This window comes from Gymnoscopelus braueri, assembly GCF_963280865.1.
Source record: "Gymnoscopelus braueri genome assembly, chromosome: 12".
Classification (NCBI taxonomy): domain Eukaryota; kingdom Metazoa; phylum Chordata; class Actinopteri; order Myctophiformes; family Myctophidae; genus Gymnoscopelus; species Gymnoscopelus braueri.
This window is the reverse complement of record NC_137614.1, coordinates 37,765,255-37,909,433: the sequence shown is the minus strand read 5'-3', so window position 1 is coordinate 37,909,433 and position 144,179 is coordinate 37,765,255. Positions and strand designations below refer to the sequence as shown.

Below are 144,179 nucleotides of genomic sequence, written 5' to 3'. Positions count from 1 at the left end.
TAACGATCATTTATAAGCTTACATTTTACAGTGGTCCAATTCCAATTAAGTCTGCTTTTATTATTATTATTACTATCATTTTTGTCACTTCCAATTTCACTTCTTTAGGCAAGTGATATGCTATGCTCCCCCCAGCACCCCCTCACCTGGATGAAGTTGTGTTAACCCCCCCATATACACACACACACACACACACACACACACACACACACACACACACACACACACACACACACACTCATGCGCGTGTGTGTGGCGCACGTGCATGCTCATGCACACAGCCACACACACGTGCACATTGTCAGAGTGTGTAGAAGACATTGCTTTCCTTCTAAAAACCTTTAAGAATTTCAAACATTTAGAATTATAGTTACCACCAGTTTTTATTGTCTTTTAATGTGGTGTCTTTTACTGTTGTGTATTTGTTTTATCTTCTTGTTTATACTGACATTTACAAAATGATTTTCCCTTGTGGGTAATGACGGACATCTAATCTAATCCTATAGGTTCTCTCTCCTGCTAACATCAAATCGATATCCCAGCCTGAAAATTCATTTTCTGTTTACTAAAGAGCTGGAGAGACGGGGAGACCTCTGTTATTGAACAAACACTCTATGGCAATGATTATTATCGGCATACAGAGCTATTGTAACAATTATTTTAACAAAGCAATATCATACCACCTTTAAGCAAAGTCTTGGGGTAAACTTATATTCACTTCAGGACGTATCAGTGTACCACTAAGTAAGTTGGTCGTACCTACTTACTACCACTACATTCTGTTAAAAAACAACAACAATAATGAGCACTACTGTCTTGTCCATACGCATGTGAAATTCACTTTTTTCCCCAAATAAAAGTACTTGGCTGACATGTACAGTTTTTAAACCCTTTTGACAGCTACATAAAACAAAAATGTAGTTAATTCTGGTGTGCAAGGCAACATCTAGGGATGCCGCAAGATAACATTAATGTTGGATATACAGATGGCTGAGGGCACGCTTTGCTTTCATCTGCTGTTCCTAAAACCATTTTTGGCTGACGCTGTAACTCTGCACCACCGTTATTGCAACAATATGATACAGAATACAAATCGTAATCCCAAGGGCTTCTCGCAGCAACCACATTGTGACATTGTGCCTTGTGATGAATCCATGCAGTCAGCATTCAGCAGAGGTTAGTTTCACAGACAAACACTAGCTGGCGCTCATGTGTCAGTGGTCTCTGTGGTGACTCATTTGTATGGGGTAATCTAATCTTGATGTTCCATTGATACAAGTAGGCCCTTCAAAGAACCTTCTTCAAGGACTGGTAAAAAAAGAAGACATTTGATATAGAATCCATGAGTCAATACCAGAGGTGGATAGAAACGAGTTACTCTGTTACATTTACATTAACTGTAAAGTAGTGCTATTGCGACCTTATTTGACCTAGATTACCTCATTTTTAAGGGGTAATCTAATCTTGATGCTACATTGATTATTGCGACATCATTTTAACTTTTACTCGTAAGAAAAGAAATGGGAGTTTTACTCCATTACATTTGGCTACATTCTGCTATTGGATGACTACTTTCTTCACTTCTACTTGAGTCAGTATTTATTTTTAAAGTACTTTTACTTCAGTACAGTTTTTGTCTACTCTACCCACCTCTGCACTGAAGCTCGTACTTTGTCGTATGAAAAGTAACATGCCGATCTACAAGCTCACAACGCGGCATGACATTATAATTTAAGCATAACTCAGTGATTACACAATATTGATAAAATAACTCCACATTTACAGCCAACGGATACCTTGCCCTTTCCACTAAACGAGAAAACAATCCTATACAAAATGAACCAATAAGTTAGACATCTCGGAGGTACAATATCAAAGAGTAGTAGCGCACATCCAGCCTCTTGAAGGCAGGTGCTGGCCCCAAAGTGAACTGAGATCAATCTGAGTTACACTCTGTAACTGCAAGATTCTTACACCTTGGGAGATACAGTTAGCTGCAAGTTTTCTTTTTTTCTTCTTACCTTTGTATTGATAGAGCGTGCTGCTGACTCCAGCCAGCAGGGACAGCGTAATGAGGTCACCAAGGCTGGCAGCGATGGGCGTGGCAACGTTGTCAGGGTTTATCCCCACCTTCCTGGAACCAATGATCACACCGATCATCACCAGACCTAGATAGACAGACATATAGACAGATATATAGACAGACAGACAGACAGACAGATAGAAAGACAGATATATAGACAGATATATGGGCATATACAATACAGACAGACAGACAGACAGACAGACAGACAGACAGACAGACAGACAGACAGACAGACAGACAGACAGACAGGCAGACAGACAGACAGACAGACAGACAGACAGGCAGACAGACAGACAGACAGACAGACAGACAGACAGGCAGACAGGCAGACAGACAGACAGACAGACAGACAGACAGGCAGACAGGCAGACAGGCAGACAGACAGACAGACAGACAGACAGACAGACAGACAGGCAGACAGACAGGCAGACAGACAGACAGACAGACAGACAGACAGACAGACAGACAGACAGGCAGACAGACAGACAGACAGACAGACAGACAGACAGACAGACAGACAGACAGGCAGACAGACAGACAGACAGACAGACAGACAGACAGACAGACAGACAGACAGACAGACAGACAAATACTGTAGATAGATATACTGTAAAGTATAGCACTTTACCATGGATTGTATTCCTAAGGCTAAAGGTCATTACACACCGGCGATTATGCGAATATACGCAAAATTCGGACTCGTTCCGAATAATTAAAAGACGATTTTTCGCTTCGCTTTTTCGCTTTTTCGCTCCATGGAAGCTTGCATTGACTTTATAAGATTTTTAAAAAAAATACGTATTATTCGCATGAAAAAATCACCCCCGGTGTGTAAGGAGCTATAAGAAGAAATTTCTCAAACTGTACTCATGCTGACATTCTGCACGGTCAGTGTTGACGTCAGCCCACTTTCATTTCTTCAGCCACTGAGGCCTCGTGAAATGTGTGGGATTATTTAGCAATTATGCATGAGGAAGAGAAATGTGGGACAGCATGTCTGAGTAGGTCAGTGTGCTAAAGTTGGTCTTTTGCAGAAACACGTTCATTGTAGATTTAGGTGAACAGAGTCAATGTAGGACATGAGATTACGTGACAGAGGCACGTTGGTTGCATTCATGTCGACATGAACATTTACAAAGTGGTAGTTATGAAATCATGCAATACAAATCCCCTGACTTCAGCAGAGCCCCAGACACAGTACCATAAAGTCACCTTTTTTTGTTTCACTCAGTTTTATAGATTCTGTGCAGTATGTGGTCGTTTTATGACAAAACTTCTGGCTCCAACATAGTCAGACATTCAGTGTTATTCAGCAGGAGCTATGCAATAGAGCACTGGTTCTCAAACGTGGTGTCCGTGGACCCCCAGAAGTCCTTGAGTGTGTTCCAAGGGGCATTTAGGAACCAAATGGACCCTTAACCCATTAAGACCTGAAGCCGATTCTACAAATGTCTTCTAAATCCCAACAGTATTCTGAAAAACATATGTTTCTAGATCAGTGGTGCTAAAACTTTTTCATGTCAAGGACCCCCAAAATTATTGTATTTGGCCGCGGACCCCCATCTCAAAATATTTTGTTCCAGGGACCCCCAGAAGCAAAGATTTGAGTTAAAAGTGCTTTTTTTAAAAATCCAAAAATAGCAGATCTACAAGCTCGTAGCGCGGCACTCGGTGCCGCGCTATGAGCTTGTATATCTGCTATTTTTGAATAGCCAAAGTGTAAAATAATGCGTTTTAGCTCAAATAAAAAAATTCAGACGTTCCAGGTCTTAAGGGTCTGTAAGTCAGAGCGCTCATAACACAACGCTGGGGGTCCCCTGGACCCCCACTTTGAGAACCACTGCGGTAGAGAGACTTGCCTAGGGAGAGAGCAGCGACGAAGGCGGTGATGATGCTGCTGGCACACAGGACGGCTGCCTGGTCTAGCTCCACCCCTCCCCTGGACACCGCCCCCAGACACACCGCCGCTACCGCCGCCAGGAAGCCCACCACGGTGGCCTGGACCTGGATGGAGAGACACAGGCTGGGGGTTCACATCCATGTACTTTATTTACAGCAGGGGTCTTCAATGTTTTTTCAGGCCAAGGAGCCCCTAGCCGAGAGACGAAGCAGGGACCCCCCTCTATATTGGATAAAATTGTGTTGCAGATTTGTGTTGAGATAAAAAAAATTACTTGGTCTGCTCTTTCCAAAAATAGCCGATCTGCAAGCTCACAACGCCTCGCAGTGCGAGGCGTTGTGAGCTTGTAGATCGGCTATTTTTGGCTGAAGTTCTCCTCGGAAAAGGGATGCTAGGGTTCAAGTGGTTAATGTAAAAAGAATAACATATCACACAAAGATTTGGCGCTAGGGGTCTTGGACCTCCTGTTGAAGACCCCTGCTTTACAGTATATCTCTGCTGTCCGGCAGGAACCAGCTCAAAAATGTAAAATTTTCAGGAAATGAAAAGAACAAAACAAAACAAAAATGGAGTTAGGAGGTTTTGTTCATCATTGATAAGAACAGCTGAATGGACCTCCAAGCTCACAATGAGGTTGGAGGTCAAAAGGGGGTGGAGCCTGGAGTCAGCAAAATCAGCTAACTCCACCCCCCTTTGCTGGAGTTAGCTGGTTTAGCAGAACGTTTGAAGATCCAATGGAGTTAGCTGCTTTTGTCAAAAGCACTTTTTAATACTTTTCATTGGTTCAATATTTTTTTTACCAACACACAGACGTAAAGAGTGTTCAATAGCACTGATTTATGGGGGAAAAAATGCAAAAGCGGAAAAATTGAGTTAGCTAGTTCCTGCCGGACAGCAACGATATGCAAAGTATTATGTTCCACAAATTAATGTTCACCTAATATGAAGCTAAACAGAAATTTAGACAGTCTTAGAAGTTGGGGGGGGGGGGTTGTACTCATTTTCAGAGCTTCCAAAGTACAGACTATTGGACGGAAACGTTTGTGGAATTGTGGAAGCCAACAAGTATGCCTTGAGAGACTACTAAAAAAGAAGGAAACAAAATACTTCTGTTCCCTTCTGTTCCCATGCCACGTCATGACCATTAAAAAAATATGCTATTGCAAAGTAGCAATTTGTAGCGCCTTTCATTACATTCTGTATTACAAATGTGAATGATGTTTTGATGTACAGTATTACCTGTATTAGAGCCAGGTTACTCCACACCATGGTCCACTGCTGACCAGGGTCATCCATCTGACCCGTATTAGCCTATAAACACACACATACACTTTCAGTAAAACTGACACCCAAATCCACAGTATCCAGCAGAACAATTCATACATGCTGACTGCATGTGTACAAATGTGAAGATGCTTGGTTCTAACTTCTAAGTTGTAGTAAAACACACAAGTAACACATCACATGTTATAAGCATAATACAGTAGTTATAAGGATATACCGGTAGGTAACCACTTTAACCCTGGAGGCCAAATTTGGGGCATTTATAGGAGAAAATAAAGAAAAAACGCAGCACAGCACATTGTGAGCTTGTAGATCAGCTATTTTTTTTAATAATTTAGACATTGTTTGTGGTCAAGTGTTTGAACCACATAGGAAGCATATAGGACCACAACGGAGTCCCCAGGACCTTTTTGTGTCATCCTTTTAGCCTAAATGTCAGACTGTACATCGAGCTGTTTACATTTCTGACTAATAAAGTATTCAATCAATCAATCAATCAAAAAGCTTACAGCAGTGGACAGGCGAGCCGCCAGGGTCATCTCCAGGTTACCCTTCAGTCCCACCAGAGCAGGAACCATGATGAAGATCTCTGTTATCACCTTGAACACCTCCCAGTGCTGGAACACACACATGTACGCACACAGACACACACAGGAAATGACATCAGAATCTCACACAGAGAGACACACAGAAGAACGCTCACACACAAATAAATTACATTAGAAAAATAGACTCACACAGAGGGACATATGGGAGAACTCTTTAACACACACACACACACACACACGCACACGCGCACACACACACACGCGCGTGGCCGCGCATGTAAGTGTGCACGAATGCATGCACAGGTGCACACACACACGCGTTCTATTGACCATCATTAATCATCATCAATACCACATATTGCGATGACGCTCCTCCACAATATATGACCATATCTGTCTTTTTCCGCTTCCTGTCCCAAAGATTTCAGAGCCCTGACAACTGAAATGATAGTTGCTTTGCGTGTAGAGTTAATTTAGACAAACACAATTCACAATATAAAATAAAATGTCACTACATGAATACAATAACAGACAAAACAATTATAATATTGATATACGGCCCAGTTCTAGCAGCACTAAGGCTGCACAATTAATCACAGAAATATCAACAATGAAATGCTGACTAATGCAATTCCTAAAACAAAAAAACTTGGCTGGATTTATTTATTTATATTCTTCTAGCCATTACAGAATCCCAGGGCTAAAATGAAGTCAACTTGTAGTGTTAGTAGCTAGGGTATCTAATATTGGTGCATATGGGACGACCACAGCCATGTCACTCTGACACAGACATAACCATTAACAAACCCAATATACCCATATATAGGCATGTCACTATGACTCAGACATAACCATAAACAAACCCGATAAACCCATATATAGGCATGTCACTATGACTCAGACATAACCATAAACAAACCTGATATGCCCATATACGTATAGGCATATATGGAGATCCGGTTGTCTTGAGCCACAGATCCAACCGCTATGCCCATATATGGTCACATGCATACAGTATATGGAACCGACGGACGTTTCCGTCCAATAGTCTGTACTTTGGAAGCTCTGAAAATGTGTAGAATTTTCATTTCCCACCATTAGATCTAACCAGAGCCTTGTATTAGAGAGTTGCGTCACCTCAGGGGCAGAAAACAGCGCCGGTCACGTGGTTCATGTAAACTCAAAATAGTGACAAACGCTCATAGACTCCAGTGCATTCCGTAAACTTCCAGGTTCAGGGCTTTGTCACTATTCTACCAACAGAAGGCTCTGTAGAAGACTGGCCCGATGAAGTGAGCGGAGGTGACGCAACTCTCCTTATATGGCTCTGGATCTAACGTTATCTTCTGATCAGAACAAGAACATGCCTGCTATTGTCTCAACTGTCTGATTTATTTATACTATGTCATGCGACAGTGTCACACGGATAATCTACACGCTCACAATACCGTGACTCATTGTGAGTTTGTAGATTTATTTATTTTCTCACAAGTTAAGCCTGACCCAATAGCCTACTTTCCACATCTCCACAATTACGGGCATTGCCCGTGGACACGGATGCATGCTATACATGCTACAGTAGGTTCACAGAGTTTATCGTCTGACAAGTTCAGCCGGTCTGCGCGGGAAAAGCCTGAGGGTTCACTTTCACACTCTCGAGTAAAATGAACACTTAGGATTTTGCTGTGTGCAGTGGTGAGAAAAAGTACTCAAAGAAGTCAAAGTAAAAGTACCAATACTGCAATATAGAAATACTCTGTTACAAGTAAAAGTCCAGAATTCAAAATTGACTTGAGTAAAAGTACAAAAGTATTGGCATCAAAATGTACTTAAAGTATACCAAAAGTATAATATAATAATGTATATCGGCAAAAAAACTAAAGTTTTCAAATAATTGTACTGGAGTAAAAGTACAATATTTGCCTCTGAGATGTAGTGGAGTAGAAGTAAAAGTATAGACAATTGGAAATACTCAAGTAAACCTTTATAACTGGGGTTGAACCAGTGGTGGATTCTGGGAGGGGGGAGTTTATTTTTACACACACGGTTCTCGGGTTCTGGAATGACGGGGATCCGGCTGACAAGTGTCACACTTGCAAGGCTGTCGTCTTGGGATGTGGCCCAGATCTACTCGCTGCTGTTGTTCCCTATAGTTGGGCTGCTCTCGCGCCCTCTCCATCTCTGTCTGCATGCATCTCACCATTACACAGTATAGGCCACGGCCATGAATAATCCACGGTTATGCATTGTTTTATCCAGTGCACGTTGAGTATATGTTTAAGTCTCAGATACCATACGGAAATAGTTGGGCCACAGAAAGATAGTCCAAGGAGTTTTTTACGCCGTGGTTCTGAAAGAGGCTAGCCATCGATATGGTCTGTCTGTGTGCGCATGTCTGCGTGTCCATTTGTCTGGAGCCAATCTCACAAACTGTCCATCAGCTCCATATGTGCACACTGCCAGTGTTTTCTTTTTTTTATACATTACTATTATAACTTCATAATCAAAGTCAAAGGGGCTTGGATCGGACTGAAACCATGCCCAAATTTGGAGATGACTGATGTCACCATTGTGACAATGATGTCATCATCAATATGATGTCCAATATCTACTGCTAATGCTCCTCTTCAGACTCCCTCCCTTACTTTAAGGGAGCTGCAGTGTGTGGTGGACCTGCTTGCTTATCTTTGATCTCGGTTCGTTTTAGGGCCAGCACCTGCCTTCCTTTGATCTTGACGTATCAGTGACGTCATATCTCCAAGTTTGGCCACGGTTTCATCCGAGCCCCATTATCTCTCTATCTACAATTAGAATTTAATTAAAGAAAACATAGCTACTTCTATGGCATTGTGCAGCATGCACAAGACATTTGGCGCTGATCGGTGTGTGTGTGTGTGTGTGTGTGTGTGTGTGTGTGTGTGTGTGTGTGCGTGTGTGTGTGCGTGTGTGCATGTGCATGTGCATGTGCGTGTGCGTGTGCATGTGCGTGTGCATGTGCGTGTGCGTGTGCGTGTGCGTGTGCGTGTGCATGTGCATGTGCATGTGCATGTGCATGTGCATGTGCATGTGCATGTGCATGTGCATGTGCATGTGCATGTGCATGTGCATGTGTGTGTCTGTGTTTCCGTGGCTAATCTCACAAACCATTTGACCGATGCCAAATGTATTGTGCATCCTTCCTGTAGGCCAAAAAAGTAACTCTCCGAATACGTTGTGAAATCATAATCTCAGATCCACCGTCCCTCGTTATTTGAGCCAAGACTGACATCATCTAAATGATGTCATCAACATGACATCGGAGATCCACAGGGGAGCCACACCATTATGAGTCTTGGTTATTATCCTGATATACAAACAAGGCACAAAAGAAACTGTTTCCTAAGAAAAAGTACAAAAATTAAAATAACCTTCTGCTTAATCTCATCCAAACAGAGTAAGCATATAAGCACTGTAGGCGCTGTTATCTGCACTAGCCCATTCAATCCGGGGACACATCTCTGTCATTTTAGATTAAAAAATAGCAGATCTACAAGCTCATAGCGCGACACCGAGTGCAGCGCTATGAGCTCGTAGATCTGCTATTTTTGAAAAATCATGAAAATGTGTGCAAATCTTTGAATAAATATATTTTTAAAGCGAACATTTGTAACTCAGATCTTTGCTTCTGGGGGGTCCCTGGAACAAAATATTTGACAAATGCTTGCTTTAAAAATATATACTTAAAGATTTGCACAAGATTTAAAAAAAGATACAAGCTCATAGCGCAGCACTCAGTGCCGCGCAATGAGCTTGTATATCTGCTATTTCTGAATAGCCAAATAAATCTAAAATGACAGATGCGTTCCTGGGTGGAATGGGCTAGAAGCCAAACATAGACTATGTAGACCATCACTTATGCGTGAAATGATTCATTGAATAATCAATTAGTTAAGTGACAGACAATGAATCATGACACACTTTTGTAAATGACTCATCGGTTAAGTAATGTATTATAAACATGGTGTATAAACATGGCCAATATTACATTGGTTATTTACAACTTCACCAAAATGTGAATGCTTGTCTTTATTGTATATTATTATGTTATGTTTGGTAAGTTGTGATGACCATTAACCATCATTTTGACCAGTTACCTTATTTTACTCACATTTTATGGTCTAATTAATCACATAATTAACTGAATATGAGAGAAAATAAATGACAGATTAATCACTTATGAAATAAATATTGTTGTCTATACTTGGTACTGAGAATAAGAAAGTTTTCTCTACTACTGTGCCTACTGTGTCCTTTCTCTCTCTGCAGTGGTGGAAGAAGTACTCACATTTTTTACTCAAGTAAAAGTATTAATACCACTATGTAACACTTAAGTAAAAGTCCAGTATAAAAAAATTACTTGAGTAAAAGTACAAAAGTACAAAAGTATTGGCATCAAAATATACTTAAAGTACCAAAAGTAAAAGTACTCATTATGCAGAATGTCCCATTTAAAAAGTTCAATTAGTATAAAAATTGCAGATCGGCTATTTTCAAATAGCCAAAGTATAGTATATACAGGCCTGAAGTGGTTAATGTATGATTTGCAATAATAATCTAAATCTGCAAAGTAACTAGTAACTAAAGTTTTCAAATAATTGTAGTGGAGTAAAAGTACAATATTTGCTTCTGATATGTAGTGGAGTAGAAGTAAAAGTATTGAAAATTGCAAATAATCCAGTAAAGTAAAAAAATATACCTCAAAATCGTAGTTAAGTAGAGTACTTGAGTCATTCTCTCCCCCCCATCAACATCCCAACCTTGATTCAATCAACAGTTCAATTTCATCTTGAGGCTGCCCTCCCCCCTCCCTCCCCCCTTCTAAATGTGATTTGGAGTGACCTGGAAGAGGCCTGTGCTCTGAACACAAACAGATACAATCCTGACACTAAGTATTACGTATCTCTCTGTGTGTCTGTGTTCCATCTACTCAGCCGACAGCCGTCCACTACCTCCTCCCCTCCACTTATCCACCAATGCAACCTTGCCATCCATCTAGACACGTTCATCTATCTGCAATATAGGCATCCAGTGTGCCATTCTGCCATTGGTTATCCATGTTTATATGCAGGATGGACAGGACAGGATAGGATAGGATAGGATAGGATAGGATAGGATAGGATAGGATAGGATAGGATAGGATAGGATAGGATAACCAGTGGTGGAAAAAGTACTCAAATGTTTTACTTAAGAAAAAAGTATCAATATAAATACTCAGTAAAAGTCCGGAATTCAAAATGTACCTGAGTAAAAGTGCAAAAGCATTGGCATCAAAATGTACTTAAAGTACCAAAAGTAAAAGTACTCATTATGCAGAAAGTCCCATTTCAAGTTTTCAAATGTATAAACATCTTTTGAAAATAGCAGATCTACAAGCTCACAATGCGTCACATCGCGACGCATTGTGAGCTTGTAGATCGGCCGTAATGTATATTTTGTAATAATAATCAAAATCTACAAAGTAACTAACTAAAGTTTTCAAATAAATGTAGAGGAGTAAAAGTACAATATTTGGATCCGAGACGTAGTGGAGTAAAAGTAAAAGTATTGGAAATTGGAAATACAAATACCTCAAAATTGTACTTAAGTACAGTACTTAAGTAAATGTACTTAGTTACTTTCCACCACTGAGGATAACACTTTAATAAATTGCTTGGGGAGCAATTTTCATATCAAAGTAAAGTTTTCTTTACTTTGATATTAAATGATATTAGGCCTATATTATATTATATTATGCTATATCTTTCGCTGCATGCCATCCTTTGAAACATCAACGGTTTCCCTCAGCTGTTCGTACTTGTATAAGATCCATGACGATGCCGGCGGACACCATTCCGAGTCCCGCCACCAGGTACGGTATGATGACCTGGGAAGCGATCCGGCACGAGCTCTCCGGCAGGAAGCCGTGCTCCGAGCGCGTCAGCTTCCAGGTCACGCCGCGGAGCTTGCTGCCGTGGTAGCAGAGCTCCACTTCCAGACGAGTCACCACCATGTTGAGTGAGTGAAGTAGCGATGGAGTTCAACCAGTTTGTTAGCCCATGGCGGTCCGAGTGCAAAAGCGGTGTGTTCGGTTAAAAGCAAATATTGTTGCTGTCTCTCTCTCTGCTAGCCTCAAATCAAATCAGCTTGACTGGCTTCCTTTGACCTAAAAAAGTGAGGGAGTGAGAAGTGGATGGTCAAATTAGTGATTTTATAGATGCACCGATGCATAGATATTAGCTTTAAAAAGCAGTATCGGTCCGATATTATTTATAATTATTTTTTTGACAGATTGTGGAATCTTTCTTTTCTGTCACATTAGACCCGGAATAAAAATGGTCCTTTTGAATGAAACACTTAATTAATCTAAGATATGCATGTCTGAATAGCTTAACCTGTTTTGCACCAGCATTTGATCTATGGAGAAATAGTGGATATCAGCATCCGCCTCAAAAAAGAAAAAAATCACATTGGTGCATTACTAAATGCTTTAGGCATCCATTTAAAAACAACAGCAAATGATCCAGTAATTACTTCTTCCTTCCTCTGGTTGAAGGTCTCTGGTTAATTCAATACATGTTTTAATTAAAGGTCTTAAAAACATATATATGTGCACTTATCTTACCCCGTTGATGTCAGAGGAAACTTTAATCAAGTAATTAAAAATAAATTAATTCTAAGCTGTTATCCAATGCTGTGGTACTAGAAGTAAATTAAGTCAGAGACTGTCTCCAGGACTCAGATTTTCTTTGCATCCACTGAAAGTTGGAACAAATTCCCTGCAGAGAGCACTGAAACATGACATGTTCAGCCCTGTGGTGAGTGAGTCAGTGGGGCTGAGGTGTCCATTCGTCAGCAGTAAGCCGGGCACAAAATCATTAAACGTCTCTCCCTTATTCACAGGTCACGATGTTCCCGGCAGGTCTGATGCGCTGCCTGACTAAATGACGCCGTCAGACAAGCAGCTCTCCACGCACGTTGCTTTTTTCTCTCAGGCAAAAGGGAGCAAGAAAAACTGACGCAGATAATGCATTTTTCATATCATCATCATCGTCGTATTGAATTATGTCCTGTTTTCATTAAGTCCAGAGATGGGCCAGCTTATTTTGGAGCTCAATCGTCATTAGCATATAAATGATGTTCTTAAATGACCTGTCTCTTTAATTAAGATCGTGAGAGCCTTGGGGGGGCTTCTGGCTGCTTTACGGACAAGAGAAGAGTTCAAGTTTGTTGAGTTCGATATCCAATTAACGTAGTCCAGACTACATTCGTTTTAAGCCTCAACTCCACTTGCCCCAGTCCTGTGAAGTCGGTCTATTTCGATGTCCACTTGCTGTACAGGTCCACTGGCGTCCAACAGGCCCCGAATGTCCGTGTCTCTCTGCCCTGAGAGCGCAGACGCGAAGACACTCAAAACGTCCACGGTGTCCTGTGAGTTGAGCCGATGATGTCTGCAGCCCGTCTCGGTCACACTACTCTGCGTTGGCTGGGTGACAGACAGTCTGACGAGGAGGAGGAAGGTAAGAACGTTGTGACCCTGCGACGGCCGTAAGGGAGATCTGCTGGCAGAGTGCAGCAGCCGGCGTCCAGGAGTGGGTTTGTGTCTGCTGCTCGTGTAAGCAGCACCGGGGAGTCCTGCTCCGCTGTGACGTAGCATAAAAACAGGGAGGGCTATCCGCTACGCACCATATGCAAACTCACTGAGGAAGACCAATCTCTCTCTCCCTCTCCTTCTCCCTCTCTCTCCTTCCTCCCTCTCTCTGTCTCTCTCTCTCTTCTTCTTCTTCTGCTTCCTCTCCCTCTCTCTGTCTCTCTCTCTCTCTCGCTCTCTCTCTCTCTATCAGCTGTGTGGCAACCTCTCACTCTCCTGTTCCATGTTATCGACCCTTTTATCTTCTTTCACTCTCTCTCCATCTTGTCTTTCTCCTGCGGTCTCTTTGCTGTGTCCTGCTCTCTGCTCTCCCCCCCGCCCACAATGTTTCTCTCTCCACTCCCTCTGCTCTCTTCTCCTTTCTGTTCTGTCCATCTCTCTTCTCTCACTTCCTTCCACACACTTCCTCTCCATCTATCCCTATATTTTCTGTTCTCTCCTCTCGCTCTCTCGCTCTCTCTCTCTCTCTGTTTTCTCCCTTTCTTTCCCACTTCACCTCTCTTCCTCCCTAGCTCTCTCTCTCTCTCTCTCTCTCTCTCTCTCTCTCTCTCTCTCTCTCTCTCTCTCTCTCTCTCTCTCTCTCTCTCTCTCTCTCTCTCTCTCTCTCTCTCTCTCTCTCTCCCCATCTTTGCTCTCTCCTACCTGCTATGTTTACACTCTGGCAGGGGTGGAAAGTACCCAAGTACATGTATTCAAGTACTGTACCTTTCTCAGCCGAGCAACGAGGGCATCTATCCCCTTTACAAGACACTAAAACCTTGGGAGATGGATTGCTGGGGTGGAGCTCGGAATCAAACCCGAGAACCGTGGCGATTCTAAGGACTGAGCAGCCCAGGCACATTGTATAACAAAACTGAACAGAATGATGCTCACTGTATTATAAATAAACTATCACACTTTTCCTCACTGAGTTGAAAGAGCTGCAAAAGAATGTGCACTCTCGGCTATAATCAGAGCCATCCCTGGATATTTAAATGGAAATGTTGCATACTTTTTATCGAACAGCTGCCATTGGTCTGTTTTTAAAAAAAGGACATGACAACAAAACAAGGAATGGGCTCACTTATAGAAAGTAATTCCTGTGCGACTTGAAAGTCGTGTCATTGAAACTCCTGGAGACATACCTGGTAAATAATAACATCAGTTAAATGTTTCCCTAAGTAATTGGCAATGGGTATGAGCCAAGAGTTTGACATTGCTGTATTACCACCTTCTCTCTGTGTCCTTGTCTGTCCCCTGTGACTGGACACATGATTCCCCCTCTCCGCCGAGACATAGCTCAAATAGATAGAGTTTAAGAGAGGATGGATGAAATACTGATGAGCTGCAGATGAAAAGAGGCTGTCAGCTGTCCTTCTATAGGCATACATTGCAACGATCACTTGATACTGTGGGGTGTGTGCACTATACATCATCCGGAGGATCAGACCCTCGTCACAATGGAGTCTGCCCAGCTCCTTATCTGAGCCATCAAAGTCATCTCCAGGCTTGACTATCAACAACCTTGGTCGTCTGCCTGCATGCTCACTCACTCAAACCCTTGCCACTAATCCAGAATGTTGCAGCACGCCTGGTCTTCAACCTCCCTAAAATTTCACATCCCCCCCCCTTCTGCGTTCCCTCACTAGCTTCTGGTTACTGCCAGCACCCAGTACAAAATACCGGTGATGACCTACAAGGCAATCAAGGGCATCACCCCCTTACTGGTAAACCTGTACATTTGTTGTTACAGATATAACCGACCAATACTAGACATGCTATGGGTGTTCACTTTACTCTGCCTTTAACAATAACTAATGAACCTAAGAGAACAGTGATCTATAGAGCAGTAACACATTGGAATGGGCTCCCGCCACATACAGTATAATAAGGATAGGCATTAAATCAAGCTTCAAAAGGAAATTAAAGGAATACACTTTTCTTTTTTTTGTACATGAGGACTAATGGGGATCCGTACTAAACAATAAACAAACAATAAACACAGGACGTCAACTCACCTCTTGAGACTATCCCCTAGCACTAGCTCCTCATTCCTTATATCGCTTATTGCTGCCTATTTGTTTGATAGGTGCTAGTTATACTATGCATCAATGTGTGTTGGCTAGTTGTTCACAAGCTATGCATGTTATTTAGATATATGACTTACAGTTTTTCACAATTTTTAACACACAAAAAGCGAAAATTCTGCACAATTTGCACACCCTTCACTTCATGTACTAATCGCTCGACCCAATTTGGCACTACTTCACACTGCCTTATCTGCAATAGACTCTGACTTTCCTTCTTTACACTCTGATGTCAATTACATTATCACCTTGTGGTCCAAACACTACACACAATGTTCAGTTGTTGCACACACTTCTCACGTAAAATCTCAAAGCATCAACCTACAACACACAAATATTAAAATCTCTAAACATTCAGGTCTGGTGAGCAATTTGCACCACCGGGGCTGCTCCAGTGCCTGAGTGGTTCCAGGACCAGTACCTTCCACCTTATTCTCCTTTCCTGAATCCCGTTGAGGAGTTCTTTTCAGCTTGGAGGTGGAAGGTATATGAACGGAACCCACAGAGCCGGGTCCCACTGCTCCAGGCCATGGAGGAGGCTTGTGGCTACGTCACTGTTAGGGCTATGAATCTTCTGCTATCTCACAATTCCATTCCATTCCGATTCTTGGGGTCAAGATTCCGATTTTTTCAAAACAAACAATTCTCGATTCAAAAACTATTTTTTTCTATTCAAAAAGATTCTCGATTACAGTAAAAAAAACAATTCAGCCCATAACTTGCCACTTCTTAAAAATGTCATTATACAAAAATCTTTTTTTTTTTTAAATACATTTTTTGAAAATGAGAATTGATTCTGAATCGTCCAACATGAGAATCGCGAATCGTATTCGAATCGTTTTTTTTCAACGCTGCTTGGACAGGGAGAACATTGCCTGTGATGTGGATGAGGCCCTCTTACATGAACCGGAGGCAGAAAATATGGCCGTGTGTACCAAATGAAAACACGAGTTCCATTTTGTGAACAGTTAAGAGATTTGATGGCAAAGAGTCATCTTGCGAATGAGTGTAGGGTTTAGAATTTTGTGCGTGAGGTTTTCAGTTTTGTGTGTGCAGTTTTGAGAAAGCCGTTATTGTTTTGAGAAACGTGTGTTAACAATCGTGAAAAACTGTAAGACTTATATTTAGATAGCATGTCGTTTAGACATGGTGTCCTGGTTACTCTGTAGCACCAAATTGTTTTCTTTGCACTCTACTTATATGTGACCATTTACCCTGTCGTTAATTGACGAGGGTTCATGCCCTCTACTCTGACCTTCCACTTTGTAAATCACTCTGGATTAGGGATGGGACGATATGCCACTTTTGTTAACCACTTGAACCCCCAGCATCCCTATTCTGGGGGGAACGTTCACCAAATATAGCCGTTCTACAAGACAAAATATAGCAGATCTAGAAATGTAGAGTGAAATAAGAGCGTACCGTTTTATCAAGTATAGAGGGTTTAAAGGTTTCATGACGTTCAGTTTTACCACACATTAACACATTGACCGCCAGAGGTTAATCTCATAATGTACTCACCAGTGCCAACGTTTTATTGTTGTTTTTTGTTTTTTTCACGTCGCCACAGATCTTGTTAAAATCCTTAAGATTGAGCTGTGCACTGTTTGTAAACATCGCGGAGATCTCACTGCTTCTACCAGTGAAGACCACGTGTCAAACGGAGCCGCCATGTTTGAGTTCTGACCGTTTAAGTTAACATGGGAAATGCGAGGATGAAAAACTACATGTTTACAGGGGCTTTTACAGGGGTTATTGTGTACGACTTAGAATGGAGGCAGACGGGAAACAAAAAACGTGATCGCACTTCCGGTCGAGATCGGGTGGTGTTACACTGAAAATGGTCCCCCTAGAAAATTAAAAAAAAAGGAAAAAGCACCACAGCCCGTAGGCTACGGGATTGGCGCTTAACCGTTGGATTTAACGGCCCGTAGAACTACGGGCCCGGCGGTAAATGTGTTAAAAGTCTTTGTCATGGTCCTTCAAACGTGTATAGAAAGTTTTCACAAAAAAATCCACTCCATTGATCCATGGCAGGTGTTTTTCTCTCACATTTCTAAAGCCTTTTCAACTGCAATGATAAAAAAAATCTTTGCCTGCGGGTGTCGCTGGTGAGGGATTTTGCCTGTCAATCATCGCCTCTGCTCCGCCCCCCCGAAGGAAAGGATAGGGGAGGGGAGGGGCGAGGAGGAGAGTGGGCGGGATTAATCGGCTGTGACCTCACTGCCGAAGGGCCAAGCTCAGATTACTTTTCAGCCTAATTATTCAGAAAACCCCAGACCACAGAAAATCCACTGAATGTTCAAAGTTCCGATTTTTGGGGTGTAATTGAGGTCATAAAACCCCCCAAAAAACATAAAAAATAAAAAAAGTGAAAATGAATGTCATAGAACCTTTAAGTGGTACTGAATTTGCAGCTTATCCTAGTGTATGACAGAGGACAATTTTGCAGTAAATTAAAATCTCTGCGATAGGATTATTGAGAGCAGATTTTTATCACGATAAACAATAATAACGATTATCGTCCGATCCCTACTCTGGATAAGAGTGTCTGATAATGCCTAATAAACTGTTGTATTGCGGGTCACAGGATGATAGGCGCATGTTAAGAGAGAGAGAGAGAGAGGGAGAGAGAGAGAGAGGGGGAGAGAGAGGGGGAGAGAGAGAGAGAGAGAGAGAGAGAGAGAGAGAGAGAGAGAGAGAGAGAGAGGAAGAGAGAGAGATATGGGAGATGTCATAAAACAGACATCATTGTGTCTAATTGGATAGGGGCCCACTGTGCAAATGAAATGCTAATGGATAATTGCTAAATGCTAATGGATAATGTTATACGGCAAAGTATAAATGATTAGGCTTGAGACACCTGAGGGCAGAGGACAAAAGTACAACCAGGCCAACAAGCTGTGAACACATACAGTGTGCGTGCGCGCGCACACACACACACACACACACACACACACACACACACACACACACACACACACACACACACACACACACACGCGCACACTTACCTGCACGGAGTCTAGCACCATGCCCGCCATCACCATGCCCATCCCTGCCAGCAGGTAGGGTAACACCACCTGTAGACAGATGGCGACGGACGACTCCTCCTCCACCGTGGCGACCGACACCTTAGGCCTCTTGTCCTCAGCCGGCTTCTTGGGGGCCGGCTGGAGAACCGGGGACAAGACGGGCTCATCCTGCCCGTCTAAAGCGTCTGCCAGGCGGGCATCGGGGCTGCCGCCACCCCCCTGGCCTTTGCCCTTCCCCTTGGGGCGAGATTTCTTGGGCTTCTTCCTTTGACGGGCTTGTGGGTCGTCACCTGGCATGGTGCTGGTGCTGGTGGAGCTGGTGGTGCTGGTGCTGGTGGTGGTAGGGGTAGGGCCGGTGGTGGCTGTGGTTCAGTCTGGCAGAAAGACACAAAGATGGCGACGCAGTAAGTGAAAGGACTGAGGGGAATACATCCAATTCTCCAATATGGAAGATATCTTACAAACGATATGAAAAAAAATCAACGTAAGATATAGATGGTTCTTGTTTTCTATGTAACTTTCATAAATGTAGAGGGAAGAAAATGGAATCATGTTCTTGGGACCCACATGGGAACAGTGTGGCTGGAGGTGTTTTGTCGTCTTGTGTCATTGAGACATTTAAGAGAAAAGTGACAGTATCCAATCCGATGTAGGCTTACATTGATCAATTCTGTAAGATTGGCGACACAGTTTTAGGTTTTATATTGTATTAATTTACCACTCCAGTATTTATATTTGAGTCTCGGAGACGAAAATCTTAAATTGCAAGTTTGATATAGGAACCAAATGAACCATACATGTCTGTAACTCGGAAAGTGTACAAATATTTGTACATTTGTAGAAACATTTATGTGCATGTTTGTAGCTACATGTACTTGCATGTTTTTTACAATTGTATGAACAAATTGAAATGGAACATATTTACACGTTCCATTTGTACACAGTGTCCCGGATAAACATTTGAAACATTTGTTCTTGAGAATCAGTGGTCTACAACGTTAATGCATGCCGTTAAAACTGCAATCCCCTTATCTCTTACTGTACACATAACGTTTTGTTGCTACTAGTGTTGAAGATGTCTTGTATATTACTGTATGTCTTTAAATGTCTCGATGAATTGAATACGCAAGACCACAATGGATATAGGCTAAGGGTTTTTTGTGTTATCCTTTTACTGTAGCATTATTGTAATCTTCACTGTACTAGGCCTATTTGCAAACTGTTAATAAAGTATTCAATCAATCAATCAAAGGAGATATTGGCCATAATGATAATGAGCTTCTGGCAGTACTATTGTCAACCAGCAGGTGTCCTACCCGACACACCAAATGTCTCAATGGAAGAGTAAGCGGACCACCTCCAACCACTGCAGATGTACTACTTTACTCTAGATGGGTTACATAACATTAACTTACATTACGTTTAATAATGTATAAGTTCCTGGTTGTATCTTTAGCAACGTGGCGTGGGCTGAAAACGTAAGACTGCAGCCAGGTCTCCGTTTCTGCACAGATGGTATTCACTGAACGCAAGCAATGCAGTCCATGGTTCTCAAAGGGGGTCCACACAGCCAGGGGTCCTTGAGGAACGGGTTCAGTTTACCACGTCAACCCTTTTATACTTTGGCTGTTCGAAAATAGACAGTCCAGCAGCTGGACTCCAGCTCACAAACGCGTCGCGATGAGACGTATTGTGAGCTTGTAGGCTACATGTCTTTTTGTGGAAATGATTGAATACGTTTTTTAAAGACTATAAACACAAATCGTCTCCTGGAACAACACGTTTTCAAATGGGATTCCGCAGCCAAATACCGGTTACCACCAGTATCATCAGCGGTCCAATTGACACGTTGTTACAATGTTACAATGTTGCATGATGTCGTTGACGTCGTTCAAAACAGGATGACAGCACCAACAGTACACATACTACAGACATATTACATTACATACATAGCCTACATACAATGCTGTTGTTGACAATCTGCTGATGCCCGGTCAGTAAACACATGGTCATTCACAACAATAATAATATGATCCAACATCTCGACTCGGAGATCTTCTACATGTCAGACAGTGCTACAGGAGGCTGCCATGGACAGACCAGAATAGTGGCGCTAGCCTACTGGCACTGTGATTGGTTTGAAACCAACAGGAGGAGGGGTGTAATAGGCAGCTCCGCCCTCTGAGGAAAGTGATTTTTTTTTAGGTATCTTTGATGTCATATCTGATAGATATGCTGACATGAGATTATGTTAAGGCAACTCCGCACCAAACAGACTCGTCCAGACTATTGCAGACTACTCCAGACTGCAACAGACTGGTATTCGGTTGGCAAAAGTTACCATTTAAGTCTGTCAGCCGACTGGCCATTCATGTGCTAATTTGACTTTTAGCGTGCCAGCGTTGCCAGGTCTGCTTATTATAAGCGACTTTGGGCTTGTTTCCCTGCAAAGCCACTTAGGGATGTTCCCAGCGTTTTTTCTTCACTGACGTGCAGTGGTGTAAAGTAACTAGTACATTTACTCAAGTACTGTACTTAAGTATAATTTTGAGGTACTTTTACTTTACTGGAGTATTTCCAATTGTCTATACTTGTACTCCACAACAATTATTTGAAATGTTTAGTTACTAGTTACTTTGCAGATATAAATCATTATGAAACATACATTAACCTCTTTTGCCCTATTTTATACCTATAAGCTATTTGAAAATAGCAGATCTACAAGCTCACAACGTGTTGCGATGCACGCGTTCTGAGCTTGTAGATCTGCTATTTTCAAACATTTTTGCACTTTTACTTTTGGTACTTTAAGTACATTTTTATACCAATACTTTAGTACTTTTACTCAAGTAAATGTTGAATTCTGGACTTTTACTTGTAACAGACTCAGAGTACATCTATTGCATTCAAGCCTGGAATTTCGTCATTTTAGGGGCAAGGCCACTTGGCCTTTGGTGTTGTAATTTTTTGGAAAGGCCCTGCCCGGTCTTCCTGCCAGGGCAGGAAGGCCATCCAAAAAAATAATAATGATTTTTAAGTCCAAAAATGATTTTTAAGTCCACGGAAATAATGCATTTAACTTGAAGGTTAAGGATCATTGTATTTTAATATATTATAAGAATAGTATAACTATCTGTGAAATATAACCCGTTTATTTCACAAAATAATGTGTTGGCAAATGACCAATATTTAGTTATATAGGTCTCAATATGTCACATTCAGCCCTGGACTTCACTGACTGAAGTAGGGGTCACATTAATCACATTAGATTCACATAATGTATTTTACCCACAATTAATTTTCATTCAAATGAAATGTTAATGAACTTGCACTAATAATGACTTTAGTTGATTTTTCACTCTTTAAAATATAGTATTTCTTAATTATTAATAATTACAGCTTCTTTTTTTTCACGATTTTTTATTGTTTTTAAATAATAATAAAAAAGGAACATACAAGATTTCCACCCGACAGCCATAATATATAGCCAATATATGGTTCTGTATCAGTATATGAGTCCGTTTTTGCAGATTTCATTCTAATTGGCTACTATGCCTGCATATGAATTTCATGAGCCTGGGTAGGTCACCCTGGCTTGGCGGAGATATGCCCTGTAGCGCACACTCCGCCAGTGATGTAAAGTAACTAAGTACATTTACTCAAGTACTGTACTTAAGTACACTTTTGAGGATTTTTTACTTTACTGGAGTATTTCTAATTTTCAGTACTTTTACTTCTACTCCATACATCTCTGAGGAAAATATTCTACTTTTACACCACTACAATTATTTGAAAACTTTAGTTATTAGTTACTTTGCAGATATAAATTATTACATTATAAAACATACAGTAACCACTTTAGCTCTATTTTATACCTAGGCTATTTGAAAATAGCCGATCTACAAGCTCACAACACGTCGCGAAGCGACGCGTTGTGAGCTTGTAGATCTGCTATTTTCAAACATTTGAGTACTTTTACTTTTGGTACTTTAAGTACATTTTGATACCAATACTTTTGTACTTTTACTCAAGTACTTCTACATTGCAGTATTGATACTTTTACTTAAGTAAAACATTTGAGTACTTTTTCCACCACTGCGCTCCACACAGCAGCAGCAGGTGAAAGCAATTCACTTAAACGAGGGTTGTGTTGCACACCAAAACTGCGCGAAAGTAGGTCAAATCAATCAATCTCTCTCTCTCTCTCTCTGGGAGCAACAACGAGAAACAGTGAATGTAGGTTTTCATAGACATGGTCGCTTGTTTCTCTCACATAATCTGGCAACACCGACAGCCCTTTGTTGTCACTGCCACTGCTCTGCCAGTCGGCTAAAAAGCTGAACATGTTCGGTCGGCTCTGGGTCGGCCGAAAAGGTCCCGACGGACCCCCCGACGGACCCCTAACCGACTGGCCGACGCTTCCCGAAGCCAAATCGGCCCAAAGTCGGGCCGATTTGGATTGGTCTGGAGCCAGCTTTATACATCATTCAAAAATGATTCACAATAAAATAAACCGAGGGAGTCTGACATGACAAAGAGTAGGAGTAGAAACTGCAGCTTACATGCTCAATATTATTAACATCAGTGTGTGTGTGTGTGTGTGTGTGTGTGTGTGTGTGTGTGTGTGTGTGTGTGTGTGTGTGTGTGTGTGTGTGTGTGTGTGCGTGCGTGTAAGCTAAAAGATGGGTTTAGACACATGTATGCTCTCATTCTACAAGGTACAGTAAATCAAAACAAAAAACTATTCCCCATGGGGATCAATAAAGGTTTATCTTTTGAATAAATCACTTGTCAATTGTATTGACAAGCACAAGACATGATACAATGCAATTACAATAGCAATAGATGGTAAAATCCCCCGTGTTTATCTATTAAGTGTTTACAATTCAATTCAGAGAGATACAGAGATATAGAGCAAGAGATAGAGATACAGAGATATAGAGCAAGAGCAAGAGATACAGAAAAACAGAGAGAGAGAGAGAGAGAGAGAGAGAGAGAGAGAGAGAGAGAGAGAGAAGGCCTACTGTACAGAGCAAGTGATACAGAACGATATAGAGAGATATACAGAGAGGGGGGGGCACAACAACGGACAACAGCAACAATAATAAAATCAACGACTAAAATGACAACGATAATAGAAGCAGCTATAAGTGTCCGCAGTCATATTCCATGGAAACTCTCAACCCACAGCCAGGGCTCAGCAGTCACAAATATGTTACAAATATAGCCTAACCAAATGAACCCCTTTGTACACTGTAAGAGTTACACGTACTGTGTGTGTGTGTGTGTGTGTGTGTGTGTGTGTGTGTGTGTGTGTGTGTGTGTGTGTGTGTGTGTGTGTGTGTGTGTGTGTGTGTGTGTGTGTGTGTGTGTGTGTGTGAGTGACATTGCTCTTCACCAAAGGTTAGTCAAAGTCCTTACCTTTCCTATCAAGAGATCGTAAAGCAGATCCACTGAGGTGAACACCAGTCACCAAGTAATGTATAACTGACAAACATGTGCGAGCACCCCACACGTGCACGTGCATGCGTGCGTGCGTGTGTGTGCGTGTGTGTGTGTGTGTGTGTGTGTGTGTGTGTGTGTGTGTGTGTGTGTGTAGGGTGCTTCTGTCAATGTACATTCATAAGCTATGTGTGTATGTTCCACGTGTGCCCATGCCGTGCTCACTGAGCTATGGTGTGAATCTTTGTACTGTGTGTGTGTGTGTGTGTGTGTGTGTGTGTGTGTGTGTGTGTGTGTGTGTGTGTGTGTGTGTGTGTGTGTGTGTGTGTGTGCGAGCGTGTGTGTGAGTGGGGTCTTAAATTTCATGCCATTGGCAGATAAGGATATCCCTCCGTCTGTCTGACCTCATCTCACTCTGTCAGTTGCAGCTCGTTCACTTTACCAGTCCTGCACTTTAAAATAGGGCTTATTCTTAACCTACGGGTCCATTTGGTTACATTTGTACACTCTCAAGAGTTCCATTAACATTTACTTAACAGTCACGATTTTACTGTACACTTTCAACGTGGAATATACAGATAAGATAGCGTTCTCAAACCTTTGATGACTGTCATCAAATCAGACAATAATCATTCACGCTGCTATCCTACTGTAGCCTATGTCATCCAGTGCTGAATTTGACATTGGGGGATCACCATTAGTACAGTCGGCACATTTTACATGTCACATAATATGTGTTTCTTCTCTCCATTTTTCCCATTTTCTCCCAATTGAGTTGTTATGCCAATTCTCAGTTTATCCCCTTACTTACTCACGTAAGTCATTGCTGAGACCTACAGTTGGTCATGTGGGAGGGTGTAGACGAGCACGTGTCTCCTCCGATACACATGAAGCCACTAGCTGTTTCTTTTCACCTGAGAGTGAGGAGTTTCACCAGGAGGACGTAACAACGGTGCGGAGGAACACGTTATTCCTCCCAGTGCCACTCCCTGCCGAACAACTGGAGATCACCCCCCCCGCCCGGCTTTCCACCCACGAAAACAGCAAAAGTTTGTTCCAGCACCCAGCCAAGCCGGATGCGCCGTGGAGGATTCAAACCTCTCCTCCCCACGGTGGCGGGCAGGAACTTTACCCCTTTTGTATATTGTATTGTTTAAGCAACCACGAGGTCGGATCTTCATTCAAGGGTGTGTATTGTAATTGAGATGAATCTTATAAAGCTTCAAGAGAAGCTTTATAAGAGCAACAACGTTTCGGTCGTGTAGACCTTCCTCAGGTTTGATTCAAACAGGCTGACAACATCACTAAATATGTTACAGACAGGTACAGACAACCATTCAGAACCAATGTGTGATCATCAAAACAGGAAACAGCTTGTGCTGACAATGGTCACATGACCTTAAAGGTACAGAACACAAGCGCCGCATCATTAGCAGTACAAAATTACAATAATGCAGGGGGAAAAAGTCAACAATAAAAATACATTTGTTAAGAGACAAGTGACAACGTCACTATGTCCTACTCCCAACGTATGTCAGAGTGGAAAATAAAGCCCTTTTAGGTAAAGGGTTTGTAAATGTATGGATTCAGTAAGCTTCCCGTTGTTTAAGTAGACGGTCATGATTACCGGCTCTTCAAGTTGTTTAAGGTCATTAAAGTGAATAGCAACAGGATAGTCACAGTCATTTCTACGAATAGAGCTCTTATGTTCACTCATTCTCTGTCCAGAGGTTTTGCCAATGTATGCCAAACCACATGGACATCGAATCATATACACGATGTGGGTGGAAACACGTGATTATACTGTTAATCTTGAACTTCTTGCCTGTATGAGGATGATTAAAACATGGTCTTGTACGTGTTACTACACTGGGCGCAATTGCCACAAGGATAATAGCCTTGTGGTAGGGGACTCAAAAGGGTCCGTCTAAGTGTGACCTTGGGAGAATGGAGGTCAGAGTGCACTATAGATGGTTTCTCAAATTCTTTCCCCGATTGAAGGAAAATAGAGGTGGGTATTTTAGCAATGAAGTCAATTCAGGGTCAGAGGTTAAAATATGTGTTTTTAAAAAAGCTTGTAGATCAATGTGTGTCACGATGCAAAGCGCTGTGAGCTTGTAGATCAGCTACGGTATTTCCAAATAGTTGTTGTATATTCGATTAAAGTTGTTAAACTGGTTTTGATGCTATATTAACTAATTTGACTGAGGTGACCGACTGATTGATTGAAAAGTTTATTAACAGTTTGCAAAAAGTACAGAGGTACAGTTATACAATAGCTAACGCTAAAAGGATTACACAAAAAGCCCTGAGGGCTCGTTTCCATTGTGGTCCTAAACCCCCTGAAGGACCCCTGGGGGTCCCCAGACCCCACTTTATGAGAACCACTGGTGTAGGATATTTAGTGAGTGACTATGTGACTGAGATGTTGTTACTAGAAGTCTGACATGCTGCCAAGAGCTGGCTACAGACTTGTCACAGGAGGGTATTACTGTACACACTATGCTAAACTTAGATCATTGGAGCCATGCTGTGGGGGTCCAGCAAGGTGTGGTTTCACACAATATCATGTGGTACTACCCTTTGATTAATACTCACTCCTTACCAGCGGGGGAAAGTAGCCAAGCCATTTACTCAAGTAGCCTACTGTACTTTTTTCAATGCTTATTTAAATGTCACTACATCTCAGAGGCAAAATATTGCACTGCAGTTATTTGACAGCTTTAGTTGCTGGTTAGTGATACTTTGCAGATTTAATACAAAACACACATTAAGTGATGAATGATCATGTATTATGATGTATTATTATTATTACTATTATTATTATTATTATTATAGGTTAAGCTACCCAGCAGCACATGAAGTAATCAGCCCACCTTTGCTAGTTGCAACATTAAAGTGAGGAAAACATTAATGCGTTACTAATTGCAATCCAATAACATGAACGTGAAATGGACCATTCTGCAACGCTTTTACATTTGGTACTGTATGTATACATGTACAGTATTTTGATGTTAATACTTTCGTACTTTTACTCAATTAAAATATTGATTACCTGACTTTTACTTTTACTTGTACTTCCACCACTGCTTTTACTCAAAACCAGTAACACTCAATGCTTTTCAGGTTGTGTTTACAACTTTCCTGGTCAAAATAATGATGTTGGTGAGAGGAGGGTTTGTGGTTTAGGCCCGACCTCCAGTTGCCAACACACCACCATTTGTTCACCGGACAATAAACAGTGTATGAAGTGTATTCAAGTGGTAGATGATGGCGGTAAACAAAACAATAACTCTGGACCCCCCGCTGATGTATCATTTCCTTTGCATTATTGTTTACATACAAACGTGAAACTAATATGACCTGTAATTCTGAGAGTTACAGATGGATACATTTACACTGAAGTGACTTTGTGGTTCACTGGTTTTATTGGATGCTGTTCAGGTGATGTGATGTCTATTGAACTGGTTTGGTCACAAGGTGCTGCCACAGCCAGGCCTGCAGCAAACTGCTGAATGCAAAGTTGCTGCCAATGACCATGAGATTAATATTCATGAAAGCAACAGAGCAGGGAGACTAAAATCTAAAATCCCATCAGGCTTGACCTGCTGTTTTAAAAGCTGCAACAAACATTCATTCTCATGTGCAGTAATTTATATAATATGCCGGATTATATACTATTGTCCTGTAGGTGAAAAGAATCGAACATTTGTACTGAGTTGTAAACACATTAATATCAAACAAATATAAGTCCAATATGTTTATGATGATACTTATTTCCTCCCAAGTTTCAACAGAAGGCTTTGTTCAAAGGCTCCTTTAAGTTGTTATCTCTTAAGTTTAGTAGACTGTGATGTAACATCATGTTAGACTTTTTTTTTTTTTTTAATATGTGTGTGTGTGTATATATATATATATATATCTTAAAAACAAACACCAACACTGTACATTTCTGCATTTCTCCTACTTACATGGTCCAACACCCGGATGTAGCTCATATATCCAGAAGTCATAGAACTCCATTGTTGTTCAACAAGCTGTTAAAAATAAGTCAGAGCTATACTGTTCCTTGCAGGATTCTTTGTGATGAACACGGGCATCATACTTCTGGAATACCATAACTTAATTTAGTGACACAGGGAGTAGAGTAAAGTATGCGAGTGGAGAGGAGAGGAGAGGAGAGGAGAGGAGAGGAGAGGAGAGGAGAGGAGAGGAGACACACATTTTCTTGATGGTTTACTGGGTTGTTCTATCCCATAATGCATCTATGAGTTCTGGGGGGCACTATACAAATACAATTATTTAAGTGATTGAAAACCCTTTGGCCACAATGAGATGAAAACCAGCACAACACTTAAGGGAAGACCATTCATTTTCAACATTGAACTATGTCATTAATACAACTTAAAGCTGGTGTGTGGAAATAAGAAAAAAGTCCCCCCCCCCTCTATGTTGCCTAGAACTGGAAAATTGATTGTTGAGGTCATATCAGTGACATACTGTATGTAAGGTGTACTTTTGGCTCCGCCCTCTAGGCTGCTGCATTCACTAGAATGGGGAATCTTACTTCCAGCTGAAACAGTGCGACTTGTAGTAGTTTATAATGGCATAAAGGTTATATATCACATTTCACAGTACTTGTAGATAATCGAGATCAATTGGCTGAAAATGCTCTAATAAGTCTTAACTTTATATTCAAGTCGCACAGAGGACGCTGCAGACTCTGGAGACGGGACCTTAGAGTCTAAGGTCCCGTCTCCAGAGTCTGCAGCGTCCTCTGTGCGACTTGAATAGGCCCTACTGGTGTGTCTAAGGCTTAGACGACGCTGCAGACTCTGGAGGTGCCGCCACAGGGGATGCTGCAGATGTTGGAGGGCCATCATCCGACGCTCGTGTCAGCTGAAGGAAGCAGCTGAGCAGAAAGCCAAGGACCAGGGCTTCCATGACCTTGGGCAGACACAGGTCACCAGTGGAAATGACTGACAAGGGCTCTGGCAGGTCATCGGCTGATACAGGCGCGCGGGAAGTCCTTAATACCTAGGGGGGCTGTGCATCCTCGCGATGCACAGCTTTTGGGGGGTTTTCTGTGTTTTTCCCCACACAAAAAGGCAGAAAGACAGTGCAAACACCAGGTTGAAGTTCATCCATGACCGTAACAGACCGCTATGATCCATGGCTGGCGTTTGTTTTCATTCTTATGAGACCAGAGACCGCATGGCTCATTTGCATATCCTCGTGAATATATTACGCGTACGCAAATTAGCCATGTGGTCTTCCCAAAATATATATAAATTATATAAAAAAAAATAAAAAAAAAATCTCATCACCAGGGGGGCTGCAGCCCCCATAGCCCCCCTTCCCGCGCCACTGGGACTGTTGAGGATGCAGAGGGCGCAGGCAGGCCATCTAGGGAGATGGCTGGCAAGGACTCTGGCAGGTCAGCAGCAGATACAGCCGGTGAGGGTGCAGAGGGCGCAGGCAGGTCACCAATGGACACAGCTGGCCAGGGCTCGTGGATGCTGGGCAACATGGGCTCTGAGACACTAGGCAGCATGGGCTGTGGCTCCAGGACGCTGGGCAGCATGGGCTCTGGCTCCGGGACGCTGGGCAGCACAGGCTCCTGCTGGCGTAGGGGGCCATGGCAACCACGCCTTCTCCTGGCAGGCCCACGGTTCCCAACACAAAGGGACAAGCGAGACCCTTCATATGGGTCCTGGACTGAGCTTAACTGTTGCCCAGGCTTGGGTCTAGGGCTGGCTCATTGTAGACAGGGATTTGGACCCTGCTACTGAGATAAGCCAGCAGGCTCATAGGCCGGTCAGAACAGGCTCATGTAACACAGGCACAGAATGGGTTATTAACGGCCTACAGAACTCAGGACTGGCAGGTTTAACAGCCACAAACTCAAGTCTTAATGACTGAGGAGGTGACTTGGAAACAACAGGAACAGAACTGCTATGTAAAAAGTCATTGAGCCCTTCACGGACAATGTCAAGGTGAGGGACAAAATGACTCACCCATGGCCTCTCGTTGAACCACTGTTGCGGAGTGGAAATCTCTTCTTGGAGTTTGACATGCTGGTTAGGGGGAAAGGCCATGAGGCGTGCCACCACATGGTCGAAATTGGCTACCTTCCTCTGGAATGGTTTTCGCTCTGCTGGGTTCATTTTGGCCAGATCATTCTGTCACGGTACCGGGAAACTGGTGAACCCAAATGCAGAGACTAAACACAGAGTCAGATTAAAAGGGTCGGGGTAGGGGTTGGTAGCGGAAGCGGAGTGGAAGTGAGCAGGCAGGCAGGGCAGAGGCCTGGCAGTAGGCAGGCAGGCAGGCAGGCAGTGGAACAGGTGAGCTAGGTTCTGAAGCAGATGAGAAGAGTTTGAGTTGCAGGTAACACAACACTAGGAATACTAGGTAACACAACTTGAAATACAGTAACTTCACTAGCAAATACAACTGGCAAGAGTCATGCTACTACCACGGGAGGTTGTGCAATGATCTGGCGATGAGTGGAGTGAAGACCGTCACCAATGGTGAGGGTTGGTGAGTTGGTGAGTCAGCTGTGAGTTGATGAGTTGATGGCCGGCAGGGAGTCAACTGCGGGAGACGAGGTGACTATAGGCAGGTGTGCCAAAGCTGTAAGCTGGGAGGCAAGCCTACGCCCAATCAGAGCTACAGTAAGTAAGTAAGTAAATGTTATTTATATAGCACCTCTCACAGAGAGAAACTCACAAAGTGCTTTACATACAGAAAATAAAAACAACAACAAACAAAGGTAATTAAAAGCTGTACAATGTGTCTCTTAACAATAACAATAATAGACAAAGAGAAAACAAGATCATACAACATCAATAAACACCTGCTCAAATAAAAGCGTTTTTAAGTTGTTTTTAAAAATGTCAACAGATGCAGCATCTCTCAGGGCTTGTGGGAGACCATTCCAAAGATTTGGGGCAACCGTTTGGAAGGCCCTGTCACCTTTGGTCTTTAAAAATGTTCTGGTAACCTTTAAGAGACCCTTATGACCTTAGGGCTCTTTGCGGCTCATGGCGTGGGACCAGGTCGATAAGATATTGTGGAGCTTGACCATGTAGTGCTCTGTAGGTAATGACCAAAATCTTGAACTGGACCCTGAAATTGACAGGGAGCCAGTGTAAGGAGGCTAGGACGGGAGTGATACAGTATGCCCAGTCGCCCACACAGAGCCAAGTCTGGCTTGGCTCTGTGACACTGCTAGTACTGTGACACTGCTAGTATTGTATTATGTTATTAATCTCATTCACTTGGTGAATGATTATTATACAATATACACCACTGGAAAACTACTCTGAGCAGATTAGACATGACGATTTATAGGAAAGAGAAACTACAGAAGTTACTATGATTCATGATTTATATATAAAACCCACAGACAGACTTAACAAAGATCAACCTGAGGTTCATATTTTGGGCATGTCATTATAGGCAAAACAATTAGTGAAAATAGCAGATCTACAAGCTCACAACGCATTGTGGCGCAACGTGCAACGATGTGCTTATAGTTCTGTCCCATATGACGAAGTGTAAAATAGGATGGGGGATTCGTGGGGGGAAAAAGTATTAAAAAACTACAAGGTGTCTGCCTGACAGTGAAGATATGTACTTCCTCTCTTTGATGTGGGAGGGTAGGTGACGAGCCCAGGGCTGCAGAGGATATGAATCATCTGCAGGTGCAGTTAAGTTTCATTTCTTGACTCAAAGTTTCATTTCTTGACGTTGCATTTTGCACTGATGAAACGATAATGAGATGGCATTGAGGCTGCCCATAAAAAAAAAATTAGATAACAGATTACATCATTGTCCTTGACAGAGAGAGCGATCTGACTGAAAATAAACTGTTCTCCTACGGCTACCATAGTTATTTTATTATGATCTGTGTCATCAAGTTTAATGTAAAAACAGTTGGGCAGGTAATTATTTTATATAGAATAACAGGCCTATACAAAACTGACCTACAGTACCATACAACACTGGTTCTCAATGTGGGGTTCGTATACCACTGGACCCTTATGGGTCTGTAAGTCTGAGAGTGTAACATTTGGAACCAAATGGACCCTTAATTATGAGTCCATTTGGTTTTATTTGTACACTTTTTTGGGGGTCCCAGAGAAGAAAAGGCTATCAAATGGGGTCCGTCTTTGAAATTCAAAAGGTTTAAAATCACTGCCCTACAAAAACATTAACTTTCACCGCATGCTCGATAGAGCACTCTAGTAGGGTAGAGCACTCTAGAAGAGGGTCTTGGCTGTAGGTAAAACCAGGCATGAGTTACAGTATGCCCATTTCAAAGTTGGTGTTTTTAATTGATTCTTATAGCACCCCTCCTTAGGCCAGTCAAAGATTCATTTCTTGCTGAAAATCATTCTGGAAAGTTTTGTAAAAGGCGACTGGGCGGTTATGCTTGTAAATAGATGGGTGCACTCACTGAAACACAGATCTCCGCCAAGGGTGGGTGAAATACTGCATATGGGCAAGTAGCAAGTATACGGCAATAGTCTATGCACCCAACAGTCATAATGCACTGAATTTTTATTTATAAATGTTTTCTTACATTTTTATCCCACGATTTTGTAACCCATTTTTTTCACCCAGTGCCAATTGCCTAAGCTGTAATCCTGGGTGCAACTCTCCCTCTGCCAGCGTGGGAGAGCCCCGAACTGAGCTCATGCTCCCTTCAATGCATGAGTGTGCAGGCCGCTACTTATCACCTTTTTGTAACAAAAAAAAAAAAGCATGGGTTTCCGAGGCTACTTATCACCTGACAGGGGGGAGTTTCCCCGGTATGACGTAGCGTGTGGAAGGAACACGTTATTCCAACTAGTTCCAGTTCCCCTCCATCAGGCGCCCCGGCTGACCAGGGGGACGCAGTATAGACCAGGATTAATGCATGTTTTTAATGAGGATACCTACCCTAGGGGACACGGGGAGAACATGCACACTCCACACAGAAAGGCCCTTTCGCCATCGCCAACCTCACCTAGGGTATTGGCACTGATGACGCCGAGGAGAGAACATGCCCCCAGCGCCCACAGCGGGAATCAAACCCAGGTCCTTCTTGCTGTGAGGCGACAGCACTACCGACTGCGACACCGTGCCCCCTATAATGCTCCAATTTTAGAACAAATATCAAAATACAGACAAATTTTTTTGAGATTTTTATGCCTTTATTTAGAGAGGGATAGGGAAAGTAGGCTGACAGGAAATGGGGAGAGATGCCGGTCGCCGGGAATGGGAGTCGAACCGTGAGACGCTGTCAGGCTGGCATTGCAGCCTAGGGTGCCTGGACCGTCACGCTACGGCCCAGGCCACAGACATCATTTCAGATCTTCTATGATGTCAGGCCAAGCAGGAAGCCTCCTATGAACGCACTGGTGACTGTTGCGTTTTCCTTCACAAACAAAATGGACTTGTCAGCAAATGAGTTTAGCTCAGGGTATGCATTATTGACATCCTTCTCTATTTTCTTTGTGTTTATTTGGATATAACCACTATTGTTGGCTATGTGTAACAGCAGAATGCCTCCTCCCACAGCTGAAGCCACAACTCTGCCAACCTTCCGAAAAAGATATCCTGCACACCATCCACTGCTTACTCCAACAGCTATCTGTTTTGCCACATTGTATTTCTTCGCCATGGGTCCAGGGTTACTCTCAAAGTTGAACCATTGCTGTTTGGCATATTTCTTGAATTCTACCATGTTGGAGTGAGTAGGTAGTCACCAAGAACGTAGCCAAAAATGTCCACCCTTATGATCCAGGAATGATTGAGACTACCAGTGAAATATTGGTTGCAAGTGGTCTGTCCTCCTCTAGTGAGTCCTCTTGCAGTATTGGTTACAAGGGCTGCCCTCGGTTCTCTAGTGACTCCTTTTGAAGTCAATTGCAGGCCAGTCAAAGCTCAACTCTGTTGTTGCAGTATGTGCGGTCCGGTTTTAAGCTGAGCTTGCTTTTACGCATCATGCATTGTCAGCAGCTATACCATGACATCAGCACCAACTTGTGAGAGTTTGGGGATCACCATTTATGTCCAAAATGTGACACTCGTCATACGGACGCACGCCTAGTATTCCATATATGGGCATATCTGTCGGATTGGCCGTTATGGACAACTGGATACCTCCAATGGGACTAGACTGATGGCAGATGAAGCTGTCTCACTGGGATGGCAGATTAAGCTATGAAGAGATTTTTAGGGCTTTTCTGCCTTTATTTATAGGTATAGTGAAGATGGACAGGAAACAGGGAGAGAGAGATCGGGACAGGCATGCAGTAAAGATAATTGGAATCGGGACTCGAACCCGCAACGCACTGTCAGGCCACATTGGAGCCTAGGTGCCTGGACCGCTAGGCCAGCGGTCCGGGCCTATGGAGAGTCATGTCATGTCATGCCTCGACCTTAATGGCAAAGTACTGTGGGTCAAAGTAGTGAGTCCTTACATAACCTTCCTCTCCTCCACTGCTGTAACTCTTGCCATCAGGGTGGAATGCTACACAGTTGATTGGACCAATATGACCTTTGACCCTACCGAATTCCTCCTCAGTTGGCGCATGGAAGAACCTAGCCTCAAACTTGCCAATTCTTGTGGAGGTAGTGGTCACGTCCATGGCCTCTTGTCCACCACCCAGCACCACATGTTCCATGGTCGGGGAGATAGCTGCAGAGTTGACAGGCCTCTCTGTCTTGAAAGTCCTGATGCAGTCCAGAGATGTGGAGTCAGACAGCTTGGCGGTGTTGTCCTTGGATGCACTGATGACCATGGTGAGGTCCACAGATGACTGCATGCCATTGATCTGTTTGGTGTGTTGTGCCTTTGCTGTTTTCAGGATCTGTCCAGATTTGGCACTGAACTGGTTGAGATCTCCGTTCTCGTGTCCAGTGATGACAAACTCTGACAGAGGTGGTCCCCACACAGCACTGGTGATCTTCGTGAGTCCCGCGAGATCACCAGTGCATACCGACAGGTAGGGTTTGTTGTCCTTGACCTGCTGTTGGTCTCTGTGGTCGAAGAAGTTGAGGTAACACGGGTAACCCATCTGTTTGTCCGTGGAGAACATGATGATGTTGCCGCTGAAATCGAAACCGCAGGTTCTGACCGCCGAGCTGGTCTTGAGCAGGGCCAGCTGTTTTCCGGTCTCACAGTCCCACAATCGACAGCTGTTGTCAGCCGACCCCGTCAACACCTTTGTAGTGTCCCAGTTACAGTCAACACACCACACAGCACCATTGTGTCCATTGTAGGTGCCGAGACGCTCTCCGTTAACAGAGTACCACACATTGATTACTGAGTCTTTGGCAACAGAGAAGAGCAGATCGCCTTCTCTGTTGTATTTGATTTGAGTGATGGGCCTCTCGTGGCCCTGGAGCAGAATGGGTTTCATTGCTGTGACCTGAGTGGGCTTCTACTGAATACTTGTAGTTGCTATTTATCCTGAAAGTGTTAAAGACAAGAAGCTTGCGGCCTGGTTTTAAGCTTTAAGCACATATGGTCAAAGACATCAGTATTATGATGTCATAGTGACATCAACCAATCAACTTGAGAGAGTTTGGGGATCTCCATATATGGGCATAAAGGGACAAAGACATGCACAAACACACGCCATGCAGATATTCCTGGATTAATCGAACTATGTTAATTTGATTAATCACGTACTGTGTTTCACGTAAACTGTGTGAGTGTTTATTGCAAAGTACCCGAGGGAGTGCGGAGCCTGACCTGAAGTCGGTCAGATAGGCAGCTATCCAGAACGTCCGATTCGACTGACATGCCCATATATAAGCATAATACTGTATAAGCTCTGGCACTTGATCAGGTACCAAGCGCCACAGCTGTGGGGGAAAAGGCCTCTTTTATGTTGTCGGGGACAGCGTGATCTACTGTAATATGAGAGTGACGACACTAGCGTTGACTCCCATTGTAAGAATGGAATGCGGAAAAGCTTGATCTAGCTCAATGGTATAGTTCCAATGTTTGGAACTATAGCCCATAGCGGCCCGCTTTGCGGCGAGATCAAAGCGTGTCATAACTCTCTCTCTCTCTCTGTGGGTCTAGTCGGGACAGTTCCGACCTCACATTGTGATTGGTTAAGAGGCAATTGTCAATGTTTCCAACATTAGATATTGGCTATTAGTGCCATAGAGGTATAATATAACTAGAGGGCGGATTGCCCCGCCCCCAGCTATCATTTCAATGAATGTGCTCAGTGGCGTTTTGAAGCACCCGGAAACCTGCCGGAAGTAGAATTATTGGTTCGATTTTGTATCCCCATAGAGTTATGAGCATGCGCACTAGTGTCCCTTTTGCGTTCTACGGCAGCCCGTGTGTCAAGGATTGAACGCGAGATATTTATTAAATACACTCGAGATGCATATAAATATGTAAATGCATATGTATGTATGTATAATATGTTTACATATTTATATGTATAAATATAAATATCTGTCAGTATGTTTTGCGCGTGCATGTATTTCTCCCCGCCTGCAGTTCCAGCTTTGGCCACTGGGGTGGCAGCTTCAATGTTTCTCAGCAACTCTGGGGGCTTGATTAGTGCATTACCCACCATTATTGTTGGCCAACCGGCAGCATGCACAAGAAATTTGACACTGATTGGCATAATGGTTTGTGAGATTAAAAGTCCACCACGGGTCCCCATCGCGCGTGCTGATCCAGTCCAGTGATGTTCCGGAAGAGGGAAGAGAGTTGGGACGGCAGTTCCCTCATTGTGCCCAAGTTTAGCGTTTTACTAATTTATAATTAACTAGAGGTTTACATCTAGAGTTCACACCTACGTCGCACCGCCGATCCGACTGATATGCCCATATATGAAGATCTCTGTATCTGTCAGTCCTTGTCCCTTTTATGCCTATATATGGAGATCCCTGGTGTCAGACATCTCTGTATCCGTCAGTCCTTGTCCCTTTTATGCCCATATCTGGGCATGCCCCCTTTTGTGCCCATATATAGAGCTGACTGATTTATTTGCGCCTGATGCCATGGCGATACATTGAGGTTAGACAACACACTCCATATTTGGGCGTAGCTGCATTGGGAACTCCTTATATGGTTATGGCTGAGTCATGGTGACATGAGCGTGCACTGTGGTCCGTCCGTCCGCCTGTCCTCCCTGGGGTATTAACTTACAACGCAAGGTGTACTTTTGGCTCTAGCCAAAAGTACACCTTGCGTATGTCACTGATCACATGACCTCAATCAATTATCCAGTTCTAGGCAACATAGAGGGGGGGGGGACTTTTTTCTTATTTCCACACAACAGCTTTAAGGTGTATTAAACACATAGTTTAATACATGTCTATTAAACTATGTTACAATGTTGGAAATGAGTGGTATACCCCTTTAAGCCAATTTCAATATAGGATTTCACATGAACCTGACCTGCACACGTATTTGATAACTGAACCTTGTATTTATTTATTTATTTAATTAATTATATGAACATATTTTATTTTTTCCCTCCATAGTGTCAGCTCTGTGTTATTATTTTCTGGAACATACATAGGCTCAATCAATAAATCAATCAATCAACCAACCAACCAATCAACTATAACCAACCAAACATTCAATCAACCAATCAATCCATTTGATTTATGTAGTGCCAAATCACAACAAGTTGTCTCAAGCCACTCTTACAGAGTTAACCACTTAAACCCCAGCATCAGTATTGTGGGGAAATAAATTAAAGCTTTTGCTGAAAATAGCCGATTGGCTATTTTCAGCGAAAGCTTTCCCCACAATAACAGAGAACATAAAAGATACTAGTATTGCCGGTTACCCATATATGGGGTTTAAGTAGTTAAGTTTCATCATTATTGCACCTTGCGATGAAACGAAACTAAACCAAGGGGGCGTGGCATGCCTGTTGAGAGGATCAGCTACACGTTATGATGTTTATAAGTCAACAGGACAGGAGGGAAATCTAACGGTTCGTTTTCCTTGTTACTGACACTGATATTGATAATAACACATAGGCTACTGATTAAGGTGAGTGGTTTTCTTTATTATTTTTAGGCATTCACTAAACTAATAACCAGCAGTTAATTTAAGAAGTGAGAGAGCAATGAAAAACGTCAAGGCTAGAAAGTAACGTAGAGGGAAATGAGATGATTACTGTAATATAGGCTATACTAGGCTAGATCAGCTGGTCCATATAGGGTTAGAATTAAGGAGTCTGTTACAAGTTCGGTATTCAAAATGTACTTGAGTGATACAAAAGTATATTGGTATCAAAATATACTTACCAAAAGTAAAATTACTCATTATGCAGAAGGTCCCATTTCACAAGTTTTCAAATGTATAAAAACCAGGCTTTGAAAATAGCAGATCTAAATTAAGTGACATGTTCGGCTATTTTCAAATTGCCAAAGTATATATAGGTCTGAAGTGGTTTTGGCAAAATCTGCTGTAACTAGTAAAGGTTTTCAAATAATTGTAGTGGAGGAAAAAGTACAATATTTGCGTCTGAGATGTAGTGGGGTAGAAGTAGCTGTAGAATACAACTCTCGTAGACGTATTTATGATTCTGACGTTTTCAATCTAAGAGAGTTGTAGGGTTCACCCCCCACGGACACAGGGACTTTCAGCAGTATACCCCGTAGACACTCCAAACATGTAAAATTGAAAATAAAGGTGCTTACCCCCACGCCCAATATGTTAACTCTCGCTACGGGGTAGTAGTTTAATGTAATAATCGATATCTTTCAATAAAGAAGTGTTTTAATGCCGTCTGTGGCCGATTCTGTCGGAAGTTCCCAATGGGCGGTATTGACGCGCCCATCTGGTGAAACCCGGAATTACACTCAATGTAAACCGGAAGTAAACGAGGGTGAAAAAATGGCGTTCGACCACAGACGGCATTAAAACACTTCTTTATTGGAAGATATGGATTATTACATTAAACTACTACCGCGTAGAGACAGGTAACATTTGTAGCGTGGGGTTAAGCACCTTTATTTTCAATTTGTACATGTTTGGAGTGTCTACGGGGCATATAGTGCAGAATCCCGGTGTCCATGGGGCGTGAACCCTACAACTCTCGTAGATTGAAAACGTCAGAATCATAAATACGTCACGAAAGTTGTATTCTACAGCTAGGGTAGAAGTAAAATTGTTGAAAATTGGAAGTACTCCAGTAAAGTAAAAAATACCTCAAAATTGTACTTAAGTACAGTACTTGAGTAAATGTACTTACTAGTAACTTTCCACCATTGTGGACCAGAGATAGGCCTACGTCCAATTAAGGCACTGATGTTGTCCATCATGTAATGACAACAATCCACTGTTTTAGCCTACATGCTTTTTTGGTATTAATTATCCCTATCTATCTGTGAGGAGGTCACATATGGGGCTATATATATAACGTTTTGGTTAGAACTGTGGGTGAAATATTGGAATGTTGCTGCTAATTACTGGTTTAATTACCTTTAGGCTACCGTTTTTTTGGTGTGTGTTTTAGGATAGGTGGGCACTAGGGACAGCTGGGCACCTCGATGTAAAATTGGCCATTTTGTCCAAAATGTAAAATAATTAAATATTTAAAAAATAGTCTTAAGTAATGTAAAGCATACATGATGTGAACACGCATTGTACATCATTATCAGACTTAATTTTATCCTTCAACTTCATGTTTATGCCCCAAAATGACTGGATATACAGGTTTTGTACTGTATTGTAGAAATATTAGACATTAATTGTCGAATGTTTAATGATGTTTTAATCATGTATACTTTACTTTACTTAAAAATATTATTTTTTTAACAACATTTTTGGACAAAATAGCAATTTTACATTGAGGTCCCCAGATGTCTAAGTGCCCACCTATCCTAATAAATTTTTTCACCTTATTTGAATTTACAGCATTTAAAATGATCTGTCAACCTGCCTTTAAGAACTAGCTCTTGTGTCAGGACCTTGTATAAAACTATTAAAGTTAATAAAGATGTGTTTGGTAACTACATACAGATTGAACTGCATGTATGTGTAATAAAATGTTAGGCCTACATGTGCAGATAGAAATGCTTATATAATCATTTTTCAATATCCTACTTAAATCTCTCACAGAGGACATTTGGTTAATTAGAAAGTGAAATAGAACATCTGGACAACACAGACATACTCCTTTTTGAATAGATAAGATAAGAACAAGAGCTCTTTCATAGAACAGGAGCTCATTGCTTGTTCAAGGTCTCTTCGATATGGAGAGAAACAGTGCATTGTTTAATGCAAAGGAAACCCAGGGTGTTTTTAACAAATATTTTCATCATCAAGTCTAAAGAGGAAAGTTGACAATGACCACAGGGCATTCAAATAAGAATGGATATAGAACTATAATAATATACCCAGTTTCATCAATGCAAATCTGTTTTATCCGCCCACATTCTACCAGATTGATTGCACTATGAGGGGTTCAGTGCCACAGTGCACCCTGCTACCTGATGTATGGTTGTCTGTGTCTGTCATTCACACTCAGCATGGCTAAAAGTATAATAACATAAGCATTCTTTTTATTGTAATAGATTCTCTTTTGGTTCTGAAAGTGGGGTCCGGGGACCCCAAGGGGTCCTGGCTTGGGGGGTACTACCAGGGGGTCTCCAGCAAAATGAGTTAATATACCGCCACAATCCTTCTTTTCTCCATTAAATTTAGAGTTGCCAATTCATTTTTACGTCCCCTTTTTCTGCCCAATTTAGTCATTGTGTCAGTTGATTCCTCCCCACACACATTTCTGTGTTGTCACTGCTGTCGTATCCAACTGACTCCAGTGAGAAGCCCCCACCGAACCTTCGTCCTACTCCTCCCGCCCAACACTCCTCGCTTACAGGTGCCGCCCCAGCCCGTCCAGATATTGTTGCCATGGCGGGCCAGTTGCCTAATGCCTACAACGGTTAACCTTCCCCTTTCATCAGCTCCTCCTTATTCAATCCTCTCATCTCCTGTTGGCTCAAACACAATATTGGCCCCTTTTAACAGCCTTCATCGCACAAGTATAGACCATGAAAGGCTATACTTGGTTTAGGCATTTGTCAATTTGTCAATGATTTATTGCATTGTCATCTATTGAATTGATTGATTTAATTGATTCTTATGCTTCAATTTATTGCATTTCATGTTCACATTTATCACATTTCAGCTTGTGATTTGTAGAAGTAGAATTGTTCAGTAACTTTAGTTTTTATCGCACAGTTCCTGTGTGTTTCTTGGTGTATCACTCTGACAACCCTGACCTTCGGACAGTATGAGGTGTTAAAGGTAGAGTAAGTGACATTTTTTTTGGTTTTGTTAAAAAGGTTAAAGCACTATATTCTGATAGTAATCATTGCTATTTGCTGCAGAGCGTTTGTTCGGTCACAGGGGTCTCTCCAGCTCTTTAGTAAAGAGAATATAGTACATTTTCAGGTAGGCGACAACATTTAAGCCAATCAGGAGAGAGCACTGAAAATGCATTTTCTGTTTAATAAAGAGCTGGAGAGACATGGGAGACTCCTTTTACTGGACAAACACTATAGCAATGAGTACTATCAGAATATAGAGCTATTTAACACTTATTTTAACCAAAATAAAACATTTACCCTACCTTTCATTAATAACATAAAAGTTATTAATACCGCCATAACCTGTTCATATTACAGCATATTACACGGATAATGAAGGGGCTGTGCTGATTGGATATCATCATCGTTAATCAAATTAATCACGGTGCATGTATCGCCTCATGAAACCATGTGTTGTCACATCATTCATCTACTTACACCATTTTCTTTGCACCAGTGTAATTTAGATTTGTTTATTCGGGTTTTCATGTTTAGATGTTGAGTTTCATTGTCCTCTCTTTCCCACACAGCAAACGCCGATGTGACCATCCTAGGTTTCAAAGACATCCACCCTGAGAGAGGCATGGAGGAGGAGAGACCTGAACATGGCAGCCATGCAAGACGTAAGAGCAAGTATATATCCCTTTTCAGGCCTTATCAGCAGCTGGTGTTTTAGGGTCTGGTCTCAGCTCTCAAACTCAAGCTAGCAACACAGACTAATCAATGCTAAGCAATATAATATAATAATATAAATTCGCTTCATCAGTGTCTGTCTGTTAACCACTTAAGCCCTATAAAAAAAAAAGCTGATCTACACTGTGAAGCGTTGTGAGATTGTAGATCTGCAATTTTCTAAAGATTTTAGATATATATTTTTTAAATATATATATTTTTAGTCTTCGTCCCAAAATAGGGATGCCAGGTTGACGGTGAATCAATGACACTGAACTCCTTCTTTTGCATTTTGCATCCCACGTCCCACAGCACTAGCCTGGTAAACCCTCCCTCCGGAAATCTCAATTCCATTTCATTTCAGGAGTGAGTCTGGCCTGATCCGCCTGTCTGCAATATTGGCTGTGCTGGAGTTGGGCGGGAGTAATACCGTTGACTGACAACCCCTTCAGCCAATGATAATTTTTCCCCTTCAGCCAATCAGCAGTTCACCAGTCTTAATGTGACGCGACGGGACTTTTGATACAGCCATACCCAAAATGGGTTGCCTTTTTCGGGTACAATGGTGTCACTGCCCGCCCCTACCGGTTCTCTAATTTTTTTTTAAAAAATAGGCTTTGTCATGATTAATTGACCACATATATGAAGTTAAACAACTAAATTCTATCCAAACGATATCTTAAGTAAATTCCGTGCCTCAAAATAGAAGTTAGAGAGCTTTTTGAAGTAAAAAAATAGCGGAGAATTGGCCGCACAAGAAAAAGATGGCTGCCGTTCGTGTTTTGGGCTCACTCGAACTCGCCACCTGATTGGCCAACGTAAGCTGTCAATCACAGAACAATGAGCGACGACGCTGATAGGCGCGGCCGTTTGGCATACACAGCCAATATTGCAGAGAGGCGGTTCATGCCAGACTCACTCCAGGAATCAAATAGAAATGAGATTTCCGGAGGGAGGGTTTACCAGGCTACCACAGCACAACATATGCATTCTAGATGCAAATGTTGCGCAAGGCATGAGTGTCATGAATGGCAGACAAATGACAGTGGCAGCTTCTACAGTACGGCCAAAAAACAAGAATAAAGAGTTGGATAGAACTCGCTGCAAAACTAGAATCAACATTGGAGCAGAATTCAGAAGTTGGTGAGAGTTGTGGGATCAAACGTAGCTGCGGAGATCACATTGTTTTCTGGACACGATGTACAGCGTATGCTACAATTAAGAGTTGTGGTAACAGCTCATGCAATGAGCTGCCGTTCATGCAGAACGACGTGAAGCTAGTCCTCGGTGTTGCCAGATTCTGTGAGAGAAACAAGCAACCAGCTCCATGTCGTTCTGCATGAACGGCAGCTCATAAGGGACGTTCGGTGCATGTTTGAGTGTCAGGACACTGCATAATGAGGATTAGTGGGAAAAAAAACGAACTTTGGAGCTGCTAAAATAGGCGTTTTTTGTTTATCCGCATTAATAATAATAATAATAATAAACTTTATTTGTATAGCACCTTTCATGACATGAAATGCAGCTCAAAGTGCTTTACAGAGCAAGAATACAATTACAGTTAGAACCAATTTAACAATAAAGCAAACAAAAATAAAATAAAATAAAATAAAAGCAAAGGCATAAAACAACATTAAAATAGGCAATACAGTGAGGAATTAAAAATCAACCAAAGAATCAGCTAAAAGCAAGAGTGAAGAAATAGGTCTTGAGCTGTGCTTTAAAGCTATCGACAGAGGCTGCCTGTCTTAAGTGTAATGGGAGTTTATTCCACACTGTCGGTCCGTAAAAGCAGAATGCTGCTTCACCGTATTTTTTATATGTCATTGTAGGCACCTCGAGCAGGTCAGCACTTGAAGACCTGAGGGCCCGGTTTGGAACATATCTCTCTAGGCAGTCAGAGAGGTAGGAAGGTGCCAGACCATTTAGAGCTTTATAAACTATTAAAATAATTTTAAAATCAATCCTAAAAACAACCGGGAGCCAGTGTAGTGAAGCTAGAACTGGAGTGATATGTTCTCTCATCCTAGTTTTAGTTAAACTTCTGGCTGCCGCATTTTGAACAAGTTGTAATCTGTCAGTTGTTTTCTTTGGCAGGCCAGAGTAGAGTGCGTTGCAGTAATCAAGCCGAGAGAAAACAAAAGCGTGGATCAACGTTTTTGCATCGTCTAACGACAGATAAATTCGCGCAATATTTCTAAGATGAAAGAAAGCAATCTTGGTGACATGATTAATGTGTGTATTAAAATTCAATTCAGAATAATAATAACCCCCAGGTTCTTTACTGTGGTGTTACTTTCTACAGCCAGGTTACCAAGTCTACTTGATATTATTACTCCATTATGCCAGTGGAAGGGGTCTCCACAATGGACAACAGGGGCTTCTCTGGAAAAATTCAACGGCCCTTTGTATGTTGGTGAGTAGCCTCGGAAACCCATGCTTTTTTTTGTGTTACAAAAGAAAAAAAGCCTGGGAGAGCCATGCAGGAAGATGGTCTTGGGACCTTGTTATCTCCTAACCAATCAGAGTGCAGAGGGGCGTCGCTCTAAATTTGGTGACATCAGCGTGCTCCGTGAACAGGCCGGGCGGGGGGGGGGGAGGGGGGGGAGGGGAGGGGAGGCGGGGACATAGATTGGTGAAGCAATAGGAAGCCCCGCACAAATCCGGGCGGCTGAGTTTGGATCCGCCCTTCAAGACCTTCGATTGGGCTCGTTCTCTCAGTCTAGTTGGTGAGTGATTAGCGACACATCAAAGCAAACATCTAAAATGACTGGAATTCTCCTTTAAAGTTCCTGTCTATAATGCATTATAAGAACATTCATAATGTATTATAATGCGCCTATATGGCAACACACTCATTATAAATGTTTATAATCATGTATGACAACTTGTAACAATGTTTATGTTTATGTCCATTTTGACGCTTTTGCTTTTTTTTCCCATAAATCAGGGCCATTGCACACCCTTTACGTCGGTGTGTTGGTAAAAAAAATATTGAGCCAATGAAAAGCATTAAAAAGCGCTTCTGACAAAACCAGCTAACTCCATTGGATCCTCAAATCTTCTGCTAAACCAGCGAAGTCCACCGGAGTTAGCTGGTTTTGCTGACTCCAGGCTCCACCCCCTTTTGTGAGCTTGGAGTTCCATTCAGCTGTTCTTATCAATGATGAACAAAACCTCCTAACTCTTTTTAATTTCCTGAAAAATGAACATTTTGGAGTTAGCTGGTTCCTGCCGTACAGCAGAGATATATATATATATATATAAAAGTGCTGGTCATAATGCATAATCATAACTACCATAACTTAGTGACCCAGGGGTCTTCAACCTTTTCAGGCCAGGGACCCCCAAACTGATGGGGAGATGGAGCAGGGACCCCCTACCTCGTAGGGTAGGGGGGCTACCACATATATTGTATATTTATGTATACAATTGTGTTTTATTTTGCCTGCTCCTATACGCACCTGCCCCAGTAGGTGTGCAAAAAAAAAATTATCTACAAAATATGTATAAACATACCATGTTATTGTGCATTGTGCCTCCATTTATCTGTTTGCTATGGATTCATGTTATGTTTAAAGACAATTTGACATTTTGAAAAAGAAAAAGAAAAACAAATGTTTTTTTTTTTTCAAACAAAAATATTGTTTAATCAAACAGCAATTTTGCGGACCCCCTGCAGTACCTCCGCGGACCCCCTAGGGGTCGCGGACCCCCTGTTGAAGACCTCTGACTTAGTCAGTTACTGTATAAAGACCTTTTATGGTTTAACTTTACAAGTTATGGTTATAATGTGCTGTTCTGCTGAGCTTATACTGCATTATGACCAGCAATACTTCATAAACCTTGTTATAAGTTATGATAAGAACTTATAACGAGTGTTATAAAGCCTGTTATAAATGTGATTGCATTATGACCTGACCTTTAAGAAAAAGTGTTATTCTCTGGGGAAACATCTCCCAAACTATAAAATTCCAGTTGTTTCAGATAAACGGGATTTTATGTATACTAGAAAACAAACATAATAGGTTCTTTTCAATCAACAATATACTGTTCTAAAATGTGAAAGTAGTTCGCAATAATTGCACACAAAAAGGACAATTACATTTAAGACTACTGTCATGAAAAACAGTAGGTAATGTGCTCACCAAGGCGGAGTATGAAAAACGCATAATTAGATGTGATTAATATCACTGGGTACATCTGTGATAAACAAAATGACCTGACCTCCCCTGAAGAAGGTTTTCCAGACCCAATAGGGCTACTGTCTCACCAGTTAATGTTGTTGTTTTCCAGGTAATGGCTTTGGTGGAAGAGGTGCAGCTTCAGGAAGAGGTATAGCAAGAGGTAGAGGTACAGTTGGACGTAGAGGTGCAGCTGTAGGAAGAGGTGTATTTGGAGGTAGAGGTGCAGCTGTAGGAAGAGGTGCAGCTGTAGGAAGAGGTGTAGAGGGACATAGAGGTGCAGCAGTAGGAAGAGGTGTAGGGGGACATAGAGGTGCAGCTGTAGGAAGAGGTGTAGAGGGACATAGAGGTTCAGCTGTAGGAAGAGGTGTAGTTGGACATAGAGGTGCAGCTGTAGGAAGAGGTGTAGAGGGACGTAGAGGTGCAGCTGTAGAAAGAGGTGTAGAGGGACATAGAGGTGCAGCTGTAGGAAGAGGTGTAGAGGGACGTAGAGGTGCAGCTGTAGGAATAGGTGTAGTTGGACGTAGAGGTGCAGCTGTAGGAAGAGGTGTAGTTGGAGGTAGAGGTACAGCAGGAGGAAGATATGCTGTGGGACGTAGAGGTGCAGCAGGAGGTAGAGTGGCAATGGGAGATAGAGAAGCAGCGGGAGATAGAGATGCCACTGGAGTTAGAGGTGGAGCAGGAGGTGGAGATGCAGGTGGAGGAGAGAGAGGGAAGAAAGGGTCTGGGGGAAAAGGAGGCAGTGGTGCGGAGAGAGTGGGAAGCAGCGGTAGTAAGAGAAAAGATGGCGATGCACCTGGAAGACACAACAGGAATGAGGGGTGTTCACCTTCTGCTAAGAACAGTCATCGAAATGCCTTACACAAGCTACACGAGCTATCTGAAAAGAATCCATCCGAGGTGGCCATCACCCTGTCCTCTATCACCACTCTGCAAGACCTGCTGAACGAGAAAGAAATGAGACAGGACCATGTCCAACTCCTCTGCTCGGTCCTATGCAAGGCCTTCCAGGCACGGACAAACAGGGCTACCCGGCGACACCTGGCTGGCATGGTGAAAGACTCAGAATTCCTCAGCTTCACACTGCCACATCATGTGGAGCAAATGGCTTCGGAGTCCGGCACTGTCCGCAGGAAACAGTACACAGTCCATCTGGACAACATCCTGGCTGTTGTCTTTGAGGTAAATGACATTTTACCCTTAGCAGACAAGCCATTTTCTCAAACTAAGATAGCTTCACCTCCATTCAAACCCTACTATGCAAAATGAAAACAAGACATGACACACAGTCATGTATACCAGCATGCTTTATTTTATTATTTCTCCCGACAGAATCTGGCAACACTGCTAGTGGCTCCCCATTGGCTTAGACCTGGTTACTTATTTCTCTCGCAGAATCTGGCAACACTGCTAGTGGCTCCCCATTGGCTTAAAGGACAGCCAATGATCGAAAACATGTCGAGAATGACTAGTGCTCAGTCTCTTTGTAGACCTGCATTGCATGCTGGTAAAAAAGTGACAAAATTCCCATTGTTGTACTTTCAGTTATTGCTCCTTCTATTAGACCTACTTCTCTATGCTAATGTTGGGATACTGCAGGACGAACTACATGTATTTATTCCCATTCCCTCATTTCCAGGTGCTCAAAACATTCCCAACCAGTTCTCTCCAGTCATTGTCCATGCTGGTCATGGTCCTTCCAAACTCCATCAGGGACCTCAGGGTATCCGGAATGGAAGTCCTCCCGCAGACGGATGAGAAGTTGGTGGAGATCCAGGACCTGGTCAGCCGCCAGAAGAAATCCAGGGAGAGCACCCCCAAAGACCCGTGGAGACCTATAAACACTGTTGGAGAGAACCATGGTATAGTGATGGACATTTATTTATATTTATACTGCTATACTCCTTCGCTGAAGGTAACATTTCAGTAGGTCTCATAAAAAACTTTTGACTTGATTTTGGTGCTGTCATGTGATCATAAATTAAACCCATGGCCACTTTTGTCATACCTCCTATCCTAGGTGGAGAAGAGCAGGAGAACTTCAGGAACCTGCCTATCTTCCCCACACCTGAGGAGATACACGAGGAACGGAGGCCATTCCTTAGACCCAATCTCACCTCTCGGCCCTATGCCAGCAACCACCTGTACCTCGACACTCACTTCCGGCTGCTGAGAGAGGACTTTGTGCGACCGCTTCGTGAGGGGATCCAGGAACTACTCCAGAGACAAATGGCCAATGACAGCCCGCCGAAGAGGATGCGCAATGACATCACAGTGTATCGTGACACCCGTCTGGTGGAGCCAATGTGTACGCGGGCGGGCGTAGCCTACGTTGTTCAGTTTGACCCTCAGCCTTTTAAGGTTGGTATCTGTGTCGATTTCTGTGTTTTTTTATATGCTTTCATATTGTATAGATAACAGCAATACTATTGTCTTTATCAACCATACTGTATCATACTGGTCTGCAGTAAAAAGAAAGACTTCTTCAGTGCCAACAGTGCCTCTGCTTCTGTTATATTCAGCTTCCGCCATATTAATTTTAGAATGAGACATAATTTACAAATAGGATCTTCAATAAATCCACTCAATGGTAGTTTTTTTTCGGCAAATGTACATTTCACATTTGTAATTAACCAAATAAGTAATAACGTTCCATCTACCACACACACACACACACACACACACACACACACACACACACACACACACACACACACACACACACACTTTCCCAACAGGGTGTACGATGGGAGAACTCGAAGAAGCTAATCTATGGTTCGCTGCTCTGTCTGTCGTGTGATAACTTTGACACCTTCCTGTACGCCACGGTGTCAGACAGTGAGCCCAAAGGCCTACGGAAAGGCAGGTTCCAGCTTATCTTCACTGAGGAGAGCAGAGACAAGTTGGGGACAATACAGGTGAGATGGTCTGGAACTGTAAAGTGTGTTTAATGGCTATTAATAATGGTGGCATGCAGGGCCGGTGCAAGCCAACGCTGCGCCCTGGGCAAAATAGTCAGAAACTGTCTGTACTCACAATACCACCTAATTTATTTTCAAATATCCTGTGTATATAGGGTTTAAAGTGGTTCAGTTAGACACTTCAGCTCAGGATTAACCATTTACTGCAATGATATTGCATTCAGTTTGGCGGTGTGACTCTGCTCCAGTGATATTACAGATTACCTGCGCAAGCATGACACAGCATCTGAAATCACAAACCCCTCAGAGCAGAGCATAAGATACAGTTATTAGTTATTAGACAGACTGCTTAAAAGGACCGCCTGAGTTGCACTGAGGGAATGAGGGCGTGTGTGAGATAGCTTGCAGCGAATGAGAATTAAGTGAGGTTGAACGTGGAGAGACAGACTGTGGGTGTATTTATTAATTAACTTGTTAGCGAATGAATGGGGGGGGGGTCTGGGGAGTGAGCTAGCAATGTACCCTACTGCCTTCCGTGCCTACCTGAACTATCGCTACGCTGGATTAAAATAGACTTTGATGCTATATTAACTTATTTTGCTGTGGACCCCCTGGAACGCCCCCAAGGACCCCTGGGGGTCCCCAGACCCCACTTTGAGAAGTACTGAACTATAGAATAACAAAAATGACCTGATCCTACAGACAGACCGCTTCCAGATGGTGGAGTCCCCCGCCTTCTTTGAGGCCTACCGTTATGTGCTAGAAGGCTTGCAGGAGCAAGAGGAGGCCCACCTGCCCTTCCAGAGGTATGTGAGCGTGTGTTCTTATTATTAAAACAGTACACACATCTTATCACCATGGCGCAGTCTGACATGACAACAAAATAGCACCATGATCATGTACTTAAAAATGTGATATAAGTGAAAACAAAGATAATAGATGTGCAGATGGTAAGAAACTGGTGACTTCCAGTTTTTTGACAGAGAGATCTATTAGTTGTAGCATTATCAGGGGGGAAATGGGTGTGACCACTATGAATTTACTGCAATCATTTAACGCCTCAGTCACAGACACAGGAAACGATGCAATACCACTTGCGAAGCAAACATCCACAAGCATCGGGTGATGGATGTTGTTGTTTATGCTGTTATTGCTCATGACATGTAAAAATAAACCCTTTCCTATTAAAAACTAAAACTGTTTTTTTTATGTTTTAATGAGCCACAGACATGTGTCCATTCCAAATAGTATATTTTAATGTAGTCTACGATGGAGGTCAGAGAAAGAAAGAAACCCAAATTAGCATCCTTAAATATAAGTTAAACATAATGGTTCCATATTATTTATCAAAAAAGTCAAGATCTCTCTCCATTATATAACTTGGGCACTCTGACACACATGCAGTTTTTGATCTCGGATTAATTTAGAAGTGGACAAATACTGTTGGCTCCAAACTATCCTTTTTAGGGGTCATTGTCAAATCTCAATGGGTCAGTAACAAAACAGTGAACACCTATTTATTATAATAGATATACTCTGCACTGCAGCTCCATTTTATTTCGCCAACTTAAAACATTGTGCTGGTTAGTTATTGTCTGACAGCGCCAGTTGAGCACTATCAAACTAGAGGTCTTATGTTTAACGTGACACCCTCTAAATTGGGACAATGATATTATGATCCACCGCTGTCGTTGTCGTTATAGTTTTGGTGTGGACTCTGGCATCCACTTGAGTTCACACCATATAAAAATATATATTTTAACAGAATATTTATAGTTAATCATTCTTGGTATTGACAGCCTTTTAGTGTTGTTTCATGACAAATAATGAATTATGGTAAATGTAATCCCACCGCTAACACCTTTATAGGTACATTGTGGACTGCAACACTCATTTGCTCCCCCCGGCCTATCTGAAGATGAGCGATACATACAACCTGTCAGCCATTGTTCATCCTGACCACCGGAGCCGCATTCGGCCCGTCGGCTGCCTGAAGCCAGAGGCCTGGCCCACAATGGAGGTGCTTGGACTGGATGAGTCTCAGATGGAAGCCCTCCAGCTGGCCCTCACCAAGGAATTGGCCATCATACAGGGACCTCCTGGCTGTGGTAAGACAGGGTGTTCTCAAGGGTCTGCCTGGGTTCAAATGAATTAACCACTTTCAGCCTTTCGTCATTACAGGTGAAAATGTAAGAGTTTTTTCCCCATTTTTTAAAAGTTTGTCTAGCTCTTCTCGCCATTCATTATGCGACCAAGTGTATAGGGTTTAAGTGGTTAAAAGGTCACTATCACAATATACAAGCTCACAACTTGCCATATTACGACGCATTGTGAGCTTTTTACAATTTAGAAAATGTTCAGCTGCAATGACATTTTTAAAATACAAACTCCAGGTTGAAAGTGGTCAAGTCTGTACGTCGTTTTTTATAAATAATGTATTTAACCTATGAAAAGTATCAACAAGAGTTTTTGTTTAATAAAATTGGCTCCATTGAAACGGAAAGTCCATAAACTCCATTACCTGAAAAATAGCAGTTACAGTAATGTAAATCCAGGTGGATGCTATAAAAACAAACTATGTGCTTCACTAAAATACTATCTAAGCACTTAAAATGAACCTCAAGAAGCAATTTATTTCAATTTATCATTATAACTGTGTTTAATCACGTTTGTGTAGTAATTTAAGGAAAAGTAACCGTGACAATGCCTGTTCCTTTCTCAGATTTTATTAATAACCAATGTATGTATCAATTCTGTAGTTTGTACTTAAAATCCCTAAAATGCTTGTGTCTCCAGGAAAGACCTATGTGGGCCTGAAGATTGCTAAGGCTCTGTTGAAAAATGAGGGTCTTTGGAGCAGTGGTGTCCCATTGCTGGTGGTGTGTTTCACTAACCACGCCCTGGATCAGTTCCTTGAGGGTACGTTTTTGGGTCTGTCAATGAGGTCACGTCCTGAATTGCAACAAAATTAAATTGTACTTGCATTTATGGATGTTTGACAGCACCGATCGAGTGCCGTTACGGAAGAAAATCTGTTCCTAAGATGCAAGACAAAAATTCTCTCTATTTTGATTCAATATCATGAGCTTTTGGGGATGGGATGTTAAAATGGTTAACCATGTACACGATTTTCTAAAATAAAAATCACTATTTTGTTGGACAAATCAACTGAAAATTTATTTTTTACAACTTAGGAGCACTATAACCCATTTTCAACATTATCTTCATATAATTGGTCTTCACTAATCCGCTTTATAATATGGTACACATTTCTGCCTACTCGCTCTGCGTCTAAGGCTATGGACAGTTCAGAAACCTACTTACCAATGACATCATCGATTCCAAGCTAATAGAAACTATACAGACTTTCTCTTACTGGAATGATCAACACATTCTCACAACCGTGCCTTCAAACGGGTGACGATTTGGGATGGATCTGACCATATGGCACTTCCGCATTCCAGTGTGGTTGGGATTAGCGGGACACATCACGTCATGTTGTCCTAAGCCGTCACTATAGTAGGCCTACTACTTGAGCGAGAATATGTAGGAAAGATTGTACCCTGAAATAGAAGCCATTGTTCTTTCATCATAAAATATAAAAGTTTGAAATCTTGTTTGAAATGACCAAACCTGCCTACCAATGATATCACTGGGAGGCAGGTGTCTGAGCTGTAGCATAGCCCACCTTCGAGATACAGAGCGAGTAAACGGTGGTGGCATATTACAATGAGCATTGGTGAGACCAATTATATGAAGATAAGGTTGAAAATGGGCCTTTAAATATGACATCAAGCTACGTTTAACTACATTTAACTGTACAATACTCAGTTATTTGTAAACTAAAGTGTATTTGTTAACAAAAAATGCCCAAGCACCCATCCCTAATGATTATGGTGTTTTAAAGAACCTATTTGACCAACATATGAACTTTGAACCACATGTAATTTAAAAAAAAAAAGTGGTCCAAACTTTCTTTCAACTAAGAAACTTTTGCAAACTCAGGTCTTTACTATCACCTCAAGGCCTGGAAAAACTCATCCATGTTATTATTTCCTCCCGTTTGGACTATTGTAATTCATTATTCACCGACCCTGAGTCGCTCCTCTGTACATCGCCTCCAGCTGGTGCAGAATGCGGCTGCTAGACCTTTAACTAATACACGTAGAAGGTCACATATCACACCTGTGCTTGCTTCATAACATTGGCTACCAATTGACTGTAGAATTGATAGAACTACTGTAGAACTACTGTGCCCCAAGGACAATACGAGATTACTTAGGTCTTCAGACAAAGACCTTCTCATTGTCCGCAAAAACAAGGCTGAAAACTAAAGATGATCGAGCCTTCGCAGTGGTAGCCCCCACTGATTGAAATGTCCTACCACTTTCTCTAAGAAATGCAGAGTCAGAACTGATGCTGCTAAAAAAAACACTTGTTTCGATAGCACATTAACTTGTGTTACTCTATTTTAATGTGATGTTTTTATTTTTATTTCATTTATTATACGGCACCTTGTAACATTAGTTAAGAAATGTGCTATATAAATAACGTTTACCTTACCTCCTTCACACACACAGGTATCCTTAAGTTTCTACCAACGGGCATTGTCAGAGTAGGAGGCCGGAGCAACAGTGAAAAACTGAAGGAATTCAATCTTCGGGAGCTGACCCGCGACCTGCCGCACTACCTCCGTACTGCAAAAAAAGAGGTGAGCTGGTGTGAGAAAATGATTAACCTATTTGATTATTTTTAACATAACTCCAAAGCAATGGTTCCCAACTTTTTCTGGATCAGGATCCAGAAAAAGCTCAAGGACACTTCGACCCTAACTCTGGGGGAGCCCGGTATCAAACTGGGAAGTGGCCGCTCTACCTCCTGAGCCACTGCCGCCCCGTTAACTTGGCAGTGCATGTTTATTTTAATGATCAATCAATCGATTGCGTTCCGGCTTGGTTCAATGGAACTAACGCACTATACTTTAAGGTCCTATTTATCGGTATCACAATGAAAACAAAATGTTCAAGATTTTAAAGAAAAGATACCATTACATTTAGAGAGAATGACCCAATTAGGTGTATTTATTCACCACAGAAAAATAGACAAAATATGGCAAAAGAGACAAAGAGACAGGCGCTCCAACAGGTGACATCGTTGTGTCCAGCTCTCTCACCATGTCCTACCACCTCTGTCTGACATTCACTTGCTGGCAGCCTTTTATACTCAGCTGGAGGCGATTAGTCTGGACTCCACCATGTCAAGGGGTATATTAAAGAACATAAGACAAATACATAAAAACATGCCCATCATTATTCAACAAACATGTTTATATTTTTCCACAGGTGGCTCACTCAGTGCTGAGTGGCCAATTCAGCTAGACGCTGACAAGAAATGACAAAATGTATTCAACAAATCCTTAAACTCATGTCTGCATGTATTAACTGTGCAAATTACACTGTGCAAGTTACTAAAGTGCCAATATGCTGTGAAAAGAATCCATACTCCAATCAATCACTCAGGTTACAAATTACAATATACATGTGCAAAGGATAGGTAACAAAGGACCTCTTCATTACAATTTTTTTTTTTTACATTAAAAACAATTATATTAATGATATATTATCATTAAAATCTTAGTGTTTTGCCAATTATTTGGGAGCCCACTTGTATTATCCTCACGCCACACCAGTGGGTCCCAGCCCACAGGTTTGGTTATCGCTGGTGTCCCTATTTTGGGCATGTCATTATAGGAAACAATTTTCAAAAACGTTAAAGAATGTTTTCAAAATTCAAACATTTTCCAAAATAGCAGAAATAGCAGATCTACAAGCTCACATCGTGTTGCATCACAAAGTGTTGTGAGCTTGTGGATCTGCTATATTAGGGCTTGCTGTTTTCCTGCAGCAAGCTGTGCAGTGATTCTCAAACATATTCAGGTCAAAGACCCCTAAATTGATGTATGTATTTGGCTGCGGACCCCTATCTGAAAATAGTTTGTGCCAGGGATCCCATAAGAGAAGGTTTGTGTTAAAAAAAATCTAAATTTTAAAAATGTTACTACATATTTATTATTTATTTTATTTGATCTACAAGCTCACAACGTGTCAAGATGTGACTTGTTGTGAGCTATTTTCGAATAGCTGAAGCATAAAATAGAGTTAAAGTGGAAAACACATTTTGATGCTATATATTAACACATTTTTCTGGGGTCCCCCTGGAACCCCCTCAAGGACCCTTGGGAGTCCCTGGACCCCACTTTGAGAACCACTGCTTCAGTGCACTGTGTGTCTTTGTATTGGCTCTCTCAGATCTACAAGGAGCTGGATGAGGTGAAGAAGAAGATAAAGCCTCTGGTGGCGAAGCTGGGGTGCAGTCTTAAAGGAATCCTCCAAGAGGCTTTCCTAGAGACATTCATGTTAAGGGAACATTGGATCAGCCTGCACCGCACACCTGTACCTGTGAGTCATGCTGGCAGAACATAACGGGTTATGGGTTATGGGATATTAAACAGCCGACGGGCCAAATCTACTTTGGCCAAATCAATAGTCTTGTCAGGACATACCATGTCTTTGCCCGATGGCCTTGAAGGCAATGTAAACTTGCCATTAACTGTATGTGTAATGTCCCTCCTCCTTAGAATCTGGATGGGTTTGAGGCCGGTGGTGAGAAGATGAATCCCTGTGTCATAATGGAGTGGTTGGGCATTGATTCCACTCTCTTCCAGAAGAGGGTGACAGAGGAGGCCATTGTAAATGAAGGTGAGGTTTTAAAGTGTGGCCAAGTCCACAATCTGTTATTGGCAAGGTGCTTGAAATACATGGTAAAGGCAGATCCCTGCACACAAGCTAGAAAACAGATTTCAATTTGAAGTGTAATCTTAAAAGTTGTATTTTATTTTATTATTTATTTCAGCTGCAGAGGAAGCTACAGCGGAGGAGGATGAGGAGATGATTGAAATCGTGGAGCAGGCCGGTTGGATCCAGGCTGAGCGAATCCTTGAAGGCGTCTACACCAGAAGCAACCGGGACGAGGAGATGGACAGAGGCATGATGGCAGGACTTGAAGAGCAAATGCTGGCTTTGAAAATTGACGATACTGAACGACAGGCAGAGCCAAGCGACGAGGGCTGGGAGGTGAGAGAAAACAAGCTGTGCCATATACTCTTAACACATTTGACCAATAATAGCTTTAGCTTTTTAGATGCATAGTGATTAAAATGTTACCCACAAGTACACAGTGAATCAGGTAAGATTAAGGCTTTAGCATAGTGTAAAATAAGATAAGGAAATGACAACGCAGAAGAAAGATTCAATATTCAAAATGTTTCCAAAAAACATTATAGTCCATCACATAGTGATAGAACATTTTCCTAGGTTTTGGGGCACTCAACACAACAACATGATCATAATAATGATTTAAAAAAACTCTGTCATTAATGTGGGTTCAAACCTTGCCATGCACCTGTACATAGATGCAAAGACATCAGAGGAGACAGCTGAGGGACAGAATCAGGAAAGAGCTGGACCTGAGCTCGGACATGACTGAAGCGGAGGAGAAAGACGTTTTGAATGTTTGGCTTCTCAGTCTGCCAGACAGATGGAGACTCTATCGGTACGGCTCCCTTTCTAACCTTAACCCTAACCTTCATCGTTTCCGAGTAGGTCTACAGTATTATGCCCGCGGGTACTGCATTGGATACTCTAACAACGGGTACAGTGAGTAGCCTACTCTGACAACGGGTATTGCATAACCAGTAAACAATAAAACCATGACAGTGTCATTTTTCAGCCTATTAGTCTTAGTCCATTGGCTTTGTGTTATCATATTATTGTTTGACTAATGGTCATCTATCTACCGTCTGTGTACCTCTTCAGACTCCACCTCAGCCCTTTAGCACTTCACTCTCCCCGTACCCCTTCCTGCCACCTTCTGCTCGTTTGATGCTAATTACTGACGTAGATTTGACGACCATGTTTTTGTTACTTAGGTTTGTTGTCTTCTTGACCACATTGTTGAAAATGTACTTTAAATACTGTAGCGTGTTATTAGACGGATGCTAGGCTCATTGTTTACCTGGTCTCCTATTGTTTCAATTTACAGATTATTATTTTGATAGTATATTGTTTAGACTGATGCTAGATTATTGGTTTACCTGTGATCCTAGTTTACTGAGGCACTACACTGTCTCTCTGCATTTGATGTATGTGACTACCTTGCTTATTGTAAGTCGCTCTGGATGAGCGTCCGCTAAATGCCTAAATTGTAAATTGTCTGTAGGTTGTGGGTTGCACGCTACAGGATGGCACTGCGTAATGAAGCGTTGCGGCCTGCAGAGGCCTATCAGCATGTGGTGGATCGACTTGCTGATATACAACGCAATGAGCGTATCTATGTCCTGACGAGGGCCAAGGTACAGTAATACTAGTTGAAATCTATGTAATGTACTAGTAATATTGTGTATGTTAGGGTCAGAGTTACAATGGAAGAAATCTGCCCATTAGGTCATTGGCATGACAACAACAGGAGCAGCCAAGTTCCGTAATGTGATCCAGGAAGTGCAGCCACGGCTGGTGATCGTAGAAGAGGCCGCACAGGTATTGGAGGCCCACATTATTACTGCGCTGAGTGAAGCCTGTCAGCACCTCATCCTCATCGGAGACCACCAGCAGGTCAGGAAGCACCACTGTCTCTAAAACCCACATGGCAGCGTCACATACTTACCATGGTATATTGTCATTATATCACAGCTTAGGGGCGTTGTTCAGCCCAACGAAAGCAGACATGGAATTCATAGATAATGAAAACTGGCTTTAATAACAAAGTAGTCCCCGACTGTCTGCACAAACAAGGCTGTTTCTATGACAACATTTACATTTAGATATTTTCTTTAAATTTGGCAGTATCATTGTGCAGCTGTAATTGTAATCGCACAACATTGACCCACCAGTGCTGCATTGTAAGCTGCTCTCTGCATGAGTGTTGGGTGGTGACTGTGATGGGTTGAGTATCTATTGCATAGTATGTATTGACTATTGAGTATGCATGTAGCCATCCATCACTTACATTGTTTTTAAAATCTTATAAAAAAATATTGTGGGCACAAGAGGGCTTGCCCGCTGGAGTTTGTTTCATTTCAAATGGTTTTAACTGCCATGGCATGCCCCTGCCACACGTTTACGTGCAGGCACACACGCACGCACGCACATACACACAAAATTATGTAGGCATATAGATGAAAATCAGTAATCAGTAATAATCTTCAATATTTACAAAAATGAAATACAGCTCTATAAATAATAAAAAGGAAGAAGTAGCACATAAAGGCATCAGCTTTTGTAAGATCCTTTTATTTGGAAACCTAAATAAATAACAAATAACAATTCACGCTCTCGCACGAGGCAGCAGCCATCGCTGCTGTTTAAAAAAAATAGAAATGGCAGCGGTTTTCTGTGTGCATGTAACTTTACAGTGATCTCTTGTATTATCTGTCAGCTGCGGCCCAGTCCTACAGTATATGATCTGGCAAAGGGATACAATATGGAGGTGTCCATGTTTGAGAGGCTCATCAAAATGAAGATACCCTATGTTAAACTCAACAGCCAGGTTTGTGCTTCTTTTCACAAATCAGCAAAACTGTCATTGATGTTAAGTTACGCATTTAACAATCCATCAATTTAATATGGGGAATCTTTTGATCCTGCAGTTGAAGGCAAAGTATAACTGCATGTGTTACTTTAGAGTTATGCTGTGTTTGTGCAATATGTGTGTGTACAGTATGTGTTCATGTTGGTCTTTGTCAGTGGTGTAAAGTAACTAAGTGCATTTACTCAAATACTGTACTTTTACTCCACTACAATTATATGACTTTAGTTACTAGTTACTACAAAACACACTACCGGTAATCACTTCAGCCCTATATATTTCGTCCATTTGAAAATAGCAGATCTACGAACACACAATGTTGTGATCTTCTAGATCTGCTATTTTCAAAATATTTTTTTTATACGTTTGAACTTGTGGGAAATGGGACATTCTGCACAATGAGTACTTTAACTTTTGGTGCTGTAAGTATTTTTTGATGCTGATACTTTTGCACTTTTACTCAAGTACATTTTGAATACGGGACTTCTTCTTGTGACAGAGTATATCTACATTGCAGTATTGATACTTTTACTGAAGTAAAACTTGTGAGCACTTCTTCCATCACTGGTCTTTGCTCTTTTCTCTTTGTATGTCTGCAGCATCGCATGAAGCCAAACATTGCCTCTCTCCTGACCCCACACATCTACGACGAGCTGGAGAACCACCCCTCTGTCATGGCCCACGAAGACATCATGGTGTGTTTCATTTTCGTCACAACATTTCAGTTACCAGCAGTCAGTGGTGGAAAAAGTATTTTACTTTACTTAAAGGGATATTTCACAAAAGAAAAGTGGGTAATTTTATCGTCTACTCAGGCTTTTGTGAGCCCCCCAGACAGTCTTTAAGTTGCTTGATTCAGTATTTAGATATTTGATATTAATTTAATCAGACACGCCCCCTTCCTATACAAACCCATTATAACTTCAAACTCCATTTGTAACATGTTAGATTAATCAAAAACACCAGTCCTTGGTTCTGATGACTCATCCTGCCCTCCTAATATGTGAGGGGGCCGTGTTTTTTATTATTATTTATTATTTATTTATTATTATTATTATTTTTTGTTTTTGTTTTTCATTTTCAAAAACAAATGTTCAAAATAAATGAAAAAAGTAATTCAAAAAACACGGTCTCCTCACGTATTAGAAGGACAATATCAGTCACTAGAACCAAGGACGGGTGTTTCCGATGAATCTAACATGGAGTTTGAAGTTACAATGGGTTTGTATAGAAAGGGGGCGTGTCTGATAAAATGAAATAAAGTGAAATATCCCTTTAAGTAAATTTGAACTTGTGAAAAGTATAGGCACCAGGGATTCTTCTGACAAAATTATAAATATTTTTTAGAAAGGGTATGGTTAACTATTTTAAAAGGCATCATTGAACCTGTCCCCCCCATCATGAATATGACAAATACAAATCTTACAAATGATTGCCTTGCAGGGCCTTACAACCAATCTATTCTTTTTGGAGCACGATTACCCAGAAGAAAACATGAGAGATGGAAAGAGTCACCAGAACCAGCATGAGGCCAAGTTTGTAGTTGCCCTGTGCCGCTACCTTCTCTTACAGGACTACAAACCACAGCAGATTACCATCCTGACCACCTACACCGCCCAGCTTCTCTGTTTGGGAAAACTCATGCCCTCCAATATCTTTAAAGGGGTCAGTGTACACACTGTGGACAAGTACCAAGGGGAAGAGAATGACATCATCCTGTTATCTCTGGTCCGCAGCAATGCAGAGGGTAAGGTTGGCTTCTTGAGCATCTCCAACCGCGTTTGTGTGGCCTTGTCGCGTGCCAAGAAAGCTCTCTACTGCATCTGCAACAGCAAAATGCTGGGCAGAGTCAAGCTGTGGGCAGGCATCTTCGGTACCTTGCGGGAGAAGGGCGAGATCGGGACAGCCCTCACCCTCCGCTGTCACAACCATCCAGACCGCCAGGTTGAGGCCTCCTGTGCTGAAGATTTTAACCAAGCTCCTCAGGGAGGCTGCACACTACGTTGTGAGATCAGTTTGGAATGTGGCCATGGCCCTTGCACATGGTACTGCCATCCTCGTGACCCTAAGCATAAGAATGAATTTGCATGTCAGGAGCCCTGTCAGAAGATGCTCAAATGTGGGCACAATCAGATGGTTCTTTGCCACCAGGACCCAGAGAAGTTTGCATGTCGGGAGCCCTGTCAGAAGAGGCTCCGATGTGGGCACAATCAGATGGTTCTTTGCCACCAGGACCCAGAGACATTTGCATGTCAGGAGCTATGCCAGAAGATGCTCAAATGTGGGCACAATCAGATGGTTCTTTGCCACCAGGACCCAAAGAAGATTGCATGTCGGGAGCCCTGTCAGAAGATGCTCCGATGTGGGCACATTCAGATGGTTCTTTGCCACCAGGACCCAGAGAAGTTTGCATGTCGGGAGCCCTGTCAGAAGATGCTCCGATGTGCGCACATTCAGATGGTTCTTTGCCACCAGGACCCAGAGAAGATTGCATGTCGGGAGCCCCGTCAGAAGATGCTCCGATGTGGGCACGTTCAGATGGTTCTTTGCCACCAGGACCCAGAGACGTTTGCATGTCAGGAGCCATGCCAGAAGATGCTCCGATGTGGGCACATTCAGATGGTTCTTTGCCACCAGGACCCAGAGACGTTTGCATGTCAGGAGCCATGTCAGAAGATGCTCAAATGTGGGCATGCTTGTACTGGTACTTGCCACAGTTGCCACCAGGGACGCTACCACTCCTCTTGTGCCCAACAGTGCGAACGTCTACTGATCTGCTCCCATAAGTGCCAGGAGATATGCGCTCCTGATTGCTCTGCCTGTCGCAGGCCTTGTGAGAACCGCTGCATCCACAGTAATTGCAAGCACCAATGTGGACATCCGTGCACCCCTTGCACTAAGCCCTGTGCTTGGCAGTGCCCTCACCAGAGGTGCAGCAAGCGTTGTCATGAGCCATGTGATCGCCCACCTTGTGTCCAGCCCTGTGACCAGATCCTTGACTGTGGCCATCCCTGCATAGGCCTCTGTGGGGAGAAATGTCCAAACCGATGTCGCATCTGTGATGCAAATATCTTTGGCACTGAGGACGCCACCAGGACCGATTTGTTCGTTCAACTAGAAGACTGTGGACACATCATTGAATCAACAGCTATTGACTCATACATGGCGATGGGTGACATACAGCAATCTAATGCAGGGAAGAAGGTGGCCATAAGACTAAAAGACTGCCCTGAGTGTCAAACTCCGATCCGAAATAACCTCCGCTATGGAACCCAAATCAAGAGCATTCTGACTGAGATTGAGAAAGTAAAGGTGAAGCTCAGTGGGTGCCAAACAGATATTGCAGAGAAGAAGAAGACCCTGAAGAACCAATGGAAGATGAGGGGGCTTCAAAAGAGCTACATGAACATCAAAGTTGAACTGAGCCCTCCCCATCTCACAATGAAGGACCTGTGTGTCCTTGAAAACAAGATGGCCTTCCTTGAGAAAGTTGAAAAGCTCAAAAGGATCCAAAAGGAGCAAATGTCTGGTGAACAAGGACTCTGTTTTGAGGGGGAAATTCAGAAATTTGTGATGTGGCTACTTGATCTGAGGCAGAAAATCACTGACCAGCAGGTCTTGGATCTACAGCGTGAGCTGAAGGAGCTGATCCTCTTGGCTGACCGCAACATCCGTTCCAACTTGTTAGTCAAACAAGTTGCAACACCTGGTCCATTTACTGAGCAAGACAAAATGAAGCAGGCATTGAAGAGTCTGGATGACATGATTCAACACACTGGCCTAGGATTAGACGAAGACGAGAGTAATGTGATTGTCTCAGCCATACAGATGAAACCTGACCATTGGTACAGATGCCATAAAGGCCATGTCTATGTTATAAGTGAGTGTGGAGGGACAACAGAGAGTGAGCGCTGCCCTGAATGTGACACTGAGCAAACCTAAAGAAGTTGTGTCAGATGGATGGGGCACAATATGTTGCTTGGTCTGAAGCCAACCCGTAAGACTTTGAACCAATTCAAGCAGCTTGACATTCAAATCCACCATTGAAGTTTTATATTTTTGGGGACTTTGAGATTTGATTTGGTCTTTCATTCCTTATGCCTGACCTTTGATCTACTGATGTTCTGTACCCTTATTACGGTTATTGCAGTATGCATGTATACATTATTGTCTAGTAGTGATGTGCAGCTTGGGTTTTTTCATGACCCGCCCCGCCCCGTCACGGAACCCAACCCGCCTCAGCCAGCCCTGCGAACCCATATATAAATCTATGGCTCAACCCGCACTGCGACCCGCGGTGGGGAAAAAAAAGATAATCTTCATCATAATAGCTCAGATTTATATAGTGCTCTTTTAAGTACCCAAAGTCGCTTTAAATGTCTACAGTAGCACAACATTGTCATAGGCTAAATAAACAAGCATGTTGTTCAAAATATATTTATATATTTTTTTTGCGTGTGAGAGCGGCTGACCCGCTCACCCGCAGCCCGCATAATTGCCTTTGAAATCCTGACTCGACCACCCGCGGGGTCGGCCTGCTCATCACTATTGTCTAGGTATTTTTGTCTGTTTTGTTTGTATTGATCAATATCCTGCTGAATAGTTTTAAAATGCAACATGCTGTTTATTTACAGAAATAAAAATCTCTATGGCTGTATGATTTTTATGTTCTGTGTTTTTCCCCCCAATACCATTGCTTATAGAATATTGTCATTGAAATCTGTCTGGATTAAGCGACAAACTCTATTCATGCGCAGTAGATGAAGCTATAGTCAGAAGATGATATAAATTAAAATATCAGAATTATGATGTAATGAAAATTATGGCCTCGTTAATAGACCAGCTAAAGTGAAAAAAAACTATCATGCACACAATCATATGAAATGTCTGCAGGAGAAATGTTGGGCCAATAGTGTATTAGCATTCAGATAATGAAAATATAAAGGGCTTTAATTGAACAAGAATGACTGTAAATATGGAAGTCAGGGTCAGTTGAAGTGGACAGTAGAGTCAGAAGTAAGTTCATGGGCCAATTCAATGGAAGAGCTCTCTTCACTTATGCCCTATTCAACAGTTTTTTTAAATAGCAGATCTACGAGCTCACAACATGTTACATCTTGACAGTTTTTTAATTGTTTTGAAAAGTTAAAAAAATTCCACATGCCTGAAAAAGTGACACCAGTTTTAAAGTGGTTAACATGGGATATGGGAATACATAGCACACACACACACACACACACACACACACACACACACACACACACACACACACACACACACACACACACACACACACACGATGAGAGGTAGGTGTTTCATTTTGCATGCCATGTGTTTGTTGAGCAGTAACCACTTAAACCCTATTTACTGAGTTGACCAGTGTTCCCCAGGGCTCTGTACTTGGTCCCCTCCTTGTTTCCCCTCTCCATAAAATGTCTTCACTGAGAATAGCAGATCTACCAGCTCACAACACAAGCTTGTAGATCAGCTATTTTTGCCAAATGTTTGCCCCAGAATAGGGATGCTAGGGTCACCTCGATCCATTCACATTCACATTCACATTCACATACTGCATTGTGTCGAAATCATGAGTGTAAACCGTATTATACCCAAACAGCAAAAGTATCACTATGTGAGTTACAAGGACAAAGATGGACTTGGAAAACTAAAAATGCAATCCAGAACTTATTTTAATGAATAGTTTATTAACCCATTAAAACTGAGAAAGCATCCGTGTCATTTTAGATTTTTGGACTTTGGCTATTCAAAAATAGCAGATATTCAAGCATAGAGCGTCACTTCGTGCCATGCTATGAACTTGTAGATCTGCTATTTTTTTAAGATTGTGAAAATGCGGTTTTGGTATGACACGATCAGGGTTTAAATCCTGACCTCCCAGTCTCAGGGCGGACACTCTTTACCCCAAGACCACTGAGCCGGTCGTTTTACTGTGCCGAGATATCTAAACCACTTTCGCTTTCGCACCTATTGTCCTGTGTCGCTGTAGGATATGGGCATGCAAGCCAAAAAATGCAGTCTGACTGGCTGTTGCATTTATTGCTCCTGTGTGTTATCTATCCATATTATTAATGTCCACACTTTATAACCGTTATCATCATCAAACACACACACACGGCATGCAGATATTCCTGGATTAATTGAACTTTAATTCATTCATTAATTGGGATTAAAAGGACCAGAGAGAGTGCGGAGCCTGACCTGAAGTCGGTCAGATGCCCATATATAAACATAATATAAGCTCTGGCGCTTGATCAGGTACCAATCGCCACAGCTGTGGGGGGAAAAGCCTCTTTTATGTTGTCGGGGACAGTTCAAACCTCACATTGTGATTGGTTAAGAGGCATTGTCAATGTTTCCAACATTCGAAATTGGCTATTAGTGCATTACCCATTATCGTTGGCCAACCGGCAGCATGCACAAGAAATTTGACACCGATTGGCATAATGGTTTGTGAGATTAAATGTCCACCACGGCTCCCCATCGCGTGTACTGATCCAGTCCAGTGATGCACGCCACTCGTCCTGGATCTCATACCAACTCATGGAGCACATGGTCTTTTACTTGTCACTGTGATGTAGAGTAGCTCAACCTTTGTCCTTACGTCTGCGTTCTCTCCCTGGTCAGTGTCTATATCAGGGCTACTCAACTTAAGATGGCTCAGGGGCCACTCAGCAAAATACCAAAAGTCCAAGGGCCGCAAGCTAAAAATGTCGGTCCTATTTTGGATTTTTGGATTTTGTAACACACTACACATTGTTATTGTTATAATAAAATGTACATTTTGACATCATATTCTTTTCACTGTACCTGTTTATTTTGTGTGCATGTCCAGTGGCATCAGTTCAGCAAAAGCTAAGGTATGGCAAGGTCAGGGTTGTCAACTCCCAGAGATTGAAATAAGGGACACCTATCCTGGGCGCGCGGCAAAGCCGCGCAGCCGAAAAGAATTGGGGGTCAAACCCCCGCCAAAAAACGAAATGCATAGAAAACTATGCATTATACCTGTAACAGTTGATGCACCTGTATATGTCTGTCTGTTTGTTTTTGAAAAAATGTTAAGCAACCCATATATTTGAACGGAAATGTATATTTTTATCCTGTGCTTAAAATTGTTTTAAAAATTGAGGGGCCGCACAGACGCTGCGTTGGGGCCGCATGCGGCCCACGGGCCACGGGTTGGTAGTCAACCACACAGGACAGTGAGTCAGGTGCATCTGGCAAGGTCCCAGTAGACAGAACAAGGAGAGGGAGGTGTCTATCAGAGCTTGGCACCAAGTTTCATCAAGTTCACCGTCGAAATATCCACAGTTGATGTTCTGGAAGAGGGAAGAGAGTTCCCTCATTGTGCCCAAGTTTAATGTTTTATTAATTTATAATTAACTAGAGGTTTACATCTAGAGTTCACACCTACGTCGCACAGCCAATCCGACTGATATGCGCATATATGGAGATATCTGTCAGTCCTTGTCCCTTTTATGCCCATATGGAGATTTATATCTCTGTCAGTGCTAGTCCCTTTTATGCCCATATATCGAGATCTATATTTCGGTCAGTGCTTGTCCCTTTTATGCCCATATATGGAGATCCCTGATGTCAACCATCTCTATCTGTTAGTCCTTGTCCCTTATAATGCCCATATATGGAGATTTCCGTATCCGTCAGTCCATGTCCCTTTTATGTCCATATATGGTGATTTCTGTATCTGTCAGTCCTTGTCCCTTCTATGCCCATATACGGAGATCCCTGATGTCATCAGTATATGCCCATATCCATATATGGGCATATACTGGGCATGTCCCCTTTTGTGCCCATATAGATGGGTTTCTTGTTTGTAAACATGAGAGGATGATGCACGCGCAGTGGAGGGATGAGCCTGTAGAGGGCGCTATTACCCGCAGCAGCTCTGGCCATTGTACATTCATAAAATGAATGGTCTTCACCGGGTTTAATGAAAGTAGATTAAATGATGCAGTTTGTAATATCTTCTTTACTCAATAAAAATGATTTGTCGGAAGTTGGATCTGTTTGTATATAATAGCAGCATTATGCCTATTATGCCTATAATAGCAGCATTATGCCTATCTAAATCCCGAAAATAACAAGAGAGTGAATGGCACTTCCGGGTCGTTCTACCACCCGCATGCGCAGATTGCACACTCTGCTCTGTGATGACGTCGCTCGGAAACCCATCTATATGGAGCCGACTGACACATTGAGGTTAGACAAAACACTCCATATTTGGGCGTAGCTGCATTGGGAACTCCTTATATGGTTATGGCTGAGTCATGGTGACGAGTGTGACTACGTGGTCCATCCGCCCGCTCGCCCGTCCTCCCTTAAGCCAATTTCAACTGTTAGGACCTTATAAGGGTCTAGAGGTTATAAAGGAGTAACACATTTCAAACCAAACCAGGGTCAACAAGAAAGTGTACAATTTATTATTAGGATTAAACTTAAATGTACAAGGGATGAATAAACAGGGAAAGCACACAGCTTCAGGGTGGCCAAAGCCAAAATACACCCTACCTGAAAATAAAACAACCTAATCTACACCAAAATAAAAAGTACAATCTAAACTCCCTACCTAAGAAAAACAGGGACAAAAGGGGGAGCAAAATAAAATAGCTTCCCAGTTCAAAAGCACTTAGGGAAAGGTTTGGAATATAATTTCCTGTCTAAGATTTGCTGATTACAATGGTCTCTACTTTAAACACTCAGTAAATAAAGTAACCTTTACGCACTAAGCATGAGAAGGTAGGGCACACAGCCAACAGACCTACAGTAGTAAAGAAAACACAACTAACTAACAGAAAAGTATTCAGCAGCACATGGTGACGGATGGCAAAAGAGCTGAAGAAGAGCTTCTCCCAGGACTTTATGCTGGCTGGGCTGATTGAGGAATGAGGCCCAGGTGTGTCTCCAGACACCATGCCACTCCTCCAATCTCCACTCCATTACCAAATAGGGCACTGCAATCATTCAGAAAAACACAATATGAGGCCACATAGGGCCGTAACATCAACATAGGATTTCACATGAACCTCGCCTGCACATTCATGTATTTGATAACTGAACCTTTTATTTATTTAATTAACTATATTAACATATTTTTCCCTCCATAGTGTCAGCTCTGTGTTATTATTTCCTGGAACATACATAGGCCTCGGTCAATCAATAAATCAATCAATCAATCAACCAACCAACCAATCAACAAACTGACCAGTCAGTGGTTAGATACCACACTACCTTGTAATGAAATGAAACTCAACCAAAGGGGCGTGGCCTGCCTGCTGCTGAGAGGATCAACTACACGAGTTGTGATGATAGGTCATCAGGAGGAGTGAAATCAAATAGTTCGTTTTCATCGTTACTGATACTGATCACACATAGGCTATTGATTATTAAGGTGAGTGATTTTGTTATTATTATTTAGTCATTCACTAAAACTAATAACCAGCATCAGTTAATTTAAGAAGTGAAGAGAGAGCAATGAAAAACGTCAAGGCTTAGAAACTAAGTAACATTCTCCTCAACGCTATGGTACTTTCCAACCGTTGCCCGCACACCCCTGGTTGCGCAGCGGCTGCAGCCTCTCGTCAAGTAAAAATAAAGAATACACTGTCGTTACTCACCAAAACAAAGACGGCTTTAAGATGTTGAAAGCCTACTTTCCTTAGTGGGAACACTCGGAGTCCCCCCACCCCACGTCTAAAATACACTTTTTGACCAGAAAAGAAAATATTTCACCGGAAGGGGAAAAAAATGGAGTTACTCTACTGCGCCCCCTACAGATCTGGTTAATGGCATTTTCTATTGACCAGATTTTCCCTTCCGGTGAAATATTTTCTTTACTGGCCAAAAAGTGTATTTTAGACGTGAGGTGGGGGGCTCCGAGTGTTCCCACTAAGGAAAGTAGGCTTTCAGCATCTTAAAACCGTCTTTTTTTTGGTGAGTAGCGAAAGTGTTTTTTTTATTTTTACTACAGACGAGAGGCTGCGCTTCCGGGGGTGTTCAGGCAATCCCTCGAAAGTACCATAGCGTTAAGGAGAACTCCTTCTAACGGCATAGCCCAGCTGGGTTAGAATGAGTTAGCTGCTGATATGGACCAGCAGTGATGGAAGAAGTACAGTACTCACATGTTTTACTTAGCCCTGGGCCTGAAACATGACTGTCATAGCACGAGCGTCATGTGAACCATGGCTAATGTTTTACTCAAGCAAAACATTTTGCTGTTAATTACTGGTTTAATTAGGGTACTGTTTTTTATTTTTCCAGATACAAGATATTCTAGGGACATCTCGGCATTGGCTATTTTGTCCAAAATGTAAAGACATTTTATATTTAAAAAATAGTCTTAAGTAATGTAAAGTATGATGTGAACATGCACGTACATCATTATTAAAAATGACTGGATATACAGGTTGTGTAGCCATGTATAGCTAAATATATTTCCAATTGTATTTATTTTTTAACATTTTGGACAAAATAGCCAATTTTACATTGAGGTGCCCAGATGTCCCTAGTGCCCACCTATCCTGTTACCCCTTTTCACCTTATTTGAATTTACAGCATTTAAAATGATCTGTCACCCTGCCTTTAAGAACTAGCTCTTGTGTCAGAACCTTAAATCTATTAAAGTTAATAAAGATGTGTTTGGTAACTGCATACAGATTGAACTGCATGCGTGTGTAATAAAATGTTAGGCCTACATGTGCAGATAGATAATCATTTTTGAATAGCCTACTCGAATCTCGCACAGAGGACATTTGGTTAATTAAAAAGTGAAAAAGAACATCTGGACAACAACAGACATACTCCTTTTTGAATAGATAAGAACAAGAGCTCTTTCATAGAACAGGAGCTCATTGCTTGGTCAAGGTCTCTTAGATATGGAGAGAAACATTGTGCATTGTTTAATGCAAAGGAAACACAGGGTGTTTTAAACATGAACAATATTTTCATCCACAAGTCTAAAGAGGAAAGTTGACAATGACCACGGGGCATTCAAATTAAGAATGGAAATAGAACTATGCATTAATCCTAAACCCAGTTTCATCAATGCAAATCTGTTGTGTTTTATCCGTCCACATTCTACCAGATTGATTGCACTATGAGGGTTCAGTGCCACAGTACACCCTGCTGCATGATGTGTGGTTCTCTGTGTCTGTCATTCACACTCAGCATGGCTAAAAGTATAATAACCATTCTTTAGGTGGTGGTAGATTCATTGGTTCTCAAAGTGGGGTCCGGGGACCCCACGGGGTCCTGGCTTGGGGGGGGTACTACCAGGGGGTCTCCAGCAGAATGAGTTAATATAGTGCCACAATCCTTCTTTTCTCCTTTAAATTTAGAGTAGGCAATAATTTTTTACCCCCTTTTCTCCCCAATTTAGTCATTGTGTCAGTTGATTCCTCCCCACACACATTTCTGTGTTGTCACTGCTGTCATATCCTACTGACTCCAGTGAGGAGCCCCCACCGAACCTTCGTCCTACTCCTCCCGCCCAACACTCCTCGCTTACAGGTGCCGCCCCAGCCCGTCCAGATATTATTGCCATGGCGGGCCAGTTGCCTAATGCCTACAACGGTTAACCTTCCCCTTTCATCAGCTCCTTATTCAATCCTCTCATCTCCTGTTGGCTCAAACACAATATTGGCCCCTTTTAACAACAGCCTTCATCGCACTGAGGCTGTACTTGGTTTACTATTGGAGGCATTTGTCAAAATCCTTTGAATTGATTGATTTAATTGATTCTTATGCTTCAATTTATTGCATTTCATATTGTGATTTGTAGAAGTAGAATTGTTCAGTAACTTTTCATCGCACTGTTCCTGTGTGTTTCTATTGGTGTATCACTTTGACAACCCTGACCTTTGGACAGTATGTTAATTATTAACATAAAAGTTATTAATACCGCCATAACCTGTTCATATTACAGCATATTACACGGATAATGAAGGGGCTGTGCTGATTGGATGTCCTCATCGTTAATCAAATTAATCACGGTCCATGTATCGCCTCATGAAACCATGTTGTCACATCATTCATCTACTTACACCATTTTCTTTGCACCAGTGTAATTTAGATTTGTTTATTTGGGTTTTCATGTTTAGTTGTTGAGTTTCATTGTCCTCTCTTTCCCACACAGCAAATGCTAATGTGACCATCCTACGTTTCAAAGACATCCACCCTGAGAGGCATGGAGGGGGAGAGAAAAGAACCTGACCATGGCAGCCATGCAAGATGTAAGAGCAAGTCAAATCTAATATGACAATTTGTGATACTATTTGTGTCTGAGTGTGTGTTGACGAGGAAATCCTTGCTTATAATTTGTGGACTCCAGTCTTTAAGTCTACCGGAATTGAAACTCTCAACAACACACTCGTTATAAATGTTTATAATCATGTATGACAACTTGTAACAATGTTTATGAGATTATGGGATTTTATGTATACTAGAAAACAAACATAATAGGTTACATTACATTTAAGACTACTGTCAGTCCATCCCTGAGTTTGGTGAAAAACAGTAGGTAATGTGCTCACCAAGGCGGAGTATGAAAAACACATAATTAGATGTGATTAATATCACTGGGTACATCTGTGATAAACAAAATGACCTGACCTCCCCTGGAGAAAGTTCTCCAGACCCAATAGGGCTACTGTCTCACCAGCTAAATGTTGTTGTTTTTCCAGGTAATGGCTTTGGTGGAAGAGGTGCAGCTGTAGGAATAGGTGTAGTTGGAGGTGCAGCTGTAGGAATAGGTATAGTTGGAGGTAGAGGTGAAGCTGTAGGAATAGGTGTAGTTGGAGGTAGAGGTGCAGCTGTAGGAAGAGGTGCAGCTGTAGGAATAGGTGTAGTTGGAGGTAGAGGTGCAGCTGTAGGAAGAGGTGTAGTTGGAGGAATAGGTGTAGTTGGAGGTAGAGGTGCAGCTCTAGAAAGAGGTGTAGTTGGAGGTGCAGCTGTAGAAATAGGTGTAGTTGGAGGTAGAGGTGCAGCTCTAGGAAGAGGCATAGTTGGAGGTGCAGCTGTAGGAATAGGTCTAGTTGGAGGTAGAGGTGTAGTTGGAGGTGCAGCTGTAGGAATAGGTGTAGTTGGAGGTAGAGGTGCAGCTCTAGAAAGAGGTGTAGTTGGAGGTGCAGCTGTAGGAATAGGTGTAGTTGGAGGTAGAGGTGCAGCTGTAGGAAGAGGTGTAGCTGTAGGAATAGGTGTAGTTGGAGTTAGAGGTGCAGCTGTAGGAAGAGGTGTAGTTGGAGGTAGAGGTAGAGCTGTAGGAAGAGGTGCAGCTGTAGGAATAGGTGTAGTTGGAGGTAGAGGTGCAGCTGTAGGAAGAGGTGCAGCTGTAGGAATAGGTGTAGTTGTAGGAAGAGGTGCAGCTGTAGGAATAGGTGTAGTTGGAGGTAGAGGTGCAGCTGTAGGAAGAGGTGTAGTTGGAGGTGCAGCTGTAGGAATAGGTGTAGTTGGAGGTAGAGATGCAGCTGGAGGTACAGATGCAGCAGGAGGTGGCGATGCACCTGGAAGACCCCCCCTTCCAAACATCAATGACCTCAGGGTATCCGGAATGGACGTCCTCCCGCAGACGGATGAGAAGTTGGTGGAGATCCAGGACCTGGTCAGCTGCCAGAAGAAATCCAGGGAGAGCACCCCCAAAGACCCGTGGAGACCTATAAACACTGCAGGAGAGAACCATGGTATAGTGATGGACATTTATTTATATTTATACTGCTATACTCCTTTGCTGAAGGTAACATTTCAGTAGGTCTCATAAAAAACTCTTGGTGTTGTTATGTGATCATAAATTAAACCCATGGCCACTTTTGTCATACCTCCTATCCTAGGTGGAGAAGAGCAGGAGAACTTCAGGAACCTGCCTATCTGCCCCACACCTGAGGAGATACGCGTGGAACGGAGGCCATTCCTTAGACCCAATCTCACCTCTCGGCCCTATGCCAGCAACCACCTGTACCTCGACACTCACTTCCGGCTGCTGAGAGAGGACTTTGTGCGACCGCTTCGTGAGGGGATCCAGGAACTACTCTACTACTCGAGACAAATGGCCAATGACAGCCCGCCGAAGAGGATGCGCAATGACATCACAGTGTATCGTGACACCCGTCTGGTGGAGCCAATGTGTACGCGGGCGGGCGTAGCCTACGTTGTTCAGTTTGACCCTCAGCCTTTTAAGGTTGGTATCTGTGTCGATTTCTGTGTTTTTTCATATGCTTTCATATTGGATAGATAACAGCAATACTATTGTCTTTATCAACCATACTGTATCATACTGGTCTGCAGAAAGACTTCTTCAGTGCCAACAGTGCCTCTGCTTCTGTTATATTCAGCTTCCGCCATATTTATTTTAGAATGAGACATCATTTACAAAGGAACTATCTTCAATAAATCCACTCAATTGTTGTTTTTTTCGGCAAATGTACATTTTACATTTGTAATAAACTAAATAACTAATAACGTTCCACCTACACCACACACACACACACACACTTTCCCAACAGGGTGTACGATGGGAGAGCTCAAAGAAGCTAATCTATGGTTCGCTGGTCTGTCTGTCGTGTGATAACTTTGACACCCTCCTGTACGCCACGGTGTCAGACAGTGAGCCCAAAGACCTACAGACAGGCAGGGTCCAGCTTATCTTCACTGAGGAGAGCAGAGACAAGTTGTGGACAATACAGGTGAGATGGTCTGGAACTGTAAAGTGTGTTTAATGGCTATTAATAATGGTGGCATGCAGGGCCGGCGCAAGCCAACGCTGCGCCCTGGGCAAAATAGTCAGAAACTGTCTGTACTCACCGAGACCACCTCATTTATTTTCAAATATCCGGTGTGTATATAGGGTTTAAAGTGGTTCAGTTAGACACTTCAGCTCAGGATTAACCATTTACTGCAATGATATTGCATTCAGTTTGGCGGTGTGACTCTGCTCCAGTGATATTACAGATTACCTGTGCAAGCATGACACAGAATCTGAAATCACAAACCTCCCAGAGCAGAGCATAAGATACAGTTATTACATGAATATAACATTGAACCTTCAATTGCATGTTTTAAGATACCACATATAATAGTACAATCCATAAGAATCACAGTACAATCCACAGAATCATCCTATAATATGAAACTAAATGTCACAGGGAGGAGGCCGGGGAGGTGGAGGGAATTTGAACAACCAGCTGAGACAGCGAAGCAAGTAGAATGAACAGTGAACAGAAGACTGCTTAAAAGGACCGCCTGAGTTGCACTGAGGGAATGAGGGCGTGTGTGAGATAGCTTGTAGCGAATGAGAATTAAGTGAGGTTGAACGTGGAGAGACAGACTGACTTGTGGGTGTATTTATGAATTAACTTGTTAGCGAATGAATGAATGGGGGGGTTCTGGGGAGTGAGCTAGCAATGTACCCTCCTGCCTTCCGTGCCTACCTGAACTAGTATCGCTACGCAGGATAAAAAATGATTTTGCTGCTATATTAACTTATTTTGCTGTGGACCCCCTGGAACGCCCCCAAGGACCCCTGGGGGTCCCCAGACCCCACTTTGAGAAGTACTGAACTATAGAATAACAAAAATGACCTGATCCTACAGACAGACCGCTTCCAGATGGTGGAGTCCCCCGCCTTCTTTGAGGCCTACCGTTATGTGCTAGAAGGCTTGCAGGAGCAAGAGGAGGCCCACCTGCCCTTCCAGAGGTATGTGTGTTCTTATTATTAAAACAGTACACACATCTTATCACCAGGACACAGTCTGACATGACAACAAAATGGCACCATGATCATCAAGTAAATAAAAATTTGATATAAGTGAAAACAAAGACAATAGTGAAAAAGTGTCCTGAAAGTCTTATGATAAAATAAACACAGAACCCAAGATATCGTGATCCGAAGATTTGCTGCTCCATTCACTTCTTGGTTAACTTATTACTTAAAAAGGCTGTATCTCGCTGTAAGTCTGGCAGTGAATGAGTTGAGCCACAGACGTGTCCATTCCAAATAGTATATTTTAATGTAGTCTATTAATGGTTAATGACCAGTTAACGAGGGTCAGCTATCGGTCAGAGAAAGAAAGAAACACAAATTAGCATCCCTAAATATAAGTTAAACATAATGGTTCCATATGATTTATCAAAAAAGTCAAGATCCTGGTCTCTCCATTATATATAACTTGGGCACTCTGACACACATGCAGTTTTTGATCTCGGATTAATTTAGAAGTGGACAAATACTGTTGGCTCCAAACTATCCTTTTTATGGGTCATTGTCAAATATCAATGGGTCAGTAACAAAACAATGAACACCTATTTATAATATACTCTGCACTGATAGAGGGCACTGCAGCTCCATTTTATTTCGCCAACTCTGTGTGCTCTGTCCAATGTACGTAGTTCTCGGTCAGTGTTGCTATGCTCATTTGGGATGTGCTTGCACTGTATTTTAATGACGTGACGCGTACGGCGCTTAACACCTACACTACAGGTCACACTATGGACAATTGATTATGCATCTAGGCTCATTCTTATGTTAATGTACCTGGTGTGAGTCGGGAGCCTTTGTAAACTTTGTTGAGGTGTGAATTTAAAGTCGTTTTAAATCTATGCGTGTGCCTGCGCGTGCTCCTGGTCAAATTTCCGTGCAAGGCCGTCCCATGAGCATTGCACCCCTGTTCTCGGTGAAGAGAGGCATAAATTGCCAGTTAGATATCGCTGTCATTCGTAATCAAACTTGCACATTGTCGGTGGAATATTGTTGGCTCACCCTGACACCACAACAGGAATGCCACAGTCACAGCAGCAGTTTAGGCTCAATACTTGGGAATCAGCGCTTACACTATATTTTGCCGGTGCAACTTAAAACTTTGTGCTGGTTAGTTATTGTCTGACTGTGCCAGGTGAGCACTATCAAACTAGAGGTCTTATGTTTAACGTGACACCCTCTAAATTGGGATGGATGTTGTTTGGCTGTCAGTGTCATTCATCAAATCACTGAAAATTGTCCCAACAATGATATTATGATCCACCACTGTTGTTGTCGTTATAGTTTTGGTGTGGACTCTGGCATCCACTTCAGTTCACAATATATATTTTAACAGAATATTTATAGTTAATCATTCTTGGTATTGACAACCTTTTAGTGTTGTTTCATGACAAACAATGAATTATGGTGAATTTAATCCCATCGCTAACACCTTTATAGGTACATTGTGGACTGCAACACTCATGTGCTCCCCCCGGCCTATCTGAAGATGAGCGATACATACAACCTGTCAGCCATTGTTCATCCTGACCACCGGAGCCGCATTCGGCCCGTCGGCTGCCTGAAGCCAGAGGCCTGGCCCACAATGGATGTGCTTGGACTGGATGAGTCTCAGATGGAAGCCCTCCAGCTGGCCCTCACCAAGGAATTGGCCATCATACAGGGACCTCCTGGCTGTGGTAAGACAGGGTGTTCTCAAGGGTCTGCCTGAGTTCAAATGAATTAACCACTTTCAGCCTTTCGTCATTACAGGTGAAAATGTAAGAGTTTTTCCCCCATTTTTTTCAATTTTGTCTAGCTTTTATCGCTATTCATTATGCGACCAAGTGTATAAGGGTTTAAGTGGTTAAAAGGTCACTATCACAATATACAAGCTCACAACTTGCCGTATTACGACGCATTGTGAGCTTTTTACTATTTCTGAAACATTTTTAGAAAATGTTCAGCTGCAATGACATGTTTAAAATACGAACTCCAGGTTGAAAGTCTGTACGTCGTTTTTTATAAATAATGTATTTAACCTATGAAAAGTATCAACAAGAGCGTTTGTTTAATAACTACATTGGCTCCATTGAAACGGAAACTCCATAAACTCCATTACCTGAAAAAGTACAGTTACAGTAATGTAAATCCAGGTGGAATGCTATAAAAACAAACTATGGGCTGAATTTGTACTGCTGTCAGTGCTCCTTTCTCAGATTTGATTAATAACCAATGTATGTATCAATTCTGTAGTTTGTACTTAAAATCCCTAACATTCTTGTGTCTCCAGGAAAGACCTATGTGGGCCTGAAGATTGCTCAGGCTCTGTTGACCAATGACGGTCTTTGGAGCAGTGGTGCCCCATTGCTGGTGGTGTGTCACACTAACCACTCCCTGGATCAGTTCCTTGAGGGTAAGTTTTTGGGTCTGTCAATGAGGTCACGTCCTGAATTGCAACCAAATTAAATTGTACTTGCATTTATGGATGTTTGACAGCACCGATCGAGTGCCGTTGCGGAAGAAAATCTGCTCCTAAGATGCAAGACAAAAATCCTCTCTATTTTGATTCAATATCATGAGCTTTTGGGGATGGGATGTTAAAATGGTTAACCATGTACACGATTTTTTAAAATAAAAATCACTATTTTGTTGGACAAATCAACTGAAAATGTATAACAACTTAGGAGCACTATCACCCATTTTCAACCTTATTTTCATACAATTGGTCTTCACTAATCCGCTTTATAAGATGGTACACATTTCTGCCTACTCGCTCTGCGTCTAAGGCTATGGACAGTTCAGAAACCTACTTACCAATGACATCATCGATTCCAAGCTAATAGAAACTACAGACTACTTGAGCGAGAATATGTAGGAAAGATTGCACCCTGAAATAATCATAAAATATAAAATAATAAAAGTTTGAAATCTTGCTTGAAATTACCAAACCTGCCTACCAATGATATCACTGGTAAGCAGGTGTCTGAGCTGTCCATAGCCCACCTTCGAGATACAGAGCGAGTAGACAGAAATGGTGGCATCTTACAATGAGCATTGCTGAGGCCAATTATATGAAGATAAGGTTGAAAATGGGCCTTTACATATGACATCAAGCTACATTTAACTGTACAATACTCAGTTATTTGTAAACTAAAGTGTATTTGTTAACAAAAAATGCCCAAGCACCCATCCCTAATGATTATGGTGTTTTAAAGAACCTCTTAGACCAACATGTGAACTTTGAACCACATGTAAAAAAACCCCCAAAAATGTGGTCCAAACTTGTTTCTTTCAACTAAAACGTTTGCAAACTCAGGTCTTTACTGTCACCTCAAGGCCTGGAAAAACTCATCCATGTTATTTCCTCCCGTTTGGACTATTGTAATTCATTATTCACCGCCCCCGAGTCGCTCCTCTGTACATCGCCTCCAGCTGGTGCAGAATGCGGCTGCTAGACTTATAACTAATACACGTAGAAGGTCACATATCACACCTGTGCTTGCCTCATAACATTGGCTACCAATTGACTGTAGAATAATGTTAACATTAGTTTTGAAATGCGCTATATAAATAACATTTACCTTCCCTCCTTTACACACACAGGTATCCTTAAGTTTCTACCAACGGGTATTGTCAGAGTAGGAGGCCGGAGCAACAGTGAAGTACTGAAGCAATTCAATCTTCGGGAGCTGACCCACGACCTGCCCCGCGACCTGCCAGACTCTGCAGACCTCCGTACTGCAAAAAAAGAGGTGAGCTGGTGTGAGAAAATTATAAACCTATTTGATAATTTTTAACATAACTCCAAAGCAATGGTTCCCAACCTTTTCTGGATCAGGATCCACTTGAAAATCTTGAAAGCTGCCGCTCTACCTCCTGAGCCACTGCCTCCCCGCTAACTCGGCAGTGCATGTTTATTTTAATGATCAATCATTGCGTTCCGTCTTGGTTCAATGGAACTAACACACTATACTTTAAGGTCCTATTTATCGGTATCAGAATAAAAACTAAATGTTCAAGATTTTAAAGAAAAGATAGATACCATTACATTTTGAGAGAATGACCCAATTAGGTGTATTTATTCACCACAAAAAAACAGACAAAAGATGGCAAAAAGGGACAAAGAGACAGGCGCTCCAACAGCTGACATCGTTGTGTCCAGCTCTCTCACCATTACTACCAATGACATCATCGATTCCAAGCTAATAGATTCCTGTCTGACATTCACTTGCTGGCAGCCTTTTATACTCAGCTGGAGGCGATTAGTCTGGACTCCACCATGTCAAGGGGTATATTAAAGAACATAAGACAAATACATCAAAAGTTCAAAACATATACCTTTAACCCTCATAAAATTATATAAAACATATACATGAACTGCAGGCAAGTAATGGTTCCTTCTTCACACTACTACAACACAAAAACAATATCCTTAGCATGTTCCAAATACATCACATCACAACCCCCCTCTGCCATCCTGACTATGGTCCAGCCCAATTACACTGGAAGACACAGAACAGGTAAATGTTAAGCATCCAATCGAACTTAACAATCAAACTATATGTTGCTCTTCTCTATATTCTAATTTATTTATTTTTTTTACATTAAGGAAAAAAATGCCAATTTAGCATTGAGGTGCCCACTCTTCCTTCCTTGGTGCCTACTCTTCCTGTATCCAACATTGCACTTGCTCTTAAATGTAAATGTATTGCACTTGCCTATCATTATTCAACATACATGTTTATATTGTTCCACAGGTGGCTCACTCAGTGCTGAGTGGCCAATTCAGCTAGACGCTGACAAGAAATGACAAATACTAATGTCTGCATTTATTAACTGTGCAAATTACACTGTAAGTTACTAAAGTGCCAATATGCTGTGCAAATAATCCATTCTCCAATCAATCACTCAGGTTACAGTTTACATGTGCAAAGGATAGGTAACAAAGGACCTCTTCATTACAATTTCTTTTTTTACATTAAAAACAATTATATTGATGTTATATTATCATTAAAATCTTAGTGTTTTGACAATTATTTGGGAGCCCACTTGTATTATCCTCACGCCACACCAGTGGGTCCCAGCCCACAGGTTTGGTTATCGCTGGTGTCCCTATTTTGGGCATGTCATTATAGGAAACAATTTTCAAAAACGTTAAAGAATGTTTTCAAAATTCAAACATTTTCAAAAATAGCAGAACTAGCAGATCTACGAGCTCACATCGTGTTGCATCACAAAGTGTTGTGAGCTTGTGGATCAGCTATATTAGGGCTTGCTGTTTTCCTGCAGCAAGTGCAGTGGTTCTCAAACATATTGAGGTCAAAGACCCCTAAATTGATGTATGTATTTGGCTGCGGACCCCCATCTGAAAATAGTTTGTGCCAGGGACCCCATAAGAGAAGATTTGTGTAAAAAAAAATCTAAATTAAAAAAATGTTACTACATATTTATTATTTATTTTATCTACAAGCTCACAACGACTCGTTGTGAGCTATTTTCAAATAGCTGAAGCATAAAATAGAGTTAAAGTGGAAAACACATTTTTATGCTATATATTAACCCATTAACACATTTACCGCCGGGCCCGTAGTTCTACGGGCCGTTAAATCCAACGGTTAAGCGCCAATCCCGTAGCCTACGGGCTGTGGTGCTTTTTCCTTTTTTTCGAATTTTTTTTTTTTTTTAATTTTCTAGGGGGACCATTTTCAGTGTAACACCACCCGATCTCGACCGGAAGTGCGATCACGTTTTTTGTTTCCCGTCTGTCTCCATTCTAAGTCGTACCCAAAAACCCCTGTAAAAGCCCCTGTAAACATGTAGTTTTTCATCCTCGCATTTCCCATGTTAACTTAAACGGTCAGAACTCAAACATGGCGGCTCCGTTTGACACGTGGTCTTCACTGGTAGAAGCAGTGAGATCTCCGCGATGTTTACAAACAGTGCACAGCTCAATCTTAAGGATTTTAACAAGATCTGTGGCGACGTGAAAAAAACAAAAAACAACAATAAAACGTTGGCACTGGTGAGTACATTATGAGATTAACCTCTGGCGGTCAATGTGTTAACACATTGACCGCCAGAGGTTAATCTCATTAATCTCAACATCGCGGACATCTCCCTGTGTCTACCAGTCCAAACCACGTGTCAAACGGGGCATCCATTGTTGAGTTAGAACGGTTTATGTTAAACAGTGATCAGCGAGGAGAAAAACTACAATCGAAGAAAATGGCGTTTCAGTGTAGACTTTAGAATGGGAGCCGGCGTGATCGTCAAAACCGGATCCCAAATAATTCTGTTTCCGGTGGTGTTACAATGAAATGTGCCGTACCGGAAAATTGAAAAAAAGGAAAAAGCACCACAGCCCGTAGGCTACGGGATCGGCGGTTAAGCGTTGGATTTAACGGCCCGTAGAACTACGGGCCCGGCGGTCAATGTGTTAAGACCTGAGGCCGATTCTAAAAACGCCTTCTAAAAGCTAACCACAGTTTTCTGAAAACATAAAAAAAAAAAAAAAAAATGATGTTACTATATGTATAGCAACAACTAATGAGACACAGATGTGGCTCCTGGATTCAAAGGTATACAGTGTAACAACGTATAGGTAGCAACAGGTCTCAATGGGTTAACACATTTTTCTGGGATCCCCCTGGAACCACCTCAAGGACCCTTGGGGGTCCCTGGACCCCACTTTGAGAACCACTGCCTCAGTGCAAAGTGTGTCTTTGTATTGGCTCTCTCAGATCCTCAAGGAGCTGGATGAGGTGAAGAAGAAGATAAAGCCTCTGCTGGCGAAGCTGGGGTGCAGTCTTAAAGGAATCCTCCAAGAGGCTTTCCTAGAGACATTCATGTTAAGGGAACATTGGATCAGCCTGCACCGCCCACCTGTACCTGTAAGTCATGCTGGCAGAACATAACGGGTTATGGGTTATGGGATATTAAACAGCCGACGGGCCAAATCTACTTTGGCCAAATCAATAGTCCTGTCAGGACATAACATGACATAACATGACATAACATTGCCCGATGGCCTTGAAGGCAATGTAAACTTGCCATTAACTGTTTGTGTAATGTCCCTCCTCCTTAGAATCTGGATGGGTTTGAGGCCGGTGGTGAGAAGATGAATCCCTGTGTCATAATGGAGTGGTTGGGCATTGATTCCACTCTCTTCCAGAAGAGGGTGACAGAGGAGGCCATTGTAAATGGAGGTGAGGTTTTAAACCAATACAATCTGTTGTATGTTAACTTACAACTAACTCCTTGCATCAGAACAGTCAACGTTTCCCCTTTAAGCTATTGGCAAGGTGCTTGAAATACATTGTAAAGGCAGATCCATGACACACAAGCTAGAAAACATATTTTATTTTGAAGTGTAATCTTTTAATTTATTTCAGCTGTAGAGGGAGCTACAGCTGAGGATGAGGAGATGATTGAAATCATGGAGCAGGCCGATTGGATCCAGGCTGAACGAACCAGAAGCAGCCGGGAAGAGGAGATGGACAGAGCCATGATGGCAGGACTTGAAGAGCAAATGCTGGCTTTGAAAATTGACGATACTGAACGACAGGCAAGCGACAAGGGCGGGGAGGTGAGAGAAAAAAGCTGTGCCATATACTCCTAACACATTTTACCAGTTTTTTAGATGATGCATTGCATAGTGATTAAAATGTTACCCAAAGGTACACAGTGAATCAGGTAAGATTAAGGCTTTAGCATAGTGTAAAATAAGAAAATGAAATGACAATGCAGAAGAAAGATTCAATATTCAAAAAGATTCCAAAAAAACGTTATAGTCCATCACATAGTGATAGAACATTTTCCTAGGTTTTGGGCCACTCGACACAACAACATGAAAAAAACTCTGTCATTAATGTGGGTTCAAACCTTGCCATGCACCTGTACATAGATGCAACGACATCAGAGGAAACAGCTGAGGGACAGAATCAGGAAAGAGCTGGACCTGAGCTCGGACATGACTGAAGAGGAGGAGAAAGACATTTTGAATGTTTGGCTTCTCAGTCTGCCAGACAGATGGAGACTCTATCGGTACGGCTTCCTTTCTAACCTTAACCCTAACCTTCATCTTTCCCGAGTAGGCCTACAGTATATGCCCGCGGGTACTGCACTGGATACTCTAACAACGGGTACAGTGAGTAGCCTACTCTGACAACAGGTACAACGGGTATTGCATAACCAGTAAGCAATAAAACCATGACAGTGTAATTTTTCAGCCTATTTAGTCTTAGTCCATTGACTTTGTGCTGTCATATTATTGTTTGACTAATGGTCATCTATCTACTGTCTGTGTACCTCTTCAGACTCCACCTCAGCCCTTAGCACTTCACTCTCCCCGTACCCCTTCCTGCCACCTTTTGCTAGTTTGATGCTAATTACTGACGTAGATTTGACGACCATGTTCTCATGTTTTTGTTACTTAGGTTTGTTGTCTTCTTGACCACATTGTTGAAAATGTACTTTAAATACTGTAGCATGTTATTAGACGGATGCTAGGCTCATTGTTTACCTGGTCTCCTATTGTTTCAATTTACAGATTATTATTTTGATAGTATATTGTTTAGACTGATGCTAGGTTCTTGGTTTACCTGTGATCCTAGTTTACTGAGGCACTACACTGTCTCTCTGCATTTGATTTGATGTATGTGACTACCTTGCTTATTGTAAGTCGCTCTGGATGAGCGTCCGCTAAATGCCTAAATTGTAAATGGTAAATTGTCTGTAGGTTGTGGGTTGCACGCTACAGGATGGCACTGCGTAATGAAGCGTTGCAGCCTGCAGAGGCTTATCAGCATGTGGTGGATCGACTTGCTGATATACAACGCAATGAGCGCCTCTGTGTCCTGACGAAGGCCAAGGTACAGTAATACTAGTAGAAATCTATGTAATGTACTAGTAATATTGTGTATGTTAGGGTCAGAGTTACAATGGAAGAAATCTGCCCATTAGGTCATTGGCATGACAACAACAGGAGCAGCCAAGTTCCGTAATGTGATCCAGGAAGTGCAGCCACGGCTGGTGATCGTAGAAGAGGCCGCACAGGTATTGGAGGCCCACATTATTACTGCGCTGAGTGAAGCCTGTCAGCACCTCATCCTCATCGGAGACCACCAGCAGGTCAGGAAGCACCACTGTCTCTAAAACCCACATGGCAGCGTCACATACTTACCATGGTATATTGTCATTATATCACAGCTTAGGGGCGTTGTTCAGCCCAACGCAAAGTAGACATGGAAATCATAGATAATGAAAGCTGGCTTTAATAACAAAGTAGTCCCCGACTGTCTGCACAAACAAGGCTTTTTCTATGACAACATTTACATTTAGATATTTTCTTTAAATTTGTCAGTATCATTGTGCAGCTGTAATTGTAATCTCACAACATTGACCCACCAGTGCTCAATTGTAAGCTGCTTCTCTTTGCATGAGTGTTGGGTGGTGACTGTGGCTGGGTTGAGGGTCTATCACATGTTGAGTATGCATGTAGCCATCCATCACTTACATTTTTTTTTTTTTTAAATCTTATCAAAACATATGGTGGGCACAAGAGGGCTTGCCCACTGGAGTTTGTTTCATTTCAAATGGTTTTAAAGGATCTACACCATGCATTTAAAAATATATATTTAATATTTAATATCATATTGTTGGCCTAAATCAAGCCTCAGATATACTCATTCTAACTAACTTCTCTCTGGCTTATAAAGCACTTTCACCTGCAATACCACATTGTCCTCATTTGTTACGTGGCGCTATTGAGCCAGTTTGTATGCATTTTGGAACTGAAAAACGGGAGGGATTATACAAAGCAGGTATCGCATGTGACGTCACAAACGGGGGAAAATAAGTTGGCCTGTTTTGAGACCAATTTACACAAAACCCCAGATATGCTGTGAAAGCCTGAGTGCTCAAACTGGGATTTTTTTGGGGATAGAAGAGAGGTAGGGGAGACTAAAAACACACAAAAAAGAAGGAAAAGTTCAAATTCATGGTGTAGTACCTTTAACTGCCATGGCATGCCCCTGCCACACGTGCACGCACGCTCACACGCACGCACACACACACACACACACACACACACACACACACACACACACACACACACACACACACACACACACACACACACACACACACACACACACACACACACACACACACACACACTCTCACTTACACACTCACTTACACACAAAATTATGTCAGCATATAGATGGAAAAAGTATCAGTAATGATATTCAATATTTACAAAAATGAAATACAGCTCTATAAATAATAAAAAGGAAGAAGTAGCACATAAATATAGAATGAGCCATGCGGCTGCAGTGAGGCATCGGCTTTTGTAAGATCCTTTTATTTGGAGACCTAAATAAATGTCAAATAACAATTCACGCTCTCGCGCGAGGCAGCAGCCATCGCTGCTGTCTTTTTTTTAAATAGAAATGGCAGCGGTTTGCTGTGTGCAATGTAACTTTACAGTGATCTCTTGTTTTATATGTCTTCTCAGCTGCGGCCCAGTGCTACAGTATATGATCTGGCAAGGGGATACAATCTGGAGGTGTCCATGTTTGAGAGGCTGATCAAAATGAAGATACCCTATGTTAAACTCAACAGCCAGGTTTGTGCTTCTTTTCACAAATCAGCAAAACTGTCATTGATGTTAATTTACGCATGAACAATTTAACAATCCATCAATTTAATATGGGGAGTCTTTCGATCCTGCATTTGAAGGCAAAGTATAACTGCATGTTACTTTAGAGTGTTATGCCGTGTTTGTGCAATATACAGTATGTGTTCATGTTGGTCTTTGTCAGTGGTGTAAAGTAACTTAAGTGCATTTACTCAAGTACTGTACTTAAGTACAATTTTTAGGTATTTTTACTTTATTCAGTATTTTCAATAATTTTACTTCTGCTCTATTACATCTCAGAGGAAAATATTGTACTCAACTACAATTATATGAAAACTTAAGTTACTAGTTACTTTGTAGATTATGATTATTATTACAAAACACACTAATCACTTCAGCCTTATATATTTTTTATACATTTTGAACTTGTGAAATGGGACATTCTGCACAATGAGTACTTTTACTTTTGGTACTTTAAGTATTTTTTGATGCTGATTCTTTTGCACTTTTACTCAAGTACATTTTGAATACGGGACTTCTACTTGTGACAGAGTATATCTACATTGCAGCATTGATACTTTTACTTAAGTATGACATGTGAGCACTTCCTCCATCACTGGTCTTTGCTCTTTTCTCTTTGTATGTCTGCAGCATCGCATGAAGCCAAACATTGCCTCTCTCCTGACCCCACACATCTACGACGAGCTGGAGAACCACCCGTCTGTCATGGCCCACGAAGACATCATGGTGTGTTTCAGTTTCATCACAGCATTTCAGTTACCAGCAGTCAGTGGTGGAAAAAGTATTCACAGTAAATTTGAACTTTTGAAAAGTATAGAAATTTGTAAATACTGAAGAAAGTATAAATACCTCAAAAGTGTACTTAAGTACAGTACTTGAGCACATGTACTTAGTTACCACCACTGCCTGCAGTGCATACTTGTACTACTACCCTGTACGGACTTAAAGGATCATACCGTCATCAATACATGTCATTGTCTATATTCACGGCTTTGACCATATAACGTACATAAACATACTGCATTTTCCTGTTAGATTTTGTGTTTGTTTACATTTTGACAATTACAAATGTTATCAAACAGGTAAAAGTATACTGTGAGTCATGATCAATAGGCTTAACATGCCAGACTGGTGGTATGATCTTTTAAAATCATCTGCACCTTTCATCAATCACCTTTGACTTCTATCTAAACCTATGACCTATAGAACTTATGGTCTTAATAAAAAAATAGGGTTTGGGTCAAATTTGTTTAAAGGATCCCTGGGCAGGCTAATATGCCTTAACTCTTTGACTGCCAGAGTATTTTCATAAAGTACTCCCCCAGTGCCAGCAATTTTCGTGTTTTTTTATTTTTATATTTTGAATTTTTCTCATGAAAATAATTTAAGGACACATAATGTAAAGACCCAGCACAATTCCGCCACTAGAGCGCAGCACATGACAGCTTGATCCATGTCGTTGGGTCTCTCTCACCCTTCTTCATAGATTAGACAAGGAAAAACATGAAAACGGATGTGACGTCCCCCCCATTGTTTTGATCGGCGAAAATTACGTTGTGATATACGACGGCGATGACTGATCGTCACCCAGACCATAGATTATAGAAGAGAACCGTTCCGTTTGTCCGTTATACCGTGTGAAACCCCGTTTATTTACCTATTTTGGACGAAAATGACTGGGGAAAAGAATCAAAAACCGGAAACGGAATCCAGGTCATGGAACCGGATGCAGATGTCCGTGAAGTAAGTGGAACTCGAGAATAACATTGAATATTAAGCAGCATAGCGCAATCAGAGATTAAACAATGAACGCGCGTCCAGCGCGTCGAGCGCGTCGACGGCCAACTGGACAAAGTAGCACTTGACGCGTTATCGCGTCGTCCGCAGTCAAAGAGTTAATACATTATCATTTCCCTCTATAACAACAATTCTAAATTCTAAACTTCAATATTTTATTTATTGAAAGAATTGTTCATCTTTTACTCAAGGAGGACAATGCCCGTCGCAAGTTGACGATATCATTGTCCATGTGTGGTCCAGCCCTATGGAATGTATGGAATGAATGTGCTAATAAAAACAAAACAAAAACATATAATTATACATAATACCATATATAATACAAAATATTATTTTGATGCCCATATTAACCTTAGGAAGTATTAAGTTGGTTTTGCTTTCCATACATTCCATAGGGGTGGACCACACATGGCCAAATGACTTCATCAACTTGCGACGGGCATTGTCCCCCCTTGAGTAAAAGAAAGAAAACTATTTCTAAAATATTTAAGGTGTTTTTAGTTATAGAGGGCAATTATAATGTATTAAGGCACCAGGGATTCTTTTAAAATCTGACAAATATTCGTTTTTTTTTATTTAGAAAGGGTATGGTTTAACCATTTCAAAAGGCATCATTGAACCTGTCTCCCCATTTAGATTATGTTCTGAATATCAGATAATTCCATACCATGAATATGACAAATTAATATCTTACAAATGATTGCCTTGCAGGGCCTTAAAACCAATCTATTCTTTTTGGAGCACAATTACCCAGAAGAAAACATGAGAGATGGAACGAGTCACCAGAACCAGCATGAGGCCAAGTTTGTACTTGCCTTGTGCCGCTACCTTATCTTACAGGACTACAAACCACAGCAGATTACCATACTGACCACCTACACCGCCCAGCTTCTCTGTTTGGGAAAACTCATGGCCTCCAAGTACTTTGCAGGGGTCAGTGTACACACGGTGGACACGTACCAAGGGGAAGAGAATGACATCATCCTGTTATCTCTGGTCCGCAGCAATGCAGAGGGTAAGGTTGGCTTCTTGAACATCTCCAACCGCGTTTGTGTGGCCTTGTCGCGTGCCAAGAAAGCTCTCTACTGCATCTGCAACAGCAAAATGCTGGGCAGAGTCAAGTTGTGGGCAGACATATTCGGTACCTTGCGGGAGAAGGGCGAGATCGGGACAGCTCTCACCCTCCGCTGTCACAACCATCCGGACCGCCAGGTTGAGGCCTCCTGTGCTGAAGATTTTAACCAAGCTCCTCAGGGAGGCTGCACACTACGTTGTGAGATCAGTTTGGAATGTGGCCACCCTTGCACATGGTACTGCCATCCTTGTGACCCTGAGCATAAGAATGACTTTGCATGCCGGGAGCCCTGTCAGAAGAATTTCCAATGTGGGCACAATCAGATGGTTCTTTGCCACGAGGACCCAGAGAAGTTTGCATGTCAGAAGCCCTGTCAGAAGATGCTCCAATGTGGGCACAATCAGATGGTTCTTTGCCACCAGGACCCAGTGAAGTTTGCGTGTCAGAAGTTCTGTCAGAAGATGCGCCAATGTGGGCACAATCAGATGGTTCTTTGCCACCAGGACCCACGGAACTTTACATGTCCTCAGTGCAACAAAGGCTATTGACTCATACATGGCGATGGGTGACATACAGCAGTCTAATGAAGGGAAGAAGGTGGCCATAAGACTAAAAGACTGCCCTCAGTGTCAAACTCCGATCCGAAATAACCTCCGCTATGGAACCCAAATCAAGAGCATTCTGACTGACATTGAGAAAGTAAAGGTGGGTGCCAAACAGATATTGCAAAGAAGAAGAAGACCCTGAAGAACCAATGGAAGATGAGGGGGCTTCAAAAGAGTGTCTACATGAACATCAAAGTTGAACTGAGGACCTGTGTTTCCTTGAAAACAAGATGGCCTTCCTTGAGAAAGTTGAAAAGCTCAAAAGGATCCAAAAGGAGCTAAATAATGTCTGGTGAACAAGGACTCTTGTTTTGAGGGGGAAATTCAGAAATTTGTGATGTGGCTACTTGATCTGAGGTAGAAATTCACTGACCAGCAGGTCTTGGATCTACAGCGTGAGCTGAAGGGGCTGATCCTCTTGGCTGACCGCAACATCCGTTGCAACTTGTCAGTCAAACAAGTTGCAAACGCCTGGTCCATTTACTGAGCAAGACAAAATGAAGCAGAGATTGAAGAGTCTGCTTCACATTGAAGAGGATGACGTGATTCAACACACTAAAGTGAAGCAGACATTGAAGAGTCTGGATGACATGATTCAACACACTGGCCTAGGATTAGACGAAGACGAGAGTACGGTGATTGTCTCAGCCATACAGATGAAACCTGACCATTGGTACAGATGCCATAAAGGCCATGTCTATGTTATAAGCGAGTGTGGAGGGACAACAGAGAGTGAGCGCTGCCCTGAATGTGACACTGAGCAAACCTAAAGAAGTTGTGTCAGATGGATGGGGCTCAATATGTTGCTTGGTCTGAAGCCAACCCGTGAGACTTTGAACCAATTCAAGCAGCTTGACATTCAAATCCACCATTGAAGTTTTATATTTTTGGGGACTTTTGATCTTGTTTTTCATTCCTTATACCTGACCTTTGATCTACTGATGTTCTGTACCCGATAGCCCATCGGGCCTTATTGCAGTCTCAGTTATTGCAGTATGCACTTTATATAGTTGTCTAGGTATTTTTGGCTGTTTTGTTTGTATTGATCAATATCCTGTTCTGTCATTGCATGCTGAGGGTTGAATTGTTGTAATTAGCAACATGCTGTTTATTTACAGAAATAAAAATCTCTGTCTGTATGATTTTTATGTTCTGTGTTTTTCCCCCAAATACCATTGCTTATAGAATATTGTCATTGAAATCTGTCTGGATTAAGCGACAAACACTATTCATGCGCAGTAGAAGAATTATGGATGATATAAATTAAAAGATCAGAATTTCAGGCTTATGACGTAATGAAAAGTATAGCCTTGTTATAGACCAGTTGAAAGTGAAAAAAATCTATCATGCACACAATCATATAAAATGTCTGCAGGAGAAATGTTGGGCCAATAGTGTATTAGCATTCAGATGATGAAAAATATAATTGGCTTTAATTGAACAAGAATTACTGTAAATATGGAAGTCAGTTGAAGTGGACAGTAGAGTCAGAAGCAAGTTCATGGGCCAATTCAATGGAAGAGGTTAACTCTTCACATATGCCCTATTCAACATTTTCTGAAAAAGCAGATCTATAAGCTCACAACATGTCACATCTTGACAGCTTTTGAATTGTTTTGAAAATGTCCACATGCCTGAAAAAGTGACACCAGTTTTAAAGTGGTTAACATAGGATATGGGAATACATAGCACACACACAATGCTCACATCTGCATGCACACACACACACACACACACACACACACACACACACACACACACACACACACACACGGTCTGTTCCCAGGCTATACGTACATCCTTAACGTTGGTGAATGTATCAGAGCAGCCCCGCCCAAAGCCCAGAAGCAGGATATATCTGTTGGCCTAGGAGGGGATTCCCCTTTGGATGAGCGGTAGGTGTTTCATTTTGCATGCCATGTGTTTGTTGAGCAGTAACCACTTAAACCCTGAGTTGACCAGGGTTCCCCAGGGCTCTGTACTTGGTCCCCTCCTTGTTTCCCCTCTACATCAAATCTCTTCACTGAAACTAGCAGATCTACCAGCTCACAACACAAGCTTGTAGATCAGCTATTTTTGCCGAATGTTTGCCCCAGAATAGGGACGCTAGGGTCACCTCGATCCATTCACATTCACATTCACATTCACATACTGCATTGCCTCTTATGTTGAAAAAAGTGTAAAAAGTATTAAACCTAAACAGCATAAGTATCACTATGTGAGTTACAAGGACAAAGATGGACTTGGAAACCTAAAAATTCAATCCAGAACGTATTTTAATGAATACAACTTTTTTTTTTTACCAATCTGTATGGTAGAGTTTGTTAACCCATTAAAACCGAGAAAGCATTTGTGTCATTTTAGATTTTTAGACTTTGGCTATTCAAAAATAGCAGATATGCAAGCTCATAGAGCGTCACTTCGTGCCATGCTATGAACTTGTAGATCTGCTATTTTTTAAAGATCGTGAAAATACGTGCAAATCTTTGAATATATATATTTTTTTTAAAGCGAAAAGTTTTACTCAAATCTTTGCTTTTGGGGGTCCCTGGAACAAAATATTTTACAAAATACATATAATTTTGGAGATCCTTGACATGAAAAAGTTTGAGCACGACTGATACAGCAACATCCATTTTTCAGAAAACTGTCATTTTTTAGAATCGACCTCCGGTCTTAATTGGTTAATGCAATAACTAGTACATGTACAGTGGTTGGAGGTGGCCTCCCTCCCTATGCTTCCATTGAGACATTTAGACTCTGGGCAGGGTAGGACACCTACTGGTTGACAAGTAGTACTGCCTGAAACTCCTATTGTATCTCCTGTTTCCTTAGCGTGAGGCAGCTTGGACATGACGCTATAGTAGTATGTCACAGGGACCCAGTCCAAGCCTTGCTGTTGAACGCCAAGCAGACGGTAGCATTTGAATAGGCTTTGGTATGACACGACCAGGGTTTAAATCCTGACCTCCCAGTCTCAGGGCGGACACTCTTAACCCCAAGACCACTGGGCTGGTCGTTTTACTGTGCCGAGATATCCAAACCACTTTCGCTTTCGCACCTATTGTCCTGTGTCGCCGTAGGAAATGGGCATGCAAGCCAAAAAATGCTGTCTGACTGGCTGTTGCATTTATTGCTCCTGTGTGTTATCTATCCATAACAAGTAATAATGTCCACACTTTATGACAGTCATCAATTGTATCACAATCCACAATCGAGATTGTTTTATCGCCCAGTCCTAGAAAGGTTGCACCACACGGCACACACCATAGGCCTACGGTACGTACAATATGTCATAGGTACACAGTAAAATCATCAGTGTTTATGTAGATCTGTACAGTGATTTGGTTCCATTTGTACACTCTGAGGAGTTACATTAACACTGAAGCAAAATGTGTTCTGCCAATGCCAAACTCACCCTTAGGAATGGTTTCTCTCATCCGAAGACACAGACTGACACAGATTTTTACCACATGAACAGTATCGCCCACTTTGGCTGTATATTACTTTTAAGGGTATTTTCTTAATACCTGTGGGTAATGTGTTGGGTTGCAAATGAGTGAGCATCTGTTTCAAATATGAATAATTTGAGGAACGCTACAAGTCACTGCGCCCAAAAATAGATATACACATGGCTTTTTTTGACTACACAAACCAAGCAAACCGTGCCGTGCTTTGTTACATACTGTATTTCACAGGTTTTGGATTTGTTTCCATATGCTACGGCACAGTATCAGAGAAGGGTCTCAGAACCTAATTTAGGCCCTGCTCAGGAGGTATAGTACTAACTTGAGTTCTGGGAACTCAGAACCCAGAAACCAGAACTACCAGCTCACAACAACGCATCACATGGCGACGTGTCGTGAGCTGCTATTTTCGTTTTCTTTTCATACCCCGTGGTGTAAAGAACATTTACTCAAGTACTGTACTTTTGAGGTATTTGTTCTTTACTGGAGTATTTCCAATTTTCAGTACTTTTACTTCTACTCCACTACATCTCAGCGGCAAATATTATACTTTTACTCCACTTCAACTATTTGGAAACTTTAGTTACTAGTTACTTTGTAGATTTGTATTAATAATTATTTTATTATTATAAAACATACATTCAGCCCTATACATTTCGGCCATTTGAAAAGAGACGATCTACAAGCTCACAATGCGCATTGTGAGCTTGTAGATCGGCTATTTTCAAACGTTTTTTTATGCATTTGAACATGTGAAATGGGACATTCTGCACATTGAGTACTTTTACATTTACTCAAGTACATTTTGAATACGGGACTTCTACTTGTAACAGAGTATATCTACATTGTAGTATTTATACTTTTACTTAAGTAAAACACGCGAGCACTTCTTCCATCACTGCTGAGCTGGTAGATAGGCTATTTTCGCTTTTCCTTTTCATGCCTACCCCTTATCAGGGGTGGTTCCAGCTATAAAGGAAATGTAAAACATAAAACCCTCTCAGACCTTCACAGGTTCGGGAAAGTTTCAGATTATGGAAGGTTCTGCGTTACCCTTAGTAGTTGAAAAGAGCCAATAGATGCCTCATTGGCCGCTGCTGTTCATTAGAGCGATGCGGTGTCTCTACGCATTATGTCTATGTACTGCACCCTTCTGTGTTTCACAAAGGTGTGGCTCATGAGAGATATGCATGGCATGTGTCCACGGTTGTTTCCTGAAAGCAAAACTGGCAGCAGCAGAGCAGCACTTAAGACAAGCAGACCAATGCGATTATCCGAACATAAAGACTTTATTTGAGACTTTTAGGATGGAGAAAGAGATAAATTGGGCTTGAGTTAGGGCAGGGTAGTAGTAACAACACTTGGGGGTCAGACAAGAAAAACAGCTGGGTATGAGGTCAGGCAGATATTTCAGTGATTGCTTTCTTGCTTAAAAGAAAGGGAAAAGTAACTTCAGTCTGCTGTAAAGAAATTACATGTACTGTGCAGTACATCACATGTTGTGGCTTTGGAATCTTGAACATGTGGCTTTGCAAGCATCGTCGTTGATGTCGGCCGTCTTACTTTGAGGGACTTTTTCTCCGTGCTGTCGTGTTCAACTGCGTTGCTGAGTGGGAGAGGTTATGACGGAGCACCAGTTCAAAATACTGATCATAGGAGATGGAAAAGTTGGGAAATCCTCCTTTGTGCACCGCTATGTCAACGGACAGTTCAACAAGAATTACAAGATGACAATGGGAGGTAATACTTTGTATGTTTTGAGAGGCTTTATAGCCTTAAGGCTAAGTTTGTTGCTATGAAGCTTCTCTGATGTGAGCTTGACTGTTAGTGATGCCAGTTTATGAAGTATGTGTGTAAAAGTTTATTTGCAGCTATTGCTAAATTAAATTGTAGATTAATCATTTAATTATTTAAAACCTTGGAAAGTAGGCCTACATTGAGGGCGAACCGTTGTTTTCAATACTGCCAAGGTACAGATATATCCTACATTAAAATTGCCTAATCTATCTAATGGGTAGGTGGGTGGGCAGGCGGACAATATTTGCTGATGTCAAACACAAACCGAAACCGGTGTCTAACGCAGGCCGTTAACTTGTCGCGGTGCACTGTGTCCCTTTTATGGAGTCCAGGCCAGACTATGACGTCAGTACAATTACGACATATTGACGATATCAAAGTATATGGGCCTGATGGTTGGTCAGTGGACAACATGCACTGATGTTAGACACAAACAAACAGAAACAGTTGCCTAACAACGCAGGCCTTTGTCGAGGCCTTTTATGTCAGACAACAGAAACTGTTGTTTAACAACACCAATTTGCACATGTGGCCCCTGGGGGGGCCCTGATACCCACATAAAAAAAAGAGTAATAATTGAAAAAACACGGCCCACTCACACATTAGAAGGACAAATCAGTCACCAGAAACAGGGAAGTGTGTTTGCAATGAATCTAACTAATATGGTTAAAATTTAGTTTGAAGTTACAATAAGTATACCGTATATAGGAATAATATATAGGAAGCGTCAATAAGATGGGCAATTAAATCCTCTATCTCTCAATCTCTCTCTCTCTCTAGCGGAGTTTACTATGAAGTTGCTGCTTTGGACAGACACAGAGAAAGTCAGACTGCAGCTTTGGGACATTGCAGGTAGGCCTACAACACATAATATTGACTGATTGATTGATGACTAGGTTCTACAGGGTTTTTGTGCGTGTGTGTGTGTCTACAGTATACAGTAACTGTGTGTCGCCTCTCCTCAGGTCAGGAGCGTTTCATCTCTATGAACCGGATCTATTATAAAGGAGCTTCAGGTTGTGTGGTCATGTTCGACGTCAGCAACTCAGCCAGCCTCCAAAGCTGTCGCCACTGGAAACAGGACCTGGACAACAAGAGAATGTTGTCCAACGGACAGCCCCTCCCCTGCATCCTGCTGGCCAATAAGGTGAATAAAGATGCACTAGAACAGAACATTAAAAAAAAAGTTGGTAAAGTGCCGGACCAGCACCGTTGAGTTTGGGGGTTCGAATCCACCGCCGTGCATCAGGCTTCCGCCTTCGTCAAGTGTCTAAACGAACACAATTGGCCCATGTTTGGAGGAGGGAAGCCGGGCGGTTAGGGTGGTATTTGTCACTGCACTCCTTCGGGCTGGTGCAGCACCTGTCAGCAGGGACTGTTGGGCGGGGGGAGTAGGACGGAGGCTCTACGACGTCTACGTCCTCCCGGTGGGGGCTCCTCACTGGCAGATGAGCCAGTAGGATGGATACAACAGCAGTGACAATACACAGAAATGTGTGTGGAGAGGAATTGGCATATTGACTCATTTGGGGAGAAAACGGGATAAAAAGAAATTTAAAAAAAAACACGAACTTGCTCTCCCCGTCTCTCTCTCCCATCCCTCACTCTCTCTTTCTCCCCGACTCTCCCTCTTCCATTTTCTCTTGGCTCCTATCTCTCACTTTCTCCAACCCACCGTCCCTTTTCCCCTCCTGCTGTCTCTTTCACTGCGGCCCCCTTCTCTCACTCTTTCTCTCACTTTGTCCCTCATTCCCTCCCCCTGTTTCTCTGTCTCTCTCTGTCTCTGCAGTGTGACCTGACAGAGCGAGTGGTGTCGGTGGAGAGCATACAGAGGTTCAGTCAGGACTGTGGCTTCACATGCTGGATGGAGACTTCAGTGAAAGACAACAGGAATGTCAACGAGGCCATGAGGTAACGTAGGGGAAACACAATGCAGCATGCTTCCTGATTAATTTGGTGGGTGATACTAAAAGGAATACTTCACCTCCCAAACATCTTTGCGTCTATCAATTACTCCCCCCGTGAAGCCTTGAATTCGTGGATGATTTTAGTTTTTGTCTGATTCCTTCATGGTGAATGACGCCCATCGTGCTCCTCGTTAGTGCACAAGTCAATTTATCCCCAAAATGTTTTAAATTTAAGTGAAAATCCCATTGGAAGTACTTACAAACTTACAATACGATTGATTGATTTATTGATTGATGTATCTACTGATTGATCTTCTGTCAAAGTTGTTGGAGTTTATAAATATTCTTTTTAAATATAGTTTTGTTTTTGTTAATCCTGGCCCCTGTTTTCTTCAATTGATCAAGTATTTTCAACATTTTTGGATTCTTCATTCACGGTGAAAATGTGTCAAAAACACACATTATCCAGTAAGTGATGGGCAAATTTTCATGTAGGGGGTTAAAGTTTCCCCAGCATTCAGTTTTATGCACCACATGACTCCTAGAAAACAGCATGCTGCCACTTTCAGTTCTTTCATATCACAGCTAAAAACCTTTCTTTTTGCAGCTGCCTTTTATTGAAATTTATTTATTTAGCATTGTAATATTATTTATTTTCTTTTGTTTGAGCTGTTTTCAATTCTCCTTTTATATTGTTGCTCTGTGTCCTGAATAGGTGTTTCCTATTTTTTCTTCCTTTTTACTGAATTCAAATGACCTTTTATAATGTGTTTCCTTTGCTTAATGTTTGATGTAAAGCACATTGGTATTGCCTTGTTGTTGAAATGTGCTATACAAATAATGTTACCTTGCCTTGCCTATCCAACCTAATCTTTCATTGTATTTTCCATAAAATATTAAATATTGTATCTACAATTATTATGTATGTATTGTTTCTTGTACTAACTTGTACACCTTGGTGTTTCAGGCGCTTGGTGGAGGAGATTCTGTCTGGTCAGTCGATTGTGAGCCCGGTGCCACCAACAGATACAGACAGCATGGGTTTTCAGTTGGACTCAGTTGAGCTCAACCGCCCAGTGGACACTGCAGGTTGCTGCACAGGCTAGTAGCACCTTTGAACAACCTTGAACTACTTCACAATGTCATGGAGATTGTGTTTGTTGATTTTAGTGTGTGTTTAACAAAGGACCATTCATGAAGAAATGTTCATGACATTCAGCACACTGCTCTTGCTCAGGAACGTCAGTTTTCAACTTCCTCTGGACTTTCACCAAGAGTGTTTTACAGAAAGGGGGCATCATGATCTTATATCTACTACACCCCTTCTGTGTTCACAGGTGTGAGACAATCACACTCCCCTGTAGGAGTGTCTCTCAATGATTGTCTGTGACGTGTGCTTATGGATCCCACCGCTTTTCTAGGGAGACCATTTGTAGTGAATTGTGTGAACTATTTCGACTCTAGTGGCTACAATTGGGATGGTCTATCTTCATAAATTAACCATTTTTGCTAACCTACTTTGCTATGCCTAAACCTAACCTTAACCCTAACCCTAATCTCAGTAACACTATGCCTGCCAGGAAGCCAATCAGACACAGGTAAGGCGGGTCTATCCTATAATGTTGGTGGAATCCATAATAGCACGTCTGTGTGACCTGTGCGTGACTAACCACCCTAACCAGAAAATTCCAGACATGAACATGATCATGTGACTTCATGACCAATTATTTACAGAAAATCTAAGAAATGTAAACATTGGCTTACATTATGCACATTTTGGAATGATTTATGAAAGCTGCAAAGTGTGTTTTAGATGCATCACCTAGACGTAATTTAATTTAATCCCACACTTATTTACAGCATAACATGCCATGGAATATCCTCATTCAGTCCTTTGGGAAATAGAGTTTGTAAACTATAAATCCAATAAACTTCCCTTCTGTTAAGAATTTCATCAATGTTACCACCTCTCTCTGAGTCACCTTTTCAATACCCTGGAACCTGAAAGATGATTCTATCATTTCTCCTCATGCCATGGAGCTTTTGTGTTCACTCATTCTCTGTTTTAACTGGTGTGTGCTTATCACCACCTGCTGGTTGGAAAACGGATGGCACTTAGGCTCATTCTATGGTTTCAAGATTTTCTCCTGAACTGTACACAGTGAGGGAAGAAGTACTCACATTTGTTACTTAAGTAAAAGTATCAATACCCTATTCTAGAGATAGTCTGCTACAAGTACAAGTTTGGTATTAAAAATTTACTTGAGTAAAAGTATTGGTATCATACAAACGTATTGGTATCACATTTTCAAATGTATAAAAATCCTTGTAGAGTAGGTGGTTTTGTAATAATAATCAAAATCTACAAAGTAACTAGTAACTAAAGCTTTCAAATAATTATAGTGGCGTAAAAGTACAATATTTACCTTTGAGATGAAGAAGAAATTTGGAAGTACTCCAGTAAAGTAAAACACACCTCAAAATTGTACTTAAGTACAGTACTTGAGTAAATGTACCTAGATAATTTCCACCACTGACTTCACCACTTCAACCCCTTTATGTCTCCTATACTGTAAACAATGTATAATAATGATTGTTCAGTGTCCAGCTTCAGTCTCCACCCACACCTGTTTTAAATATGTAGATGACACAGCCTTAATGGGTTCCTAAAGCCTGACAACTAATCCTTGGGTTGTTTTGAGGAGGACGTAGGGATCTTCATTAAATGGTTCTCAGACAATTTCCTTCAGGTTAACATGACCAAAAATGTACCAAAGTCAAACAAAAATGTACTAGAGATTGATGATGAGCTGCAATTCATGGAATGTGCTATTCTGAAGGTCAAAAGCAACAAATGTTTTTTTTTCTTTTTATGGAAATTGTCCAGTTATAACTTAAGGTTGATCAATATGTCTTGCAACTCCCTCTCTCTCTCTCTCTCTCTCTCTCTATCTCTCTCTCTCTCTCTCTCTCTATCTCTCTATCTCTCTCTTACATGTACTGTACAGTACAGTACAGTATGTCAGTGTTTTTTGTGTACATATGGAACCTTGACTACAAGATTTGACCATACATTTTAATAAAGTTGACCTTGACCATGAACATTTCTGGGTGACACCATCTTCTGATAGCAATACTTTTGGTGTTGTTGTTCAAGTTAAAAGTATATAATAGCTTTTATACATGCTTGTCGATAGGATGGTGAAACAAAATAAAGTATAAATTCACCGAGTCATCTCTCAGGCAATCTGGGAACCCATTCGGTAAAAGTAAAATAAATAATTCTTGTTCTTTTGCCTCTGGGGGTGCCGCCTCGTTTTTTGTGTTAAACAGGAACTTGGGTTTCGCTCTTCTCCTTTTCATACCCATTTCCTTCCGGGTGCTTCTGTGTTTATTCCTACTGCTAACAACATTACATGTTTAAGGCAGTAGTGAATCTGTCAGCAGAATCTGTCTTGATAGATTAAAGGGATATTTCACTTTCAAAAAAACTTTGGGTCATTGTATCGTCTACTCAGGCGTTTGTGAGCCCCCCAGACAGTTTTTAAGTTGCTTGATTCAGTATTTAGATATTTGATATTCATTTTATCAGACACGCCCCCTTCCTATACAAACCCATTATAACTTCAAACTCCATTTTTAACATGTTAGATTCATCAAAAACACCCGTCCTTGGTTCTGGTGACTCACCCTGCCCTCCTAATATGCGAGGGGGCCGTGTTTTTTCGATAACTTTTTTCATAAATTTTTAATAAATTAAAAAATTAAATACAATAAAAATATTAAATAAAATAAATGAAAAAAAGAATCAAAAAAACAAGGGGGCGTGTCTGATAAAACGAATATCAAATATCTAAATACTGAATCAAGCAACTTAAAAACGGTCCGGGGTGCTCACAAAAGCCTGAGTAGACCCGAATGACCCAAACTCCATAGACCAGACCTGCAGTGTCACTTGCGGTCGGATGGGATGACAATTACCACTCCTTAGTGTTTGCATTTAACCTCAATTTCAGTTCTTTTAATGCATATATTCTCCATCTCTGAACGTTTAAATTTTTTTCCATCTGATTTTAGAACGATGCAATTTGATCTCAATCCGCTTCTGTCCATCTACATGTGATGTGCCACACATGTTATAGAGAGGTTTTCACGTCTGCAACCATACATTCGTTGAAGGGATATTTCACTTTAAAACACATCTGGGGTCCTTTTAACATCTACTCAGGCTTTTGTGTGCACCCCAGACAGTTCTTACAGTAAGTTGCTTGATTCAATATTTTGATATTTGATATTCATTTTATCAGACACGCCCATTAAACACCATTTTAACCAGGGTAGACTCATTGAAAACATACGACCTTGGTTCTGGTGACCGATATTGTCCTTCTACTGCGTGAGGGGGGCCGTGTGTTTTCAATTACTTTCTTCTATTCTTTTTTTTTTATAGAGACCCGGTCGGGCCTCAGGGACATCAGCCTTTTTTTTTTGTAAAAGAAAAGGTAATTGCACAGTTTAAAAAAATAACTGCACAGTTTTAAAATAATTGGCCCGATGGAGTGAATGGAGATGATGCAACACTTTGTATCTCTCTGGTTCCCTCGTTAGTCCTGCAGCTCCTTGCAGGAGCAGGGACCAGTCAGATAAAGTCACTGTGTTACATGTTTTGGCTTATTTGTTACCTGTATTGTGTACCCTGTTTCTCTCTGACTGATTGACATTTTTGCCTGGATTGGATTATGGATTATTGCTTGCTCATTTTGGACTGTTCACCTGGCTGTCTTTGCTTGCATCGCCATCCCGTATAAGCCATTGTTCCTTGATGTATTAATCAAATAAATGTACTGAACTGCACCAGCTGAGTTCTGCCTCAGTCATCTGCTTTTGGGCCCTTTGCCCCATGGCAAGGGCCTGGTTCTTGAGGCTTGGCTTTCTGGGGACTGAATGGGTGGGACGGCCCCTGGTTGGAACTCTTTTGGGGTCTGGTCAGCAGAGGTGGGACAAAGTCCCTATGTTGCAAGTCCAAGTCGAGTCTCAAGTCTTTGCTCTCAAGTCCCGAGTCAAGTCCAAGTCAACACAGCCAAGTCCCAAGTCAAGTCCAAGTTCTCAGCTTTTTGTTTCGAGTCCCACACAAGTCCTTAGCATTTTGGTTCGAGTCCCACACAAGTCCTAACCTTTTGTTTCGAGTCCCAAACAAGTCCTAACCTTTTGTTTCGAGTCCCAAACAAGTCAAAATGTTAATTCAAGATATGTAAAGATTTACATAAATCATGAGCATTTTTCACAATTTGCATTTGTTTTAAAACAAGGGTTCTTCCAGGCCAACAGAACGCAGATACTGTACTTTTAATTTCCTCCTTGAGGACAGGGTTTAAAAGGGCCCTTTTTAATGAATATAATGTAATTTTGTACAATCTGTATGGTAGAGTATGTTACTACAGTATAACTTATACAATCAGGGTGGTTGTATTTTGTCTCCCTGCTCTTCTATTGAGACATTTAGATAATGTCAAAGGCCATGTCTCACCTAGACACAGGATCGGACACAAATTCAGTTTATCCTCTGATCAAGCAGGCAGGCTCTATTATCACAATGGTGAAATTTCAGCACTTGCACTGGAAACCGCGTTCAAATCCGGGGTAGAAGAGGAAATGTATATAGCGCTGAAGTGGTCAATGAATGTTTTGTATTAATAACCAAAATCTACAAAGTAACTGGTACCTAAAGTTTTCAAATAATTGTAGTGGAGTAAAAGTAGGATAATATCTGCCTCTGATATGTAGTTGAGTAGAAGTAGGTAGCTGATATATTGCACTTTTACCTTAGCGCTAGGTATACTCTTGGTTGCTTGTTTTTGCAGAAAATGCACTTAAGACTTCTGGTGATTAGTAGTTTCGTTCCCTACCTATGTTGAATGCACTTACTGTAAGTCGCTTTGGATAAAAGCGTCTGCTAAATGACTGTAATGTAGAAGTAAAAGTACTGAAAATTGCAAATACTTCAGTAAAGTAAAAAATAAGTCAAAATTGTACTTAAGTAAAGTACTTGAGTAAATGTACTTAGTCACTTTCCACCACTGGTTATAGTTTGCTCTTAGCACGCAGTAATGTTATAGATCTTGCCTTGCATACTGCTTTTCTCGTCTTGTCTTCCACCTTGTAATCTTTCAAACCGAAAGCTATAACTGCTGGAGTTGACATTTTAATCCACCTGGCTTCAGTTCCAGCAGCGATGGCAGGAGTGAAGCCGGTGTGTTGTTTGTTTGGTAACGTGCAACATGTGGGCCAGTGTTGCCAAGTATCGGGAGAGAAACAAGCGAACCGACTTCCAAAAACAAGCCAAAAACAAGCCAAAGTTTGTCCAAAAGTTAGGGTAAATAAGCAGCTTTGACAACACTACACTAGGTGTCACTGACGGCCGGGATTTCTGACTAATAACATTATAGTTGATGCACACTTTTTAAACATTTTTGGCTTGCTTAAGTGACTTGAAAGTGACTTGAAAAGACTTGAATTTTCAAGTCAAGAGGGCTCAAGTCAAGTCAAGTCTCAAGTCTTTAGCGTTCAAGTCAAGTCAAGTCTCAAGTCATTGGCATTCAAGTCCCAAGCAAGTCCAAGTCTATTTTTGATTTGGTCAAGCAAGTCTAAAGTCATCAAAATCGGGACTCGAGTCCAAGTCGAGTCTCGAGTCTCGAGTCTCGAGTCCAAGTCCCCACCTCTGCTGGTCAGTCTCCTCCCTGTGTGAGCTACCGGCTGGGCCTCTGGGAGATCAGCCTTCTGGAGAACATGGGGCAAATAAACCTCACTATCCCCTTAGGCTCTGGCTTAACAGCTTCCACCTGTTCTGGAGGAGGCTAGGTGACAGGCCATGTGGTGGTCTTCTCCAGTGAGGATGCAGACTGCACGCTGCCCGGTTCCACCGTGGGTTTCCTGTCCATCGGTGGATCGGGCAGTGTAGGAAACCAAGGGGCGAGCCGCGGCTGGCTCCTGGTTCTACTCCCTGACTGGATGCTGCGTGATCTCCACTGAACCGCTACGTTTAGAAGGAGCAGGCTTGGAGGAAGGCTGTGGAGCTCGCTCTCTGCAGTAGTTAGTGCAGACCACCAGTAACTACATCTCGTGCTCCTATACAGTAGATCTGTATATATTATGTTCCATATCAGAAAGCTAGTCAGCAGAAATACACTTTATAGCTGTGCACAATTCCATGCGCTGAAGATAAGTTCAACAACTTCACATAATTCACATTGCATATTCACACGATCAAAGCCCAACGGATGCCAGAGTTTTGGGTCTGATGCCAATCCCAATTTTGGAGAGTTGATGTTTTGACCAACATTGTAAAAAAAAGTTTTAAATTAAAATGTTTTTTCTGGCATGTGTGAGTTTCGAGGGTTGTGTGCCATGCTTGGATGGAATGTACACAGGAAATCACCTGGTGGTGTGGTGATATATAGGGGCCAGGAGCACGTCTTTTAGCACCATTTGTGCAGGAGCTTAACTGTATTGGTTTGGTGGTTGTCCAGAACCGACCGATATGTTTTTAAAAGGTACAACATTGGGATACCTCTGATGCACAATTTTTTGCCAAAACCAATATCTTCAAAAAGTCAAGTAATGTCCAATATATCGGCCAAGCCGATATATCGTCTGGCTTTACAACACATTTCAGCAGAGATTTAGACTGAGATTAAAAAAGCTGTTAAATGAATAATCCAATCCAATGCTTTGAAAATCGCAAACCATGGCCATTGGTTGTCAGCACTTCAAAACTGCCTGCCTGTATGTGTTTTATGTGAAACATTTACATGAAAATATCCAGAGCCATTCAATGAGTTGTGTCATTGAAGTGAGCAAAACTTCAGTCAACAGTTCCCAAAACGTCCGGATAGATGTGTGATGCTGCCAGGAAACTAATACAGTTACAGGCAGCACGCAGTGTTTGTCTCCCATTGCTAAGCAACAGTTATTCCTGTAATCCAGGAAGATAATGCTGATTCACCAGAGGCAATGTTCCTCAACCGTCTGTGTTGGGACGTCTGAAGACCACAGAGTGGTGCGTGGGTGCGTGGGGTGTAGTCATGCTGGTGCAGTAGCAACTAAAACAAGTTATGCTGTTGCAGAACGCACCATCCTGTTGAGCAATCAGTGATGCAAGCACTCACATGTTTTACTTAAGTAAAAGTATCAATACCACAATGTAGAAATACTGTTTCAAGTAAAAGTACTGTACTCAAAATGTACTTGCAGTAAAATTACAAAAGTATTGGCATCAAAAGTAAAAGTCCCAAGTTTTCTAAACGAATTAAAATCATTTGATCTACAAGCTCACAACGCGATGCATCGGCTATTTCAAATAGCCGAAGCTTATAGGGCTTGTAATGACATTCTTGGATGCAAGTGCAGCTTTCAAAGGTGTGAATGAAATCCAAGAAAAGGCACAGAGTCCAAAAGGCAAAAAACGTAGTCAAATGCAAAGTTTAGTTTGGCAACAAACAATCAGTAACTAACTATAAACGCACACGGACAGGACCATGTGGTGGGGACCATGTGGTGTGGCTATGATCTCTCCAAACACTGCCTAAGGTGGAGTGTAAGAGAGGGGTATATGGGAGTATATGAGGGGACAGGTGAGTAATGTGTGGAGTGGCTGGGTCTGATTGGCTGTGGGAAATGGGGTAGGCCTAACTAGCAGGTGGGCATGGGCGTGACATGGCTGAAGTGGTGAATGTATGTTTTGTAATAGTAATAAAAATCTAGTAACTAAACTTTTCGAATAATTGTAGTGGTGTAGAAAGTATGATATTTGTCTTTGAGATGTTGAAGTAAAAGTTGGAAATACTCCAGTAAAGTAAAAAATAAAATACAGTACTTAAGTACATGTACTTACTTACTTTCCACAACTGTGAGCAATACATTACTGTCTGTGCTCAAGAGAAATGCTTTGTTAGACAAAATGTGTTTTTCGACAATACGTTGCTCTTCTCACTGTGGACTTGAGCCATCATTGAGTTGACTCATTGGAAAGAGAGAGAGATATGACCTGGTGACTTTGGACTTAGTCCAGTTGTCTGTTCTGATTCTTAAAGCTGCAATCCATTTTTTTCATATCGGAATTCGAACCTCGGTCTCCTGCGTTAGAGACAACATTTCTACCGTTCATTAAAGAGGCACTCCACGCTTTGTCAGGGGAAATATTGCTCACATGAGCTTCAGGCAGCACTACTTGTCAACCAGTAGATGTCCTACCTAACACCAGGGTCTAAATGTCTCAGTGGAAGAGTAGAGAGACCACGTCCAACCACAGTAGATATAGAAATGGTAGTAATTTACTAATGGTGCATTTACTGTATATACTGTAGCACTTTTATCCAAAGTGCTTTTCATAGATTGTGCATTATATTCACCCACTCACACATACATTCACACACTGATGGCAGAGGAAACCATGCAAGGCTCCAACCTGCTCATCGGTAGCAATTAGGGGTTCAGTGTCTTGCTCAAGGACACTTCGACACTAACTCTGGGGGAGCCCGGGATCGAATTGGAAACCTCGCGGTTGCCATCCGGACGCTCTACCGGCCACTCTACCCCTGAGCCACTGCCGCCCCACAGGTATATATACTAGTTATATTGTATTAAATAATACAGATTGGATCAAATAACATTTTATTTACTAAATTAAGTTCTGGGTCGCAGCTTTAATTTAACTCCAGAATTGTCTTGTTCTTCTTCTTCTTTTTCTTCTTCTTCTTCTTTTCTTCAGATTTTACAGTGTACCAGCTTTCCTTCTTCTTCTTCTTCTTCTTTTCTTCAGATTTTACAGTGTGCCAGCTTTCCTTCTTCTTCTTCTTCTTCTCTTCAGATTTTACAGTGTGCCAGCTTTCCTTCTTCTTCTTCTTCTTCTCTTCAGATTTTACAGTGTACCAGCTTTCCTTCTTCTTCTTCTTCTTTTCTTCAGATTTTACAGTGTGCCAGCTTTCCTTCTTCTTCTTCTTCTTCTTTTCTTCAGATTCTTTTCTTCCGTTATTTGTACCAGCTTTCCTTCACTTCCAGCGTTTCTCCTCAGAATTTCAGCACTCAATTGTCAGATTTTTTTACTGTGCAGGTTTGTGATTTTCATTGATGGGTGTGTGAAAATGAATAAATGCATTTTAAATATTTAAATTCCGTGGCATATTCTCAACAGAAAAGAACATATTTTCTGTGAAAATAACAAGAAAAGAATTGTCTTTTTTTCCCTCCTCCTTTCTTCTTCCCTGTGGCTGTGGGCCAGTGGAGGCTCCTGTGACTTCAGAGCGGCGTCCAACAGTCCAATCAGCCAGCAGCTTGTTCTACATGCAACTCGGAGGATGAAAGAAACAGACACGTCCCACAGGCCTCGCTCTTATCCATAAGACTCATTCTTTCCCTCATTTCACTCTTAGGCCCCAGCGCTGCACAACTGTCCGCATGCCAGTTCCCCCAGATCTCCCTCCCGGGTTTGGGCTTTTTAGAATCTGGTGCCAGTTCAGAGCCAGCAGTACAATACAGCACCAGTCGAAACACACTGGCTTAGTTGTTTCACAAGCAGGAAGGTGAAGTACAAAACATCATTCCATACAGTCCATAATGATCAATGTAAATGTCAAGCTGAAGAGTCATAAGCCGGATTTTAAGGGCCACCCACGCCAATAACTGTAATGATAACTATAAAGGGCTGTTCACACCAGGCACGATCACTGTGTCGTTCGCCATTGACTTTGTTATAGTTGTGGTGTACGTGGACTCTACCATCCTCTTAGACTGAGATTTAAAAAAAAAAAACTATATAGTGCTTGGTGTGAACAGCTCCTGTAACAATAAAGACTATTAGGTATAACGATAACGATAACTAACTAACGGTAAGGGTAACGGTAACGATAACGATAACGATAACGATAACCATATCAGTAACGCTAACTAACTATAACGATAACTATAACTACAGCTATAATGATACTTGTAAACAACATCTAATGATAATGATGACTAACTATAATGATAATAATGATGAATTGCATTTTTATAGCGCTTTTCCAAGTGCTCAAAGCGCTTTACAATGGTTCATGGTTCATTCATTCATGGGGGGGGCATTGGGAGGTGAAGCGGCGAACAGTCAACATCAGCGTCCTCACTTTTCCCAAATTCACAAACCAATGGTGGCAAGCTAGCGCCGACCGACCCATTGGAGTCAATGTAGGGTGCAGTGTCTTGCCGCTGGGGGAGCCCGGAATTGAACTGGGAACCTCACGGTTCCCTAGCCTGGTAAACCCTCCCTCCAGAAATCTCATTTCTATTTGATTCCTGGAGTGAGTCTGGCCTGATCCGCCTCTCTGCAATATTGGCTGTGTATGCCAAACGGCCGAGCCTATCAGCGTCGTCGCTCATTGTTCTGTGATTGACAGCTTACGTTGGCCAATCAGGTGGCGAGTTCGAGTGAGCCCAAAACACGAACGGCAGCCATCTTTTTCTTGTGCGGCCAATTCTCCGCTATTTTTTTACTTCAAAAAGCTCTCTAACTTCTATTTTGAGGCACGGAATTTACTTATAAGATATCGTTTGGATAGAATTTAGTTGTTTAACTTCATATATGTGGTCAATTAATCATGACAAAGCCTATTTAAAAATAAAAATTTTGAGAACCGGTAGGGGCGGGCAGTGACACCATTCTATCCGAATAAGGCAACCCATTTTGGGTATGGCTGTCTCAAAAGTCTCGTTGCGTCACATTAAGACTGGTGAACTGCTGATTGGCTGAAGGGGAAAAATTATCATTGGCTGAAGGGGTTGTCAGTCAACGGTATTACTCCCGCCCAACTCCAGCACAGCCAATATTGCAGAAAGGCGGATCAGGCCAGACTCACTCCTGAAATCAAATGGAAATGAGATTTCCGGAGGGAGGGTTTACCAGGCTAACGGTTCCCATCCAGCCGCCCTACCGGCCACTCTACCCCTGAGCCACTGCCGCCCACTATGACTATATACACTATAACTACAGCATAACTATAACGATAATTATGTGAGCATCTGATTTTATCTTTATATTTGGGTCTGGACTCTGTCATCCAGTTAGAACAAATTCTAAAAGATGTATATTCATAGTTATCCTGCATGGTGGGTACAGGCCATTATACTTACAACGGTGTCGCATGCCGAAAATATTGCACACATTGTATTATTCAAATGAGTTGTTGAGTTATGATGACTGCATCGCTGGACCTACTTACAAAAGCATGCAGCCATGTTATTCAGCTTTCATAAAAAAATGGTTCTGTATGCGTTGTAATAGTAGTCAAGCCAAAGGCACAGTTTTAAGTATAATCCTATCGCTGTTACTGCATCGATCTGGAATGCCTTGTGTCTGGAAAACCTGAATCCTTTTTTCTGCGAAGCATCAAAGTATTCAGAATGCCCATGGGAAACACCACTCCTCACAACTCCGAGCGTGTACAAATGGACCCCTTACAGATCTGTTTCTACTAAGATTTTCCTGTGTACTACTACAGACAAATTGAAGGGAATGTTGCTCAACTTCCAAGCGGGGGAAAGGAAAACATTCTCGGAGCTTCTCTCCCACTTTTGACTTTCAACTATATCCTATTTTCCTAATCCAGAGGAATTGGTGGTGGAGCTGAGTTGCATGGAGGGGAGCGAGCGAGGGAGGGAGGAAGAGGGGGGACGGGAGTGTTTAACAGAGAGGGGGGATGGTAGCTGGTACTTGTTTTGGAAGAAATCTGGAACCTATAAACTTGGACGAGATCTATGACAAAACGAATGGCGGAAAAGCCTGACTTGATTGGTCGAACCGCACACCTTTGTCTCCGCCTTGTGCCTTTGATCCAGCCAATCGCCAAACACGTGTTCTTCCTCTTGTCTTTGGCTTGGCGGAGCCCCTTCATACTCCTCTGGACCAATCAGCGGACCAGATGGGTGGGAAGCTAAAGGTTTCATCCTCTTCTCCCTTTAAAACTTGGACTCAGGTTGCCCCTGTTATACATACACACACACACACACACATACACACACACATCCCAGAGGCAGGACGGGAGAACTTGAGCTCGCTCGAGCAGTCTGTTCTCCAGGAATATGTTTATTGGAACGCTGGTGAAGAGCAGAGGAAGCAGTATGGTAGATATCAGGACATTCCGGCTGAGCTGATGGCTGATGAGCTGTTTTGGTTCGACGTTCTGTCGCTTGTTTTGGTGCTGAGAAAGAGTCGAGGGGAGAAGAGCTGAGGAGACTAAACTCAGGAGAAGATCAGCAGGAGGGGGGACAGAACAACACAGGAGAACTGTGTGTGTGTGTTTGTGTTTGTGTGTGTGAAAGAAATATACAGAGAGAGCTGCTTGGTACAAAGAGTCAAAGAAAGGCAAACTGAAAGTGAAGGACAAGGCAAAGCAGCGTGTCCAACTATGAGAGAGGAGGAGCAGCTCAGTGATGAACACCCGGAGGGTGGGCTGCCGACCAGGGAGGAAGAGACGGACACGCCACCCTCCAACACTTGTCCCGTTGTCGTGGCGCCGCCGCGGCTCAACGGGCCCAAGCGGCTGACCGGCGCACACACGCCGGAGGACGAGGCTCACCCCACCGCCGCCGTCACATCAACGGAGGACCAGGACGAGGTCAAGCCGGCGCCGGACCGCCACCTCCACGGCCCCATGGGACCCAAGAGACCGAAGAAGAGCCCGCCGCCGCCTCGACCGCCTTCCCCGGGGCCGCCCCTCTCGCCGCTTTCCGCGGCGGCCGCCGCCTCCCTGGAGGACCCGCACACCCAGCGGGTGATCGCCAACATCCGGGAGCGCCAGCGGACGCAGTCCCTGAACGACGCCTTCGCCTCCCTGCGGGAGATCATCCCCACGCTGCCCTCCGACAAGCTGAGCAAGATCCAGATACTGAAGCTGGCGTCGCGGTACATCGACTTCCTCTACCAGGTCCTGCAGAGCGAGGACGAGATGGAGAGCAAGCTGGCCGGCTGCAACTACCTGGCCCACGAGAGACTCCGGTACGCTTTCTCCGTGTGGAGGATGGAAGGGGCGTGGTCTACCATGTCCGCAGGACACTGATGACCCACTCTGAGCCGGCCTCCCCGGGAACCTCCCAGACCACCTGTGGTGACGGGCTGATAAACTGAGGCAGTGGGAGCTTGTCGGCTGAGCCCGCTCGCCTTTCATGTGTACGTCGTCTTAACTTAAGCATTATATTCTGGACATTATTTCGTCGTGCGATGAATAGCGAAAATAGCTGATCTGCAAGCTCACATCCCACGTCACATAGTGAGCTTGTAGATTTTCGCTGTCTTTGAAAATTCTTTAACCCATTAAGACCTGAGGTGATTCTTAAAAATGTTTTCTAAATCCTAACAGATTTTTGAAAAAAATCCGAAAAATATTTTTTCACGATTTTTCAAAAATAGCAGATCTACAAGCTCGTAGCGCGGCACTCGGTGCCGCGCTATGAGCTTGTATATCTGCTATTTTTGAATAGCCAAAGAAATCTAAAGTGACACAGTTAAAGGTTTTTATTTTTATTTTTTTAGATAATACAATTCTTGCCTATTTACATGCTCGAATTAGGGACGCCAGGTAGAAAGTGGTTAAAGTGCTGTTGAACTTTGGGTTTTATAGCTACTGTATATCTGGTCGTGAAACATTTTCAAATCTTGTTAATTGTCTTTATCTGTTGCTCGTGTGAGTGGGGAACACGGAATATCTCTCCCTCTTATTATGGTGTACCAGGTCTCAAAATCATATGTTTAGCACATAAACAAATGTGCTCAACACATTCCTTATGACAAGCCCTGGAACTTATTTCTGGGCGAGTGAAATGGCTGTAATGTTATTTTACCCTTTGAATTTGAAAGAAGATCTCTAGCGCTACAGATAGGTCACCAATGCTGGTGTAACACGAGTGACAATCAAGACAAAAAGTGTTTACCATCAGGCGATATATGAATGAATTATAGGACTGGTATCTTTATATATTGGCAGAATCTCCTTTGTTTGTGTTAATGTATGTGCCAAATGTTTGATTTTGAGACCTGATTCATTCATGCAGAATACATGCAGAGAGTGAATGGAGAGTGAAATAAATCACTATTGCTGGTTCCTCAGCGGAAACAGATAAAGATGATTAACATTATCTGGACTTGAATCGCCAGGTTCTATAAAACCCAAAGTTCTACCTTCTTCTCAGCTAAGATCCTCTGTTTACCTCTACGATAGAAGATTCATGCAACAAGAAAATACAGGTTTACATAGCTTTATGTATTTATGTAGAATGACTGGAACCTTGTCGCTTGACATGACCAACTCGGTTCTTCATATTTCTCTTAACATCCTCTCATACCTAACCTCAGCTGTGATGGTCTGTTAGTGGTCTTACTTCCACTTGTCAGCTATTGTGAGTTATTGCTGATCCATCAAGGTGGTCTGACGGACGTGAAATGTGTGTTCTGTGAAGTGTGGCCAATCAAGAACAGACATCATGCATACAATCCATGACATTCTTAAGATTCACAGCAAAATGCTCAGTGTTCATTTATCCACTTGTAACTCAGAGCGTTTACAAATTTACATTTATACACTCTCTGAGTTACGTTAACACTGAGGATTTAACAGTGTTGTTTCTTCACGTATGACGACGAGAATCAACTGGCACAGAGACAAACAGGAAACCACAGAGACTTTACGTACTGTAACATGAGCTGGACTCAAACCCTCGGAGCAGAGGGCGCCCGGTGCCGTCTTTGATGTGACCTCAACACAGCAGCAGCACAGCTCTGGGATTCCTGGCCGCTTGGCCTTTTGCTATCATCATCAACATCATCATCATCATCAGCAGCAGCAGTGCCGTTATGGTTATCGCCACAGTCACACGGGAGGTATGCAAATATCAACATTAATATATTCTCTTTCAGTGGTTCTCAACCTTTTCTGGATCAGGGGGGCCCACTTGAAAATCTCTGAAGTGTTCACTCACGGCCCACCCATCTGACCACTTAACCCATTAAGACCTGAAGCCGATTCTACAGTACATGTCTCCTAAATCCCAACAGTTTTCTGAAACACCTATGTTTCTATATGAGTGGTTCTCAAACTTTTTCATGTCAAGGACCCCCAAAATGATGTGCATTTGGCCGCCGACCCCCATCTCAAAATAATTTGTTCCAGGGACCCCCCAGAAGCTAAGATTTTAGTTATAAATGTTTGCTTTAAAATAATATCTTAAAAGATTTGCACACATTAAATTGTGAACATTTTTCACGATTTTTCAAAAATAGCAGATCTACAAGCTCATAGCGCGGCACTCGGTGCCGCGCTATGAGCTTGTATATCTGCTATTTTTGAATAGCCAAAGTGTAAAATAATGCTTTTTAGTTCAAATCTAAAAATGACATGTTCATTTTAATGATCAATAAGTGAAACTAACGTGGTGAAAAGCCTGGCCCACAGGTTGCGAATCGCGGCAAAGATCAACATAATATTGGAGTTGTATTTAATGCTGCAATCCATTTCATATATGTCTTATCTGGGATTCAAGCTTGGGTCTCCCGCATTAGAGGGACATCTACCGCTCAAAAAAAGAGGCGATCCATTCTTGGCCAGGGATAGATAGATAGATAATGCGCTTATGAGCTTGTCAACCAGTTGTCAGCCTGTTAGAGGTCCTATGTCCGACACCAGGGTCTAACTGTCTCAATGCAACAGAAGGGAGACCACCAACCACTGCAGATGTGCTAGTTATATTGTATCAACATACTCTACCATACAGATTGGTTCAAATAACATTTGAGTCGTTGAAATAAGTTCTGAATTGCAGCTTTTATACTTCTGATAGTTGATTGCGTTGAGTCATCTAAACGTATTTGAAGATCACTAAAAGAGATAGAGAAGGAGCAGCTACAGTATAAGGTCATTAGAAAGAGATAGACAGAGACAGAGAGAGAGAGAGAGAGAGAGAGAGAGAGAGAGCGAGAGAGAGAGAGGAGGGGGGTAGAAGGGAGTGTAGTGGAAATAAAGAGAGATTGTCCCTTTGACTTTCGTCTCCAACATGCAGACGTATTATTAATCCCTGACCACCTTTGAACCCAAATAGTGGTGGAAAAAGTGGCCACAGCAGCATGCAGCACTACCGACTTAAGTTTATAGTCTCCTTGCAACGGACCCCGCCCCTCTATTTCTTCCCATGCCAAAAACGCTTGCCTCCAAAATTCTTTCCCCTCATTTTGGCCCAAATAATTCGCTTGCATTGCACGAAACGGTGATAGACTGCAGCTAGCCAACAAAACGCGGAGCCGCAACGAAAACAAACAGTTCCTGAGAGCCATGAATCACAGTGTCACCATCAAAGGAGAGGCTGATGCGACTCCCTCTACCCATAAACCACCGGGGCTGATAGAGGAGGTGAGAGTTGATTTACAAAAACACTATACTGTAGGCTAAAAGTACATAATAGGCCTACACTAAAATCATCAGTGTAAATTGACCTCTGTGGACCTTAAGAGTCCATTTGGTTGTATTTGTACACTCTCAGAGTAAAAGCTACAATCCAGAACTTTTTTTGGTTAGTTTTTTTGCCAATGTGTGTTACCCCTTTAAGACCGGTAACGCATTTTCAGATTTCTTTGGCTATTCGAAAAATAGCAGATATATACAGTACAAGCACCGTGCTATGAGCTTGTAGATCTGCTGTTTTTTAGAAAAATCATCAAAATGTGTGGAAATCTTTGAATATACATTTTTTTAAAGCGAACATTCGTTAAATATTTTGTGCCAGGGACCCCCCCAGAAGCAAAGATTTGAGTTACAAATGTTCGCTTTAAAAATATATTATATTCAAAGATTTATACACATTTTCTGGATTTTTCAAAAATAGCAGATCTACAAGCTCGTAGCGCGGCACTCGGTGCCGCGCTATGAGCTTGTATATCTGCTATTTTTGAATAGCCAAAGAAATCTTAAAATGACACACAGATGCGTTCCCGGTCTTATTGGGTTAATTGCGAACGCGGAAGGAGGCACGCCTCCGCCCAAGTGGAGCTTACTATGAAACCGTGCTCGGCTTGTGGCTCTGTGTGTGGCTCTGTGTGCACTGCCTGTGTGCAGCCGCGCCCCCATGTGACTCACGCTCTCATTGGCTGCTGACAGATCTCAGAGTGGAGCTTACTATGAAACCAACCCGATCGCCCCCCAAACACGGTGAAATAGCACGGATTGACAAACGGCAATTCCGTGCATAGATGACTAGGAACTCCGAAACTCCGTGCATAGGAGAACCATATCCCCCCCATTAACTTCAATACGAGGCGGAGGCAGTCACGTGACTTTCTCTCTACGCTCTCCCCATCACGGTGAAATAACACGGATTACAAGTTCGTAAATACACAACATAACAATTTAAAAAAGACAAAAAAAAAATAGGGCTGCGTTCGCTTCCCGTGTTCGCGCGTCTTACTTGTACAATATAAATATAGGCGACTGAGAAATGTAGGACATCAAAAACCGTAACTACTAAGCTCATGAGCCCTATATCTCCCCTGGCCAAGGACTTGTCTGTCTCAGCGGTAGATACTGATATTAACCCCAGGTCTCCTATGCAGGAGACCTGGGGTTCCAATCCCAGAAGTTAAAGTAGCAATTAAAAAAAAAAAAAAAACTCTCTGCAAATGCAAAGCTACATCCAGGCCCCTGAACATTCCACCAGTGTTCTTTTAAAAAAAAAAACGTATGTTTATTATTTGCACACACAAGTGAAATATACAGACAAAAATAAATTACAAAAGTTTTCAAAATGTGCAGGAGAGAATCCTATGAAATCCTATTGGGCTTAAGTAAAAGTATCAATACTGCAATGTAGAAATACAAGTATAAGTCCGGAATTCTAAATTGACTTAGTAAGAGTACAAAATTATTGGTATCAAAATGAACTTAAAAGTACACATTTTCTAATGTATAAAAATCTTTAGAAAATAGCCGATCTACAAGCTCACAATGTGTCGCATCGCAACGCATTGGGAGCTTGTAGATTTTTTTTTCTCCAAATGGTAGAAATGTACAGTATATAGGGCTGAAGTGGTTAATGTATGTTTTGTGATAATAATCCAAAGTAACTAGTAACTAAAGTTTTAAAATAATTGTAGTGGAGTAAAAGTATAATATTTGCCTCTGAGATGTAGTGGAGTAGAAGTAAAAGTACGGAAAATTGGAAATACTCCAGTAAAGAAAAAAAAAAAAACTCATTTACTTGAGTGAATGTACTTGGTTACTTTCCATCACTGCATTCCACCACAGGTTGACATGACAGCACACTGTCATACAGTATGACAAAAATGATTCATGTCAACAGACATTTGTCTTACGAGCGGAACAGCGGTTTGGTTTCAATGGCAACACTGGCATCGTAAAGTGCTGAGGCTTTGCACCCACTACTGTGATTACTCCACTCCATTCCCATACACAGTAAAATCCTCCGTGTCAATGTGACCATTTGTAACGCCGAGAATGTAGAAATGGAATGAAATTGACACTTACGGGTCCATTTGGTTACATGTGTACACTCTCACTGTTAGATTAATACTTTTACTGTGTATACACACCAACCCGAGCAACCCATACTTAGAATGTCTTGTGGAGGTGGCTGCTAATGTTTCCAGTGCTCATGAACAACAGAAAAGGCTCGCACACTGACAGACGAAATGTTGAGGATCTTTGAATGCAAAAGTATAGTATAGTGCAAAAAGTGTCATGATGAAAAAAGTGACACAGAGAGTGGCTGTTCCTCAGTCATCCTCAGACCATCATCGCTACTGAATGCAGGGCGCAGGCCTATTATTATTGCCCATGTTAGAGGTAACCAATGGTAAGGAAGCTGATAGATAGTGCCATTAATCAGCCCATTACCACTGTTGAAACTGCAGGAAAATGAACACCATATAGACATGTAAACAACCCATACAGCAAACAAACATGCATATCAATCCAATATTGTCACATCACTCTTAGAGAAGAGATAATAATTATTTACAAGCCATCTATACAACTTTACAACTTACGAGAAGAATACATTGCAACAATACAACTTCAAAAGTATATAAATTATCATAGATTTTGGTCATGCTTTTATATTTTAATTTGTTTTACCTTAAGTCTACAGTATTTTATATTAAGACTTTAGGTAAAAAAAATAAAACAAAAGCCCAGTGGTTTGGGACGCTAACATCTTCTGACATTCACAAGACTTTTTACATTAAAAAAAAAAATCCTTTTGCACCAGCCAACAGAACAAACCAAAACAAAATAATAGGTCTCGGAAATATGGAAAGAAGATTCTAGTAAGTGGATGTTTGTTACGAACTAACAGCTGGAATGTTACACGATGCTTTTGTTTTCAGGTATGGAGCAAATTAAATTCAATCCAGATTTGTTTTTTTTCTCCAGTCTTTCCATTCTAATTTATCATGTTAGATCAGGAAGTGTCTTCTCTCAGATTGTGTTGTTTATCTGCAGACGTCTGGGCGATGTTGCATGGCTTAATTGGACACAGGGGCAATATTTTAAACAATGAACATGAACAGTCATGGGAAACTTTTCAGAATTGTCTATCTGCTTTGTGTCAACATAGTCCATGGATCATCGCCTGTGGGCTATACATTGATTTCAAGCCGTCATAATAAAAGGCAGTGAGTTATGACTGACTGACAGTGAGTTTACAATTTAGGCAATTCATCCAGAGTGACTTACAAGTGCAAGATCAGAATAAATGTCATGAAGCCTAGGCAACAAACAACACGGTAAATAGTCACATAAGTAGAGTGCAAAGAAAAACAAAATAGTGTGTCAAAGAAACTAGAATACCATGCAAACATTAAACCTTGCATCTGTTTATACAACATGCTATCTAAATAACATTATTAGCATTTGTGATCAACAAACACATCTAAATACCTATACTTTTAGTTACCATACCTTTGCAGATTCTAGGGATTTGTGGCTGTACAGTACCAACATAACACAACTGGCCCAAATCTGTCCCATCTTGGCCAATTCAGTCAACTTGGCCTTGAAACTCTATTCTATTGTTACATTGTAACATTGTAATTGTATATTGTATGTTGTATTCTTAAGTCAAAGTAAGCTTTCTGCTCTTTTTCTTTCTTTTTACAGCTCCCAGGTGATGACTGATGTGAACTTCTCTGCTTTCTACTGGTGCTGCTGTTCGTATTGTGTGAAGGTTCAAGCTTGTAAACCAAACCTTTTAAATGCCTTATGGCTACGCCTCCTTAAAGTATGATGGAAGAACCCAAAGCATACCATGAGACAGAAGCCTGGTTTACTTCGTCGTACAACAGTGCCGCTTGTTGACAGACAATCTACTGTTGTAGATGTAATAGTATGTCAAAGATCACAGTTTGATCCATTTATTTTCAGTCCTTTGTTCACCCCTGTTCTTCCAGGCAAACATTTTTGCAAAACTTGACTCTACTTGACCCATAAAGAAGATTTTTTGATGAATTTCCGAGAAACTGTTGGCAACACAGATGTCCCCGGAGGTTAGAAGACGATCAAGAGGCACAGAAATATGTGTGTTGTTGTCCCCGTGTTGTTGAGCTGCATGTGTCTGTTTTATCAGTCTGTGACTGTCTTGAAGAAAATAAAATCAATCATTTTTACCGTCTTGTGAACTATTATTCGTGCCATTTCAAATCTCCTGGTCAGAAACAACGGAAGATGTTGTCTGAAGATTTACAGTCCACTAGCACGCCTCCCCCCCCCCTCTCTCTCTCTCTCTCTCTCTCTCTCTCTCTCTCTCTCTCTCTCTCTCTCGTTCTCTGTCTCTCTCTCTCTCTCTCGCTGTCTGTCCTTCTCTCGTTCTCTCTGTTTCTCCCTCTCCCTCTCTCTCTCTCTCTCTCTCACCCGCGGTCTGTTAACTTAATGAGAACTGTGAGTCCATGCCAGGGCAGACAGGAACACTTAATTCCTCCAAAAGAACAAGTTTATGTGCAATTAAGAGCTCTGGGGATATTTATGATATACTTGGACAGAAATTCTATAGAGCAGGATACCGCTGTCAGCCGCACAGCAAGGATCCTGTTAGTATACGGTGTAGATTAAGGCTCGAAAATGCAATAGATTAGTGTTAGTAGTAGTAGTATAGGGGTGGTTGTATTGTTCTATGGGGTCAAAGGTCACCTATTCATAATTTCAATTCTATTGTTTATAGGTCATAATTCTTTTGTTTCATAGAACAAAGGATTCTTTAGAAATCTGATATGGGGGTTATGGGAACCATGAGGAGTGGGGGGCTGTCTGGGGTGAGGTCATACAGGGGTGAATGCATTGTGTACATTATGTCTTTTGTTAAGTGTTTTATTATTACCCCCCCTCTATCATCAATTACCTGTCGCTCAAGTCTCCATGTAATATCTTATTATTTGTCTAACACACATCATTTTGATTGTGATTAAATGTCTGTGCTCAAGCAATGCCCCATCCTGGGGCTGCTAGTGGTTAGTGGCTTGTGACGTCTAAAGACAGAGAGAGCCTGCCATTCCAGTCAATACAATGCTTGACAGTGGAGGCCCCTATTTCCCCAACAATAGAATGAATGTGTTTTGTTTGTGTGTGTGTGTGTGTGTGTGTGTGTGTGTGTGTGTGTGTGTGTGTGTGTGTGTGTGTGTGTGTGTGTGTGTGTGTGTGTGTGTGTGTGTGTGTGTGTGTGTGTGTGTGTGTGTGTGTGTGTGTGTGTGTGTGTGTGTGTGGGTGTGTGTGTGTGTGTGTGTGGGTGAGTGTCTGGTGTGTGTGTGTCTGGACTGGATGGAGAGGTTTTGTCACAGACAGCATTAGTATTGTATATAGTAATTAGCCTACATCTTATTGCCTATTTTAGGGTTTATGGGTTTTATTCAGGAAATAACTTTAGAACATGTTTAATGTAGTTAAAGCGATTGCTTTAGGTGAAGATGATATAGTATTTTATACTATCACTTCCAATACATGGGCACCAGGGTTTAAAAGCGGTGGTTCTATGGTCCTTTGGTGTGTGCATATAGTCAGTAAATTAAAATAATTGTTTAATATCTGACATGACTGAGCATGTCTTTTAGATCACGATATTTAATTTAAATGGTTTACTTCAATATATTTTATTATGGCAGCCTACATCTTATAGCCTATTTTAGGGTTTATGGGTTTTATTCAGGAAATAACTTTAGAACATGTTTAATGGAGTTAAAGCGATTGCTTTAGGTGAAGATGATATAGTATTTTATACTGGCACTTCCAATACATGGGCACCAGGGTTTAAAAGCGGTGGTTCTATGGTCCTTTGGTGTGTACATATAGTCAGTAAATTAAAATAATTGTTTAATATCTGACATGACTGAGCATGTCTTTTAGATCACGATATTTAGTTTAAATGGTTTACTTCAATATATTTTATTATGGCAGCCTACATCTTATAGCTTATTTTAGGGTTTATGGGTTTTATTCAGGAAATAACTTTAGAACATGTTTAATGTAGTTAAAGCGATTGCTTTAGGTGAAGATGATATAGTATTTTATACTGGCACTTCCAATACATGGGCACCAGGGTTTAAAAGCGGTGGTTCTATGGTCCTTTGGTGTGTACATATAGTCAGTAAATTAAAATAATTGTTTAATATCTGACATGACTGAGCATGTCTTTTAGATCACGATATTTAGTTTAAATGGTTTACTTCAATATATTTTATTATGGCAGCCTACATCTTATAGCCTATTTTAGGGTTTATGGGTTTTATTCAGGAAATAACTTTAGAACATGTTTAATGTAGTTAAAGCGATTGCTTTAGGTGAAGATGATATAGTATTTTATACTGGCACTTCCAATACATGGGCACCAGGGTTTAAAAGCGGTGGTTCTATGGTCCTTTGGTGTGTACATATAGTCAGTAAATTAAAATAATTGTTTAATATCTGACATGACTGAGCATGTCTTTTAGATCACAATATTTAGTTTAAATGGTTTACTTCAATATGTTTTATTATGGTTGACATAGAATCTGACAGAAAATCAGCCGATCTGGTCAGATTGGACTTTTGATGTGCAAATAATTCTGTTAACTGGTGCTTTGCTCTGTGAAAGAGAGTGACAGTAATTCATACATACATACATACATACATACATACATACATACATACATACATACATACATACATACATACATACATACATACATACATAGTACACAGAGTATACATACATACATGCGTACATACAGTAATACACACACATACATACATAAATACATACATACATGTGTACATGCGTACATGCAGTAATACAATACATACATACATGCGTACATGCGTACATAGTACACAGAGTATACATACATACATGTGTACATGCAGTAATACACACATACATACATACATACATACATACATACATACATACATACATACGTACATGCGTACATGCGTACATGCAGTAATACATAGATACATAGATACATACATACATACATACATACATACATACATACATACATACATACATACATACATACATACATACATTACAATTTCAATAAATGCACTGTGTTTCATGTTTAATATCTGACATGACTGGACACGTTCTATAAAAACCCTCATGTGTAGTTTAAAATATATTCTGTACCATCATCAGAACAGTACAGAAGTTAAAGTTTTTAAAAATGGTGCTGTTTTCATTACATTTGTTCAGTAAATAAGTCTATCCATTAACCATTGACACACTTTTAATGTATTCTAAAGTTGCTCTTACTTGCTACTCTTAAAATTCCCTAATGTAATATTACTCAGACTCACATTTCTCACACAAGCGTTGAAAGCTTTTGAAAAAACGTTGATTCTATAGGTTCTAAAGAAAATGTGTTACAGACACAGTTTCGAAAATGATACGAAAATAGCTGATCTACAATCTCACAATGCATCACGGTTCACGGCCAATGTTTTAACTGTAGCTTGTGTATGTATATTCGTGCTATTTATTTATTTTCATGCAATGGTACACCATAAAATCGTAACACTTAGGCCACACACAAGGTTCCACAAGATGGCCCTTAGTAACAGACATCATAAATCGTATACAACAATGCACATGAGCAGAGGTTATTTTAAACTGTAGTACAGTTTTATGATGTAAATATGGGTTGTATAGTGACTAGGTTTTAGATTTAGTAATGTTAACACTTTACACATTTACTATCATGTGCACATAGGGTGGACCCAACGTATAGCTTCAGCTAGTTTAACAGTAGCAACTCTCACAGATTACCACACATATCACCAGAGTTTAAAAGTATTATTCACTGTTAAGTAGTATCTAGCATGTTTTATAACAACATTTGTATTTTATCTAAATACTTTGTTTGCATACATGCATTGAAAACTATGCAACCTAAAGAAACACAAGCTATGATGCTCTGTTTTCTCCTAGTATGATGCATATATTTCTTCTCTCTCTGCATTACTTTTACCAGCATGTATCTATGCAAGGGGTTGAATCTCACTCTATGGCAAATAGCCACACTATGTCTCCATACTCAAATGTTCTTAACCCATGTTAAGTGAGTATATATAGAGTTTGATGAAAAAAACCTTTTGAAAAATATCTCTCTCCATTATGACAACCAATAGTTGCATATGGTATTGTATGATCTGGGGCCTGGCTGTGGTCAGATAAGGATTTTCCGCCAAGCATGTATGGGGTGCGCATAGTAATTAGACAACTTATTAGTGCTTATTTCTAAGGTGTTGTGTATGCCAAATACATTATATCCTAATTGTATAGTTTTGGTTATTGTGAACCATTTAGCATTATGATTAGAACTAATGAGCCAGCCAAGCTTAGGTATACCTAGTGAGGCAATCTTCCTGGCTATGATTCCTGGGAAAGTTATCCTCCTTCTAAAGAACCTCACACATGATACAGTAAATTGTCAGAATGTAGAAGAGTTTACCTAAGATGGCTAAGTAGTGTATCTTTTCTTCTAAGGCATTTAGTTATACAGTTATAGTATAGTTGTAAAAACTAACAGCCTGCAATATTTTAAAATAAGTCACCATTATGGCCCTTGAATCAAGGCATATGACTCATCAAGCTTTACATTTAGACAGTTTGCTGAAGGGACACTCTTTACCACGAGGCATATTATGTGTTATAGGCAGTTAATATATATATTAGCAGGTGCAAAAATGTTTGTAAAATGGCATAGTATAGCCTGGAGGATCAGCTATTGAATACTATTTACCCTCCAACTACATATTCTTTCCAATTCAAATTTAAAAGCACACACATACACATCAACAGAACTACTGTACACATCACCAGTACAACATCAGCACCACTACACTAAATATAGTTACTATTTTTCATCATTGGCTATATTTGCTAGTTTATTAAAACATGGATATAAGCTATAAGCATTCAATTATGTCTTTTTGAAGATATATCTGTACATATTCTAGTCAAAACTGTAGCTAGAGTTTTTTTTTCTGCACACAATTCATATACTGTTTGCGAGTAAATCTCAAACTAAACTATTGTCATCACATGGTATGATAGTAAATATGGAATATTATCAACTTTTTTGTTTTTTGTTTGTCAAATATAGGGTCATATGCATCTTCACATTACAAAAGGAAAGATATAACATTAGTTAGTACATCTGTTAGTCTAAAACTAGGTGTAAATTTACCTCCAAATAAAACGTATGCTTAAACATAGCTTAACTACTGTATAGGTAAAAAGGCCATGCCACGATAATGCGTAGCTAAATATTTTGATATCCTCCTAGGAAAAAATAAAAAAATAAAAAAATAGACACTATGTGGACCTACAAAACACATTTACATCAGCACATCAACTATATAAATGAGTACATTTAACATAATAGCGGGGTATGTACACTATATTATGTGCATACTAGTTTAAAACCTGTAAGACTGATCCGCCAAGGCATTTCCAGAACTGAAAATCTATGTTTTTAGAAACTATATATTTACAATTACATTAAATCCTACAACCAATTAGAGTTGGCAAGGTCAGCATATGCTGTGCAGGTTGTTGTTTTACTGTGATCCTCTGGATTTGTAGATATTTGATCAAAAACATATATTTATAGTGGTCAGTGGTGGCTTCTCTTAACATCTCTTTCCTCTCCTCTTTCCTCTCCTCTGTCAATCTTTCTCCTCTCTTGTCCCTTCACACACAACCTCTCTCTCTCTCTCACCTCTCGCTCACATTATCTTCTCACATAATTTCTCTATTTTTCTCTCTAAGTCATAACATGTACACACGTACCTGTCAAAATACTTCAAAAAACGTACTGATCATGTCCACACCAGATTTGGCACAAACAAGGGTTTGAACTCGTTCTCATGCTATGCAACAAAAATGTGGAAAGCCCAAACCAAAAGGAGTAAAGGAGTGTAAAACCTTATACACACTTTTCAAAACTGCCCTAAAAGAAATAACCTTCAGGAGGCTGCAATTCCAAAACTGGTCCCTGTCAAAGTCTTAACCTAATAATAATCGTGGTCATTGGATGCTATACCATAAATAATGGCCATTTATACGTAGTAAAACGTTAAGGTTAGTAAAGTAATGGTTAATATTCACTATATGTATATGTATACTACTTGTGAACTTTAGTTTGAGAACTGTGAATGTGTCCGAAAAAACATAGCTGAGTTTGAATTGTAACTTGAATAACCATACATACATCGAATGAAATAGAAATAAGGGGTTATAATCATTGTCTAACAATTGGACGCTAGACAATATCTGCAAAAGCTGTCTATTATTATTATTATCATTATCGCTATTATGTAGAATGCATGCAACTATCTCTACAATGGCTTCTAAATATATCTAATAATATAGTAAAACCCATCCTTTTTCCATTTTCTTCAAGCCTTTCATTCCATTGCTTCAAACACTGGGTTGTCATGGTGTGTCATGGGCTTTATGCTTGTTCGTACATCCTTAGTGCTTCAAAAACAAAAACAAAAAACTATTTTCAATCCTATTATGAGTGTATGATATGGTTGTTTGTCAAGAAAGTATGTACATGAACATATATTGTTACGACTATGTTACCCATTAGGGTTTAAACAAATAACCAACAAAAATAAAACATGATTATGCAATTACCCCACACTCCAGCATTATTACATTGTCAAGTTTTGTAAGTGACCATTGTCAAGAAAAAAAAACACCGGCCTAATATTTTAAGCATTAAGCATTTTTTTTTATCAGAATACTAGATCTATGTTGTACAACGTGTTCCCACATATCCCCTTGAGTAAGCATTCATATCTTGGTCAAACTTTACAATACCTATATCACTGATATAATGATATACAGGAAAGTACAGTTATATACAAGGCCTGCTAAAAGGATTAAGCCAGAGAAAGCAGTGTGGCTTGTTTCCATAGGGGATTTCTGTAAACGTGTTCCCCCATACAGGGAGTCGAACCGGAGCACCTGGGTGAAAAAACAGTAATCCTAACCGCTAGATCATATGGGAGATGGTATAAATATACCTATATGTTAAAAAAAAATATATCTATATATATATACATATATAATAGATATACAAACCTGAACACTCCAAATACCCCCTTATACAGTATAACCAACCACGCTTTTATCAGTAAGTTAATCTACTCTATGTTTAGAAGTAAGAAGTAAAAGGTGTCTTCATATTACAAAGGATAGATATAACATTAGTTAGTACATCTTTTAGTCTAAAACTAGGTGTAAATTTACCTCCTAATAAACGTATGCTTAAACACAGCCAAATATCAGCTCATACAATTTAGCCAATTACACTTTTATCAGTAAATTAATCTACTCTATGTTTCAGCTTCTATAACATGCTTTTTAACTATTACGTACCGTTAATATTAGTTTTACTATAACAATATATATTTTACTCTTACATACTAAGCAACAATAATTAAAAAACCTTTACCTATTGGCTGTTTAAAGTTTTCTAGGCCGTAAGAAGCATTAGTGTTCTTGGAATTTCATATTTTGGAATCATTTTTAGTTATTTTACCAGTGTCAGGGGGGAGTCGCTTTAACCTATTGTAACTATTCAGGCCTATACAATGGATAGAGAATGGCATCACTATTGCCATTCTCTATCCATTGTATACAGATCAACAAATGGAAAACGGGTGGATGATGAAAAATGGCACCGTAATTTTCGCTCATTGGACAGTTGCCATATCTTTTCATCATCGGCATCGTAAATCAAGCGGGTAGAGTACATCCTATTTTTTTACAACTTTTGTGTCTAGACTTTCAGAGTTTTCTTTAAAAGAAAGGGACCAGGAGAGGCAGAGTTTTTAGTCAGGCTAACCGTTTTTTTCATGACCGGTCATGGAGGACAGCCTAGAGTATATACGTTTTTTTTTTGTAGGTCCACTCCCCCACAGTGACATAGGAGGGTCATTTTACCAATGTATAGGCCTGAATAGTTACAATAGGTTAAAGCGACTCCCCCCTGACACTGGTAAAATAACTAAAAATGATTCCAAAATATGAAATTCCAAGAACACTAATGCTTCTTACGGCCTAGAAAACTTTAAACAGCCAATAGGTAAAGGTTTTTTAATTATTGTTGCTTAGTATGTAAGAGTAAAATATATATTGTTATAGTAAAACTAATATTAACGGTACGTAATAGTTAAAAAGCATGTTATAGAAGCTGAAACATAGAGTAGATTAATTTACTGATAAAAGTGTAATTGGCTAAATTGTATGAGCTGATATTTGGCTGTGTTTAAGCATACGTTTATTAGGAGGTAAATTTACACCTAGTTTTAGACTAAAAGATGTACTAACTAATGTTATATCTATCCTTTGTAATATGAAGACACCTTTTACTTCTTACTTCTAAACATAGAGTAGATTAACTTACTGATAAAAGCGTGGTTGGTTATACTGTATAAGGGGGTATTTGGAGTGTTCAGGTTTGTATATCTATTATATATGTATATATATATAGATATATTTTTTTTTAACATATAGGTATATTTATACCATCTCCCATATGATCTAGCGGTTAGGATTACTGTTTTTTCACCCAGGTGCTCCGGTTCGACTCCCTGTATGGGGGAACACGTTTACAGAAATCCCCTATGGAAACAAGCCACACTGCTTTCTCTGGCTTAATCCTTTTAGCAGGCCTTGTATATAACTGTACTTTCCTGTATATCATTATATCAGTGATATAGGTATTGTAAAGTTTGACCAAGATATGAATGCTTACTCAAGGGGATATGTGGGAACACGTTGTACAACATAGATCTAGTATTCTGATAAAAAAAAATGCTTAATGCTTAAAATATTAGGCCGGTGTTTTTTTTTCTTGACAATGGTCACTTACAAAACTTGACAATGTAATAATGCTGGAGTGTGGGGTAATTGCATAATCATGTTTTATTTTTGTTGGTTATTTGTTTAAACCCTAATGGGTAACATAGTCGTAACAATATATGTTCATGTACATACTTTCTTGACAAACAACCATATCATACACTCATAATAGGATTGAAAATAGTTTTTTGTTTTTGTTTTTGAAGCACTAAGGATGTACGAACAAGCATAAAGCCCATGACACACCATGACAACCCAGTGTTTGAAGCAATGGAATGAAAGGCTTGAAGAAAATGGAAAAAGGATGGGTTTTACTATATTATTAGATATATTTAGAAGCCATTGTAGAGATAGTTGCATGCATTCTACATAATAGCGATAATGATAATAATAATAATAGACAGCTTTTGCAGATATTGTCTAGCGTCCAATTGTTAGACAATGATTATAACCCCTTATTTCTATTTCATTCGATGTATGTATGGTTATTCAAGTTACAATTCAAACTCAGCTATGTTTTTTCGGACACATTCACAGTTCTCAAACTAAAGTTCACAAGTAGTATACATATACATATAGTGAATATTAACCATTACTTTACTAACCTTAACGTTTTACTACGTATAAATGGCCATTATTTATGGTATAGCATCCAATGACCACGATTATTATTAGGTTAAGACTTTGACAGGGACCAGTTTTGGAATTGCAGCCTCCTGAAGGTTATTTCTTTTAGGGCAGTTTTGAAAAGTGTGTATAAGGTTTTACACTCCTTTACTCCTTTTGGTTTGGGCTTTCCACATTTTTGTTGCATAGCATGAGAACGAGTTCAAACCCTTGTTTGTGCCAAATCTGGTGTGGACATGATCAGTACGTTTTTTGAAGTATTTTGACAGGTACGTGTGTACATGTTAGATAGAGAAATTATGTGAGAAGATAATGTGAGCGAGAGGTGAGAGAGAGAGAGAGGTTGTGTGTGAAGGGACAAGAGAGGAGAAAGATTGACAGAGGAGAGGAAAGAGGAGAGGAAAGAGATGTTAAGAGAAGCCACCACTGACCACTATAAATATATGTTTTTGATCAAATATCTACAAATCCAGAGGATCACAGTAAAACAACAACCTGCACAGCATATGCTGACCTTGCCAACTCTAATTGGTTGTAGGATTTAATGTAATTGTAAATATATAGTTTCTAAAAACATAGATTTTCAGTTCTGGAAATGCCTTGGCGGATCAGTCTTACAGGTTTTAAACTAGTATGCACATAATATAGTGTACATACCCCGCTATTATGTTAAATGTACTCATTTATATAGTTGATGTGCTGATGTAAATGTGTTTTGTAGGTCCACATAGTGTCTATTTTTTTATTTTTTTATTTTTTCCTAGGAGGATATCAAAATATTTAGCTACGCATTATCGTGGCATGGCCTTTTTACCTATACAGTAGTTAAGCTATGTTTAAGCATACGTTTTATTTGGAGGTAAATTTACACCTAGTTTTAGACTAACAGATGTACTAACTAATGTTATATCTTTCCTTTTGTAATGTGAAGATGCATATGACCCTATATTTGACAAACAAAAAACAAAAAAGTTGATAATATTCCATATTTACTATCATACCATGTGATGACAATAGTTTAGTTTGAGATTTACTCGCAAACAGTATATGAATTGTGTGCAGAAAAAAAAACTCTAGCTACAGTTTTGACTAGAATATGTACAGATATATCTTCAAAAAGACATAATTGAATGCTTATAGCTTATATCCATGTTTTAATAAACTAGCAAATATAGCCAATGATGAAAAATAGTAACTATATTTAGTGTAGTGGTGCTGATGTTGTACTGGTGATGTGTACAGTAGTTCTGTTGATGTGTATGTGTGTGCTTTTAAATTTGAATTGGAAAGAATATGTAGTTGGAGGGTAAATAGTATTCAATAGCTGATCCTCCAGGCTATACTATGCCATTTTACAAACATTTTTGCACCTGCTAATATATATATTAACTGCCTATAACACATAATATGCCTCGTGGTAAAGAGTGTCCCTTCAGCAAACTGTCTAAATGTAAAGCTTGATGAGTCATATGCCTTGATTCAAGGGCCATAATGGTGACTTATTTTAAAATATTGCAGGCTGTTAGTTTTTACAACTATACTATAACTGTATAACTAAATGCCTTAGAAGAAAAGATACACTACTTAGCCATCTTAGGTAAACTCTTCTACATTCTGACAATTTACTGTATCATGTGTGAGGTTCTTTAGAAGGAGGATAACTTTCCCAGGAATCATAGCCAGGAAGATTGCCTCACTAGGTATACCTAAGCTTGGCTGGCTCATTAGTTCTAATCATAATGCTAAATGGTTCACAATAACCAAAACTATACAATTAGGATATAATGTATTTGGCATACACAACACCTTAGAAATAAGCACTAATAAGTTGTCTAATTACTATGCGCACCCCATACATGCTTGGCGGAAAATCCTTATCTGACCACAGCCAGGCCCCAGATCATACAATACCATATGCAACTATTGGTTGTCATAATGGAGAGAGATATTTTTCAAAAGGTTTTTTTCATCAAACTCTATATATACTCACTTAACATGGGTTAAGAACATTTGAGTATGGAGACATAGTGTGGCTATTTGCCATAGAGTGAGATTCAACCCCTTGCATAGATACATGCTGGTAAAAGTAATGCAGAGAGAGAAGAAATATATGCATCATACTAGGAGAAAACAGAGCATCATAGCTTGTGTTTCTTTAGGTTGCATAGTTTTCAATGCATGTATGCAAACAAAGTATTTAGATAAAATACAAATGTTGTTATAAAACATGCTAGATACTACTTAACAGTGAATAATACTTTTAAACTCTGGTGATATGTGTGGTAATCTGTGAGAGTTGCTACTGTTAAACTAGCTGAAGCTATACGTTGGGTCCACCCTATGTGCACATGATAGTAAATGTGTAAAGTGTTAACATTACTAAATCTAAAACCTAGTCACTATACAACCCATATTTACATCATAAAACTGTACTACAGTTTAAAATAACCTCTGCTCATGTGCATTGTTGTATACGATTTATGATGTCTGTTACTAAGGGCCATCTTGTGGAACCTTGTGTGTGGCCTAAGTGTTACGATTTTATGGTGTACCATTGCATGAAAATAAATAAATAGCACGAATATACATACACAAGCTACAGTTAAAACATTGGCCGTGAACCGTGATGCATTGTGAGATTGTAGATCAGCTATTTTCGTATCATTTTCGAAACTGTGTCTGTAACACATTTTCTTTAGAACCTATAGAATCAACGTTTTTTCAAAAGCTTTCAACGCTTGTGTGAGAAATGTGAGTCTGAGTAATATTACATTAGGGAATTTTAAGAGTAGCAAGTAAGAGCAACTTTAGAATACATTAAAAGTGTGTCAATGGTTAATGGATAGACTTATTTACTGAACAAATGTAATGAAAACAGCACCATTTTTAAAAACTTTAACTTCTGTACTGTTCTGATGATGGTACAGAATATATTTTAAACTACACATGAGGGTTTTTATAGAACGTGTCCAGTCATGTCAGATATTAAACATGAAACACAGTGCATTTATTGAAATTGTAATGTATGTATGTATGTATGTATGTATGTATGTATGTATGTATGTATGTATGTATGTATGTATGTATCTATGTATCTATGTATTACTGCATGTACGCATGTACGCATGTACGTATGTATGTATGTATGTATGTATGTATGTATGTATGTATGTATGTATGTATGTGTGTATTACTGCATGTACACATGTATGTATGTATACTCTGTGTACTATGTACGCATGTACGCATGTATGTATGTATTGTATTACTGCATGTACGCATGTACACATGTATGTATGTATTTATGTATGTATGTGTGTGTATTACTGTATGTACGCATGTATGTATGTATACTCTGTGTACTATGTATGTATGTATGTATGTATGTATGTATGTATGTATGTATGTATGTATGTATGTATGTATGTATGTATGTATGTATGTATGTATGTATGTATGAATTACTGTCACTCTCTTTCACAGAGCAAAGCACCAGTTAACAGAATTATTTGCACATCAAAAGTCCAATCTGACCAGATCGGCTGATTTTCTGTCAGATTCTATGTCAACCATAATAAAACATATTGAAGTAAACCATTTAAACTAAATATTGTGATCTAAAAGACATGCTCAGTCATGTCAGATATTAAACAATTATTTTAATTTACTGACTATATGTACACACCAAAGGACCATAGAACCACCGCTTTTAAACCCTGGTGCCCATGTATTGGAAGTGCCAGTATAAAATACTATATCATCTTCACCTAAAGCAATCGCTTTAACTACATTAAACATGTTCTAAAGTTATTTCCTGAATAAAACCCATAAACCCTAAAATAGGCTATAAGATGTAGGCTGCCATAATAAAATATATTGAAGTAAACCATTTAAACTAAATATCGTGATCTAAAAGACATGCTCAGTCATGTCAGATATTAAACAATTATTTTAATTTACTGACTATATGTACACACCAAAGGACCATAGAACCACCGCTTTTAAACCCTGGTGCCCATGTATTGGAAGTGCCAGTATAAAATACTATATCATCTTCACCTAAAGCAATCGCTTTAACTACATTAAACATGTTCTAAAGTTATTTCCTGAATAAAACCCATAAACCCTAAAATAAGCTATAAGATGTAGGCTGCCATAATAAAATATATTGAAGTAAACCATTTAAACTAAATATCGTGATCTAAAAGACATGCTCAGTCATGTCAGATATTAAACAATTATTTTAATTTACTGACTATATGTACACACCAAAGGACCATAGAACCACCGCTTTTAAACCCTGGTGCCCATGTATTGGAAGTGCCAGTATAAAATACTATATCATCTTCACCTAAAGCAATCGCTTTAACTCCATTAAACATGTTCTAAAGTTATTTCCTGAATAAAACCCATAAACCCTAAAATAGGCTATAAGATGTAGGCTGCCATAATAAAATATATTGAAGTAAACCATTTAAATTAAATATCGTGATCTAAAAGACATGCTCAGTCATGTCAGATATTAAACAATTATTTTAATTTACTGACTATATGCACACACCAAAGGACCATAGAACCACCGCTTTTAAACCCTGGTGCCCATGTATTGGAAGTGATAGTATAAAATACTATATCATCTTCACCTAAAGCAATCGCTTTAACTACATTAAACATGTTCTAAAGTTATTTCCTGAATAAAACCCATAAACCCTAAAATAGGCAATAAGATGTAGGCTAATTACTATATACAATACTAATGCTGTCTGTGACAAAACCTCTCCATCCAGTCCAGACACACACACACCAGACACTCACCCACACACACACACACACACACCCACACACACACACACACACACACACACACACACACACACACACACACACACACACACACACACACACACACACACACACACACACACACACACACACACACACACACACACACACACACACACACACACACACACACACACACACACACACACAAACAAAACACATTCATTCTATTGTTGGGGAAATAGGGGCCTCCACTGTCAAGCATTGTATTGACTGGAATGGCAGGCTCTCTCTGTCTTTAGACGTCACAAGCCACTAACCACTAGCAGCCCCAGGATGGGGCATTGCTTGAGCACAGACATTTAATCACAATCAAAATGATGTGTGTTAGACAAATAATAAGATATTACATGGAGACTTGAGCGACAGGTAATTGATGATAGAGGGGGGGTAATAATAAAACACTTAACAAAAGACATAATGTACACAATGCATTCACCCCTGTATGACCTCACCCCAGACAGCCCCCCACTCCTCATGGTTCCCATAACCCCCATATCAGATTTCTAAAGAATCCTTTGTTCTATGAAACAAAAGAATTATGACCTATAAACAATAGAATTGAAATTATGAATAGGTGACCTTTGACCCCATAGAACAATACAACCACCCCTATACTACTACTAGTGTTAACTGCACTGTAAGTCCCATAGTCACAGCCAACTACAGTATATATTCATCTAGTTCAATGCTTGGCTTTGGAATAGCTTTGGCTGGTCTGATAGCACTGGATTAACCCTGCAAGACCCGGATATATTTCTACTTACAAAAAAAAATAATCAACCTTTCAGATGGTGTTTTAGGAGTACTCTGGAGAGGAAAATATAATGTTTTTTAAAAAAAAATGTTTTCGTAAGGTTTTATTGAAATGTTGTAATATTACAACAGTGGGTCTAACGGGTAGCAGAATTTCCTATAGGCCATTTTTACTCACTGTCAGAATAGCATGGCAAATGTCTATATACTTCACTAAAACAACTTAAGGGTTCATTTATATGGTTATGGTTTATCATTTGGCCTCAGAACAGTATACATTATGAATAATATTGGGCCTCAGAACAGTACATTATGAATAATAACATCAATAAGCCATATTTTTAAGAATTTTGATTTTATTAAAAGAACAAAATGAAAAACAGTACAATGAATGTACTAAAGAAACCTAATTACAATATACACTGGTCACAATGTGATGCAAACAGCCCTCCACCGAAGACCAATTCACACCTGCTCAAAATGAAACGGGCACCCCCTCTCATCCATCAATTTGAACACAATTTTTAGGATTTACATCCCTTGCAGTGAAGCGAGGCTCTCTCCTTGCTTGTGGCATTCTGGTGTGGTGGAGTGAACTCACATCTTCAGTCAAAGGTGGACCAGAAAAGTCTGTATTAGGGCTGATGAAGGTCTTCTTCTGCCACTGATATCTTTCACTGGGTTTGGCGTGTTTGGCCGGTTGGGGGGGGGGGCAGTGGGTCAGTGGGTCAGTGGGTTCACTGGGTTCACTGGGTGGATGGTTTTCTTTGGACTCCTCTCCACAGGCCTCTTCATCCGACTCTTCATCAGTTTCAGTAAAGTCGATGTCCACATCACTCTCTCCATTCATTACAATATCCAACACATCCCTTGCAGTGAAGCGAGGCTCTCTCCTTGCTTGTGGCATTCTGAAATGAAAATAAAGAAATACCATTAGTACATTAGTACTACTAGCACATCTCACTGCAGGTACATATTTCACAAGTCACACAATACTGTCTGGCCAACCTATTGTACTTTGCTTATCCTCACAAGTGGCATCAGTGATGATGGTACTTAGCACCATCAGTGATGAATGATGATGCTTAGCCTAACAAAGGGATTGGGGATGACTGTAAATGGGCAATCCCAACACCCATCACATGAACAATGATGAGAGATTCTTAACTGGGCGACTCCCATATGAACAATTACCATACACTGATTGCTAACCACAAACATTACCAAAATGTTTTGCTAAAACATTATAGGCAATGAAATGTTATAAGCTAAAGCAGTATATTTGTCTTCGAGTACAATTGGTTACAATATACAAATTTATATATATATATATATATATATATATATATATATATATATATATATATATATATATATATATATATATATATATATATATATATATATATACATACACACACACACACACACACACATATACCAATTTGTATGTTTTAACCAATTGTACTCGAAGACAAATATACTGCTTTAGCTTATAAGTTATAACATTTCATTGCCTATAATGTTTTAGCAAAACATTTTGGTAATGTTTGTGGTTATTTGTGGTATATATATATATATATATATAGTAATGCAATGTGGGGAAAATACACATAATTGTATAAATGTATTGTGAAAACTATAAGACTCCACTTAGCCAGGTGAACAGGTGGCATTGCTATTTGCTACCACTATGACCCAGAGTTGTAAAAAAACAACAAGTATAAAGCATGCTCTAATTTACATTTGGGGGATATCTTTCCCAATAATATCATATGTACATGTTCTAGACATTCTAATGATCACCAAAAAAATTATTGCAGACATTTTACTTACTTTTTTGTGAGAAATCCTGTCCAGTGAAAAAGAGATTGTTCTTCCTTCAAGGATTTTCAAGTTGTGACTTTTCCTGCCTCTGTGGGGGGTATTTATATGCAAATATCCCGGCCAATGACATTGCAAGACTAAACAATAGGATCCAATGATGATGTTTAGGTGAAAGAATAACAGGAAAACAAATGATTTATACCATGTTTTTGATAAAATACAAATGTTGTAATATTACAACTGCGGGTCTTGGAGGGTTAACCACTTAAACCCTATTATGGTTGACCGGAGTCCCTCAGGGCTTTGTACCAGTGTAATGTCTGTTTTCTGTTGTTGTGGGGAAAGCTTTCGCTGAAAATTGCCGATCGACAAGCTGCGACGCGTTGTGAGTTTGTCGATCTGCTATTGTTTGCGAAAGCTTTCCCCCCAATACGGATGCTGGTGTTTAAGTGGTTAAAAGAGAAGAAGAGAGAGAGGGGGAGGACAGATTATCAAGAACGATCAATAGAAGATGAGTGATTCATATAGAGAAGTGAAACAGAGGATGGAGTCCATCAGTCAACCTACAGCTATCAAAAAGGTGATGAGGAAAGAGAGGGGATGGAAGAGAGAACAAGAGAAAAGGGAAGAGAGAAAGAGAAATGGGGAGAGAGAGTAGTGTTTACAAAATGGGGCTGGCAAGATGACAAATTTAAAACATATTTTAAAATCTTATTTTTTACTTTATTTAAAATATCAAATGAAAATAGATTTTATTTGCATTATCTCTAGATGTATTTTCTTGGATGTTTTTGATGGGACATAATGCTGAGAAAACCTCTGTTTTCTAAATAATCTTTGACAAATGATTTTGACAAATTTTAATACACTGCAATAGAGGGTTATTCTGTTGTTTTAATACACATTTAATTATATATTATCATAATCTTCTGAAAAATATCAATTGACACAACCCAGTTACAAATGTTACTCTTTGCTGAAGAAAGTGAACTGCTAGTGTTTGTTTCAAACAGAAAATCAAGAGCATGAGTATCAATTAGGTCAAAAGCAGTGTGTCAAAAGTAGTGTGTGTGTGTGTGTGTGTGTGTGTGTGTGTGTGTGTGTGTGTGTGTGTGTGTGTGTGTGTGTGTGTGTGTGTGTGTGTGTGTGTGTGTGTGTGTGTGTGTGTGTGTGTGTGTGTGTGTGTGTGTGTGCGTGTGTACGTGCGTGCGTGCGTGCGAGAGAGGCAGGAAAATTCTCTGAATTCTGAGATATAAAGTCAGAATTACTTATAAACCCAGTGTTTGAAATACTGTAGGTATCTGCTGTCACTATTATTGGTTGCCAATTAACAGTCTGATGTTTAACCACGTAAACGTAGGGCAACAGTAGCTCTGGTCCATAACTCCTTCAGGCTTATGGACCTGAGCTAGGGCAACAGATAAGGGACAACTTTAGATATTTACATACTAGTCCATATCTAAATATCAGTTGCTTTAAAAAAAAATGATAATTACATGGAAATGAGAACGGTTTCTCCATAACTGCTGAAAAAGTAGCAGGTGTGAAGAATAACAGGAGCTGGGCGAAGTTGCTTGTTGTACATACTGTGCTGTATTGAGTGTACTTAGCATAATATTGGCCTGAATTTCCAGTGTTTAATCTGATCTCTTGCCCTGTCTGCGTTGTGAGCTTGTCGATCGGCTATTTTCAGCGAAAGCTTTCCCCACAATTACAGAAAACAGAAAAGACACTAGTACAGAGCCCTGAGGGACTTCGGCCAACCATATAGGGTTTAAGTGGTTATGCCCTATTTTTATACTTTGATGTACAAAGTAGTGAAAATAGCCACTCTACAAGCTCTCAACAACACATCACATCAGATCTGCTAGTGCTTGAAAAAGTTGAGAAATTGGGTTAAGATGTGACAAGAAAAAACAGAACCACAAAATAAGGTCAAATTTTGAAATTTCGTTTAATTAAGAAGGCAAAAAAATAACAATACAAAATAGACAATCTTTCTATACATACACATAGGAAATATAAAGAGGAAAAACATTAACATGTAGAGGTAAGTAAGAACAAAAGGAAAGTACAAAGCAAAGACTTTGTTTAGATGTGGATTTAAGTCCAGTTAGTGAAGAGCTACCAATACACATTTACTACTGAACGCATCAAGGCACGTGTGTGACTTTGTGTGTATTTTGGTCTTGAGTTTCTATGTACAGTGTCTGGTTTTAAGGAGTACGTAATAAAACAAAATGACATCATTAATAAAAAGGCAATTAAGAGTTGAGGCACTGGCCATTAAGACAGCCCACGGAATATAATACAGTACATATCTACATGTACACAGTCTGCACACGCACGCACGCACGCACGCACGCACGCACGCACGCACGCACGCACGCACGCACGCACGCACGCACGCACGCACGCACGCACGCACGCACGCACGCACGCACGCACGCACGCACGCGCACACACTACTTCATAGATAACAGATGCACCTACTCGGTGTGCTGTACAGAAATTCCTATGGATGGAAGATTGACATTCGTATTTTTTTGTTTGTTTTTGTTGTTTTTTTAGGTACACTGGTAGCCATTGCAGAACCCCTGAACCTCACATCTGTCCTTCCATATAAATAATTCCTCTTGAGGGTGGAGCAACAGCGACTTTCGGTCAATTTTCTTTTTCGATGAATCGACTAATCTTGAAGCACATTTTTCACAAATCATAACAAAAATTTCATCTTGTAATCAACTATAACGATTAGTCTGATTAACAGCCCTGTTTTATATTTTATTGTACAACGTTTTTTGCGCAAAATTTGCGAAAATAGCTGATAGCTTGAAGATCTGCTAGTTTGGAAAAAATTATTGAAATCGATTAGTTCGATTAACTGTTGCATCCCTAGCAACCATAGAGCATCAAGCATGTCAAATGGGGAGTTCTGCATTGGCTTCCTGTTTACTCACATTGTTTTACTGGATAATATACAGTACTAGACCAGTGGTTCTCAAACTTGTTCATGTCAAGGATCCCCAAGTTAATATGAATTTGACCACGGACCCCCATCTGAAAAATATGTCGTGCCAAGTACCCCCCCATACAAGATTTGCGTTGTTAAAATGTTTAAAAAAATATGCCAATTCTTTGGGACACGTTGTGAGCTTGTAGAGCGGCTATAAGTGGTTAAACTGATTTTGATACAATATTAAAACATTTTGCTGGGGACCCGCTGGACCCCACTTTGAGAACCACTGTACTAGACGTTCTGCGAATCCTTCTGATGGGCAGACGATGCCCAGAGTCCACACAGCAACACACAGCAAAACCCAAGGTGTTCATATACTGTGAATCTAAGTGTGAAAAATGTACCTGTAAAGGTAAAAATAGACCCTTACAGGTCCATTCTAACACTAAGGGCTTTGCAGTGTACAACACATACAGTTTAGTACATTAACCACTTAGACCCTACATGCACTGGATGGAGTCCCCCAGGTCTCTATATTAGGCCCTCTCCTGTTTTCACTATACACTGAATATCTCGGCCGAAAATAGTCAATCTACGAGCTTGTGGACGTGCCATTTCCGCTGAATGTTCACCCCCAGGATAGGGACGCTAGGGTTCATGTGATTAAGGGCCAACTAGTTATAGATCTTAACCATTGCCAATTACAAATTAATTTGTAGTCCAGCTGAGAGACAAACGTACAGCAGAGTTAAACTGCAAGTTACTTTCTACGTTTGATTGACTGCTACTTCAAAGTCTGCAACACTAAAGTACATTTGTCAGCTCTGTGGAACAGGTGATATCCTATTATAAAATGAGGAAAGCTCTTGTCATTCTGTCGGTCTATCCTCATACATGTTTCTTTTTCTCAAGTTGGTTGGCCAATCACAGGTATTGACCATTGCCATATATGCATGTTTCTCACTCGATTTCTCACTTTTAAGCTCAAACGTTTGAAACGAGAGAGATAAGATTAGCCTGTATACAGCTCATCATAAACCACATTTCTTGTTGCCGACATTCAGATGTCCAGAAAATAGGGTGCAGAATATATTCGATAAAATCACCCTCCCTTACTAAATGCAATCTCAGTCTGTGCCTGTTGAACTTGCAATTCATTTGGCCTGCGTTTAAATCTTCACCTACTGTCATCAGCTAACTACACAGAATGATTCTACATTCACACTAGCAACACTAGCGACACAGGTGATTTTCAATGGAAGCCAGCGACATGATGCTACAAACTGACGCCTGAACACTTGTCGCTGCGTGACAAGCTACAAAAGCTACAAAAGAAACGTTGAGCTGGTTTAACTTTCCCAGCGCTCCAATGACGTGGTGAAGTGTCAACCAATCGTGTTTTTGTTTCACCATTTCCACTCCCCGTCTTTCTTCACACAACTCCTGCTTGTAATTGGGGACAATTCATTTCTTACCATCACCATTTCTAAGCCTTTATATTTTCTCTCTCGCACGTAGCTCCTACACGTCGTTGACGCACACTTTGATGCTGTCCACTAAAGTATTGAGCAACACTTCAATGGCAACTTGTAGCTGATGACCCTAGGCCGTTTTGTAGCTTTTGTAGCAGCTATTGTGAACACAGCATAGGACATGTTTGCGCACTTACACAGTAAAATCCTGAAACCAAATGGACCCAAACTGTCCTGTGTAAGCTAGCTGTCAGCATATTTGGGATTACTTTGATTCAAACCGGCCACATTTTTACAAAATATGTTCACATCCAAAGAAAACGCACTTGAGTCGGTTCCACAAACAAGGCCGGGAGCAGAGACCAATAGAAAGACCCGCTACTGTACGTAAGATTAAAAAAACATCACCACTATAAATACATTTCCAAATGTCTCATCGGAAAACAACAAACACGGGGTCATGTTTGGGAACTTCATCAGCTTTATACAGCATTTATAGAAGGACATGATGGAAATAAAACATCCAAAATGGAACCTAGAAAAAGATTTCTTTTTTTCTTTTGCATAAAAAATATCGTAAGTCCACAGGTAAAAAGCTTGTTAAGACACAGTTGTTAAGAGAACAGTACTAATGTGGCCCCCTGTACAGTCAGCACTGCTAAGTGCACATTTAAGGCAGTTTTCTTTGGGTGGTGTCCATTAAGTGCATTAAGGCTACTTCTACCAACAATACTATACAGTCCTCAATGAACAGCAGTGGTATGTCATTTGTTTATCATCGGTTTGTGTGTGTATTTAGGGTGTGTGAGTGTGTGTGTGCGTGTGCGTGTGCGTGTGCGTGTGTGTGTGTGTGTGTGTGTGTGTGTGTGCACGTGCGTGTGTTTGTTTGACATTAAAGCTGCAATCCGGGACTTATATAATGAATAAAACATGATCCAACCTGTATGGTAGAGTATGTTAATACAATATAACTAGTGCATCCATCCGGAAGAGGTGGTCTCCCTACTCTTCCGGGCCAAGCGGGGACGCCCTCTTGGAGGAGCGGTGGAAGTTTACTCTCCCACACAGGAAACGCGAGTCCGAATCCCGAGTCACAGATAAAACCTACGGATTGCAGCTTTAAGTGTTTGTGCATCAAAGACACATGTTTGAGAAGCCGTGGGGGGAATGACGATAAGAATCTGGCCTTAAACTGTCTTCTTCAGTTTTAAAAAACAACTTCATAGGAAGTCCAATGTGCACAGTATTGAGGTCAATGCACATCGACAGAGCGAGTCGAAGGCTTAATAAGACATCTCAGAATATGAGCGGAATTACAGAGGGGGCAACAGGAAAAAAATAACTAAAACATTTCATCCAAATCATCAAAAGAGACAATTAAATAAAAAAAATCCTAGAGAGATTTGTTTGTCTTCCCAGAGTTATGGAATTTTTCTCATGGTTCACATTATGGAATGCAACAGTGCAATAAAAAAAAAACACACAGACTCTGACTCTCTCCTCTTTCTTCTTTGTTTCTCTCCAAAACCACAGTTGTCTGTTTCGTTTCGTCGTCCTTTTGTTTTTTCTTCTTCCCCTCTGTCTGTCTTCTTCACTCTTTCTAGTGGTTAAACCGAATGCGATGATGGTGATGACGTCTGTGTCCGTCTCCCGGGGGACTCGTCTCCCAGACGGTTTCTCTCTCTCCGTCTCACCGCCTCTTTCATCCCTCCTTTCTCGCCGTCCCAAAAAAGTATGCGTACAGACAGATCCTCTGCAAGCGGTCTTTTAAGACATAAAAAAAAACAACAACAACATCGGTATCGGAATTCAGACCGTTCCGGTGAGGCTTTGCTAAATCGTTGCGGTGCCGCAGTCGTTCTGGAACAACGGAATTGATTGGTCGTTTCAACAGCTATCTTTCACCTTTGTGCACACGGAGGTTTGACGAGTCTTTGGTTTTGGAGGTTTCGGTAGTGTGAGCTAAGATGGCTGACAGTACGTTTCGGAGTGTTTCAGTGTTGTGTTTGCTGGTACAGTATGTGTGTGGACGGACGGACGACGGGGCTCAGTGGCGTCAGGGTGGGTGGTCTCAGGTCTGTGACAGCACGGGGGAGCTCCAAGGCCATCGGTGGTGTCCCCACTTTCCAGAAGGCTGGGTTCCGCGAGGTGATTGGGTGGGTGTTCTTCTCCTTACATGGAGTCCTCGTCATCTTCCATTGGCTCGTCAGTGAGGCTTTGGGAAGAGAGGAAGGCAGGTGGTTAAAAGAGACCTTGTGAGAGCGTCTGCCTAATTTATAATAATTTTTACCCCGTAGAACAATGGTTGGCTAAAATAATTGATCTACAAGCTAACAACGTGTCGAGATGTGACGCATTGTTAGCTTGTAGATCAGTTTGCACTGTTGTGCGATGTATAAATGACACTTTTGTCTCTGTTTGTCAGGGACTTAATTGCAAAACGGCTACAATGAATGATGTGAAACTTTTAGGAACGGTGGGGAATGGACCCTAGAGTACCTGATTTAAAATGGGGGTAAATGGGTCAAAGGACACGAGAAAGGTTGAAATACTTTTTCTGTCAAACTAAGAACAAACCGTTCTTCTTTCTATTTCTGAGCAATAATCCTGTCCTTTGAAGATCAGTAGGGTTGATCTTCTATCAAAATTACAGCTTGAAAACAGTAAAAAATAAACACCTTCACTATTATAGACAAATATGATGTCACATTATGTGAAAAGAGTTTTGGTCCCCAAATACAGTCATTTTCCAGTTTTTTTCTTTAATTTTTTTTAGATTTTAGCTATATATATATTTTAACCACTTTAACCATTATTTTATACTTTGGCTATTAAAAAATAGCAGATATATAAGCTCATAGCGCTTCACTTCGTGCCACGCTATGAGCTTGTAGATTTGCTATTTTTGAAAAATCTTGAAAATTTGTGCAAATCTTTGAATATATTTATCTCAAAGCAACATTTTTAACTCAAATCTTTGCTTCTGGGGGTCCCTGGAACAAAATATTTTCAGATGGGGGTCCGCGGCCAAATAAATATAATTTTGGGGGTCCTTGACATGAAAAGGTTTGAGCACCACTGATATTTAGCAACATACGTTTTTTTCAGAAAACTGTTAGGATTTAGAAGACATTTGTAGAATGGGCGTCAGGTCTTAATGGGTTAAGTGCGGAGCGGAGGTCCGTTTCTTTCTGGGACGCGTCTAAAGAACACGTCTGGTGGAATAACAAGCATCATAGAGCCGTGTCACAACTGGAACCACTACAAACGCTTTGACACAGTGAAGAAAACAACCGGGAGGCGTTGGGACAGCTGAGACGGAGGACATGTGTGTTGGTTCGTTGTTCTGCCGGGGCACTAATCCTGTAGTGCAGTTGGTTCTCAAAACCTTTTAGTGTCAAGGACCCCCCCGTCCACAGACCCCCATCTGAAAATGTTTTGTGCAAGGGACCCCCAGAAGAGAAGATTTGAGTTTTAAAATGTTATAAAATGTCATAAATGTTATGCAACCCAATTTCAAGATGGGTTAAGATTTTAAAACAATCGTAGCCTCGCACGTCGACGCGTTGTGAGCTTTGCAGATTGTAGATATTTTTGTCGAAGAGTACGGGGAACATAGGAGCGGACATAGTATAGATCTATTTAGGGTTTAAGTGTTGACTCTTGCTGCATCTCATCTGACATTTTGTATCTTTCCTTGATTGATTGTGTGTGTGTGTGTGTGTGTGTGTGTGTGTGTGTGTGTGTGTGTGTGTGTGTGTGTGTGTGTGTGTGTGTGTGTGTGTGTGTGTGTGTGTGTGTGTGTGTGTGTGTGGGTACCTCTTGCGGGCCAGGACCCCTACAGACAGCGAGGCCAAGGCGTTGACAGCATCAGTTTCCTCACAGTCTCTCCTCTGAGCAGCCAGATGGGACAAACACACTGAGCTGCTGCAAGCCTTCACACTCTGCCAGTACTGGCCTACAACACACACACACACACACACACACACACACACACACACACACACACACACACACACACACACACACACACACACACACACACACACACACACACACACACACACATTAGTAGTAGTAGTATTATTCATATAAAATTAAAGACAGAACTGAATTTGCAAACTGGTACATGGATTGCATGCGTATTTTTTTCTCCAAAACCGTCCCTTTTTCATTATTATTTTCAAAACGTTTTAAAATAGTGACGTTTCTGCCCGACAGCGACAATACATTTATAGAAAGAACAGAATTAACAAACTAGTACATGGATTGCTGGGTATTACACTATACAGTATACGTATATGATTCAAAATCCCTAAAATGTCCCTTTAGTATTTCCCTTACTTCTTTTCATTCTCACTTACTTTGTATCTGTATGACAGTCTGTAAGGAGTGCACGCCGTTTGCACTGGGTTTCTGCAATAACACTTCTTCTGACAGCGGTTCCTGCAAGAGAGAGACACACATGCATGTTACGTTACTCCAAACATCCTGCACTTTAGGGAAATGCGTTCATGATGTTGTACCAAATCCACAAATTGCCAGATTTTTTTTAAGCAATGTAAATCAATGTTAAATCAATGTAAAGACCCAACATCAAGAAGCACTTCACGTTTTCCCCCCGAAGCGCAAGTTGAAAAATCTATCTGAAGCGACCTGTTTGCTTCAAGGGGGGGGGGGGTTATTATTGTCTTACATCGTGTATTATAGGGTTTAACACATTCAAACCGGGAAAGCGGAAAGTGTCATTTTAGATTATTGAGGCTATTCAAAAATAGCATTTTCGAAAATGCTTGAACATTTTCGAAAAATCTTGAAAGTGTGAGATCTACTGGTTTAGAAGGCATTTGTAGAATCGGCTTCAGGTTGAAGTGAAATTTAAGAGGAAAATGCAATTCAAGGGATCAAAACCAAAAAAAAGCGTCATGTTTGTGATAATCTATAGATAATCTATAGATTTAGTCAATGGAATCTCTTCACCAAATGGCACACATCTATGACCAGATATAACAGTAGATAAGTGCGTATAATCCATGAAGTCGGACCTGTATTCCCAACAGAGCGCTGACGCAGGCCTCTGACGCGTCACAGATGGCTGTGAGGTCATGACCCCCCTCCAGGGCGAGCACCACACGACCCCCTGCTAGAGACATCAGCTGACGGGTCAGGAAGCCAAAACCTGCAGCACACACACACACACACACACACACACACACACACACACACACACACACACACACACACACACACACACACACACACACACACACACACACACACACACACACACACACACACACACACACACACACACACACTTGAGTTTAGAGACTGATCTGTGATTGTACCCTACACAGTATAGTAGTCAAGGTGAGAATGTCACCTA

At 41.0% G+C, this 144,179-nt stretch overlaps 7 protein-coding genes and 1 long non-coding RNA gene across 11 annotated transcripts in view; 5 read left to right on the top strand and 3 right to left on the bottom strand.

Moving 5' to 3' along the window:
* LOC308096864 (solute carrier family 41 member 3-like) overlaps positions 1-24,126 on the bottom strand; it is a 511,014-nt gene extending 486,888 nt beyond the window's left edge. The window contains exons 1-6 of the mRNA XM_080444348.1: positions 24,007-24,126; positions 18,565-18,959; positions 5,780-5,887; positions 5,226-5,297; positions 3,946-4,090; positions 2,022-2,168 (exon numbers count right to left, since the gene is read on the bottom strand). Of these exons, the coding sequence (XP_080300474.1) occupies positions 2,022-2,168; positions 3,946-4,090; positions 5,226-5,297; positions 5,780-5,887; positions 18,565-18,882 (790 nt within the window). The 5' untranslated portion in view covers positions 18,883-18,959; positions 24,007-24,126. The remainder of the gene's footprint in view (positions 1-2,021; positions 2,169-3,945; positions 4,091-5,225; positions 5,298-5,779; positions 5,888-18,564; positions 18,960-24,006) is intronic.
* Positions 24,127-34,448: 10,322 nt separating this feature from the next.
* LOC308097385 (eukaryotic translation initiation factor 3 subunit I-like) lies at positions 34,449-35,444 on the bottom strand (the record flags this gene model as incomplete). Its single annotated transcript, XM_080445141.1, has 1 exon — positions 34,449-35,444. The coding sequence occupies one exon, from the start codon at positions 35,442-35,444 to the stop codon at positions 34,449-34,451; it is 996 nt and encodes a 331-aa protein (XP_080301267.1).
* Positions 35,445-46,868: 11,424 nt separating this feature from the next.
* Positions 46,869-63,182, top strand: LOC308097384 (NFX1-type zinc finger-containing protein 1-like; the record flags this gene model as incomplete). Its single annotated transcript, XM_080445140.1, has 17 exons — positions 46,869-47,426; positions 47,884-48,106; positions 48,265-48,605; positions 48,983-49,162; positions 49,868-49,971; positions 51,035-51,273; positions 51,962-52,084; positions 53,746-53,876; positions 55,474-55,623; positions 55,803-55,923; positions 56,078-56,298; positions 56,637-56,776; positions 57,443-57,575; positions 57,667-57,834; positions 58,658-58,768; positions 59,407-59,502; positions 60,251-63,182. 17 exons carry the CDS (start codon positions 46,869-46,871, stop codon positions 62,747-62,749), a joined length of 5,538 nt encoding a protein of 1,845 aa, XP_080301266.1. The 3' UTR covers positions 62,750-63,182.
* Positions 63,183-72,635: 9,453 nt separating this feature from the next.
* Positions 72,636-89,449, top strand: LOC308097383 (NFX1-type zinc finger-containing protein 1-like; the record flags this gene model as incomplete). The annotated part of the gene is made up of 17 exons (XM_080445139.1): positions 72,636-73,013; positions 73,339-73,518; positions 74,425-74,528; positions 76,029-76,267; positions 76,861-76,983; positions 78,174-78,322; positions 81,311-81,460; positions 81,655-81,775; positions 81,962-82,155; positions 82,474-82,613; positions 83,308-83,440; positions 83,532-83,699; positions 85,087-85,197; positions 85,861-85,956; positions 87,739-88,590; positions 88,679-88,807; positions 89,069-89,449. 17 exons carry the CDS (start codon positions 72,636-72,638, stop codon positions 89,192-89,194), a joined length of 3,393 nt encoding a protein of 1,130 aa, XP_080301265.1. The 3' UTR covers positions 89,195-89,449.
* Positions 89,450-93,395: 3,946 nt separating this feature from the next.
* LOC308097808 (ras-related protein Rab-7L1-like) lies at positions 93,396-98,980 on the top strand. The gene is made up of 5 exons (XM_080445876.1): positions 93,396-93,914; positions 94,752-94,823; positions 94,937-95,118; positions 95,761-95,882; positions 96,846-98,980. Exons 1-5 carry the CDS (start codon positions 93,797-93,799, stop codon positions 96,982-96,984), a joined length of 633 nt encoding a protein of 210 aa, XP_080302002.1. The 5' UTR covers positions 93,396-93,796; the 3' UTR covers positions 96,985-98,980.
* A 9,946-nt stretch (positions 98,981-108,926) lies between these two features.
* On the top strand, positions 108,927-110,202 carry LOC308097073 (uncharacterized protein). The gene has a single exon (XM_080444665.1). It carries the CDS (start codon positions 109,312-109,314, stop codon positions 109,960-109,962), a length of 651 nt encoding a protein of 216 aa, XP_080300791.1. The 5' UTR covers positions 108,927-109,311; the 3' UTR covers positions 109,963-110,202.
* A 46-nt stretch (positions 110,203-110,248) lies between these two features.
* On the top strand, positions 110,249-117,566 carry LOC308097074. The gene is made up of 2 exons (XR_013934180.1): positions 110,249-111,779; positions 117,061-117,566. It is a non-coding gene; the product is annotated as an uncharacterized lncRNA (long non-coding RNA).
* An 18,726-nt stretch (positions 117,567-136,292) lies between these two features.
* hdac7a (histone deacetylase 7a) overlaps positions 136,293-144,179 on the bottom strand; it is an 86,797-nt gene continuing 78,910 nt past the window's right edge. For 3 of the 4 annotated variants that reach the window (XM_080444329.1, XM_080444330.1, XM_080444328.1), the window contains 4 exons: positions 143,839-143,972; positions 143,158-143,239; positions 142,613-142,751; positions 136,293-141,008 (listed from right to left, as the gene is read on the bottom strand). In XM_080444329.1, the coding sequence (XP_080300455.1) occupies positions 140,966-141,008; positions 142,613-142,751; positions 143,158-143,239; positions 143,839-143,972 (398 nt within the window). In that variant the 3' untranslated portion in view covers positions 136,293-140,965. The remainder of the gene's footprint in view (positions 141,009-142,612; positions 142,752-143,157; positions 143,240-143,838; positions 143,973-144,179) is intronic. The other variant, XR_013934162.1, reaches the window with a different exon arrangement.

Bases quoted from the DNA above. Each gene is read 5' to 3' on its own strand.
- LOC308097808 (XM_080445876.1), top strand. From the start codon at position 93,797: ATGACGGAGCACCAGTTCAAAATACTGATCATAGGAGATGGAAAAGTT. The intron at 93,915-94,751 runs GTAATACTTTGT...CTCTCTCTCTAG, and splicing joins TTACAAGATGACAATGGGAG to CGGAGTTTACTATGAAGTTG. The intron at 95,883-96,845 runs GTAACGTAGGGG...TTGGTGTTTCAG, and splicing joins AATGTCAACGAGGCCATGAG to GCGCTTGGTGGAGGAGATTC.
- LOC308097073 (XM_080444665.1), top strand. From the start codon at position 109,312: ATGAGAGAGGAGGAGCAGCTCAGTGATGAACACCCGGAGGGTGGGCTG.